The following is a 122,014-nucleotide window of genomic DNA, read 5'->3' on the forward strand; positions in this document are numbered from 1 at the left end:
AGAAAAAAATCTCATTTCTGGAGCTGGAAGAGAGCAGAGGAGGATTTGTGCTCTCCTGGTGCATTTGGGATCCAGGATCCAATCCTGATGGGATTCTCCTGTGCCCTCTGCAATTCCTTCACAAGAACAACCAGCTCATGTCAGGATCTAAAAGAGAACAGAACAGGATTTCTGCTCTCAGGGGTATTTGTGAGGCCAGAACCCAATCCTGATGGGATTCTCCTGGCCAGGAATGGGGCAGTGTCCTCTTTGAAATCCTTCATAAGAAAAACCAGCTAATTTCAGGATCTGGATGCGAATAGAATAGGATTTCTGCTCTCCTGGTGTATTTGGGAGCCCAGAACCCAACCCTGATGGGATTCTCCTCACCAGAAAAGGGGCAGTGTCCTCTTGGAAATTCCTTCACAAGAAAAAAAACATCTCATTTCTGGAGCTGGAAGAGAGCAGAAGAGGATTTGTGCTCTCCTGGTGCATTTGGGATCCAGGATCCAATCCTGACGGGATTCTCCTGTGCCCTCTGCAATTCCTTCACAAGAACAACCAGCTCATGTCAGGATCTAAAAGAGAGCAGAAGAGGATTTGTGCTCTCAGGGGTATTTGGGAGCCCAGGAATGAATCCTGGTGGGATTCTCCTCACCAGGAATGGGGCAGTGTTCTCTTTGAAATCCTTCACAAGAAAAACCAGCCCATTTCAGGAGCTGGAAAAGAACAGAAGAGGATTTCTGCTCTCAGTGGGTATTTGTGAGGCCAGAACCCAATTTTGATGGGATTCTCCTCACAAGGAATGGGGCAATGCCCTCTTTGAAATCCTTCACAAGAAAAACCAGCTCATTTCAGGATCTGGATGCGAATAGAATAGGATTTCTGCTCTCCTGGTGTATTTGGGAGCCCAGAACCCAACCCTGATGGGATTCTCCTGGCCAGGAATGGGGCAGTGTCCTCTTGGAAATTCCTTCACAAGAAAAAAACATCTCATTTCTGGAGCTGGAAGAGAGCAGAAGAGGATTTGTGCTCTCCTGGTGCATTTGGGATCCAGGATCCAATCCTGATGGGATTCTCCTGTGCCCTCTGTAATTCCTTCACAAGAACAACCAGCCCATTTCAGGAGCTGGAAGAGAGCAGAAAAGGATTTCTGTTCTCAGGGGTATTTGGGAGCCAGGAATGAATCCTGGTGGGATTCTCCTCACCAGGAATGGGGCAGTGTCCTCTTTGAAATTCCTTCACAAGAAAAAAACATCTCATTTCTGGAGCTGGAAGAGAACAGAAGAGGATTTGTGCTCTCCTGGTGCATTTGGGATCCAGGATCCAACCCTGACAGGATTCTCCTGTGCCCTCTGCAATTCCTTCACAAGAACAACCAGCTCATGTCAGGATCTAAAAGAGAACAGAAGAGGATTTCTGCTCTCGGGGGTATTTGGGAGCCCAGGAATGAATCCTGGTGGGATTCTCCTCACCAGGAATAGGACAGGGTGTCCTCTTTGAAATCCTTCACAAGAAAAACCAGCCCATTTCAGGAGTTAGAAGAGAACAGAAGAGGATTTCTGCTCTCAGGGGGCATTTGTGAGGCCAGAACCCAATCCTGGTGGGATTCTCCTCTCCAGGAACAGGGCAGGCTCTGTGCCCTCACTGAAATTCCTCCTGGCTCCTTTCAGGAGCTGGAAGAGAGGCAGTGCAGGAACCTCCACTTCACAGGGATTTCACAGCTCTCAAATGCCCCTTTTAGTCTTCAAGGGTAGAATTTCCTTAGGAAAAAGTCTGGTTTGATCCCAAATCTGTAGGATTGTGTATTTTAGCCCTCCCCAGCCCGGGGTCCAGTAATAATTAATGAACAGCCTCCTCCTCTTCTACATATCAGCACTTCCAGAGCTTTTTTTGTGCTGCAAACTGGGGAGAAAAAAAGCATCTGAGGATCTATCAGAGCTTCCTAGAGCCAGAAAATGATTGGGTATATTCCACATTAGTATAGAGGCTGCTCAGCTTCAGGTTTAAATAGATTTGGATTTGAAGTGAATCTCATGGAAACACTTGGATTCCCTCCTCAGCTCCCTGGAGAGACCAAGATCTCCATCCCAGCAGGGGCTGGAGACTTGACAGGGCAGAATTCCTGCTCAGGAAGGAGCTCCAGGATCATCAGGGCTGTGCCACCAGGCTACAAGAAAAGCAGACAAATCCAAATTAAACTAATGCTGCCTTGGAGGGGATGCATTCCTGATTAGGGCTCAGTCCAAAGCCTGAAGGATGCCTAAATCTTACTAGACAACAACCAGGTCACTCAGACATGGAAACCTGGAAGGAACAAGGAATTCCTGAAGGAAACTCAGTAACAGAAGAGTTGAAAAATGCTTCCCTTGTTATCTGTACAAGACAGAACAGTTGTGGCATGACTGGAGCAAGATGTTACCAGGTAGCACAGTAAATTAGGCTCATCTAATTAGTACTGGACTAATTATTTTCAAAAAAACCTTGGTCCTTCTGAAAAAAAATAGGATTTAAGTTCTGCCAGAGCTCCCATCCCTGCCAGGACATGGAGAACCCAGATCTGCTGTCACAGGCATCTTTTATGGAAAATCCTTCCCTTAGTATTTTTTTCCTCCTGAGAAGCTGAGAGGCCTCAGGAACAAAATGCAAACAATGGTTATCTGCTGCTGTGGAATGCAACAGGTGCATCTGGGATTGGCCTCATGTGGTTGTTTCTGATTAATGGCCAATCACAGCCCAGCTGGCTCGGACAGAGAGCCGAGCCCCAAGCCTTTGTTATTCTATTCTATTCTATTCTTAGCCAGCCTTCTGATGAAATCCTTTCTTCTATTCTTTTAGTATAGTTTTAATATAATATATATCATAAAATAATAAATCAGCCTTGTGAACCATGGAGTCAGATCCTCGTCTCTGCCCTCACCCTCAGCCCCCTGTGAGCACCACCATCCTCTGCTTCCTTCCCTGCATGGGCTCTTTGGGTCTTCCTGCAGTCCCTGCTCCCCCCAGGACTCTCCAGGCTGGCCTGAGCCCCTGGCAGGGCTGGGCACCCTGACTCAGGCAGGAGGAGCCCATGGAGAGGGGTCAGGGCAGGCTCACACAGCCCCTCTCAGCCTAATGGGCTCCTTTAGCACAACACAAATTCCCTTTTATAATCCAGTCCTCAGAACCGTGCTCCAAGTGCCACTTGGAGCTGAATGTTATAACTTGAATGTTCCAAAATAGAAGGAAATAAAAGCAAAAGAGATGTCATTCTTTCCTCTCTGATGCCATGAGATACTGATGCTCTTTATTTATTGATGGAGCGCTCTCACTCCAGTCTAGCAATCTCAACATCTTCATGAATATTTCTGTGCACAGGGGAAGGAGATCCTTCTGCTTCTTGCCTTCCTGCTGGGACCATGAAAAAGAATTGGTTTCCTTTGAGATGCTGGGCTGTTGTCATTTGGCTGCCAAGGAACAGGAGCAAACTCACCTTGGCTCTCTGCTCTGCCTGAACTCCTTGAAATCCACAGAAATCCAGGTTCAAGGAGCCAGGAAGGTCTTGGAAAAATATTAATTTAATAATGATTCATTCCCAGCATGGCAGGGGCTGTTCCAAACCCTTGAATGGTGACAGGAGGAGAGGAACAGAACAGGGACTCCTGAGGGTGATTTATCAGCCCCATGTGAAGGAAAAAAGGGGGAATGGGATTCCCTCATGAATGGTGCTGGATGGGTCAGTCCAACACTGATCTGAAATGGGAATTCCAGCAGGAACCCGGCTCCAGAGTCTCAGAGAGGAGAGAAACAGCTCTGCTGTCAGAAGAGATGAAACCAGAGCAGACAGGGGCAGCTCCTGCTCAGCTCCTGCCCCTCCTGGGAGGAAAGGGCAGCTCCCTGCTGCCTGGCCTGAGCAGTTATCCCAATATTCCCATTATTCCCTGTGCTATTTTCTGGGTCCCCCATGGCAGGAAGGAAAGAGGAATCTGACTCCATGTTCTTAGAAGGCTAATTTATTATTTTATTATATTACATTATATTAAAGAATACTATACTAAACTATACTAAAGAACAGAGAAAGGATACGGACAGAAGGCTAAAAGATAATAATGAAAAATTTGTGACTCTCTTCTCAGAGTCCGACACAGCATGACAGTGATTGTTCATTAAGTTAAAATAATTCACACAAAACCAATCAAACACTGACCAGTTGTTAAAAAATGTCCAAACACCTTCCAAAGCAGCAAAACACAGGAGAAGCAAGCAGATAATTATTGTTTTCATTTTTCTCTGAGGCTTCTCAGCTTCCCAGGAGAAGAAATCCTGGCAAAGGGATTTTTCCAGAAAATATGACAGTGACAATTCCCATTATTCCCATTAACCCCACTCTTCCAGGCTGCCCCAATGCCCAAACAATTTGCTCAGAGCCCAGAGAAGAGCAGGGGAGCATGAGGGAAGAGATGAGACCTTTCCTGCTGCGTCCCTGCCTTTTTTTTCCACTTGTGAGGGCTGAATTTCATCCACGCCTCCAACACTGACAGAGAAACCTCTAAGAGCAGCTCCCTTGTGCTCATTCAAGATTTTCTCTCTCCTCTGCAGTGTCCTCTGGGTTTAAATGGCTTTGATTGGTGCACATGGGACTGTCAGGAGAGGTTCAGGGAACAAAATGCTGATTTGTATAATTATTAGTGAGCAGGAAGCTTCCCAGGTGTCCTTCAGTGAGTGTCACCAGCCCAGTGGCCACACTGGAGCCCTGATGGGAGCTGAAGGAGCAGCTCTGGGAGCCCTCACTTCTGGCACTTCACATTAAATTAGTAATACCCGTTAAATGGGGATCTTAGCTGGCATTATTTAAACATAACCTCGCAGGACATCGGCCTGGAGCAGCTGCAGCACAGAGTGAGGGGTGATGCAGCTCAGCCATGCATGAGTGTGCAGCAGCTCCTCTGGGCCTGGGGCTGGGGCCAGGCCCTGCAGGAGCTCCAGCAGGTTCTCAAGCACATGGACACCCAAACTCATTAAAACCAGGCTGAAAATCAGGATTTGGTAATGGATTCAATCATTTTTTAACACATTTAATATTGCATTTACATTGCCCCCAGGTGAAGGAAGGAATGGTGAATCTGACTCCATGTTTTCAGAAGGTTGATTTATTATTTTATGATGCTCTATTATATTAAAGAATACTAAACAATACTAAAGAATACAGGAAGGATACTTACAGACTATATTATATTAAAGATATACTAAACTACACTGAAGAATACAGAAAGGATACTTATAGAATGTTAAAAAGATAATAATGAAAACTTGTGACTCTTTCCATAGTCCCAACACAGCTTGGCACTGATTGGCCAATGAGTCAAAATAATTCACACTAGAAACCAATAAAATAATCACATTTTGGACAAACAATCTCCAAACACATTCCACGTGAGCAAAACACAGGAGAAGCAAATGAGATAAAATTGTTTTCCTTTTTCTCTGAGGCTTCTCAGCTTCCCAGGAGAAAAATCCTGGGCAAAGGGATTTTTCCAGAAAATATGAATGTGGTGATTTGAGGCCTTCCATTTGTAGGTACCTTCCTTAAATACCAAGAATCTGAGTTTAGGCGCCCAAAAATCTCAGGGATTTCAGGGAATCTTAAAAGAAATAGAAGGAATATGGAAGGAAAAGAGAAGGAAATAGAAGAAATATGGAAGGAAATAGAAGGAAAATGGAAGTAAATAGGAGGAGGCTGGAAGGAAATAGAAGGAATGGAGAAGGAAGTAAAAGGAATAGAGAAGGAAATAGAAGGAATATGGAAAAATATAGAAGGACAATAGAAGGAATATGGAAAGAAATAGAAGGAATATAGAAGAAACATGGAAGGAAATGGAAGGAATGGAGAAAGAAACAGAATGAATAGGGAAGGAAATAGTGAGTGCTGAGCCTCATTGAAGGGATATTTTCCTGCTGATACCAAATGACTAATTGTGCTTTTATAATCAATTATTGAAGCCTGGATGAGAGAGGAGAGCTCCTTCAGCAACCACTGCTTTACAAAGCAGGCTCTGGCTCCCACAAAATACAAATCAGCCTTTCCTCCAGTGGCTGATTGTGAAAAGAAATCTGTGTCAAGGGTTCTATTTCTCCCCCAACATTTTTTGTTGTCTGTTTTGAGGTTTGTTTGTGTCGTTTGGGGTTTTTACCCCCTTGTATTCTTGGTGTTTTATTTCAGTTGCCACCCCAAAAATGGAACAAAAATGGGTTTTTGCTCAAGAGATTTCAAGTGATGAATGAATTTTGTTCTTTTTTATCAAGAAGCTGCTCAGATCATTTAAATCGAGTGAGAGAAGTTTACACAGGGAATCTTGGAGAAGGGACAAAAAGGAATCAGCACCAGTCAACAGCAACAGTGGGAGTTTTGGGCAGAAAATGCAGCTTTTGGATAAGTTTTGGGTGGTGGGGACATTAAAACACCACTGAGAAGAGAATGAGCAGCTCTGCAGCACTGGGGAACAGCTCGGGCTCAAGGATGTGATTCCTTGGAGGAGGAAGGGCAAAGTGAAAGGAATAAATTGATAGAGGGGCAAACAAAACTTCATTTTAAAATAAAGTTTTGAAACGTTAAACCTTGTTTACAAATGAAGTTTTGTTTGGGGGAGGTGGGCAGGCAGTGCAGGGTGCCAGCACTCCTCTGCCTCTCCCTGGGGAGGAATTGATCCCATTAAATGCATCAGGGAATTCACAGCAGAGCCAGGGACATCTTCTGTCACACCCCTAATGCACAGAGACAGGCTCAGTGCTGCCTGGCCTGCAGAAAAATGAATTTTTCTCCATTGATTCGTGTCCTGCTCTCAGAATCAAGGGGGGTTTAGGTGCATCATTAAGGAAATCAGGTTTGGTCAAGCGTGTGGGGAAAAGTTCTGGAGGAATCTTGGGATTTGGTTATGTGGGATGGACAGAGCTGCTCTGTGGGAACTGTGATATCCACCCAATCTAGATTAGAGTTGGATAATCAGGCTATATTAGATAAAAATGCTGTTTAAAATGTTGTGATACAGGGAGGAAATCAGTTCTGGGGAGGAGGAGCCAAATGCTGCTCCTGTCTCCATCTGAGGCTGGAAGGGGCAAACAAAACTTGGATGAAACTGGGTGCACAAAGATGATTTTTGTTCTTTTACTCTCTCTGGATCTATCGAGATTTTGTTTCCAGGACTCAAAGGTCTAGCTTCTGATCTTTGTTGTCTTCCCATAAATACCTGCAGAGCTCAGTCATCAGCACCAAATTCCTTCAGAGCTTCCAAGAGTTGTGCCCCTCATTGAGAGCTTCATAAATATTTCTGTATTTCATAAAAAATACAATATCCTGAACTGAAGGTGACCAAAAGAATCACCAAGCCCAGCAGCTCCTGGCTTTGCACAGGGTTTGTTTTCATCCCTGGAGAGGCTGAGCAGCATTTTATCCCTGATTTTTTTTTTTGTTAGGGAAAGTATAGAGAAATGGTGTGTGGGTGGAGTAACACAGGGAAAGGAAAGAAAGCTTGAAAAAGTGGAGTGTGATGTCCCAAACCACAGGCTGGCAGCCTTGCCCATGCTTTGCTGCCTTCCTGCAGGCTTTACAAACACTTTCATAACTGTTCTGAGGGGAGGAATTTCTGCTTTGCACTCCAAGGCACCGAGGTGGGTAAATCTGCTTTATCTCCCTTCTGCTGTGCAGGCTGGGTGTTTCTTTACGGGGTACCTGAGGTAATTTTAAACATTTGCTCCTTTGCATGAGGGTGAAGCTGAAGCTGGGCTTTAGAGGTGTAAAGGTGTCTCTTGTGTGCCTTAAAATGCCCTTTGGGAGGGAGTTCAAACTCACTCCCCGCAGCCACCAATTTCTGCTTGATTGAGCTTTGCCCTCATCGGTGAAGCGCAGCTATGACAAGAAATTAAATCAGTTTTTAGGGGATTTCTTTCCCTCCTGAAAACACAAAAAGAAAACCACGCAGCAGGAAGAGAGAGGGTTCAGCAAGCCTGAAACCTCCAATTTCCAGTGCAGAAAAGAGCCCAGAGCTAATGCATCCAGGGGAGCGTGTTTGTCCTCCTGAGGAGCTTTTTCCAGGACTCTCCCTCCAACCCCTGAGTGTCAAATCTGATTTTTTTTTTTCCATGCTGGATTTTTTTTTCTCTTTTTTTTTTTTTTTTTTCTTGCCGCCTCCAAACTTAACTGTTTTGCCACTGGAGAAATCCTCTTGTTTCTCTGTTAAATATCTGTATTCTATGCTGGAAATCAAGCTCTACCTCACCCACATGACTGGTCTTCACTATTAATCCCAGCTGATGGCAGGGAGGGGCTCTAGTGGGAGGCAGCCATGTGGTGAACATTGAGCTCAGTGTTTTCCCCCTGCTTCTCTCCTCTCCAGACAGGCAAAACTGTTCTGTGCTGCCGTGGATGTGAAGTCCTCTCCGTGCTGCTTCTCCCCCAGAAACTCCCAGGGCCTTGAATCTGCAGCCCTCAAAAAAACAAAAAAAAAAGAAATCTGGCTGGATCTGGCTGGAAGATGGAGCAGGGGATGAATAGCAGGAGGGAAGAAAGAGTGAAGTTGGTGATTTTTCTGGCACATGGATGCAATTACACTCAGTGCATTCCAGAGGCGTTCCTGTGAATGCTCTGCAGGTCTGCCTGCTGTCCTTGGGAGAGAGAGGAAGAAAAAAGGAGGACAAGTCCCTCTTGCTGGGAGACGGAATGTCTGCATTTTCAATCCTCTTCTTAGGTAGGTTGGCTTTTTTTGGTGTTGTTTGCTTTTTATTTAATCAAACTTCCACCGGTCTGCTCCGTGTGCCTGAAATTCATTGCTGGCGAGTTGGAGAAAAGGGCTTTGTAATGAGGAAACTTTTGTGGAAAACTGTGAATTTCAGTGGTGTTTGAGCTCTGATCCTTTTCTGGTTGCTTTATGAGCAGGTTGACAGCCAGAGATCTCTGATTAATCCAAATGAATTTTAAAAAGTGCTGGTCAAACAGGCTCATTTGGGAACGTGTGTTTGTTGTTTGAAGAGAGCAGCGCTTTCCAGGGATAAAGGAGAGAGGGGCTTGGAGCTCTTGGGCAAAGCAAGGTTGAATAAAATGTCTTTGTTTCAGGCAGAGTGTCAAATTTGTGTAACTGTGTGGAATTGTTGGGCACTGAGCGTTCAGATGTTGAAAAGAAAAAGGAGTTATTGTTTGCAAGGGGTGGCTGAGATTAGAAACAGATGTGCTGGAGTGCAGCAGGGGGAGAAAGGGATGAGAGAAGGGGGGAAGGAGAGAGAGAAAAGAGAGAGGGGCTGATTTGTTGAGGAGGAGAGAACGGGAAAAGAGGAAAGAGGGAAAAGAGAGTGAAGGAAAGCTGGAGGGAAAAGAGTTGGCAGCCCTGAGGTGTCTGAGGGGCTCCTGTGCCTCCCTCTGCTCGCCCCGTGCTGCTGACAGCGCCAGCCCTGCCTGGGCAAACCCGGCCCCTTCCAGGACCCGCCGGGCGCTGGGGCCTGGCCCAGGTGTGGGCCGGGCTCTGCCTCCCTGCCAGGAGCTGGGGCAGGGGCACGGCAGAAATGGGGTTCTTGAACAGCTCCAAGGGATTGTGGCAGGCAAAGCCCAGGTCAAGGCTCCCAGGTGTGGGATGTGGACTGGGAAGGGAGGTTTGGTGATCAAATTCAATCAATTTGTGCAGCTGCTGATAAATGGAGAAGTGGCTTTGGCCCTGGGGATTGGGAAGGTTTCTCCTCTGTGGGGCCCTGAGGTTTTTTCTCCTCTGTGGGGCCCTGAGGTTTTTTCTCCTCTGTGGGGCCCTGAGGTTTTTTTCCTCTGTGGGGCCCTGAGGTTTTTTCTCCTCTGTGGGGCCCTGAGGTTTTTTCTCCTCTGTGGGGTTCTGAGGATTTTTCCTCTGTGGGGCCCTGAGGTTTTTTTTCCTCTGTGGGGCCCTGAGGTTTTTTCTCCTCTGTGGGGCCCTGGGGTTTTTTCCTCTGTGGGGCCCTGAGGTTTTTTTTCCTCTGTGGGGCCCTGAGGTTTTCTCCTCTGTGGGGCCCTGGGGTTTTATTCCTCTGTGGGTCCCTGAGGTTTTTCTCTGTGGGGCCCTGAGGTTTTCTGTGCTTTCTCTGTGCTGGGGGATCTGGGCACTGCAGGCAGCGCTTTGTGCCCTTTGTGCCCATCTGCTCATTTGTGCCTCTCTGTGGTGGGGAGTGCTTTGAGAGAGGGCTCAGCCCTTCAGGACGTGGCTCTGTGGAAATTTGGGATACAGAGGGGTGGGTTGCTCACCTTGCTGATGGAGACAATGGGTATTGCAGTCTTTGATCCCATTCAGCTGCTGAATATTCCAATTTGTGGAAGGTTTAGGGTGAGAGGAACAAACTGTTGCTGCAGAAAAGTTGGGTTTGTCTGTAATATAACAACAACTCAGCTTTGCTGCTTTTATCTATAAAACACAAGTGGCTTTATCAATTGTCTTGGTTTACAAGGCAGCTGTTTGCTAGGGAAGGCAGAAAGCCTTCCTGGAAAGGAGAATTTAAATTATCAACGTGTCCTCAGCATCTCCACCATGACAGGAACACAGGAATGCCCAACAAAAGACACTTTGCCCTCACCTGGAGTCAGCTTCCTCAGCCTCTCCTGTCCAAGCACTGGTGAGGGGAGAATTGTCCTCAAATCTCAGAGCAAAACTTGGAATTTTTGTTTCCTGGCCCTGCAGTGGGCACTGAGCTTTACCTGAGCTTTACCTGAGCTTTACCCACCCTGCCAGCAGAGGACTTGCTCTTCCTGCTCCTTGGCCAGCTTTGCTCACCAATATTAGAAGCAAGTCCAGGGAAAAGGAAGGAAATGTTGTGGTTCCCTGCTCCTGGATCCTCCTGAACACAGGGAGGCTGGGGAGTCTGATTTGCTGGCTAAAGCCTGGATTTTCTGCAGTAAAAATCTACAGAACTGCCAGGAATGTCTTGCTTTTTTTTTTTTTTTTTTTTTTTTTTTGCTGATAAAGTGAAGACTAATGTGGAAAAACCCAGGTTTTAGAGAAGCCTGGAGAGGAAGGTTTGTGTTTTCATCATGAAACATCCCAGAAACGTGGCTAATGTACACAAGTCTTGTCTTTTCCACTGTTTACCTCTCCGGGGCACACGAGCAGCTGTGTGAGGAGACAGGAAACAGGGGCCAATCTGTTTGAAGGAGACTTTATTCAAACAGGACAAGATGAAAGGCTTGGCTGAGTGTGGACAAGAGCTCACTTTGCCAGGAGAGGCTGAGGAGGGGAAGGTGGCCCTGTGAGCTCTACATGACTGTGGCCAGCTGAGCAGTGAGAATCAGGTGTCACAAACTCCCTTTGTGCCACTGCACCCTCCAAAAGCAGAATTTTGAAGTGGTTCTTTGCTCCAGAGTGGAAAGAGTTCGTAATAGGGTGTTGCATTTTTCACCCAATAAAGAAGTAGCCAAGGTTTTCATTGAAATGTGTTCCTGAATTGGTTTAAATTTTATGGGGTGGGAAATCTCCGCCTTTCCCCCACTCCAAGTCAATCACGAGTGTTTCTAATGACTGACAATGAGGGGAACAATGAAGGAAAAAGATGATTTTTCTCGTGATCAGAACAGCTTGGAGGGGTGGTTATTTGTATGCCTGGCTCTGTCACTGGTTCCATGTGCTCTGTCACTGGTTCCCTGTGCTCTGTCACAGATTCTGTGTGCTCTGTCACTGGTTCCATGTGTTTTACTGGTTCCATGTGCTCTGTCACAGATTCTGTGTGCTCTACCACTGGTTCCATCTGGTTCCCTGTGCTCTGTCACAGGTTCCATGACCTCTGTCACTGGTTCCATGTGCTTTACTGGTCCCATGAGCTCTGTCACTGGTTTCTTGCACTTTACTGGTTCCGTGTGCTCTGTCACTGGTTCCATGTGCTCTGTCACTGGTTCCATGTGCTCTGCCACTGGTTTCCTGTGCTCTGTCACTGGTTTCTTGCACTTTACTGATTCCCTGTGCTCTGTCACTGGTTCCATGTGCTTTACTGGTCCCATGAGCTCTGTCACTGGTTCCCTGTGCTCTGTCACTGGTTTCTTGCTCTTTACTGGTTCCCTGTGCTCTGTCACTGGTTCCATGTCTGTCACTGGTTCCCTGTGCTCTGTCACAGTTCCCTGTGCTCTGTCACTGGTTCCCTGTGCACTGTCACCAGTTCCCTGTGCTTTTTCCTTGGCTGGGGCTGCTCTGAGTGCTCTGCCCTGCAGGCGCTGCTGCCTTTGGGGGTCAGAGCAGGAGCTGTGCCACCCCCAGCCCCTCACCCACCTCTGCCATCCTGCTGGGCACTGACCCCTTCCAGCAGCGCTGGGCACCACTCACCACAGTGGAGGAAAAGCAGCACCTCACCAGTGAGAGGAATGAGGGATTTGTGTTTCCAAACCAGCTGTGGGGCTGCTGGGAGAGAAAACCAGCACTGGGAGAGAAAAGAAACAATGGGAAGGATTCCACTGAGTGATGAATGGATAAAGAGATTTGCTTTTACAAATCAACTGTAGGTTTGCTGATAAACGAAATTAGACATTGAAAGATGAAAGAAACAATGGGGAAGAAAAGCCCCTAAATTCTGTAAGAATTAAAAATTAAAAGGGAGGGTTATACATTAGAGGGGAATCTTTGAGAAATCTTCAGTATCAGGTGTATTGGGAAGTCTGAACCTCTCAAGTACCTCAGAAATGGGGAAGAGAGAGAAGGGAAATGTGGCTGGGAAATTGGGATAAAAAGGAGGCTGAGTCCTCCAAAAATCTCAGAGACCCCAGGGGATGCCCCATGGCCTCTGCCTTGATTGGAATAAAGTCCCAGGACTGCTCTGTCTCCTTTTTGGACATAAACCTTTGGTGTTTGTGGGTGAATTTTCCTAACACCAGCGATTCTGTGGGAGCCCTGTGGGAGCTGGGGTCACTCTGGGGCGCTGCTGAGGGTCAGGGTCCCTGCAGAGCAGCTCAGCTTTGCCCTGCACGCTCTGAGCTCAGGGATCTCTTTCAGCACCATCCCAGGGCTCTGGCCCCGCCGTGCTGAGCCCCAGCTCCTCCTGTCTCACTGCACAGCCAAAAGGTTCTGGAGCAGCTCCTTGCAGGCCCTGCTGGCGTGAGGAATTGCCTCTGACAGCCGGCATTTGCCCAGGTATCCGCGGCTGGTAGCTGGGAAATCCGAGCTGATGCAGAGCTGGGGCTGCCCGGGGCTGTGCTCTGCTGGGAAACCCTCCTGTTCCTGCTGGGAGAGCACAGCAAACAGCAAAAACAGCAACCCCAGGCCTTGGCATCCTGCCCCCCAAACCCTCCTGTTCCTGCTCCCCAAACCCTCCTGTTCCTGCTCCCCAAACCCTCCTGTTCCTGCTGGGAGAGCACAGCAAACAGCAAAAACAGCAACCCCAGGCCTTGGCATCCTGCCCCCCAAACCCCCCTGTTCCTGCTCCCCAAACCCTCCTGTTCCTGCTCCCCAAACTCTCCTGTTCCTGCTGGGAGAGCACAGCAAACCCCAGGCCTTGGCATCCTGCTCCCCAAACCCTCCTGTTCCTGCTCTGAGAGCACAGTGTGCCCTGGCCTTGGAATCCTCCTCCCCAACCCCAGGCCTTGGCATCCTGCTCCCCAAACCCCGCTGTTCCTCATGGGAGAGCACAGTGTGTCCTGCCCTTGGCATTCTGCTCCCCAAAACCCCCTGTTCCTGCTCCCCAAACCCTCCCATTCCTGCTGTGAGAGCACAGTGTGCCCTGCCCTTGGCATCCTGTCCCCCAAACCCTCCTGTTCCTGCTGGGAGAGCACAAGCAGCCTGTGGGTGCTGGCCTTGGCATCCTGCCCTCTGAACCCTGCCATTCCTGCTCTGAGAGCACAGCCAGCAGCAACCCCTGGCCTTGGCATCCTGCTCCCCAAACCCCCTGATCCTGCTCCCCAAACCCCCCCCGATCCTGCTCCCCAAACCCCCCAGTTCCTGCTCCCCAAACCCCCCAGTTCCTGCTCCCCAAACCCCCCAGTTCCTGCTCCCCAAACCCTCCAGTTCCTGCCCCCCAAACCCTCCAGTTCCTGCTCCCCAAACCCTCCAGTTCCTGCTCCCCAAACCCCCCAGTTCCTGCTCCCCAAACCCCCCCGTTCCTGCTCCCCAAACCCGCCCTGTTCCTGCTCCCCAAACCCCCCCGATCCTGCTCCCCAAACCCTCCTGTTCCTGCTCCCCAAACCCCCCTGATCCTGCTCCCCAAACCCCCCTGATCCTGCTCCCCAAACCCTCCTGTCCTGGCCCACAACAAAGCAGAACCCACTGGGGCAGTTGGTTTTTCAAGAAGTGCCCCCACTCTCAGTGAGAATTGGGGATTTAGTGGGTGTTTCTCCCTAGCACTTTGTGAGAACCAAGGGGGACAGATTTCAGAGAGCTTAAAACAAACTGAATGGATTTTTATTTCCCAAAAACCAAAAGAGAGAGATTTCAGGTTCCTTCAAACAAAGTTTATGGTTCTGTATTCCTGCTGATTTCCCAGGAGTGAAAACCAAAGGAAATAGTTTTTAGGTTGTTTAGAACAAAGCTTGTGGATAGTTTTTAGGTTTAGAACAAAGCTTGTAGACTTTTATTCCTGCTGATTTCCCAGAAATAGTAGAAAGCAAAGGAGATTGTTTTCAGGTTGCCTAAAACAAAAGTTAGGGGCCTCTATTTCTGCTGATTTTCCAGATATTTCCAGAATTTCTCAGTGATAACTGGAAAATAGAAAATATATATTTTTGTTTTCTTTGGCTCCTTCTCTTGCCTTTGACTGTTCCATGGTGTTGCAGGTTGGTGGTACAAGAGCTTTGCCTCACTTTTTTCTAACATTTAACACAAACCTTGGCTCAGAATTGGTGTAGAAAAAAGAAAAGAAAAAAAAAAGAAAATTAAAAAAAAAAAGAAAAGAAAAAAAAAAAAGAAAAGAAAAAAAAAGCCAACCTGCAGCTGGGAAAAGAAGTTTTGTGTGTGATTTTGTGTCATGATTTCACTTCCCTTTTGTCACTGGCTCCTGCAGGAATGCAGGGAACTTGGTGGTGTATTTAGCTTTTCAAAAGGACTCTTCTCCCCAGGACAGCTTCGTGGAATTGATAATAATTCTCTCAAATTCCAAGAGCAGGCAACAAAACATCAACAGTGAGCAATATTCATTATCTGTTAGAAGAATTAAACTTGGGTTTCCTTCCACGCCTTCATCAGAGCACAGCTCTGGGAATACCTGAGGAAAGGGAATAAAGGAGAGCAGGGGGGATTAAAAGGAGCCAGGCATGACTGAGTTGCTCTCTGGCAGAATATCAGGGTTTACTCTTCTCTGAGACACTCCAGCTCTTCCAAAGCCAGGGATGGTTTGCATCAAATATTTGCTGTCGAGACACTTGATGATGAATTGCCTGTTTTTCTCTCTAGTGGTGCTTTGTTTTGTATGAAATAGTTGGGATTTTTAACATCTAACACCAAATAAACTTTATTTTGGAGGGTTTTTTTTTTTTATCCAGAAAGGACATTTTACCATGAGGAGGAAAAGGAAGAAAACCTGCCAGAAAGAGGCAAAGCAGCTAAATTTGTGGAGGAAAAAAAATTCATTTTTATGGGAAGTAGAGGCAGAGGGAAAGCAACTTTTCTGAATTTCCCATGGAAAACAAGCAATGTTTTAGCTTTGTACCCACCCTGGCTTTGTCCCCTCCATGCAGAATTAGTGGTTTGGTTCATTTATGATATATAAATGTCAGAATGACATTTTGTGTGTGAGAGCAGCACAAGTTTCTGCCCAGAAACGCCACTGCCCAACGGCAGGGAGGGATCCTGGTGTTTGTCCTGAGGATCACAACCAGCCCTCCTGCAAACACGGGGCTCTGCAGGGGATTCAGCACCTCTGCAGCCTGGGATTTGTTTCCACAGCCAAACAATAGAGATTTAAACACTCTTAAATGTGTTTGGAAAATCTTTGAAGTCTAAATCTTTGTTACACTGGGCTGAAGTTTGTGTGTGATGCCAATAAAATTGGTGTTGCAATGCTACAAATGGTGCTGCCAGCTGCTTCCTGTGCCTTTTCCCCACAATTTTACTCAAAACACACCTTGAATTCCCAATTAAACAATGCCCTGTGTTAGCCCAGGCTGCAGGCAGAGTTTGTGCCTCTGAAATCTGTTTTATTGTGCTGCAGAAGAGGCTGCTCCGGGCGCAGGAGGAGCTTGGGGGTGCCTTGTTGAAAAGATGAATGGGTCTGGTTTGGTTGTTTTTGTGTTTGGGATGTTTTTTTGGTTATATTTTCCGGGGTTGTTTGGTTTTTTGTTTGTTTGTTTGTTTTTTATTTGTGGGGCTTTTTTTGGGTTTTTTTGGGGGGTTTTTTTGCTTCTTTGTGGGTTTTTTGGTTTGGTTTGGTTTTGGGTTTTCTTGGGGTTTTTTTTTGTTTTGGTTTTTTTTTTTATTTTTTGTTTTGGTGTGTTTTTTGGGTTTTTTTTTTGGTTTTTTTTTGTTTTTTGGGTTTTTTTTCCCCCAAAGCTGTGCCTTCATTTGTTTTTTAGAAAAGCTCAGTTTACAGAAGCAGCCCAGCAAAAAGTCAGGGGTGAAGCCAGGTCAGGGAGGTCTGGGATGGAGCCTCAGACTCCAGGACAGCGCAGGATGCAGGGCAGGGAGCACAACAATGGAAAATGTGCGAGAATTCACCAAGCACGGGGCTGGATTCCAGCTCCCCCATCGCCCTCCTCCCCTCAGCACTGCTGGGGACAGTGGCAGCCACCTCTGGGCTCTGTCACTTTTGGCCCAGCCCCACCAGGGCTAAAATGTGTTGGCTTTGAGTGCAACAAGGACCTGGAGCCCTGCACTGGGTTATCGACCCAGAATGAAGCTGCTCCCCCTTGCCAGAGATATCCCAGTCCTGGAAAAGGAGGGTGGGCACCAGGCCAGGCTCTCCTAAAGCTCCCCTTGGCACCCTGGATTGTTTATCTGGCTCCTTAACGAGCTCTGGCTCTTCTTTGCAACGAGTTGTAAAGAGAACAGAGCAGCTTGAAGGTGCTGGATGGACAGAAAGCCACAAAACCCATCCTGTCCTCATCTGCTCCTTCCCTTCCTCCAGGAAATCACTTGGCAGCCGAAAAAAGGCAAATATTTCACTGAGAACTTCCCAGCCCCAGCCCCAGGGTGTCAGATTTGCTGTCCCAAGGGGATCAATACCCATCACAGCCTCTCTCTCCTCTCTGGAGCTGCCAGGTTTGGGGTTTTTTTGTGGCAGGAAAACTGTCAGGATCTCTTGCTTGTGAGAGTGACCCCAAAAAGAGTTGGAAAGTCTCTTTTCCCAGCCTGGTGCTTGAAGAAGCAGTCAGGGCTCTTCATTTCTCAGTCTCAAGGTTGTTTATTGTTCCTTATCTATAAAATTCTTTCTCCTGCCCTGCCAGGTCCATTCAGCAGGACAGTTCAGGCACTCTGCCTGCCCCAGGGCAGGGTTATGTCTTTGTACTAAAAACTACCTGTACAATATTTACAATTACTGCCCAACACCCATCACCTGTGTTAGACACTGAGCTTCTACTCTAAACCAATCCCAAAGTGCCACCATCACAGCAGGAGATGGAGGTAGAGAAGAAGCAGGAGAAAGGCTGGGTGTGACCGTGCTCACAGGGGACTGAGGATGAGGGAGGAGATGAGGATCTGACTCCATGGTTCAGAAGGCTGATTTATTATTTTATGATATATATTATATTAAAACTATACTAAAAGAATAGAAGAAAGGATTTCATCAGGAGGCTGGCTAAGAACAGAGAAAGAAAGAATGATAACAAAGGCTTGTGGCTTGGACAGAGAGTCTGAGCCAGCTGGGCTGTGATTGGCCATTGATTAGAAACAACCACATCACAACATCACAGCAGAAGATGGAGGCCAAGCAGAAGAAGGAGAAAGGCAGGACACACCCAGATCCCTCCATCTTGCCCCCTGAACCCCCATTCTAAAAACCCCAAAATTCTACTTTTTCACCCCATGATAAATTCACCATCACTCTACTTAATTTGTCATGGCTTGCAGATCTTCATCTAAGGTTGGTGATTTGCTCCATGGGTCAAGATCAAACCCACAGGGGCATCCGGGGCTCTGTGCCAGGGTCTCTGTGCCCCCTGGCAGGGGTTTGGGCACTCCAGGACAGCCAGAGGGATGTGTTGGGTTCCCAGAGCAAACCAGGCTGAGCCCTGGCTGGGTGCAGAGGTTGGAGCTCAGGTTTGTGCCTGCAGCTGAGGGAAAAGGTCACTGAGGATTGGGTGGGTTTGTGACATTGCCTGGCAGGAGGGAGGCTGCTCTGAAATGGAGCGTGCAGGGTTAGAGGCAAGGGATGACCACGGCTTGGTCACTCCAAGAGAGAGAATTTATTCCCTTTTTATTCCCTCCACATTGCACTGAGAGCATTCAAAGCACATGTGAGACAGGGGGAAGCTCACACACAGGTGGGTGCACGCTGCTGAGGGTGATGGAGCACTTGGAACACCTCTAAATTAAAGTCATTTTAACTTAAAGGCGTTTTCCTCCTGATCCATCCCCAACTGTGGGCACAGCAGTGATGTGCAGATCTGTAACAAACAGCTGAATCCAAACTGAAATCCTTCACCTGCCACCTGGAGGGACTTGGCTTTATTTTCTAAAAAAATTCTGATATTTATCACCTATTAATGGACTTTTTTGTACCCCTGTGCTGATGTTAAAAACAGGACCACACTCCTGGTACTGTATCTCTTCTAACTCTCCTTTTAACTCTGTTAACAATAACCAAACTAACAGTCTATTCTTGTATATTCTTAACAATTATCCACTGGTTTACAGCCGTTTCTAACCCATTTTTAACCCTGAGGAGCTCCACTGGTGGTGTGAAGTGCTGCTGTGCTCTCAGAGAAACCTCTCAGAAAGGAAATCCTGGGCTCTGAGTTGCTTCATGCTGCAGATGAATTAAGGAAAATGAGTTTTTAACAAATGCATGGAGCGTATGGTGGCTGTGAGGTCTTTTGAACAGATTCTTTCCCCAAGTGCCTGGATGGGCTGTTAGGAGCCCTTTTCAGAAATGTAAAACAAAAAGAGAATTACTCCATTCCACTCCCTCTGTGCTTCAGCAAAACATTGGAATGAGGTGGTTTTCCAGTATTAGGAATGTTTGAGGTGGGTGCTGCTGAGTGTCACAGATTACTCAGCCTGTGGTTTTCCTTGCAGATGTGACAGAATTTCAGAGGTCACAGCAATGTTTAATAGAGATTTGGGCTTTTATTGGCCAGGTAGGGCCAGAAATCACAGGGTGCCTTTGTGTGTGTTTGTGCTTTCATCCAACACGGCCAGCCTGGAATATTGAACTGAACCAGAGCCAGGCACTTCTTCTTCTTTTTCTTTTTTTTTTTTTTTTATTTTTTTTTATTTCATTAAAAAAAAAAATTGCAGGGTTTTCAACCTTGAAGGCAAATCACTTTATGACTTCATTGTTTAAATTTAGGTTTTGTTTTGCGGGGGGATCGTTAGACTCGAAGCAAAAGCCTTGTAGCCCAGGGACTGTCACTTCTGATTACTTCCAGTGACACTTCCAATTATTTCCAATCACAATTCCAGGGACAAGAGGAAAAAAAAAAAAAAAAGGAGCCATGTTCTCCAACATCAGGGCTTTATTTTCCCCTTTCCTTTTCCTTTTCCCTGCCCAGCGTTTCTGGGAGCTGTGCAGGGAGAGGTGCAGAGGCGGGTTTGGAGCAGGAATTCCAGGCTGGATGTGCTGCACTGAGGCTGTGGGGTGCTGGGGATGCTGCTCTGGACCTGCCATGGTGGGGACATTGCCTGGTGCTGGCCAGGCCCTGGCTGGCACTGGCACTGCCCCCAGAGCAGCAGCAGCAGCAGGCTCAGCATCCCTGCCCCTCCTGGGAGCTGCTCCTGCAGAGCAGGACACAACATGGGACACGGGGACCTGCTGGGAGAGCTTGGGTGACCCCCAGCCATGCAAAACCCTGGGTTTGGTGCAGTGAGTTTGGCCCAGAGACACAAAAAATGCTGGGGGAGCTTGAGGGACAAAAGAATCCACTGGGAGGGCTTGAGTGATTCCCAGGGACACCAAACCCAGGATTTGGTGTAGGGAGTTTGGCCCAGGGACACAGGAATCTGCTGGGAGAGCTTGAGGGACAAAAGAATCCACTGGGAGGGCTTGAGTAATTCCCAGGGACACCAAACCCAGGATTTGGTGTAGGGAGTTTGGCCCAGGGACACGGGAATCTCCTGGGAGAGCTTGGGTGACTCCCAGGGACACCAAAATCCAGGATTTGGTGCAATGAGTTTGGCCCAGGGACACGGGAATCTCCTGGGGGAGCTTGAGGAACTTCCAGGGACACCAAACCCAGGATTTGGTGCAGTGAGTTTGGCCCATGGATGCAAAAAAATCTGTTGGGAGAGCTTGAAGGACACAGGAATCTCCTGGGGGGCTCAAGTGATTTCCAGAGACACCAAAACCCAGGATTTGGTGCAGAGTGTTTGGCCCAGGGACACAAAAAAATCTCTGTGAGAGCTTGAGAGACTCCCAGGGACACCAAAATCCAGGATTTGGTGCAACGAGTTTGGGCCAGGGACACAAAAAGGACCTTGGGACTCTGAGCACATCCAGAGGGGGCAGCGAGGCTGGAGAGGGGCTGGGAACACAAACCCTGAGAGGAACCCCTGAGGGAGCTGGGGGTGCTCAGCCTGGACAAAAGGAGACTCAGGGGTGCCCCCATCACTGCACAGCTCCTGAAAGGTGCCTGTGCTCAGCTGGGGCTGGGCTCTGTCTCCAGGAACTGACACAACCAGAGCACACAGCCTCGAGCTGCACCAAGGGAAATCCAGGCTGGAGAGCAGGAAGAAGATTTTTCCAGAAAGGGTGATAAAGTTCTGGAATGTTCTGCCCAGGGAGGTGGTGGAGTCCCCATCCCTGGGTGTGTTTAACAAAGCCTGGATGTGGCTCTGGGTGCCAGGGTTCAGTTGAGGGGTTGGGGCTGGGTTGGACTCTGTGATCTTTAGGGTCTCTTCCAACCTGGTCATTCTGTGAGTTCTGTGATCCTGGGAATTCTGTGATTCTGGGAATTCTGTGACTGTGTGAAAGGAGCTGTTTGGATCCATCCAGTTCCATGGAGATGTTCCCACAGTGCAGCTTTGTCTGTGGTCTCTGCTCTGGGCGAATCCTCTCCTGTTTCCATTGTTTCAAGCTCTTGCTTGGAGACAAAGGGAATTTTAGCCACACAAAGCAGAGCTTTTTGTGTTGACAAATGCCATGATTTTTAATTTTTTTTTTTTTTTTCTATTCAAAGGGGAATATGAAGCAATGGTGAGTGTCTTCTGGTCAAAGAAGCATTCAGGATGTTGAGGTTCCAGCCTGGATTTTGCCAGTGATTCATGATTTAGCGGTTCAGGACTCATTTTTAAATGCCTGCTCATTGTGACTGTCTCCATTTCACTGGAAATTGAATATACTCTGGAATTTGAGAGTGTGGGGCCACCCAAGCTGGGTCACACCAAAGGAGGTGGCACTTGGGGTGACATTTGATGTGTCCTTTAATCACCCCAGGTGTCTCAGCATTGACTAAAGCTTAATGTTTTTGTGGTTTAGATGCATTAGGAAAATTCACCCACAAACACCAGAGGTTGGTGTCCAAAAAGGAGACAGAGCAGTCCTGGAACTTTATTCCAATCAAGGCAGAGGCCATGGGGCATCCCCTGGGGTCTCTGAGATTTTTGGAGGACTCAGCCTCCTTTTTATCCCAATTCCCAGCCACATTTTCCTTCTCTCTTCCCCATTTCTGAGGTACTTGAGAGGTTCAGACTTGCCAGAACTCCTGATCCCAGAGATTCCCCTCTAATGTATAACCCTGCCTTTTCATTTTCAATTCTTACGGAATTTAGGGGTTTTTCTTCCCCATTGTTTCTTTCACCTTTCAGTGTCTAATTTCATTGATCAGCAAACCCAAAGTTTATTTGTAAAAGCAAATCTCTTTTCCCATCCAATGATTGCATTGGAATCCTTCCCATTGTTTCTTTTCTCTCCCAGTGCTGGTTTTATCTCCCAGCAGCCCCACAGCTGGTTGGGAAAGACAAATCCGCTGCTCCTCTCACTTATATCAAGAGAATGTTAAATGAATTTAAAAAACTAATTATTTGCTGTGAGTGATTAACCACTGTGCCTTCCCACCCTTTTTCACCATCCCCTAACAGAGGCTGTGCTGGGCAGAACCTTGTCCTTTATTTGGACCAATAAAATTCCGTTTCCCCGAGGAGAACCCTTGGAATGCAAACCCTTTTTATCACTTTTCAATGGCACATGACATATGCAGGAGCCTTTCCCCTTCCAGAGCAGCCTGGGAGCCTCTCCCCCGCCCTGTGATGCAAACCCGAGTGTGCAGCATCTCCCTTTGCTGCTGGCTGCAGCTTTTCCCTCCATTCCTGCCCTCGGGGTTGTCCTCTCAATATTTCCTTTCCTGCCCTCGGGGTTGTCCTCTCAATATTTCCTTTCCTGCCCTCGGGGTTGTCCTCTCAATATTTCCTTTTCTTCCAGCCTGCCCAGACAAACCAGCAGCCCCTGGCAGCCTCAGTGCTGGAGCTCTTTTATCTCTGTGTGCTCGTCTTCTCTCCAGGGTCTGGGGCTTTTAGAAGCTTTTCTGGGGTCTGGGATTCTCTGTTTCTGTTGTCTCTCCACACTGAAAGCTCCTGGTTTAGCAAGTCGGGCTCAGGAACAGCTTCAGCCCATGGAAGGCAAAATAATTTCCAGTTCCTGCAAGGATGGAGCTGATTCAGGCAGGAGTTAGCACTGCTCCTCCACCCTTGCTGCTGATTTAAATGCTGCTTCATTTTTTATGACCATCTTGTAAAAGCAGGACAGAGAGGGGGGGAAAAACTCCAAATACTAAAAAGCAAATAAATTGTGTTTTTCTAAAATATCTGTGTGGGGATTGGAACGGAGCTCACTCAATGCCCTTTCCTGGAAAAGATGGAATAGGATCTGCCTGACAGGGAGAGTTAATTGCCTCAAAACTCCCGGGTTCAGGAGTTTGTGCTGTTCTTGCCTCTGAGGAGATCCAGTTCTCTTCTCCCCTCGCTGATTTAACGTCCCAGCTCTGTTGTGACTTCTGCTGTGCCTCTGAGAGCTTTTAATTCATGCAGGGGACACAGTGTGTGGCCTCCTCGTTAGCAGAGCTGATAATCGTTAGCAGAGCTGATAATCTTATCAGCAAGGGAGGGAGAGGCTGTCAGAGGCTGCTCTGGGTGAGGAGAAGGAGCTGGGTTTGGGTTTCGGCTGGCTCTGTGAGGAAAGGGCAGGAGCAGCCCTGAATTCCTGCTCTGCTCATGCTTTGAAATCATTCAGGGCTTTATTTTTCTGTGTCAGCACTGTCAGAGCCTATAATCCTCAAGCAAAAGAGGCCAGCCCAGCCCAGCAAGAGAAGGACTCGGTGAGGAATCCCCTTCAGCAAGGATGTGACAAGCAGACTGACAATGTAGAAGAAAGGGGGGGAAAAATATCCTGGGCCAATATGCATAAAATTAGGGCCTGATTATGAGGCAGAATTAAAAATAAACCGGGCAGAATTGCCCTGGTGGAGGGAGCTGGTGGAGCTGCAGCACGGGCAGCTCCTGGTGCCAACAGCAGTCATTGAGCAGGTGATGATGATGATGATGATGATGATGATGATGATGATGATGATGATGATGATGGTGCCTAAAAATCCTCCCTGGCTGCTGGAGCCTGGCAGGCAGGGCTGGATGGAGCAGAGGAATGGAATTTCCTTTAAAAAGCCACTGGAAACAGCAGCCACCGCTCATCTCCTGCTGTCCTATGGAGTTGTGCATAATGGATGAACTGTGCTGGGGGATGCCAGGGAAAATGTCCTGGGAGCTGGGGGGATGAAAAACCCGGGAACATCAGGGCTGGGCTGGGCTCTGGGGCTCAGACTGGTTCTCCTGGTGGGCAGAGGAGCTCCGAGCACCCCTCAGGTGTCCTGGAAAACGGAGCAGGAGAGCAGGACACCCCCTCGAGCTCCAGTGGAGCTGGAGACTTCCTGCAGGAGCAGTGGTGACTGAAGCGCAGAAAATGGCATTTAAAACGTGGTTTTATGGCAAAAAAGTCAGAGTTCTTTGTAAGGAGGCAGGATGGGAAGACAGAAATTTGTGGTTTTTCTTCCAGTTCCAGTGGTGACTGTGTCATCTGCTGGAATGAAAATTTTACTGCTAAAATTCCCTGCTGTCATTGATTAACTCATCTCCTCTCATCCTGCTGTTGATGAACTCATCTCACCTCACCTCCAGTCCCACCAGCTGCTTTTAACAAATCCTTTTGGAGCCCCAGTGGTAAAAAAGGGAAATGTCTTTTTTTTTTTTAATGTCTTTTTTTTTAAAAAGGGAAACGTCTCATTACGTAATGGAATTTCTGGTCTTGAGACAAAATGGGGAGTATTGGTAAATAATTTGATGATGGTTTTTTATCAGGCTGCCCTTTTCAAAGAGCTCACAGCTGCTGTCTGCTTGCATTTGTATTTGGTGTGGCTGGGATGGAGCTGTGCCCTGACAGAGGCAGCTCTTGCAGCATTTAGGGAAGAGGGCTTTGAAATCTTAAGGAGCCACACGAGCCCTTGCCTGAATTCTTTATAAATTTTGTAGGAAACACACTCGACCAATACTTCCTAAAAGAGGAAATGCTTGAGTCCTGTCTCCTGTGTTTAGAATAAACAGAGTCCAGATAATTTAATCTAAAAGGAAAATGCTCTTTTGAGGATAAACAGCCTGAATAAAACATTTCTGAGCAAAGCCGTGGTTCACATCCCCCCCAGAGCAGTTTGGATCCTGCAGGACGCCAGGAGCAGCTCTGAGCAGGGAATTGGCCTCAGCCCAGCCCAAATCCTGCTCAGGACACCCTGGCCTGCCTGGCACCTCCCAAAAACCCCCCCTGCACCAACCAGGACCCACAGCTGGGCACATCTGGCTCTCAGAAATGTCCAACATTGCCTGGCAGACACTTTGGGGCTGTTTCTGGACGTTAATGAGGGCCACATGGACACTGGGGCAGTCTGGGCTGCTCTGATCTGCAGCTCTTTCATTGTGTTGATTTTATTTTTATTTTCTTTATCCCCTCTCTACAAAGCAAAAATAACAAACAATTTCCAGTGTCATGAAGCTGTGGCTGCTTTCTGCTGAGCTGGAGCAGCTCAGGAGGGCAAATCCGGGCTGGAAAAGGGGAAATGAGGCATTCCTGGCACTCCTTTAAATAAAAACTCCAAAACTCCTGCTTTTATTTTATTTTTATTTTTATTTTTTCTTTATCCCTTCTCTACAATGCAAAAATAGCAATTTCCAGTGTGATGAAGCTGTTGCTGATTTTTGCTGAGCTGGCTGGGCTGGAGGAGCCCAGGAGGGCAAATCCAGGCTGGAAAGGGGGAAATGGGGGATTCCCTGGCACTCCATTAAATAAAAACTCCTGCTTTTATTTTATTTTATTTTATTTTATTTTATTTTATTTTATTTTATTTTATTTTGTTATAAAATAAAAGGGAGTTTGAGGCTTTGTCAACCTCACCAGCTCTTTAAAATAACATTTAGCAAATGCTATTTTTATTTTATTATTTTTATTATGATCTATTATTTTTATTTTATTTCAATCCCTTCTCTACAATGCAAAAATAAAAATTTCCAGTGTGATGAAGCTGCTGCTGCTTTCTGCTGAGCTGGCTGGGCTGGAGGAGCCCAGGAGGGCAAATTCAGGCTGGAAAGGGGGAAATGAGGCATTCCTGGCACTGCAGATGCAGCAAGAAGAGCAAACAGGGATGGGAATTGTCAAGGCAAGAGTCACACATGGGAGGGTCCTGGGTGCCAGGATGTGGCACAGAAAAATAGGGACAGTCAGGGCTGCTGGTTTCCAGTTATTTCAAATTTACTACATATAAAAAAATCTATATATAATATATAAAAATATAAAAAAATATATATTATATATATAAGTATTTAAATATTAGCTATCTACAATAATGGGAATCCAGTAATTTTAAATATTCCTTAGCATAAGGAAAAAAAATCCAGTTAAAAGCCAGTTATTTTAAAAATATTCAATATTTTTAATAACTGAAAACCTCATAACTGACACTTTAACTTTGCCTGTTTGCTTGTTCCCAGTTATTTTAAAGATTTCTTTGCTTGTTAGCTGCCTTCCACTTATTTTAAAAATTTTCTTAACTTGTTAGTTTGTTTCTAGTTACTTCAAATATTCACTTTGCCTGTTGGCTTGTTTCCAGTTATTTTAAATATTTACTTAACCTGTTAGCTTGTTTCTAGTTATTTAAAATATTCCTTTGCTTCTTAGCTTGTTTCTAGTTATAATAAATGTTCTCTTTGTTATCTTGTTTCCAGATATTTACAATATATCACTTCACCTGTTAGCTGGTTTCCAGTTATTTAAAATCCTCCTTTACCTGTTAGTTTGTTTCCAGTTATTTAAAATCCTCCTTTACCTGTTAGTTTGTTTCTAATTATTTAAAAGATTCTTTACCTGTTAGCTGGTTTCCAGTTATTTAAAAATCCTCCTTTACCTGTTAGTTTGTTTCTAATTATTTAAAATATTCCTTTACCTGTTAGCTTGTTTCCAGTTATTTAAAATCCTCCTTTACCTGTTAGTTTGTTTCTAATTATTTAAAATATTCCTTCACCTGTTAGCTTGTTTCTAGTTATAATAAATATTCTCTTTGTTATCTTGTTTCCAGATATTTACAATATATTCCTTTACCTGTTAGCTTGTTTCCAGTTATTTTAAATCCTCCTTTACCTGTTAGTTTGTTTCTAATTATTTAAGATAGTCCTTCACCTGTTAGCTTGTTTCCAGTTATTTAAACTCCTCCTTTACCTGTTAGTTGGTTTCTAATTATTTAAAATATTCCTTTACCTGTTAGCTAGTTTCTAATTATAATAAATATTCTCTTTGTTATCTTGTTTCCAGATATTTACAATATATCACTTTACCTGTTAGCTAGTTTCCAGTTATTTAAACTCCTCCTTTACCTGTTAGTTTCTAATTTTTTAAAATATTCCTTCACCTGTTAGCTTGTTTCCAGTTATAATAAAGACTCACTTTGTCTGTTATCTTGTTTCCAGATATTTACAATATATCACTTCACCTGTTAGCTTGTTTCCAGTTATTAAAAATCCTCCTTTACCTGGTAGTTTGTTTCTAATTATTTTAAATGTTCCTTCACCTGTTAGCTTGTTTCTAGTTATAATAAATATTCTCTTTGTTATCTTGTTTCCAGATATTTACAATATATTCCTTTACCTGTTAGCTTGTTTCCAGTTATTTAAACTCCTCCTTTACCTGTTAGTTTGTTTCTAATTATTTAAAATATTCCTTTACCTGTTAGCTTGTTTCCAGTTATTTAAACTCCTGTTTCCATTTATTTCTGCCCCCTCAGCTGTTGTTTTGTTTCCAACCCTTCCCAGAGCAGGTTTGAGGCAATAACCCCCAACAGGGGAAAAGCTCCGGCCCTGCCTTTTCCCGGGCTGGTTTTTCCCCATCCCCAGGAGCCAATTCCCCCATTTTCCCTGGATTGTCCCTGCCCAGATCAGCCCTGGAAGGAAAATATTTCAAAATCACCAATTCTGTTTTGACAGATCTATTGCCAAATGGTGCAGTTCATTTTTACAGTTTGATTGTTGGTTAAAACTTAAATTGTGCACTTAGCATTGTTCACCCCATTGAACTATTATAGGCTTAAAATCTCTTAAAATTCTGAGCTAAAGCTGCTTCTGCATCACCATCAAATGCAAATATAGGTACAGAAATTTGTTTTAATGAGTGCACCAAGTCTTTAATCACTGCACCAAGTCAGTTGTTGGACTCTAAAAATGTCTCTGCTGCACTAACACCTGCTGAAACTCCAATGAAATCACCAATTCTGTTTTCACAGACCTATTGCCAAATGGTGCAGTTCATTTCTGCAGTTTGATTACTGGTTGGGACTAAAATTGTGCACTTAACATTGTTCACCCCAGTGAACTGTTATGGACTTAAAATCTCTTAAAATTCTGAGATAAATCTTCTTCTGCATCACCATCAAATGCAAATATAGGTACAGAAATGGTTTTAATCACTGCACCAAGTCAGTTGTTGGACTCTAAAAATGTCTCTGCTGCACTAACACCTGCTGAAACTCCAACAAAATCACCAATTCTGTTTTGACAGATCTATTGCCAAATGGTGCAGTTCATTTCTGCAGTTTGATGATTGGTTGGGACTTAAATTGTGCACTTAGCATTGTTCACCCCAGTGAACTGTTGTGGGCTTAAACTCCCTTAAAATTCTGGGCTAAAGCTGCTTCTGCATCACCATCAAATGCAAATATAGGCACAGAAATTTGTTTTAATCACTGCACCGAGTCAGTTCTTGGACTCTAAACCCACTGAAACTCCATCAAAATCACCAATTCTGTTTTGACAGACCTATTGCCAAATGGTGCAGTTCATTTCTGCAGTTTGATTATTGGTTGGGACTTAAATTGTGCACTTAACATTGTTCACCCCATTTGAACTATTATGGGCTTAAACTCCCTTAAAATTCTGAGCTAAAGCTGCTTCTGCATCACCATCAAATGCAAATATAGGCACAGAAATTTGTTTTAATGACTGCACCGAGTCAGTTCTTGGACTCTAAAAAGGGCCATGCAGGTGCCTGACTCACTTTCCTGTTTTATTTCAGTTTGTCTCTTCAAATACCTTTGGTGACCCATCTCAGTTCCATATTAGAGGCCTGACTTCTCCTCAGCATTATAATTTGTTCTAAAGATGTCCACAAGGCTGCTTTTGTTCTCCTGAGAAACCCCAGGGAGTTGGAGGCTTTGTCAACCCTACCAGCTCTTTAAAATAACATTTAGCAAACACAAGTTCAGGGAAAATAAAGAGCCAGAGGGGCTGGAATGCAAGTCCAGGCTGCTGAAGGGGTGGCATTTAAGTGGGTTTGAAACTGGGAGGAGTTGCACTGCAAAAAAAAACCCTTCAGCTGTTTGTTTTTTCCCTCAGCCATGCAATAACATAAATATTTTAAGTCCCAAATTCTCTTTTATGAGTTTCTTCATCAGTCTTAACTTGCCTGGTGTCCCCTTTTGCACACACATTTAAAGATGCCACAATCACAATTTGGTTATTCTTTATGCAGCCCCTAAATAAAAGATATCCTTGGCACTGCAAAAAAAACCTTCAGCTGTTTGATTTTTCAGCTGTTTTTTCTCCCAGCCACTCAATAACCTAAAGATTTTAAGTCCCAAATTCTCTTTTATGAGTTTCTTCATCAGTCTTAACTTGTCTGGTGTCCCCTTTTGCACACAAATTTAAAGATGCCACAATCACAACTGTGTTATTCTTTATGAAACACCTAAATAAGAGATATCCTTGACACTGCAAAAAAAACCTTTCAGCTGTTTACCAGCCACTTAATAATATAAAGATTTTTAGGTCTCAAATTCCCTTTTATGAGTTTCTTCATCAGTCTTAACTTGTCTGGTGTCCCCTTTTGCACACAAGTTTTAAGATGCCACAATCACAATTTGGTTATTCTTTATGCAGCACCTAAATAAAAGATATCCCTGGCACTGCAAAAAAACCTTTCAGCTGTTTGATTTTTCCCCCAGCTATTCAATAACCTAAATATTTTAAGTCCCAAATACTTTTTTATTAGTTCCTCCATCAGTCTTAACTTGTCTGGTGTCTCCTTTTGCACACAAATTTAAAGATGCCACAATCACAACTTGGTTATTCTTTATGCAGCACCTAAATAAAAGATATCCCTGGCACTGCAAAAAAACCGTCAGCTGTTTGATTTTTTTCCCCAGTTATCCAATAACCTAAATATTTTAAGTCCCAAGTACTCTTGTATTAGTTCCTCCATCAGTCTTAACTTGTCTGGTGTCTCCTTTAGCACACAAATTTTAAGATGCAATAATCACAACTTGGTTATTTTTTATGCAGCACTTAAATAAAATATATCCTTGGCTAATGCCAATAATATCAAACCACATCTCCAGCTGGCATCTGGAATTTGCCCAATTTTTAGCCAGAAAAAAAGAGCAGAATTGAATTTTTACTAAGAGGTAATTTGGCCTTAGATGTGAAAGCTTCAGATGTTCTATTTTTCAGTGCCTCTGGAACAGAGTCCCCACATCCTTCCAAGAGCAGGGGAGGCTCGTTTGTAGCATTTATCCTGAATTGTTTATTTATTTCATCTTAAAAGTTCTTTGGGGGGAATCTCTGATCAGCTGGGCGGTGGCAGCAAGTAGGAAGCTGTGACATTAAAAGTAATTGACATTAAAATGCTGTGACATTAAAATGAATCACGTTGGATGGATGTTGGAGACTGAGCCCACAGAGCTCCCGGGTTCGTGTTCCAGCAGGCTCTGACATTCACTCTGCCCTCAGCTCCTGCAGCATTTATGGAACTGCTCTCCCCTCTGGAATTGGGAGCTCCTGGGAGGGCAAGGAGAAGGGATTTCCTTGGAATTCTCCACCTGGGAACGGGAGGTGGAAATGCCCTTTTAGTCCCCATCCAGGGAATCTGAGTCAGACATTCAGGATTGGCACAGACAAGGCCATGTTGGGGTCTTAATCAGCACAAGATGAGGATAAAAAGGAAAATTTTGGGGTCTAAATCACCATGAGACAAAGAAAAACGGGATAATTTTGGGGTCTTAGTCAGCAGCATGAGATGAAAATAAAAGGGGTCATTTTGGGTTTCTAATTAGCACCATGAGACAAATTAAAAAAGGATCATTTTGGGTTCTTAATCAGCATCAAGAAATGAAAATAGAAGGGATCATTTTGGGTTCCTAATCAGCACCATGAGATGAAGATAAAGATCATTTTGGGGTCTTAATTAAAACCATGAGACGAAGACAGAAAGGATCATTTTGGGTTCTTAATCAGTACCATAAGATGAAAATAAAAAGGGATCATTTTGGGTTCTTCATCACCATGAGACAAAGAAAAAAGGGATCATTTTGGAGTCTTAATCAGCACCACAGTATGAGGATAAAAAGGATCATTTTGGGGTCTTAATCAGCACCACAATATGAGGATAAAAAGGATCATTTTGGGGTCCTAATCAGCACCACAATATGAGGATAAAAAGGATCATTTTGGGGTCTTAATCAGCACCACAATATAAGGATAAAAAGGATCATTTTGGGGTCTTAATCAGCACCACAATATGAGGATAAAAAGGATCATTTTGGAGTCTTAATCAGCACCACAATATGAGGATAAAAAGGATCATTTTGGGGTCTTAATCAGCACCACAATATGAGGATAAAAAGGATCATTTTGGGGTCCTAATCAGCGCCACAATATGAGGATAAAAAGGATCATTTTGGAGTCTTAATCAGCACCACAATATGAGGATAAAAAGGATCATTTTGGGGTCCTAATCAGCACCATAAGATGAAGATTGGAAAGATCATTTTGGGGTTTTAATCAGCAGAAGATAGAGGGGATCATTTTGGGTTCCTAATTAACACCATAGGATGAAGATAAAAAGGGGTCATTTTGGGTTCTCAATCACTGTGAAACCAAGATAAAAAGGATCATTTTGGGTTCTTAATCAGCATCAAGAAATGAAAATAGAAGGGATCATTTTGGGTTCCTAATCAGCACCATGAGATGAAGATAGAAAGGATCATTTTGGGTTCTTGATCATCACCAAGACATGAAGATGAAGGGATCGTTTTGAGTTCTTAATTACCATGAGACAAAGAAAAAAAGGAATAATTTTGGGTTTTTAATCAGCCCCATGAGATGAAGCCAGAAGGGATCATTTTGCTCATCCATCCTTGGGATGCTGGAGCAGAGCTGCTGGAATTGGTGTGGAGCCTTTGTTCCCTGTGCTGTGACAATTCCAAGCAGAAAAACCTTGCAAAAAAAAAAAACCCAAACCCCCCAAAAATCCCTTTGGCCCTTGCAGTGTAAACAGGGCCATTTCTTGTTGCCATTTTTAGCAATAGTGGGGAAATATTTCATTCCTGTAACAGCAGTGCCAGGTTCAGGAGGAAACATTCCCAGCTGCCAGCTCAGCTCCCGCAGCACCAGCACGGAGTGAAAAGAAATTGAGATTTTCCCTTCAGGGCCTGCAGTTCCTCAGAGCTGCAGGGGCCGTAGCAAACCTGATTTTACAGCCAGGAGCGTGGGAGTGCCAGGAATAATCATTAATTCCATATTTTTGGGGGCAAGAACCGTGTGAAAACTCCTCCAAAGTGGGGAGAGCTGAGGCAGAGCTCACCTCGAGCTCCTCCCTGCAGGCAGGGAGGGAGGGAGGCAGGGATGCAGCATTTTGTGCTTCCAGGACATTTTCCAGCTGCCTTTTTTAGCCATGTGGAGTTTGGAGAGGCCTCAGAAGAAGGAAGGGGTGGTTTGGGCAGGAAGCCAGGTGCCTCCTCACTGCCTGAGCTCAGGGCTGGCTCCGCTCTCTCTCTGAGCTGGAAATCAGGAAGAACGAGCTGATTTTGGGGTTTTTTCCCTTCCCACTGTGGGCTGTGTGAGATGCCAAGCTCTGGATGTCAGCACAGCTTTTTTTTCCATGATACCTTGCATGAAACTCCATAAAATTTGTATTTTTTTGAAGCAGAAAGACTGGAGGCCATCAATTAATCTGGAGTTAAAGCTTGGCCTCATTGTTAGGGGACTGAAATCTGCCAGCAGCCAGGTGAGAGGTTCCCTTTGCATGGAGCTTGGGGATTGCAGATTCATCCCAAAATCTGCCACAAGTTGGGTTCCTCCCAGTCTTGGTCATTCCTGTTACACCCTGAGTTACCCACTGTCTGTTCAATATCTGATTTTCATCTTTTGCAAGCTGAAACAGGGGGAGCTGGGAGCTTCAGTGAAGGGAGCACAGAGGGGGGAGTTGTGATTTTTGTCCCTTTTTATTGCCCATGTGGCACTGTGGGATGTCTTTGCTCGTGCAAGAAGGAAAAGTGAAAATAAAGAAGTTTAAATAATGAAAATACTGAACACAGTATTTCCTTTGCATGGAGCTTGGGGATTGCAGATTCATCCCAAAATCTGCCACAGGCTGGGTTCCTCCCAGTCTTGTTCAGTCTTGTTACACCCTGAGTTACCCACTGTCTGTTCAATATCTGATTTTTTCCCTTGCAAGCTGAAACAGGGGGAGCTGGGAGCTTCAGTGAAGGGAGCACAGAGGGGGGAGTTGTGATTTTTGTCCCTTTTTATTGCCCACATGGCACTGTGGGGTGTCTTTGCTCGTGCAAGAAGGAAAAGTGAAAATAAAGAGGTTTAAAACTGTAAATAATGACAATACTGAACACTCCTTTGCATGGAGCTTGGGCATTGTAGATTCACCCCAAAATCTGCCACAGGCTGGGTTCCTCCCAACCTTGGTCATTCCTGTTACACCCTGAGTTACCCACTGTGCTTTCAATATCTGATTTTTTCCCTTGCAAGCTGAAAGCAGACAGAGCCGGGAGCTTCAGTGAAGGGAGCACAGAGGTTTTAGCAGGGGGGAGTTGTGATTTTTGTCCCTTTTTATTGCCCACGTGGCACTGTGGGATGTCTTTGCTCGTGCAAGAAGTGAAAATAAAGAGGTTTAAAACTGTAAATAATGACAATACTGAACACAGTATTTCCTTTGCATGGAGCTTGGGGATTGCAGATTCATCCCAAAATCTGCCACAGGTTGGGTTCCTCCCAACCTTGCTCACTCTTGTTACACCCTGAGTTACCCACTGTCTGTTCAATATCTGATTTTTTCCCTTGCAAACTGCAAGCAGAGAGAGCCGGGAGCTTCAGTGAAGGGAGCACAGAGGTTTTAGCAGGGGGGAGTTGTGATTTTTCTCCCTTTTTATTGCCCACGTGGCACTGTGGGATGTCTTTGCTCGTGCAAGAAGGAAAAGTGAAAATAAAGAGGTTTAAAACTGTAAATAATGACAATACTGAACACAGTATTCCCTTTTCTGGGCAATTTTCTGCTTCTCTTTGGTGCTACATCCCTGAGAGAGGCTTAGAGTTGGAAGGGACCCATCAGGATCATCAAATCCAGCACAGGACACCCCAACAATCCCCCCCCACCAGAGGTTATCCCTAATTCCCAGATTTGGGAAGTAAAAATCAGTTAAAAATGAACTTTTTTGGGGCTGTTCTGCAGAGGTGCTGGAGATTTCCAGCTGGGGATGCTGCCCTGGGTGAAGGGGCTGAGGGTGAACAGCAGAGCCCAGGGTGCTCAGTGCTTTTATCTGGGATTTCTTCTCCCTGAAAATGCCTTTGGAAAGCAAGGGGGAGAAGCTGGGGCGGCTCCTATTACAGAAAATTGGCTTTTCATAGAGAATTCAAACCAGCAAAAAACCCCATGAGTGCTGCACAGAGCAGCCAAACATTTTGGTGGCTTCTCGTGGCCATTCTGGCTCCAGAACTTTGGGAATTTTCAAAGCCAGAATGGACCCGTTGGAACAGTAAATTGTAATAATTCAAATTCCTTGCAGGGAAGGAGATTTTGTGGGGTTTGCAGATGTAAACCTGGGGCTGTTTGCATTTCCAGGCTCACAAGAGGGAATGGAGCCAAAGGAAGCAAACTGGGCTGGTTGAGTTTCCCAATTCTTGCCTCAATTCCCCAAATTAAAGCTTTGAATAATATCAGGCACTCTGCTAAAATAAAACCTTAATATTTGCACATTTTGTGCCTCTTTTTGTGCTGCTTTGTGGCCATTCATGATTTATTAACAGTCATTTTTCTGGCACCTTGAAATGTCACTGCTGCCCAAGTAAATATTGGGAAAACCCCAACATTTCATGAAAGTTCGTACTTGAAAAATCATAAAACAATATCAGGTGATGGATCTGATCACTCACTTGTTTATTTTCCTCTCTATGTGATGGGAAAAAAAAACCAATCCTGGAGTGGAAGTGGGGACAGCTGGGACCTGTTCAGAGACGCTGTCAGCACAAAAAGGGGCTGAATTCATCAAATTTCAGCAGGGAAAGAGGCTGAAATCATCAAATTTCAGCGGGAAAGAGGCTGAATTCATCAAATTTCAGCAGACAGAGGTTGAATTCCTCACATTCTGAGCTCAGCTGTCCCACAGACCACCCAGGCCGGGTTTGGAGCTCATAGGGAGCCCCCTGTCCCTGCTGGGGGTGCCTGGGGTCGCTGTGGTGCCACCGGCCGGGGATTCAGGGGCTCCTCTGCACTGGGCAAGAGCTCTCCGTGCTTTTGGGGCAGTTTAGGGGTTCCAGTGAAGCCTGGGGGTTTAAAATGTGAGATTTGACTCTCAGGGATCGGTCTCTGACTGCAGGCCTGGAGCTTGGCACACAACAGTGGGAACTGGAAGGGATTTCGGAGGGCTTCTGGCTCCAGCTCAGCCAGTCCAGTTTGGAACAGCCCCAAGGATGCTGATCCCACAACCTGTGAGCCCTCATCCATGATCCCACAACTGTGAATCCCCATTCCATGATCCCACAACCTGTGAGCCCTCATCCATGATCCCACAACTGTGAGCCCCCATTCCATGATCCCACAACCTGTGAGGTCTCATCCATGATCCCACAACTGTGAATCCCCATTCCATGATCCCACAACCTGTGAGCCCCCATTCCATGATCCCATAACCCGTGAATCCCCATTCCATGGTCCCATAACCTGTCAGCCCTTATTCCATGATTCTGTGAGCCCTATTCCATGATCCCACAACCTGTGAGCCCTCATTCCATAATTCCAAAACCTGTCAGCCCCCATTCCATGATCCTACAATCTGTGAATCCCCATTCCATAATTCCAAAACCTGTGAGCTCTTATTCCATGATCCCACAACCTGTGAACCCTTATTCCATGATTCTGTGAGCCCCATTCCATGATTCCACAACCTGTGAACCCCCATTCCATGATCCTATAATCTGTGAATCCCCATTCCATGATCCCACAACTGTGAGCCCCCATTCCATGATCCCATAACCCGTGAGCCCTTATTCCATGATTCTGTGAGCTCTTATTCCATGATCCTACAATCTGTGAGCCCCCATTCCATGATTCCACAACTGTGAGCCCCCATTCCATGATCCTACAATCTGTGAGCCCCCATTCCATGATCCCACAACCTGTGAACCCTCATTTCATAATTCCAAAACCTGTGAGCTCTTATTCCATGATCCTACAATCTGTGAATCCCCATTCCATGGTCCCATAACCCATGAGCCCTTATTCCATGATTCTGTGAGCTCTTATTCCATGATTCCACAACTGTGAGCCCCCATTCCATGATCCCACAACCTGTGAGCCCTTATTCCATGATTCTGTGAGCCCCATTTCATGATTCCACAACCTGTGAGCTCTTATTCCATGATCCTACAATCTGTGAGCCCTATTCCATGATCCCACAACCTCTGAGCCCCTATTCCATGATCCCACAACCTGTGAGCCCTTATCCATGATCCCACAACCTCTGAGCCCCTATTCCATGATCCCACAAGCTGTGAGCCCCCATTCCATGATTCTCTGAGCCCCCATTCCAGTGCCTGACCGCTCTCACTGTGATTTCTTCCCCGAAAATCTGTCTGGGATTCCCCTGTTTAGGATTTCCCCCATCCACCTCTGAGAAGTCTGGCTCTGATTCCTTTAATTTCCTCGTTCCCCCTGTCAGCTTTACCCATTCCCCCCGAGGCACTGCAGCTTTTCTCACTCAGATTGGAAAGGACAGAAGTGAGATCAGAGAAGCTGCAGCTTGTCCAGGAAACCCAGCCCGTGCAGCAGATTCTGCTTTAGCTCCAGCTCAAACATTGTGAGAGACAAACGCTGCAATGAGCCCAGGCAAAGGTGACCAAGGCACTGAGGGTCTGCTCGGAGCAGGAATTTGGATTGGAGTTTCTTGGGAATTTTTTGAAATTATAATATAATATAATAAATATAATAAATATAATATAATAAATATAATATAATAAATATAATATAATATAATATAATATAATATAATATAATATAATATAATATAATATAATATAATATAATATACATTACTTATATATTATATATTATATATTATATATTATATATTATATATTATATATTAAATATATATAATAAAATCTATATTTGGATTTGGAATTATAGATATTGGAATTTGGATTTAGATTTCTTGAGAATTTTAAAAAATATTATATTATGTTATATTATATTATATTATATTATATTATATTATATTCATTACATATATTATATAATATTATATATGCAATACATATATATTTGGATTTGGAATTATAGATATTGGAATTATATTGGAATTTGGATTGGGGTTTCTTGGGAATTTTTTGAAATATTCTATTAATTACATTATATCTATATCTATATCTATATCTATATCTATATCTATATCTATATCTATATCTATATCTATATCTATATCTATATCTATATAATAATACAATATATTATATTAATAATAATTTGAATTTTTTGACTCCTCTGTCCTGAGGTTCTAAAGCACTGCTGGTCAAACCGAGCTCTCACTTTATGGCAGGTGTTACAGGAATTCTCTTGTCCTCAAAATGTGGCTCTGAACGATGATGTTTTGATCAAGCACAATCTAAAATAGCTGTTCCCAAGAAGGGAATGGTGTGGTACAGTCTGGGTTTTGTTTTCTCCAATCTTTTCCAATATTTCTTCAGCATCAGCTTTGTGATGTGTCAGGGCTGTGGCTGAAACCCCTCCTGGTGCTGAGGAAATCCTGGTCCCCCCCATGGTGGGGACCTCAGCCTGACTCACACATGGGAAACCTTCAGTGGTGGCTGCAGTGAGGTAGAAAAATCACAAAGAACATTTTCATAAAACCTCCCTGCCCTGTCATTCCTTCCAAGGCAAGCTGGTCCTTTGCAAGTTCCCTGTGAAAGCAATCCTGGTGTGAGCAGTTTGTTAACATAACAATCTATTCCTGGGTGAAAAACAACCAGCACCTGCATAAACTGGTTTCACACAGTTAGAGAAATGAAAACTGTCTCTCATAAACAGCTTTTCCTGCACCTACACCCCGAGGGGTTGGAGTGACCAATCCAGAATTGGATTGGAGTGACCAATACAGAATTGATTATTAACCAAGAATTGGCAAGAAAGCTGCTGACCAATTGGAGCCCCACAGGAGGTCTGTAAAACTGAATAGAAAGGAGTTGTGTGAATAAAGAAGGGGCTTTTCCACCATGAAGGAAATGGAGTCCATGTGATTTATTCCCATAATGGTGCTGGTTTCAAGGTTTCAAGGTTTCAAGGTTTCAAGGCTTGGGAGATGGGCTGGGAAGGAGGGGGGAGCCCAGCCTGGCTCTGAGAGCCCCCATTGCTCCTGGCCTCACTCCTCCATCCTGCCCTGACCTTCCCAGCGCGGTGGGGAAGATGAAACAGGAAAACCTCATCAATGGGATTGCCTGGCAAAAGATTTTGGGAATATGGAAACTATAAACAAGATTGAAATGAAAGCAAGCTTTGAGATCCCTCAGTTACTGAACAACTGGAAAACAATGGTGTGGCTGCTGAAGGTGATCCCCTTTTGATGGAACAACACCCTCTGCTTGCAGACAGCTCCAAGGGGCAGAGCAGACCCTACAGCTGGGCAGAAGGGGCCCAAAGAGGAGTTTTTAGGGTTTAAAATGTAACACAGGATGGTGATGTAATGATTCTTATAGGCTGTATGGAAATGCTGTAGGATTTGTATCTTGTACTAGATTGGTTAGTGAGAATCAGAATATTCAACACAGAAGAAGATTTATGGTATTGTAATGGGAACCTCACTCTCTCACCCTTTTACTCTCTCACCCTCTCATCCTCTCTCCCCTCTCTTCTCTCAGGCCTGCTCCAGCTGTGCCTGGCAGCTCCCAGCAGGGCCCTGCCCCCAGGCCCTTTGCAATAAACCCCAAATTCCAGCCCTGGCTGCAGAGATCTCTCATCTCCATCCATCCTGACCGTGTTACCCCCCTCACTCCTGTGTTTCCCCAAAGGTGCCTGACCTTTTCACATCCCATCAGCAGAACGCTTCAGCTGCTGCCTGAGTCCCATTTTCACCTCCTGCTCCTCCTCCTCCTCCACTCCTGCTGGCTCAGTGCTCCTCTGCAGGGCTCCCTGACGTGCTGTAGCTCTCAGCTCTCAGCGTTTTTTAGGCTGATCCCCAATTCCTGTCCTTCCAAAGGGCTCTGCCTCTGCAGCCTCACTCGGGGCATCCCTGCATGCAGGGATCCTGTGCCAAGGAGCTGCTTTGCTCTTTCCCAGCAAAGGTCACAGGAACACTTGGCAGGAGCCGTGTTCGACATCTTCTGGCCCCGGGCTTGCACAGATCCTCTGCTCTGCAGGACCCTTGGTATTTGCAGAATGAAAAATCCCTCTAACAGCTCAGCTGCTGGCAGGGGAGCCCGTGCTGGGCAGGGAGGAGCATCTGCTTCCTTCTCAGCCTTCACTCCCTGGCACTTGTTAGGGAAATTCACCCACAAACACCAGAGGTTGGTGTCCAAAAGGAGACAGAGCAGTCCTGGAATTTTATTCCAATCAAGGCAGAGGCCATGGGGCATCCCCTGGGGTCTCTGCAATTTTTGGAGGATGCAGCCTCCTTTTTATCCCAATTTCCAGCCACATTTCCCTTCTCTCTTCCCCATTTCTGAGGTACTTGAGAGGTTCAGACTTCCCAAAACACCTGATACCAAAGATTCCCCTCTCATGTATAACCCTCCCTTTTAATTTTTAATTCCTATGGAATTTAGGGTTTTCCCCCATTGTTTCTTTCATCTTTCAATGTCAAATTTCATTGATCAGCAAACCTAAAGTTTATTTGTAAAAGCAAATCTCTTTTCCCATTCATCAGTCAGTGGAATCCTTCATCAGAAATGTGTTTTTCCAGAACATAGGGATGTATTCAGGTTACCTTGAAAATATTTTGGCACAACAAAAAGGCAGCCTGGAAAAGTGAAGAGGAAGTACTTAGGATAGTCTAAGAAGAAAGGAGAAATTTTTGTTTCTTTTCTCTCCCAGTGCTGGTTTTATCTCCCAGCAGCCCCAGAGCTGGTTTGGAAACACAAATCCCTCATTCCTCTCACACTGGGTGTGACACCAGTGCTGGGCTGAGCTCCCTGCCTCTGGAACTCATCCCTCTCTGGCCCCTCCTGCACTTTGCAGGTTTGATTTTTTACCTCAAGGAATGCCAAAGGTTTATTTTTGGTCTTCCCACCTGTATTTTTGACAGGCTGTTAAAAGTTGGAAATGAAAGTTGTAATTTGAGCGTCTTCCTGAGAGAAAGGAAATTGAGCTGCTTTCTGCTTTAGTCCTCCTGCCTTTTCCAAACATCTGACTTGGTGACTTAACTCGTGCTTTGAGCTTTTAAAGATCAGGATTTTGCCACATCTACACTAAAACTGGAGAGGTTTCTAAGTAAATAAGCAAAAAAATCCCAAAGGCAACCAATAAACATGATTTGAAGAAAACCAACAAACACAATTTCCCAGAAGTTTTTAAATCTCCCAAAATTTTGATGGAAGCAAAAAAAATAAAAAATTCCAATATTTCTTCATTTTCTGAGGCTGTTCCTTAGGCTGAAAATATTGCTGCACCTTTTTATTGTGTATAGTCATGCCCTTTTTAGGTTTGTGGGCTTTTGTCAAGTGGAACGGATCCAGAAGTTGGAATTTGGCATCCTCAGCTCCCAGGCTGGAACCCTGTGGGGAGCAGAATCCCCCTCGGGCTTTTTTTCACTACAGGAGAACACCTTGGGTTAAGAAAACAAATATAAATATAAAAACTATAAATATAAATATAATAATAAATATATAAATATATAAATATATAAATATATAAATATATAAATATATAAATATATAAATATATAAATATATAATATATAAATATATATATATACATATATACATATATACATATATACATATATACATATATACATACATATATATATACATATACAAATATATATTTATAGAAATATATATTAGAAACTATAAATATAAAATTATAAATATAATTATAAACATATAAATATATAAATATATAATATATAATATATAAATATATAAATATATAAATATATAAATATATAAATATATACATATATATACATATATACATGTATACATTTATACATGTATACATATATACATATACAAATATATATATATATATAAATATATATTAGAAATATATATTAGAAATATGTATTAGAAACATATATTAGAAATATATATATATAAATATATATATATATATATAAATGTGCAGGAATCAATCATACTTTGTGTTAAATAACATTTTCTGTTTCCTGTGCCTGATTTTCCCCGAATTTCAGCATTTCAGGATCGCTTGCAGCAGCTGTGCAGTGCTGTCAGCTAAAAAAGCTGCTGTGCTCCTCCCCTTTGGAGAGGGGGAATTCTTTCCAAATCTTGGGGTTTGTCTCATTTTAAAGTTCTCCTGGGCGTTCAGTCCCATCCTTGGCTTGTGAGCGCTGTTGGGACGGAATTTGGGATCACCTGGGGCCAGGTGAGGCTCACACGGGGTGTGCAGTGAATCCCCTGGGAGATCCCAGCTCCCTGAAACGCTCCTGGGGTCCCTTCCAGCCCTTCCATGGGGTTTGCATTCCTCAGCAATCCCCACTGATTCACAAACGGCGTTTGCAGCCCCACCTCCACGCTGAGCCCACGCGCTCTGCAGATGCCCCAAGCCCTGCCAGGAGTGGAAAAAGTGAGGGAAAAGCTGCTCATGTTCTCAGAGGGCGCCTGCAGCTGGCACGGGGCTCTGCCAACTCCAGGGCAAGTGCAGGGAGGGAGCTCAGCCCCAGGGAGGAGAACCAAAAATCGGAATTTCTGGTTCATATGAAAGCCAGTGAAAAGTGAGGATTAAAGAATGGGGTTCCTTGCATTTTCTTACCTCTGGATTAGGAATATTTAAAATAACTGGAAACAAACTAACAGGTAAAGGAATATTTAAAATGACTGGAAACAAGCTAAAAGGCAAAGGAATATTTAAAATAACTGGAAACAAGCTAACAGGTTAAGTAAATATTTAAATTAACTGGAAACAAGCTAAAAGGCAAAGGCATATTTAAAATAACTGGAAACAAGCTAACAGGTAAAGGAATATTTAAAATAACTGGAAACAAGCTAACAGGCAAAGGAATATTTAAAATAACTGGAAACAAGCTAAAAGGCAAAGGAATATTTAAAATAACTGGAAACTAGCTACCAGGTAAAGGAATATTTAAAATAACTGGAAACAAGCTAACAGGTTAAGTAAATATTTAAAGTAACTGGAAACAAGCTAAAAGGCAAAGGAATATTTAAAATAACTGGAAACAAGCCAACAGGCATAGTGAGTATCTTAAGTAACTAGAAATAAGGTAACAGGCTAAAGAATATCTTTAATAATGGGTAACTGGCTAACAGGCAAAGTGAATATTTTAAATAACTAGGAACAAGCTAACAAGCTGAGGAAATATTTTAAATAACTGGAAACCAGCTAACAGCTTAAGTGAATATTTAAAATAACTGGACAAAGTAATTGACCCTGCCTACAACAGAATTGAGGAGAAGGAGGCTGCAAGCAGTGGATTGACACTGTTGATGCCTCAAGATTTCAACTTTTCTATTTTCCATCTATTTGTAACCTGCAGTTCTTTAGTGTAGAACTCTGAACTCCACACCCAGTGGGAGCTGCTGCTTCCCCATTTGGGGCAGACACAACAATTCCTCTCCAGGATTTCAGCTTTTCTATTTTCCATCTATTTGAAAGAGATGATATTATATTTAATACTAATACTACTACAAATAATAATAAATTGTATTTAATAATAGTATATTATTATATTTTCCATCCATTTGTGACCCTGCAGTTCTTTAGTGTAGAACTCTGAACTCCACACCCAATGGGAGCTGCTGCTTCCCCATCTGGGGCAGACACAACAATTCCTCTCCAGGCCTGGCAATCAAGGACACCTCACTGCCTCAGGGCCCAGAGATGGGAACAAAAGGGAGTTGGGGGAGCAAACTTGGGGTCAATGACTTCATCAGCTGCAGCTGGAATTGGCAGATTCACCCCCAAAATGCAAATGGACCAAACTTATAAAAGTGTGAAACCTGTGACCCATTGTCCATTTTTGGGTGTGGGCCCTGGAGGGGCTTCATCTGCCCTAAATACCTGAAAACCTGAAGGAATAACAAATTTTTATCCTCTCAGTTTTGCCTGGGCTCTGTTTTTAGGTAGCCCCAAAAGGCACCAGCGTGGCCGGCACCACTCGGGGCGAAGCTGCTGCTGCTCAGCCCCTGCAGCTGCACCTTGGCTCCATCTCTGGAGCCTTGCAGAGCTCAGCATCTCCCTTCCAAGGCTTCTGGGGGTGATGGGGAGGAGCTGCTGCTGCTCACTTGGTGCCTTGGGGCAGCCGTGGCCGGGGTTTGAGGCTGAGTGGAGATGAAAAGTGACAGAGTGTTAATACATTAGGCATTCATTTTGTATCATATTAGTGGTGCTTGTAGTGGGTAAGTGAGATGTCAGAGCCTGTTATGTGCAATTAGGAGCCCACAACTGAACATCCCATGGAAGTTACAGGGATGTGAGAGGAATGAGGGATTTGTGTTTCCCAACCAGCTGTGGGGCTGCTGGTGGATAAAACCAGCACTGGGAGAGGAAAGAAATAATGGGAGGGATTCCACTGATTGATGAATGGAATAGGAGATTTGCCTTTACAAATAAACTGTAGGTTTGCAGATAAATGAAATTAGACATTGAAAGATGAAAGAAACAATGGGGAAGAAAAACCCCTAAATTCTGTAAGAATTAAAAATTAAAAGGCAGGGTTATACAATAGAGGGGAATCTTTGGTATCAGGTGCATCTCTGTACCTCAATCTGAGCATCTCAAGTACCTCAGCCAATGGGGAAAAACCCCTAAATTGCATAAGAATTAAAAATGAAAAGGGAGAGTTATACATTAGAGAGAAATCTTCGGGATCAGGTGTTCTGGGAAGTCTGAACCTCTCAAGTACCTCAGAAATGGGGAGAGAGAGAAGGGAAATGTGGCTGGGAAATTGGGATAAAAAGGAGGCTGAGTCCTCCAAAAATTGGAGAGACCCCAGGGGATGCCCCATGGCCTCTGCCTTGATTGGAATAAAGTCCCAGGACTGCTCTGTCTCCTTTTTGGACATCAACCTCTGGTGTTTGTGGATGGATTTTCCTGACAAGTGCCAGGGCTGAGCAGGGAGTGAAGGCTGGGCCTCAAAACTGCACCAAAAACCCTGCTGGAAATGGGACCAGAGGCATCTCTGCCCTGCACAGAGCAGCCAAATATTTTGGTGGCTTCTCATGGCAATTCTGGCTCCAGAACTTTGGGAATTTTGGAAGCCAGCATGAACCCATGGAAGTAAATTGTGATATTTCGAATTCCTCGCAGGAAAGGAGATTTTGTGGGGTTTGCAGATGTAAACCTGTTTGCACTTCCATGCTCACAAGAGGGAATGGAGACAAAGGAACAAACTGGGCTGGTTGAGTTTCCCAGTTCTTGCCTCAATTCCCTCCTGCAGGGAGGGATGAAGCTCACCCTGGTGAGAAAAACCTCAAGTGTGAAAACCTTGAGTTTCCTGGGCCCTTTCTGGGCAAGTTCAGAACAAGCTGAATTTCCTGGACACCAACAGCAGAAGAGCACAAGCAGTTCACTGCCTTCTGATTGAAATCTTGATGCAAAGGGATGGGAAAGGGAGAATGAATCCTCAGCACAATAACATTTTTATTGGGAATCCTTATCAATCTCTCGAGTCTCTTCCAATCTCCTCAGTTTTCAGGGTTAGCTGATGCAACCTTCTCCTTGGATTTCAAAATGGGTGAGGAAAGATCTGATGGACAAATACTGCTTTGAAAACAGTTTTGTTGCTGTCTCTTTGGGTTTGTATTCTGGATTCTGCTCCGTGTCTGCCTTGGGCAGAGAACTTCATTTCTGTGTGCCTTCATTTGTGTGTCCCTGAACTGACAGCAAGAGAGATTCCCTGCGAGACTGAGGCCTGAGAATATTCCTCAGACAAAAGAAACCCTAGAAACGATCACTGAAACCATCTTCCTCCTCTTAATCCTTCTGAAACCAGGCCAAAGAGTGAAATTTGTGATGTTTAGGGATGGAATTTTTAGGTTTTCTTCAGACCTTTAAGGTACACGAAGCAACCCAAAAATGCCTGGGGAAAAAAAGGGAATATCAGAGATCCATGGAACAAGGAAAGAAACCCTAGAAACGATCACTGAAACCATTTTCCTCCTCTTAATCCTTCTGAAACCAGGCGAAAGAGCGAAATTTGTGATGTTTAGGGATGGAATTTTTAGGTTTTCTTGCCTTCAGACCTTTAAGGTACACGAAGCAACCCAAAAATGCCTGGGGAAAAAAAGGGAATATCAGAGAAACATAACAGGGAAATAAATAACAGGGAAATAACAGGGAAATAATAACAGGGAAAGAAACCCTAGAAATGATCACTGAAAACATCTTCCTCCTCTTAATCCTTCTGAAACCAGGTGAAAGAGTGAAATTTGTGATGTTTAGGGATGGAATTTTTAGGTTTTCTTGCCTTCAGATCTTTAAGGTACACGAAGCAACCCAAAAATGCCTGGGGAAAAAAAGGGAATATCAGAGAAACATAACAGGGAAATAATAACAGGGAAATAACAGGGAAATAATAACAGGGAAAGAAACCCTAGAAATGATCACTGAAACCATTTTCCTCCTCTTAATCCTTCTGAAACCAGGTGAAAGAGTGAAATTTGTGATGTTTAGGGATGGAATTTTTAGGTTTTCTTGCCTTCAGATCCTTAAGGTACACGAAGCAACCCAAAAATGCCTGGGGAAAAAAGGGAATATCAGAGAAACATAACAGGGAAATAAATAACAGGGAAATAACAGGGAAATAATAACAGGGAAAGAAACCCTAGAAACGACCACTGAAACCATTTTCCTCCTCTTAATCCTTCTGAAACCAGGCCAAAGAGTGAAATTTGTGATGTTTAGGGATAGAATTTTTAGGTTTTCTTGCCTTCAGATCTTTAAGGTACACAAAGCAACCCAGAAATGCCGGGAAAAAAGGGAATATCAGAGAGCCATGGAACAGGGAAAGAAACCCTAGAAACGATCACTGAAACCATCTTCCTCCTCTTAATCCTTCTGAAACCAGGCGAAAGAGTGAAATTTGTGATGTTTAGGGATGGAATTTTTAGGTTTTCTTGCCTTCAGATCTTTAAGGTACACAAAGCAACCCAAAAATGCCTGGAAAAAAAGGGAATATCAGGGATCCATGGGTGGTTCTTCCCTCCAGGAGTGCGGGATCTGCCCTGCAGGATTCCCAGCTCCATCGCTGAGAGGCTTGGCTGAGCTGGTGCTGGGAGCAGGAGACACCTGGGCCAATGCCCTGATAAAATTACCTGGACCAAAGGCAAGGGGATTTCACAATTCCTGTGCACAGGCACTCCCTGAACCATTAAACTGGGAGATGCAGGGCTGGAGCCTTGTTTTCTGCTCTTGGCTCTCCAGGGATGGAAAGCAGAACCTCCTGCTTGCAGTGGGGTTTTTAAAAGTGCAGGGAGAGAGTGGAAAGCGCGTCCAGAGCCGCTGCCTGCCTGGGAGGCTCCTTGGCCAAGGGAAGGCTGCAGTGCTTTATTTCCCAATATCCCCAAGCCTCTCTGGACTTTGGACTCTGTGTGGGTTGGTGCTGCAAGTAAACTCTGCCATTTCCAGAGACAGAATTCTGCCTTTTTATTGCAAAATTTAGTTGCACGTGGTCGCTGGGTACTGCAGGATTCGTTTTGCACTTGTCTTTAATCCATAAGGGAATCCTGAGGATTTCCCTGAGGAATACTGAACCTTCCTCTGGGGGCATTTGATGAACCACCTCGTTTAGACTCCAGGAACAGTGAATTTACACAGGCAAGAGTGAATTTACTCACACACTGGTGCTGTGCTGGTACAGCCACCCCAAATCCCCTGCCTGGCTCATCCAGGATTTCCAAGTGAAGGATTGCTGGGCACTGCTGATATTCCTGCTGGTAAAACACCACCAGCACAATTCCAGCCCCGCTCCTGTTGCAAATCTCTAAAAAGCAGAGGTTTTGCTCTGCTTTTGTTGGTTTTTCTGATGAACCACCTCATTTAGACTCCAGGAACAGTGAATTTGCTCACTCAGGATGTGCTCTAATGCTGTGCTGGTACAGCCACCCCAAATCAAATCCTCTCCCTGGCTCATCCAGGAATTCCAAGTGGAGGATTGCTGGGCACTGCTGATATTTCTGCTGGTAAAACACCACCAGCACAATTCCAGCCCCGCTCCTGTTGCAAATCTCTAAAAAGCAGAGGTTTTGCTCTGCTTGTGTTGGTTTTCCTGCTCTCCCTGGCCTTGCTCCCTCCTCTGCAGTCTCCATTCCAAACTCTTCACGTCACCGCTTGGAAGCTGGGCCGCGTGCAGGACTGTGCTCTGTTTGCACAGCTCCCCCAGCCTCAGCACATGTGGTTCCAATTCCAGAGGCTCTGCGGGGCTGTGTGCATGGGGATGGGGCCGGCCTGACCCCTCTCCCTCACCTCAGGGAGGGGGAGCCGTCCCTTATCCAGCATCTTTCCCATTTGGGATGCTCTTGCACGGCCGCCACAGGGGAGGCGGCTGCAGGCAGCGTGCTGGGGCCAGCCCGTGGTCACTGGGAGCACTGGGGCTCTCTGCAGAGGACAACCCTTGGCCTGTGTGGCTGTGCCAGCCAAGGAACACACGAGCAGATGTCCCAGGGCACAGCCTGCGCTCCCTCAATGACCCTGGGGAGGCTGCGGCCGCCTCCAGGCTCCCTCCCGGTGCAAGGAATGCACAGAGCTGTCTGCAAGGAGACGCTGCCTGCTGTTTATTTTGGCCTGAAATGCTGTCAGGGTAATGTGAGGGCTGCTGTGGTCTGAGCATGAGTGGGGCTGTCGACCTTTTTGGGTTCTGCTCATAGCTCTGGGATGAAACAGCACAGCTTTGCCTCATCCGCTTTACCCACAGCAAAAGCTGGGGGAGGAATCCAAGGGGACGTGAAACCCTTTGTGTCTGAACAGCACAGCAGGGGAAGAGGTTTTGTTTCTCCAGAGCTCGATTTTAAGGCCCTCTGAGCCTCAAATGCTGGAGTGTGGAACTCTCTGCAGCGTGCCCCAGCTCCCCGGCCGCGCCAGCAGCCCTGCAAAGTCTGACTGCACACGGAATTCCTTGGCCATAAAAGTCACTGTCAGCCTCCTGCTCCAGCAGCTGAAATCCCGAATCTGCTGATTGCAAAATGCTCAGGGCCTTTCTCGTCAGCACTGGGTGGGGGGCGAGCTCCTGTTGTTAGAGCAACTCAGTAAATCATTTCCTATAAGGCTCCAGCAAGAGGAGGCTCCAACAGATGTGAAACATCCAAAATTCCTGGCATGAGGGAGTGGTTCAGACATGGCAGGCTGTCCTTTTTGTTTTGAACTCCCAAACACATCATTCCTGCACAGGCCTCATTTAGACACATCCTGTTTTCAGACACTTTGATTTTAGCACAAAACTGAGGCAAATGAAGGATTATCCAGCTGAAGGAACACCCTGGTGTAGTTCTGTGCATGTTTATTCTCTCTGGGCTGGTTTAGATAGGAAGTTTTTGCTTATTTGTGTTGTTTTTACTAAAATGAAGTATTTCAGCAGTTCAGGTCTGGCTGAGAGCAGCTATAGCAGGGGATTTCTGCATGCACTGAGGTGTTCTTATCCAACAGCCTGGATTTTGGGAAGAGTGGGTGAGTCGGGACCACAGGGAATTCATAAAATCACAGAATCCCCAGGTTGGAAGAGACCCTAAAGATCACAGAGTCCAACCCAGCCCCAACCCCTCAACTCAACCCTGGCACCCAGAGCCACATCCAGGCTTTGTCAAACACACCCAGGGATGGGGACTGCACCACCTCCCTGGGCAGAACATTCCAGAACTTTATCACCCTTGCTGGAAAAAGCCTTTTCCTAATAACCAACCTTCCTTCTTGTGAGACATAAACTTTGAGGAATTTAGGGATTTTAGAGGAGCTGAGGTTTTAGTTAGAGATCAGCTTTATCGGAGTTAATTAAAATCAATGGGTAGGCCCTGATGAAGTTAAGAGTTAGCAGTTAACTAATAATTGATTGCTTGGCAACACAATGCTGGGTTAGCTGGGTTTATAATGAAGAATACAGAAACTGATAAATGGCTTTGAGGAGCATAAGACAATTGTGGCCTCCTCTGTTCTGAAACCAATTGAAGATGGGGAATGGGAGTTCTACCAAGGGTTCATTTGTCAGATTTGCATTTAAAAGGCAGCAAGGCCAGAATGAGGAAGACTTCATTTACTTCCTCATTTAGGGACCCCTCCCCATGAAAGGGACCAGTGACCCATTTCAAGGAACAAACTGCACATGCTTAATGGCTTTTGAACTAATTACCATGCTTAATGGCTTTTGATCTAATTACCATAGGCAGGGACTGGGATGTACCAAAGTTATGAACATGCATTTGTATTTTGGGTATTCAATACCTGTATAGATAAAAGGGCTCTGTAATCACCTGTAAATTGCTGTCTGTATTTGGGAGCTATCCCACAATAAACAAACACTTTCTAACTCTAAACTGTTAGAGAGTTTTTGGATACTGGCACTAGATCAATATCCATATTGGGAATGGGATGTACCAAAGTTATGAACATGCATTTGTATTTTGGGTATTCAATACCTGTACAGATAACAGGGCTCTGTGATCACCTGTAAATTGAGGTGTGTTTTGGGAGCTATCCCACAATAAACAAACACTTGCTAACTCTAAACTCTTAGAGAGTTTTTGTCCCTCACAGTTGGATATCGGTACTGGATCAATATCCCTATTTTTAATAAATCTCTTGGAAAGATCCCCTTTTCCCTCGGAGGAGTGGCACAGAGGTGAGGGTGACTCTCAGGGGGATGCCAGGGAGGGAAGCCCTGCCTGCAGGGGACAGCTCTGTGCAGGGAGGATGAGCTGTGCCCCTGTCACAGCTGCCCCCAGCCCGGGCTGTGATCTTAACCAACATCAGCAGGCCCAGCACCCATCGCAGGTGAGCTGGGAATTGTTCAGACAGGACACAAACTCTGTGTGTGTGTGTGTGTGGATAAATTTTCCTCAGCAGCAGATCCCAGGCGTTTCCTGAGTCACCTCCAACCTCTGGAGCTGCAGGAAAATCACAGGTTGCATTTCTGCTCCTCCCTGGGCATCAGGAATATTCTGGTGCAAATCTCATCTTTGATAAAAAGCCAAAATAAATCACAAAAAGCGTTGCTGAAGGACAAACTGCACAGATGTTCCTGAAGAAGCTGAAATTTTTCAAAACCTCTTCTGGATATTCACATTTTAAGTGAGCTTGGCTTGGCCTTGGGTGTGGTTTGGGCTGAGCTTACAAAGCTTTATTGTGCATTTCTTTTATCCCGATTCTCTGAATCTTTTCTAGGCTGTTCCTCCTAATTCCAGCAGTTAAGTGATACAGCACAACCTATTACTTTTTAAATAGCAGAACCTATTTTTAGCATTGCTCCCTAATTCAAACCTTCTGAACCTAATGAAAGATTTAAGTCTGGAAGCTCTTTAGCTTTTAGGGTTGGGAATTTGCCCACAAATAAAAACGTCAGCAAAGCATTTGTTTCCCCTTTGATTCTGCTTGTCTGGTGATGTATATTTGATGTTGGGGTCTGTGGGGTGTGTACATGCATTTAATTGTAACAGGTATGGAAACCCTCAGGGCTTCAGCACAGCATGGACATAAAAATGTGGGATCCTGGAAGGATTCAGGCGTGAAAACTCTGCTTTGGGGGGGACAGAATTTGTGATAAGGCCAAACACAGCCTCGGTTCACTCAGCATTTGCTGCTTGCTGTGTTGCACAGGCTCCTTCCCCCTGCATCCATTTCAAAGGGCTGATTCTGCTGAAATTCAACCCCTTTTATGACATACACTCACAATGAGGAGTCCTTAAAACATTGTTGAAACGAGTTCTGAGGAATTCCTCAAGCCTGACATCTTTGCTGAGGGATCCAGCCTGTTGTCCATATTTATTTCTTTTTCATTTATTTAAACTCTGCCATGTGTGCAAGGCAGAAGGGGCTGAGAGGGCTGAAAACCCCCTGGAGTCCTTCCCCTGATCAATCTGGGCAGCGTCTGGATGGTTTTGGGCTCGATTAAAATCTTTGTTGCTGTGTTTCCCTTGGAGATTTGAACACGGGGAGGGATGAGAGGATGGCTGTGGCTGTCTGCAGGGCGTGGGGTGAGTTATTGTCCCGGGAACAATGCAGGGAACAGTCACACAGGGTCACCGCTGCGCCACCCAGAGCCTTCAGGCCAGCGCTTCCAAAAGCATTGTAAAACAACCAAAAAAAAAAAAAAAAAGAACAACAAAAAAAAAGAGTTGGGTAAGCAGGAAAAGCAATGCCACCTCCTCCTGGAGTCATGGGACAGGAGCTGAGCTGTGGCAGTTCCAGCTGTGGGTTTCTCTGGGTCTGGATCGAAGGCACTTGAGGCAGTGGTTCATGCTCAGACTCAGCTGTTCATTGTTTCTTCTCAGTAAAACAATTTCACAACTGTGAGCTCTGCAGCAAGGCACAAAATGGCCACGATCTCCTGTTCCAAGGTCTTTTAAGACTAAACCATCCAATTAAGAGCTGACACCTGGATTATTTTTCCTTTTAACCCAATAACTGATCCCACAGAGCCCCCAAATGAGGACTTTTCTGCCCAGTTACAAAATGCCCCCCAAACCCATGGAGAAGGAGGAAGAAGCAGCATGAAGGAGAGACCCAGGACAGCCCCTGTGCCTCCATCTTGCTGCCATCCACAGCACACTAAAAACCCCAAACCTAAACTGGGAGAATGAGTCAGGTCTGGATTGAAGGCACTTGAGACATCACACTCAGGTGTTCATTATTTCTTATCAGTGAAACAGTCTCACTGCTGTGAGTTCTGCAGCTTTTCATTAGAAGGCACAAAATGGCCACAATCTCCTGTTACAAGGACTTTTAAGACTAAACCCTCCAATTAAGAGCTGACACCTGGATTATTTTCCCTTTTAACCCAATAACTGATCCCACAGAGCCCCCAGTGAGGCCTTTCCTGCCCAATTACAAAATGCCCCCCAAACCCATGGAGAAGGAGGAAGAAGCAGCGTGAATGAGAAACCCAGGACAGCCCCTGTGCCCTCCATCTTGCTGCCATCCACAGCACACTAAAATCCCAAAACCTAAACTGGGAGAATGAGTCAGGTCTGGATTGAAGGCACTTGAGTCATCACACTCAGGTGTTCATTATTTCTTATCAGTGAAACAGTCTCACTGCTGTGAGTTCTGCAGCTTTTCATTAGGAGGCACAAAATGGCCACAATCTCTTGTTCCAAGGTCTTTTAAGACTAAACCATCCAATTAAGAACTGACTTTTCTGCCCAATTCCAAAATGCCACCCAAACCCATGGAGAAGAAGCAGCATGAAGGAGAAACCCAGGACAGCCCCTGTGCCCTCCATCTTGCTGCCATCCACAGCACACTAAAAACCCCAAAACCTCAATTTCTCACCCAGTGATGCACCCGCACTGCTCTCTGTGATCCATTTCACACTTTTGTGGGTTCCAGTCTATCTTGAAGTCTTTAGGAAACTTTCTCCATGGATGAGGGTCAGAGTCAGGGCTGCCCTGGGGCACCCCAGAGCAGGCACAGGAACGTTCCCGGTGTCCTGGGTTTGCACTGAGTGAAGCCACAGGCAGCAATTCCCAAATTGCTGAGAGCACAAAGAGCTGCCCACAGGATGTGGAAGGGAGCAGAGGCTTTGCTGGGCAAGAACTGTGGAGCCTGCAGAAATGTGGCATTGCTTTTGGACGTGATTTCTGGGAAAATCATCCCTTTTTTCATCCATGGTGTGTGGGATCCAGCCCTTGAGGCCACCCAGGGCTGGGGAGCTTTGTGAGGGAAGGTTTGGAGCAGCACAAGGATAAATAAATCCCTTTGCAGCCCCTGCCCTGTGTCCTGGCCAGGGCTGCTGGAAGGGGCAGACGCTCCTCTGGCAGTCTTTTAAATGAAACTTCAACTTTTAACCATGGAAATGGTTAAAACCTATTTATCTATTAAAAATCTCATTTACTTCAACTTTTAACCATTAAAATGGTTAAAACCTTATTTATATATTAAAAATCTCATTTACTTCCACTTTTAACCATGAAAATGGTTAAAATCTTATTTATCTATTAAAAATCTCATTTACTTCAACTTTTAACCATGGAAATGGTTGAAACCTTATTTATATATTAAAAATCTCATTTACTTCAACTTTTAGCCATGAAAATGGTTAAAATCTTATTTATCTACTAAAAATCTCATTTACTTCAACTTTTAACCATGGAAATGGTTGAAACCTTATTTATCTATTAAAAAATCTCATTTACTTCAACTTTTAACCAGGAAAATGGTTGAAACCTTATTTATCTATTAAAAATCTCATTTACTTCAACTTTTAGCCATGAAAATGGTTAAAATCTTATTTATCTACTAAAAATCTCATTTACTTCCACTTTTAGCCATGGAAATGGTTAAAATCTTATTTATCTATTAAAAATCTCATTTACTTCCACTTTTAACCATGGAAATGGTTGAAACCTTATTTATATATTAAAAATCTCATTTACTTCAACTTTTAGCCATGAAAATGGTTAAAATCTTATTTATCTACTAAAAATCTCATTTACTTCTACTTTTAATCATGGAAATGGTTAAAACCTTATTTATCTATTAAAAATCTCATTTACTTCAACTTTTAACCATGGAAATGGTTGAAACCTTATTTATCTATTAAAAATCTCATTTACTTCCACTTTTAACCATGGAAATGGTTGAAACCTTATTTATCTACTAAAAATCTCATTTACTTCAACTTTTAGCCATGAAAATGGTTAAAATCTTATTTATCTACTAAAAATCTCATTTGTTTGGACTTTCCCTGCAAGGCCTCACCTACACAAATACAACTTCAGGGAGTGTTTGTTCTTCTTTGGATAATTAAACCTAGAAGGGTCCTGCATCTGTTTCTACTCCTTTTTCTCTCCTGTGCCATAAATTCCTGCACATTTCTACACCTAAATCACCATCTCATCCCTGTTTGCTGCAGTAAAACCCTACCCAAACTGTGGGAAATACGAGATTTGTTCATGTTGAGGTCTTTTGGGATTTTTTTGGGGGTAATTTATCTACCTGGCTCTTATGTTGGGTTATTGTAAGAGGCTGTTTTATCTTCCTTTCAGCATGAGGTTGGCTGGAGGGAAATAAAGTGAGGCTCCTGTCCGGAGAACCTGCAAAATTTAAACTCCTGTGGGAGTTTTCAGGCATTGGTAAAGCATTAATAAGGATTAAAGAGTTTTCAGGTATTGGTAAAGCACTAATAAGGATTAAAGAGACAAATCAGGGGGTTGTAAATAAGATTTTTTTTTTCCTTAATAATGTTATGGAAAAGTTTGCACGGTGTGTGAGTTTGGTTATTGGGTCAGTGATGAATCAGCCCCAAATTATTTCTGATTTCTTTGAACAAATGAAGGGTGATGCGGGAATTTGTCACTATTCCACTGGATGTCTCCCTGGCCTTTCTCCCCATTTAGAAGAGGAGTTTATAAGCACAGGGCTCTTCCTCAAATCCACAGATAACTCCTGGGAGCAGCAAGAATCCCTCTAAGGTGTGAGCTCTGCTAAACCAAGCCTATCTAAACCAGAAAAGAACGAAAACTGCCATAATCTCTCGGAAAAAAACCATAATTTTACACGAAAAACCTCGATCAGGATTAAGCTTAAAAACCCCAAACACCTCCCGAGGTTTTGCACGGACCCTCAGAGCTCCACAGGGCCTGGAAAAAGCGGCAGATGTGGCGTGAATGTCCCGGTTGCGGCGCCTAAATTAAGATTATTGATCAGCGATGTGGCAGTGGCGGCGCTAATGAGGGCAGCCCGCAGCAACGCGAGCTGCAGGGAAAAGCTGGATCCGTCCGGGGCAGGAATTGTGATTGAATTTGGCAGATGGAGCCTCGAGAGCAGCGGATCCAGTGATAAACTGGATTGTTTCTCCCTTTAAAGCAAGCAGCTGATGTGGCTGGGAAGGAGCTCTCACTGGGGGAGAGCTGAAGGCTCCGCCTGTCCTAAAATTCTGAATATTTCATAGAGTGGATGATAATTCTTGGTAAAGCGTTCGGGAAGGAGAAATTGAATCCCCAAAGCTCAGCAGCTGAGGGGTGGCTGTGGTAACTCGGAGGCAGAGCTGAGGGTGGGAGCAGGGATAGAAGGAATTTTCTAAAAGTTGCTCCTTTTCTGTGTCAATTTTCTGTCTGTTTTTCACTTGAAGGTTCAGGATCCACTGTTTAAATAGCATAAAAGTATATCAATAGTACATAATAATATTAAAAACACAGGAATAAATCCAGCCTGAGTAACTGGAACCTCTTGTGCTGCTGCTCTGTCCTCCAGGACTGTGTGTCCAGCCACACGTGGCACTTCCTAGTGCTCTGAACTTCCCCAGTTTTCAGCACTTTCGCAATATTTGGCCCGGGAAGCAAAATATTTAAATATTTCCTCCCACTTCATTTCACAGGGGAAAAAAAAAAAAGAAAAGAAACAGTTTTAGGGTTTTGTTCTGAACAGCAAAACTGCAGAACAACTCCAGAGAAGATCTGCACCCCACGGGCAAAGGGCAGCAGTGCCCCAGGGAAATCTGGGTGGGGAATTTTTGCTTTTGACCCCAAGGCCTGGAGCCTTCCCTCGCTCTGATCTTTGGGGTCAGTTTGGACTGAGCTGGGGCTCCCCATGCTGGGCCCACGTTTCCAAGCTGGAGATGGGCACAGCCAGGAGCTGCTGGTGGAATTTTGCTCAGTTTTCAATGGATGCGGAGCAGAAACTCGAGCAGACAGCGCCGGAGGCAGCGCTGGCCCCACGTCCCATGTGCAGCATCTCCGGGGCCGCTTTTGGGGCCCGCCCGGCCCTTTTGGGGCATTTGTCTCGCATCCCACGGGCTCTGCTTCCCTCTGGCGTCTTCGCTCGGCGCTTCCCTTTCTGTTTCTATTTTAGATCCTGACAGACCAAAAAAAACTCATAGGGTTTGGGTTTTTTTTGGCGCTGCTATTCAAAGTTACTTCCCAATCCTACTTATTCCACGCTTTTCTTAAGTTTAACCCTCTTCTTCCCAGGCTGGTTTCTTATTTCTGATATAAATAATATTTCTGATATAAATAATATTTCTGATATAAATAATATTTCTGATATAGATATCTTTCAGAATACATAATATTTCTAATAAATATCTTTCTGATATACATAATATTTCTGATGTATATATTTCTGATATGCATAATATTTCTTATATAGATATCTTTCAGAATACATAATATTTCTAATAAATATCTTTCTGATATACATAATATTTCTGATGTATATATTTCTGATATGCATAATATTTCTGATATAGATATCTTTCAGAATACATAATTACATAATATTTCTAATAAATATCTTTCTGATATACATAATATTTCTGATGTATATCTTTCTGATATGCATAATATTTCTGATATAGATATCTTTCAGAATACATAATATTTCTAATAAATATCTTTCTGATATACATAATATTTCTGATGTATATATTTCTGATATGAATAATATTTCTGATATGTATTTCTGATATGCATAACATTTCTGACAAACATAATATTTCTGACATATATATTTCTGATATACATAATATTTCTGGTATATATATTTCTGCTATAAATAATATTTCTGATATGTATATTTCTGAAATGCATAATATTTCTGATATATTTATTTCTGATATACATCTTTCTGATATACATAATATTTCTGGCATATAGATATTTCAGATATACATAATATTTCTGATATCTATATTTCTGATAAACATAATATTTCTGATATATATATTTCTGATATACATAATATTTCTGACATATAGATATTTCAGATATGCATAATATTTCTGATATATTTATTTCTGATATACATATTTCTGATATACATAATATTTCTGGCATATAGATATTTCAGATATACATAATATTTCTGACATCTATATTTCTGATAAACATAATATTTCTGGCATATATATATTTCTGATATACAGTATTTTGAAGCATTTCCATATTCTTTCATGGTGTTAAATTGAAGCTGCTTGTCCCAAGCTCCCATTCTAAAAACCCCAAAAAATCTATTTATCACCCCGTGACAAACTAACTATTATTCTACTTAAACTTTCTTGACTTGCAATTCTCCATATAAAGGTTGGTGATTGTTTTTTCCAAGGGCTCAATCAAAGGCACAGGGGGGTCTGGGGCTCTGTGCCAAGGTCTCTGAGCCCCCTGGGCAGGGGCTGGAGCCCTCCAGGGCAGCCAGAGGAATTCCCTGTGTTCTGACACCTGACCAATTTGGAGATTGAAATTTGAAATTTGTCTTCCAGCTTCCTGTTCCGTTTGGCTCAGCGAGGCTCAGACCGAGTTCAAGAGGGTGGCAGAAGAAAACGTGACCCTGCCCTGCCACCACCGCCTGGGGCTGCTGGAGCAGGGCAGCCTGGACATCGAGTGGCTGCTGCACATCTCCGAGACCGTGCAGAAGGCGGTGGGTTTGCTCAGAAAATCACTTTATTTCTGCCCTCACGCCACCAGGCCTCCATCTCCCAGCGCTGCTGTGATGATCCTTGCAGGCTGCTCTGATGAGGAGAGCAGGGTTGGGGAAACAAAGCTGATTTAGAGAGATTTAGAATGTGGGAAAGTTATTCCATGTCTAACGTGGATCAGGTTGGGTCACAATGGATTTTTTAATTTTTTTTTTAATGTAGTCAGTCTTCATTAGGTCAGGTTCAGAAGTGCCCTTCAGGCTTTCAAAATGGGGAAACAAAGCTGATTTAGAGAGATTTAGAATGAGATTTAGAAAGTTATTCTATGTCTAACGTGGATCAGGTTGGGTCACAATGGATTTTTTTAATTTTTTTTTTTAATGTAGTCAGTCTTCATTAGGTCAGGTTCAGAAGTGCCCTTCAGGCTTTCAAAATAACCTTGGCTTTTGCAGGCCCAGTTTTTGAATCCTTGGTTTCAGGACAACACAGATGTGAAAAACGCCAATCACTTGTTTTTAGAATTTTAAAAGTTTAATGGCAATAAAATGGTGATAAAAATAGTAATACAATTAGAGTAATAATAATTTGGACAATTTGAATTAGGACAATATGAGACAATAGAAACACAGAGTTAGGGACAGTCTGGGTAGCTTTTTCTGGGCAAAATAAACCTGAAAAAGGACCCACGTTAAGAGAGGATTAACCCTTAAAAGCAACAGCCTGTTGCATATTCATACACCTCATCCATGGTGCATAAATTCCATTCCAACACAGGATTCTGGCTGGGCAGTGTCAGCTGCTTCCTCTGAATCCTGACAGCGTTGTCCTGCCTCAGTGAGGCAGGCAGAAGTTCATTTCTGCTGATAATGGGGCCATAAATTCTCTTTCTCTGAAAGATTCAGGTGTCCTGTGGCTGCTGTCTCAATGCAAATCCTTTCTTTAGGAAAAAAGTATCCTACATAACGTATTTTCTCTTTTAACATTTTGTTATAACCTAAAACTGTATTTACTACACTACTTAAGAGAATTAATCCAGCATTACTTTCTAACACAACACATCTAATATTCATTTGAATATTTGAGAAAAGCCAGTCATAAAATACATGCATTTCTCACAACACAGTGGTTTAGTCCTTATAAAAATGAGGTCTGCAGGGACTTCAGTTAGCACAGCCAAAGCTCCACGCTGCTTTGATGTGTTGTGGCACAAACTGATGCCTGTTTTCCTGTTTCCACACTTGTGCAGTGCCCAATTTAAACCTCCAGCAGAAATAAATGCACTTTTTGCACCATTCTCAGGACAGAACCCAGGTTTTCTTCCCCACCCTGCCCCAGGCTTCCCGGGTGACCCTGGCCAAGTCACTCCCCTGAGATGTGCAGCTCCTGGGAATGCTCAGATTTGCTGTTCCACGTGAAGATAAAACAGCAGCTCACTGTCTGCTCTGCTCCCAGGTGATCACCTACTCTGGGGGCCGTGTTTATGATGACCTGAACGAGGAGCAGAAGGGCCGCGTCTCCTTCACCTCCAACTTCCTGGCGGGAGATGCATCCCTGCAAATCATCTCCCTGCAGTCCAGCGACGCAGGGAAATACATCTGCAAGGTCAAGAACGCCGGCCAGTACGAGTGGGCTCGCATCACCCTCAAGGTCGTGGGTAAGGACAGCTCCTTGTTCTTCCAAAAGGGGAAAAAAAGGAGAAATCCAGACTCAGTTCCTTGGGAGAGATTGGTTTCAGCAGGGTAGAAATACACTGAGACACCTCAAGATTGGGTTTCAGTGCTCAACTGGATATCTTCCTTTGTGGTTTTTGGCCACAGGAAGAGCCTAAAGAACTGGTCTGAGGTTGGTGTGATAGCACTGAACCCTAAAACAAATCCATAAGGATCATCTCCTGCACAATGGCTCCACCATGAAAATATCAAGGTTCCCACCTAATTAGGTCTCTAGCAGGTTTCTGCCTAGCACAAAGACACTGCAAGATCTTTATGAAGGAAAAGGAAAGGAAAGGAAAGGAAAGGAAAGGAAAGGAAAGGAAAGGAAAGGAAAGGAAAGGAAAGGAAAGGAAAGGAAAGGAAAGGAAAGGAAAGGAAAGGAAAGGAAAGGAAAGGAAAGGAAAGGAAAGGAAAGGAAAGGAAAGGAAAGGAAAGGAAAAGGAAAAAATGAAAGAGAAGAAAGGAAAATGGAAAAAGGAGTTTTAGTCCCCTAAAATCATCACTGGTGTGATTCCTTCGCGCATTCCAGGGAAGGCAGATCTTTGTGAAGCTGTTTAAATGCCAAATGGAAGTTTCCAGAGAGCAAGCCCTGCTGTGATGCCCTGACCTGTGTTCTCCTTGCAGAGAAACCCTCCAAGCCCAAGTGCTGGCTGGAGGGGGAGCTGCTGGAGGGGAAGGAGCTGTCCCTGCAGTGCCGCTCCGCCTCGGGCACGGCCCCCATCTCCTACCGCTGGCAGCGCCTCAGCGAGGAGGGCGAGAGGGCGGAGCAGCTGCCGCCCGGCTCCAGAGTCAGTGAGTGCGGGCTGGGCTTGCCTCGAGGCTGGGATCGCGGGGGGGATGCTCCAACCCTGCTCCAACCCTGCTCCAACACTGCTCCAACCCTGCTCCAACCCTGCTCCAACCCTGCTCCAACCCTGCTCCAACCCTGCTCCAACACTGCTCCAACACTGCTCCAACCCTGCTCCAACACTGCTCCAACACTGCTCAAACCCTGCTCCAACACTGCTCCAACCCTGCTCCAACACTGCTCCAACCCTGCTCCAACACTGCTCCAACCCTGCTCCAACAGTGCTCCAACCCTGCTCCAACCCTGCTCCAACCCTGCTCCAACACTGCTCCAGCACTGCTCCAGCACTGCTCCAACCCTGCTCCAACCCTGCTCCAACCCTGCTCCAACCCTGCTCAAACCCTGCTCTAACGCTGCTCCAACGCTGCTCCAACCCTGCTCCAACGCTGCTCCAACCCTGCTCCAACACTGCTCCAACCCTGCTCCAACACTCCTCCAACACTGCTCCAACCCTGCTCCAACCCTGCTCCAACACTGCTCCAACACTGCTCCAACCCTGCTCCAACACTGCTCCAACCCTGCTCCAACACTCCTCCAACACTGCTCCAACCCTGCTCCAACCCTGCTCCAACACTGCTCCAACCCTGCTCCAACCCTGCTCCAACACTGCTCCAACACTGCTCCAACCCTGCTCCAACACTGCTCCAACCCTGCTCCAACACTGCTCCAACACTGCTCCAACCCTGCTCCAACACTGCTCCAACCCTGCTCCAACACTGCTCCAACCCTGCTCCAACCCTGCTCCAACACTGCTCCAACCCTGCTCCAACCCTGCTCCAACCCTGCTCCAACACTGCTCCAACACTGCTCCAACCCTGCTCCAACACTGCTCCAACACTGCTCCAACCCTGCTCCAACCCCGCTCCAACCCTGCTCCAACATTGCTCCAACACTGCTCCAACACTGCTCCAACACTGCTCCAACCCTGCTCCAACACTGCTCCAACCCTGCTCCAACCCCGCTCCAACCCTGCTCCAACACTGCTCCAACCCTGCTCCAACCCTGCTCCAACACTGCTCCAACACTGCTCCAACCCTGCTCCAACCCTGCTCCAACACTGCTCCAACACTGCTCCAACCCTGCTCCAACACTGCTCCAACCCTGCTCCAACCCTGCTCCAACACTGCTCCAACACTGCTCCAACACTGCTCCAACACTGCTCCAACCCTCCTCCAACACTGCTCCAACACTGCTCCAACCCTGCTCCAACACTGCTCCAACCCTGCTCCAACGCTGCTCCAACGCTGCTCCAACCCTGCTCCAACCCTGCTCCAACAGTGCTGCGGCTGCGCCGGGGGCTGCTCCACCTCTCCCCCTTCCTTCATTTCTCCTCTCTTTCCCCCTTCTTTCCCCCTTCTTTCCCCTTTCTTTCCCCCTTCTTTCCCCTTTCTTTCTCCCTTCTTTCATTTCTCCTCTCTTTCCCCCTTCTTTCTTCCTTCTTTCCCCTTTCTTTCTCCCTTCTTTCCCCCTTCTTTCCCCCTTCTTTCTCCTTTCTTTCTTCCTTCTTTCCCTCTCCTTTCTCCCTTCTTTCTCCTTTCTTTCCTCCTTTCTTTCCCCCTTATTTCTCTCTTCTTTCCCTTTTCTTTCTCCCTTCTTTCTTCCTTCTTTTCCCCCTCTTTCTCCCTTCTTCCCTCTTCTTTCTTCCTTCTTCCCTCTTCTTTCTTCCTTCTTTTCTCTTTCTTTCCCCCTTCCTTCTTCCTTCCTTCTTCCCTCTTCTTTCCTCCTTCTCTCTCCCTTTTTTCTCCCTTTTTTCTCCCTTTTTTCTCCCTTCCTCCTTCTTCCCCCTTTTTTCTTCTTTCCTCCCCCCCCCGTGGCATTTTTCCGGAGCTGATTTCACCCCACAGATCAATTCGCTCCTCTCTGCACTGCCCACAGCTGAAATTCCTCCCTCCGTCTGATTAACCCCAGCGGTGTTTTCCCCTCGCAGACATCTCGAACCCCGGGCAGGTTCTGCTGAAGAACCTGACGCAGATGAGCACGGGGCTGTACCAGTGCGTGGCCACCAACGAGGCGGGGCAGGAGAGCTGCGTGCTGCAGGTGACGGTGCAGCGTAAGTACCGCCCTGGGCAGGGACAGACACACAGACACCCCTGATGGCCACAGAGGGGACACGCAGAGATTTATTGAAATGTGGGTATTGATCCAGCACGGGTATCCAACTGCGAGGGACAAAAACTCTCAAACAGTTTAGTTAGAAAGTGAATGTTTACTGTGGGATAGCTCCCAAATACACAGCACAATTTACAGAGCCCTTTTATCTGTACAAGTATTGAATACCAAAATACAAATGCACGTTCATAACTTTGGTACATCCCATTCCCAATAGGGATATTGATCTAGTACCGATATCCAAAAGCTCTTTAACATTTTGGAGTTACAAAGTGTTTGTTTATTATAGTGGGATAGTTCCCAAATACACAGCACAATTTACAGGGGATCACAGAGCCCTTTTATCTATACAGGTATTGAATACCAAAATACAAATGCATGTTCCTAACTTTGGTACATCCCATTCCCAATATGGATATTGATCTAGTACCAATATCCAAAAACTCTTTAAAATTTTGGAGTTACAAAGTGTTTGTTTATTGTAGGATAGCTCCCAAATACACACTGCAATTTACGGGTGATTACAGAGCCCTTTTATCTGTTACAAGTGTTACAGGTATTGAATACCCAAAATACAAATACATGTTCATAACTTTGGTACATCCCATTCCCAATATGGATATTGATCCATATATCCAAAAACCAATATCCAAAAACTCTCGAACAGTTTAGAGTTAGAAAGTGTTTGTTTATTGTGGGATAGCTCCCAAATACACAGCACAATTTACAGGGGATTACAGAGGCCTTTTATCTGTACAGGTATTGAATACCCAAAATACAAATACAGGTTCATAACTTTAGTACATCCCGTTCCCCACTCTGTATGGTAATTAGTTCAAAAGTCATTAAGCATGGTAATTAGTTCAAAATCCATTAAGCATGCGCAGTTTGTTCCTTGAAATGGGTCGGTGGTCCCTTTCATGGGGAGGGGTCCCAAAATAAGGAAGTAAACGCAGGACAACTTGCAGGACAAAAAGTAACTTTTGACATAATTTAATCAGGTTTAGCCCTTTGTGTCCTGAGCAGCAGAGGCCAAAATCGCCCGAGGAGCCCCCCGAGGGTGTGTGCAGCCCTGGGCAGGGTGTCCTTCACAGCTGCATACCGGGAAAGGGTGGAGGTCAGCACCCCAATACAAACAATGGAGTTCAGCAGCTCCCGAAGCTGGACCTGCTGAGAGAAGGCTCCTAACAGAGAAGTCTCCTCCTGGAGGTTCCGCAGCTTTGGAATTTTTCTGCCCAGCCAAGCCTGAAATAACTGGAATATGGAATAAGGAAAACCGGTTTGCCCCAGGCATGTGAAGTGAAAGCGCCCAGGCGGCTTTTCTGGCAATTGGGCTGAACTGGTTTAAAACCTCGCTTGGCTTTGCTAAACCCTCCCGAGGGACTGAGTTTAAGGAAACACCTTTCAGCCAGGCCCAGCCTGACCACTTCCATCCAAAAAGGTTGTCACAAACTATCAGCCAAGGGCCCATCACCCTTGGGAAATGTTCCCTCATTACTCGGCGGGTTTGGATGAAAAAGGCCCTGCCCAGGATGGTTTCCTCTCCTGCTCTGTCTGCCTCAGCCAGGTCACTTTCCCTCCACATTTGAATAATTAAATAATTTCAGAATAGGGCTGTAATCATTCAAGGGAGTTGAAGGGGGGAACAAAATCCTCATGGGGAAACGTTAAGAGATTAAAATTTCCTCTGCCATCACCTCTGCCCCGGGTGCTGTGTTCCACACAGGGGCTGCCCTGCCTTTGTATTTTCTGTATTTTTACACTCTTAGAAGGGGATTTTTCCTTCTTATTTCAACTGCAATTTCAGAATAGGGCTGTAATCATTCAAAGGGAGTTGAAGGTGGGAACAAAATCCTCATGGGGAAACATTAAGAAATTAAACATTCCTCTGCCTTGGGTGCTGTGTTCCACAGAGGGGCTGCCCTGCCTTTGTGTTTGCTGTGATTTTTCCTCCTTATTTCAACTCCAATTTCAGAATAGGGCTGTAATCATTCAATGGAGTTGAAGGGGGGAACAAAATCCTCATGGGGAAACATTAAGAGATTAAAAATTCCTCTGCCTTGGGTGCTGCATTCTACACAGGGGCTGCCCGGCCTTTGTATTTTCTGTATTTTTACACTCTTAGAAGGGGATTTTTTCCTCCTTATTTCAACTCCAATTTCAGAATAGGGCTGTAATCATTCAAGGGGAGTTGAAGGAGGGAACGAAATCCTCATGGGGAAATATTAAGAGATTAAAATTTCCTCTGCCATCACCTCTGCCCCGGGTGCTGCCTGGCGCTGTGTTCCACACAGGGGCTGCCCTGCCTTTGTATTTTCTGTATTTTTACACTCTTAGAAGGGGATTTTTCCTCCTTTTTTCAACTCTGCCCCACAGCTGAAGGCCCAGCTCCTGTGGTTTCACCTTTGCTTCACTCCCTGCCAGCTCAGCTTAGCTGGAGATAAACTGGTTCCACTTCTGTGTGGAGACACACCTCAAAAATGAACTCCAGCGTGCTGCCCCGAGTTATTCCCTATTCCCTTGCAGCACGGACTAAAAACTCACCACGCCAACAAGGGCTCACCAATAAATTCGATTTTTTTTTTGCACAACAGATGCACAAAACATCAGCATGATCGCCGGGGCGGTGTGCGGAGTGGTGGTGGGGCTCTGCCTCCTCTTCCTGGTGGTGAGGCTGACCATAAGGAGGAAAGAAAAGAAGAGATACGAGGAGGAGGAGGCACCCAACGAGATCAGGTAACGCCTTTCGGTTAATGCCGCCTCCCACACTCCCTGCCCGCACTTTCCCACCGCGGTTTTTACCAAGTGCAAGCAGCTTGGAGCGTCCTCGCAGGTCGCTCTAAAAAGCTTTTTTATAAAGTCTCTGTGAAACATCGCGGGCAAATTTCGTGACTGTGAGGATCTTTGTGAAGACTTCCCGGAAATTCGGATTAAAGTCACCCCTCCTCTCCCCCGGCAAATTAGCACGAACCTCACCCAGCCGTGCTCTCTCACATTTGTAATTTCGGTATTTTGAAGCATTTGCATATTCATTTATGGTGTTAAATTGAAGCTGCTTGTCCGCCGCGGTTCTGAGAGGGTTTGGGGCTGGTTTCCTTTCCTTCTTTCTTTTCTCTGTCCTTCCTTTCTTTCCCACTCTTCTTCCCTCACTTCTCCTCTTCTTTCCCCCCTCTTCCCACTTTCTTTCCCCTTTCTTTCCCCCTATTTTCTCCCTTCTTTTCCCCCTCTTTCCACCTTCTTTTCCTCTTCTTTCTTCCTCCCTTCTTTCCTTCTTCTTTCCCCCTCTTTCTACCTTCTTTTCCCATCTTCCCACCCTCTTTCCCCCATTTCTCTCTTATTTTCCCTCTTTTCCCTTCTTTTCTCCTCTTCTCCTCTTTCCTTCTTTCCTCTTTCATTTTTTCTTCCTTCTTTCCACCTCTTCTTCCCTTCTTTCCCCACCTTTTTTCCCCCATTTCCCCCTTTTTCCTCCCTTCTTTCCCCCTCCTTTTCCCCTACTTCATCCCTTCTTTCCCCCTTCTTTCCCCACCTTTTTCCCCCATTTCCCTCCCTTCTTCCTCCCTTCTTTTCCCCCTTCTTCCTTCCTTCTTTTCCCCCTTCTTCCTCCCTTTTCCCCCTTCTTTCCCTACATTTTTCCCCCATTTCCCTCCCTTCTTCCTCCCTTCTTTTCCCCCTTCTTCCTCCCTTCTTTCCCCACCTTTTTTCCCCCATTTCCCTCCCTTCTTTCCCCCTCCTTTTCCTCTTCTTCCTCCCTTCTTTTCCCCCTTCTTCCTTCCTTCTTTCCCCACCTTCTTTCCCCCATTTCCCTCCCTTCTTTCCCCCTCCTTTTCCTCTTCTTCCTCCCTTCTTTCCCCCTCCTTTCCCCTTCTTCCTCCCTTCTTTTCCCACTTCTTCCTTCCTTCTTTTCCCCCTTCTTCCTCCCTTCTTTCCCCCTTTTTCCCTCTCATTTCCAGCTCCTATCTGGCCCACAGTTCACCCACATTCTCTGAGCCCTCCTTGAGCCTTTGGAACAACTGTTCTCCCGGATTTAGCTCTGGATGAGGCAGAGGGGGAGCAGGAGCGCTGCCTCCCGTTCCTGGAGCTCATCCCTTCCCCGCCCCTGAGCTCCCCTAAGCCGAGCCTGGGCTCCAGCCAAGCCAGCCTGAGCTCCTCAGGAAGGAAAGCGCTGGAAAATCTATTTCCAGGAATGACTCTGAGCTGCTGCTGCCTCCGAGAAACAAACCCTGATCCATCTTTGGGTCCCTCTGTGCGGCCACCTGGCCTCGGGTGACATCTCTGCCCCGCCAGGCGCTCCTGTAATCCCTTCTTCAGCTGCTGATCCCTCTCAGCTCGTTCATCTTCTCTCCCCTGCTTTGTCCTCTTCTTTCTCCCTTCCTTCCCCTGCCTTTTTCCCTTCTTTCCCCCTTCTTACCCTCCCCTTCTTTTTCCTCTTCTTCCCCTTTCTTTTTCCTGTTTCTTCCCCTTTCTTTTTCCTCTTCTTCCCCCTTCTTTTTCCTCTTCTTTCTCCCTTCCTTCCCCTGCTTTTCTCCTTTCTTTCCCCCTCCTTACCCTCCCCTTCTTTTTCATCTTCTCTCTCCTTCTTTTTCCTATTCTTTCTCCTTTCTTTCCTCTGCTTTTCCCCCTTCTTTCCCTCCTCTTCTTTTCCCTCTTTTCCCCCTTCTTTTTCCTCTTTCTCCTTTCTTTCCCCCATTTTTCTCACTATTCCCCCCTTTTTACCCTCCCCTTCTTTTTCATCTTCTCTCCCCTTCTTTTTCCTATTCTTTCTCCTCTTTCCTCTGCTTTTCTCCCTCTTTCCCCCCTTTTTTTTTCCTCTTCTTTCTCCCTTCTTTCCCCACTTTTCTCCCTATTTTCCCCTTCTCACCCTCCCCTTCTTTTTCATCTTCTCCCCCTTCTTTTCCCTCTTCTTTCTCCCTTCTTTTTCCTTTCTTTCCCCCCCTTTTCTCCCTATTTTCCCACTTCTTACCCTCCCCTTTTTCCCCCCCTTCTTCCCCATTCTTTTCCCTCTTCTTTCTCCCTTCTTTCCCCTATTTTTCTCTCTATTTCCCCCCTTCTTACCCTCCCCTTCTTTTTCATCTTCTCCCCCTTCTTTTCCCTTTCTTTCTCCTCTACTTTCCCCCTTCTTTCTCCTCTTCTTTCTCCTTTCTTTCCCCACCTTTCTCCCTATTTTCCCACTTCTTACCCTCCCCTTCTTTTTCATCTTCTCCCCCTTCTTTTCCCTTTCTTTCTCCTCTTCTTTTTCCTTTCTTTCCCCCACTTTTCTCCCTATTTTCCCACTTCTTACCCTCCCCTTTTCCCCCTTCTTTCTCCCTTCTTTCCCCCACTTTTCTCCTTTCTTTCCCCCATTTTTCTCACTATTTCCCCCCTTCTTTTTCATCTTCTCCCCCCTTCTTCCCCGTTCTCCCCCACTCCTCCCCAAGGCAATCTCTGCCGGTTCCTTCCCCTTTTCCTGTCTCTGCCATCACCTTTCACGCCTCCCGCTCCTTGTCCCTCTCTCTCCGCCAGGCCCCGCTTGTGGCGCCTCTCTCGGTGCCCACGGGGCTGTTTTGGGGTGGATGAACCGGTTCCAGGCCGTCCTGCCCAGCCCGTTTGCGGTTCAGAGCCCACACAGAGCCGGGTGTGAGCAGCGTGTGTTTATTCCAGACTGATTCACCCACACGGGGCCATGGGAGTTCAGTCCATGGAGTTACACAGCAGAGTTCGGACAGTTTGCAGGGCATTCAATGAATTCCCCCTTTCTTTCCCCCAGCAAATTAGCACCAACTGTTTGCTCTCGCGTTTGTGAGGTCGGTATTTTGAAGAATTTGCATATTCTTTTATGGTGGTAAAACTGCTTGTCCGTTGTGGTTCTGAGACGGTTTGGGGGTGGTTTTCTTTCCTTCTTTCTTTTTTTTTTTTTTCCTTTATTTCCCCCTCTTCTTCCCTTCTTTCCCCCCTTCTTACCCTCCCCTTCTTTGTCCTCTTATTTCTCCTTTTTCCTCTGCTTTCCCCCTTCTTTTTCCTTTTATTTCCTCCTTCTTTTTTCCTTTTATTTCTCCTTCTTTTTCCTCTTCTTTCTCTTATTTTCCCCCACTTTTCTCCCATTTCCCCCCTTCTTACCCTCCCCTTCTTTTTCATCTTCTTTCCCCCTTCTTTTTCTTCTTCTTTCTCCCTTCTTTCCCCCACTTTTCTCCCTTCTTTCCCCCACTTTTCTCCCTTCTTTCCCTTCTTATCCTCCCCTTCTTTTTCCTCTTATTTCCCCCTTCTTTTTCCTGTTCTTTCTCCTCTGCTTTCCCCCTCCTTTTCCCTCTTATTTCTCCCTTCTTTCCCCTGCTTTTCTCCCTTCTTTCCCCCTTCTTACCCTCCCCTTCTTTTTCATCTTCTTCCCCCTTCCTTTTTCCTCTTCTTTCCCCCTTCTTTTTCCTCTTCTTTCTCCCTTCTTTCTCCTCTGCTTTCCCCCTTCTTTTTCTCTTCTTTCTCCTTTGCATTTCCCCTTCTTTTTCCTCTCCTATCTCCTTTCTTTCCTCCACTTTTCTCCCTTCTTTCCCTTTTACCCTCCCCTTCTTTCTCCCTGCTTTTCTTCCTTCTTTCCCCCTTCTTACTCTCCCCTTCTTTTTCCTCTTCTTCCCCCTTCCTTTTTCCTCTTCTTTCCCCCTTCTTTCTCCTCTTCTTTCCCCCTTCTTTCTCCTCTTCTTTCCCCCTTCTTTTTCCTCTTCTTTCTCCTCTGCCTTCCCTCTTCTTTCTCCTCTTCTTTCTCCCTTCTTTTTCCTCTTCTTCTCCCTTCCTTTTTCCTCTACTTTCCATCTTCTTTTTCCTCTTCTCCCCCCTTCCTTTTCCCCTTCTTCCTCCCTTCTTTTTCCTCTTCTCCCCCCTTCCTTTTCCCCTTCTTTCCCCCATCTTTTTCCTCTTCTTTCTCCTCTGCTTTCCCCCTTCTTTTTCCTCTTCTCCCCCTTCCTTTTCCTCCTCTTCCTCCCATCCTTTCCCCGTTTTTCCCGCCCTCGGGGCCATTCCCACAGCAATCCCCGGGTCACCGGAGCATTTCCCGCACCGTTTGACCCCCGTTTGTGCTGTGCTCCCTCGCAGGGAAGACGCCGAGGCACCCAAGGCTCATCTCGTCAAACCCAGCTCCTCCTCCTCGGGCTCCCGCAGCTCCCGCTCGGGTTCCTCCTCCACCCGGTCCACAGCCAACAGTGCCTCCCGCAGCCAGCGGACTTTGTCCACCGAAGCCACTCCTCACCTCACCCCGCCCCAGTACAGCCAGCGGCAGCTGGACAGGAAAGAGGAACCCAAAAAAGCCGATTACAACCACCTGGTGAAGGTGGCAGTGCCGGCCGCGATGGTGCCCGCGCAGAGCCGCGCGTTCCAAACCGTGTGAGCATCCCCGGAGCGTCCGTGCCCCGCAGCGCCGCTCGCACAGCACCGGGGAAATTCAGACATTGCCACAGCATCGGGGGAATGCGAACAGTGCCATAGCACCGGGGAAATTCAGACATTGTCACGGCACCGGGGAAATGCGAACATCATTGTCACAGCTTCCGGGAAATGCGAACATCATTGTCACAGCACCGGGGAAATGCGGACATTGCCACAGCACCGGGGAAATGCGAACATTGCCACAGCACCGGGGAAATGCGAACATCATTGTCACAGCACCGGGGAAATGCGGACATCATTGTCACAGCACCGGGGAAATGCGGACATCATTGTCACAGCACCCGGGAAATGCGAACATCATTGTCACAGCACCGGGGGAATGCGGACATCATTGTCACAGCACCGGGGAAATGCGAACATTGCCACAGCACCGGGGAAATGCGAACATCATTGCCACAGCACCCGGGAAATGCGAACAACATTGCCACAGCACCGGGGAAATGCCAATATTGTCACAGCATCGGGGAAATGCGAACAGTGCCACGGCACCGGGGAAATTCAGACATTGTCACAGCACCGGGGAAAGGCCGAACATCATTGTCACAGCACCGGGGAAATGCGGACATCATTGTCACAGCACCGGGGAAATGCGGACATCATTGTCACAGCACCGGGGAAATTCAGACATTGTCACAGCACCCGGGAAATGCGAACATCATTGTCACAGCATCGGGGGAATGCGAACATTGTCACGGCACCGGGGAAAGGCCGAACATCATTGTCACAGCACCGGGGAAATTCAGACATTGTCACGGTACCGGGGAAATGCGAACATGATTGTCACAGCACCGAGGAAATGCGAACATCATTGTCACAGCACCGAGGAAATGCGAACAGTGTCACAGCACCGGGGAAATGCGAACATTGCCACAGCACCGGGGAAATGCGGACATCATTGCCACAGCACCGGGGAAATGCGAACATCATTGTCACGGCACCGGGGAAATGCGAACATTGTCACAGCACCGGGGAAATGCGAACAGTGCCACAGCACCCGGGGAAATTCAAACATTGTCACAGCACCAGGGAAATCCCTCAATCGTCACAGCACCGGGGAAATGCCTCAATCGTCACAGCACCGGCCGCTCAGCAGCGCTAGGATAGCGAGGGCTGCTCCTGGCAGCTCCATCGGGATCACTCGGGACTGTTCACAGCGCCAGAACCCTCCCACTCCTTTCTGAGCATCACCGAGGTTCAGACCCTTCTGATTCTGACACAGAAAGATTTGAGAAAGATCTTAAGGAAAAAAAGAGAGCTTCTTTTTAAATTATATTTTTTGTTGTTTTTTTCCCTTTGAAAATGAGCATTAAAAACCTACGGCAGCAAAGCTGTGCTGTCAAATGAAACAGTGTGAGTGAAAAGAAGCCAAACCTCTGATTCTGATAGAGAAAGATTTGAGAACGATCTTAGGGAAAAAATATTGGAGGGAAAAGGGATCTTCTTTTAAAATGTTGTTGTTGTTTTCCCTTTGAAAATGGAACACTGAGCATTAAAACCCTACAGCAGCAAAGCTGTGCTGCTGAGTGAAACTGTGTGAGTGAAAAGAAGCCAACCCTCTGATTCTGATACAGAAAGATTTAAGAAAGATCTTAAGAAAAAAAAATATTGGAGGGGAAAGGGAGCTTCTTTTTAAATTATATTTTTTTGTTGGTTTTTTTCCCATTGAAAATGAGCATTAAAAACCTATGGCAGCAAAGCTGTGCTGTCAAATGAAACTGTGTGAGTGAAAAGAAGCCAACCCTCTGATTCTGATACAGAAAGATTTAAGAAAGATCTTAAGAAAGAATATTGGAGGGGAAAGGGAGCTTCTTTTTAAATTATATTTTTGTTGTTGTTGTTTTTTTTCCCTTTAAAAATGAGCATTAAAACCCTACGGCAGCAAAGCTGTGCTGTCGAGTGAAACTGTGTGAGTGAAAAGAAGCCAAACCTCAGGATTTTTTAAAAGGGATCAGCAAAGACTTAAAGATGCCTAATATTCCAGAGAGGTTTTGTGGGCAGGGAGAAGTCTCTTGGACTGGGTTTGGGGACCTTTCTCAAAAATGTGCTGTCTTAAGGGAAGATGTTGAGGCTGAGGGTGTCCAGCCAGGTGCTCCACATTTTCTGCATTCAGTGCAATACTGGAGGCTTTAACTGAAGTGGAAATGAAAGGATCACTCCCAAAGGACAAGAGATGAAGCATTAAGGTGTCTGAACTAAACTCCACTAAAGACAAAGGACCTTTTCTGCCAAGAAAACAGAGGTGCTTTAACTGCCAGAATAAACTTTGGGCCAGGAGCCTGACTCTGCTTCCAGGGGCAGCCCTGCAGGGCCACGAGAGCCCCTGTGAGCCTCAGAGAGAGGAGAACTGGGCACTGAACCCAGCAGGGAGGCAGTGCCCACAGGGGGGGCACCAAGGGACCAGAAAGCCTGGATGGAGCCTTGGGAAGAGCCCCCAGTCGCTGCCAGCTGCAGGAGAGGCCAGGTTTGGGCTGGAGAAGCCTTAGGGAAAGGTCTCAGCCAGACCGAGGGAGCAGCAGCTGAGCCCAGGGAAGGCCTGCAGGGTTCCCTGGCCGAGGAAACACACCTGGGACAGGTAAACAAGCACAAAATGCTGCTCCCATCAGGACACCCTTGTGTGAGCTCTCCCACTTCTACACCAAATGCTGGGCCAGGGCTGAGGCTCAAACCTTTAGCAAGACTCTTAAAAAATGGCAAGAATTGTAAAAACTATTTTTTGTGAGCAACCAGGTTAAGCATTTCCACAGAATACGAAGTTAGGGAAGGATGGGAGGTAGGGGCAGATGCAGAATTCTGTCACTGATTTCCCTCTGAAGGACTTGGTTCTGAGCACTGCTACACACAAGACACTGAGCTTGTAGGTTCTAGGTTCCTGTATCCCTGGACTGGTGATTTTCTGTTTCAAAATTTAGGGTGTTTGGGTTTTTTTACCCCTCTGGAGGGAGGGAAAGGGTTTCTCCAATTTGTGGAAAGAGCCTACAGAAGATGGCTGAGCACAGAAGAACCACAGATCTGTAATTCTTGCACTCCAGGATTGTCATTAATCTCCTTTTCTGACTGAGACCCAGAATTTCCAATTTCTGTACTTCTAATTTCTATACTTCTAATTTCTATACTTCTAATTTCTATACTTCTAATTTCTATACTCCTTTGACAACCTGATCAAAGCCAAGCCCTGCTTGGGCTACCTCCACATGGGAAAGAGTTTCCAAACTTGCCCTGCACTATGTGAGAACTCCCCTTCCTAGGAGCAGTCCCTCAAAATCCCACTGCTTTCTCTACCCCAGATTTAACCCTTGGCAGGACAAATTCCCGGTGCTGTGCAGGGAAAACCATCCCAGTTTCAATAAGCCCTGGCATGAGGGTTTTGACAAGCTGCTCCTGCTGGGGGTGGATGCTCTGTCCTGGATTCCATCCTGGCCCAGCTGGGTGGGAAGCAGCAGCTCTGGGATCCCTCTGCACTTGGTTTTCCCCTGAGCCCTGAAGGTTCAGGTGCTTCAAAGCACTCCTGAGCCACTCCAGAGCTGGGAAAATGCCAAAAGGAGGCACAGGATGGTGAGAGGAGCCTGGGGGTTGTTCTGTGGGTGCTCACAGTGCTGAACATTCCCTGTGCTGCGCCTCAGCGGTGGCTTCTCCTTCAGCCAGGTTTTATCAGAGAACTTATCACACCTGAGATAGCCCAGCCACCCCAAACGGCACCAAATCAGCAGGATGGCTTCTGTGGTAGGGCTGGAAACAGGAAAAGATTTAATAAAAGGCAAAATAACAAAGCTCTTACAGAGAAAAAACGAGCCAAGGGCAAGAGGCTCTGGCTCCTGCTAAAACCTCCCACAAAACGGGGTTCTCTTCTTTTTCTAGTTCTCTATTTCTAGTTCTCTTTCTAGTTCTCCTCTATTTCTAGTTCTCTTCTTTTTCTAGTTCTCTTCTCTTTCTAGTTCTCCTCTATTTCTAGTTCTCTTCTTCTTCTAGTTCTCCTCTATTTCTAGTTCTCCTCTATTTCTAGTTCTCTTCTCTTTCTAGTTCTCTTTCTCTTCTTTTTCTAGTGAATTACCCAGGCCAGACCTCTTGGCCTCTGTCCACTCAGCCAGCCCCAGCTCTGAGGTGAAGTCCAAAAGCTCCTATGAGGCGTCTTTGTACCAAAACGAGACAGAAACTTCTGGGCTTTTTGCCTTTTTAAGCAGACAAAGAACAATTCGGCCACTCTGCCAACAAAGGGGACATTCCCCCACCTGAGGATCCTCACCCTGAGCACAGAGGCCCGGGAGGGCTCTCCCTGAGCCCCCAGGAGCTGCTCAGCACAAACCCAGCCCGGCAGCCCCAACAGCCTGGGAGCCCAAGGGGCAGCCTTGATCCCAGCCCGGGCTGGCAGCGAGCAGAGAGGAGCCTCTGCAGCCTGCAGGGAGCAGAATCCGCCCTGGCAGGAATTCCTGGAGCCCTTGGGCAGCCTCTGCTGCTGTGGAATTCGTGCTGAGAGCTCTGAGGGCTTGGGGAGGGTCAGGCACAGGGGCAGTGCCTGAATCCTGCTCTGGATGGAGCCTCTGCAGCCTGCAGGGAGCAGAATCCGCCCTGGCAGGAATTCCTGGAGCCCTTGGGCAGCCCTGGAAGCCTCTGCTGCTGTGGAATTCGTGCTGAGAGCTCTGGGGGCTTGGGGAGGGCCTGAATCCTGCTCTGGGGGATCCATCCTGGCTGCTCCAGGCCCTGTTGGCTCAGAATTCCCAGGCCCTGGGATGGATGAAATTCTTGAAATTGCTTTTTCAAATAATTTTATACTTTGCTGTTTGAATAGCTTCTAAACGAGGGCTAGCATCCCTCCTTAGGGTGCTGAGGCTGTTTCTGTTCTTTTTACAGCATAAAATAGTTTGTGTGAAAGGTTAACACAAAATGCCCTTAAATCTACTATTGCCCCCCAGTCTAAAGGGTGAAAGGTTAACACAAAATGCCCTTAAATCTACTATTGCCCCTCAGTCTAAAGGGTGAAAAGTTAACACAAAATGCCCTTAAAGCTACTATTGCCCCCCAGTCTAAAGGGTGAAAGGTTAACACAAAATGCCCTTAAAGCTACTATTGCCCCTCAATCTAAAGGGTGAAAAGTTAACACAAAATGCCCTTAAAGCTACTATTGCCCCTCAATCTCTAAAGGGTGAAAAATTAACACAAAATGCCCTTAAATCTACTATTGCCCCCCATCTAAAGGGTGAAAGGTTAACACAAAATGCCCTTAAATCTACTATTGCCCCTCAGTCTAAAGGGTGAAAAGTTAACACAAATGCCCTTAAATCTACTATTGCCCCTCAATCTAAAGGGTAAAAAGTTAACACAAAATGCCCTTAAAGCTACTATTGCCCCCCATCTAAAGGGTGAAAAGTTAACATAAAATGCCCTTAAATCTACTATTGCCCCTCAATCTAAAGGGTAAAAAGTTAACACAAAATGCCCTTAAATCTACTATTGCCCCTCAATCTAAAGGGTAAAAAGTTAACACAAAATGCCCTTAAAGCTACTATTGCCCCCCATCTAAAGGGTGAAAAGTTAACATAAAATGCCCTTAAATCTACTATTGCCCCTCAATCTCTAAAGGGTGAAAGGTTAACACAAAATGCCCTTAAATCTACTATTGCCCCTCAGTCTCTAAAGGATGAAAAGTTAACACAAAATGCCCTTAAATCTACTATTGCCCCTCAATCTAAAGGGTGAAAGGTTAACACAAAATGCCCTTAAATCTACTATTGCCCCTCAATCTCTAAAGGGTGAAAAGTTAACACAAAATGCCCTTAAATCTACTATTGCCCCCCATCTAAAGGGTGAAAAGTTAACACAAAATGCCCGTAAAGCTAATATTGCCCCCCATCTAAAGGGTGAAAAGTTAACACAAATGCCCTTAAATCTACTATTGCCCCTCAGTCTAAAGGGTGAAAAGTTAACACAAAATGCCCTTAAATCTACAATTGCCCCCCACCTATTCAATACCCCCAAAACAACTATTCCTTTACTATTTGCTTTCCTTTTTCACTGTCACTCTGGGCTTGTTGGGATGCAGGAGGTGTCCAGGTGTCAGCCTCAGCCCACACACCAGTGACTCACAGGGAAGGGAACAGTTCCTCACCAAAGGGATCATTCCAAAGTTATTCCATTTTCCAAGCCCCAGCCCACCAGGAGTTGCACTAGGGAAGCAAACAAGCCAAACCTTGTTTTGTAAAATAGTGTATTAAAGCATTTACTGTCATATACCAGCTATTAATGAATTGTGTGATTAAATGCCTACATTTAATGCTATGTAGCTTTTTGTTTCTCAGCAGCTAAACCAAGCTTCCATCTCTGCTACCTGCTGCCATTGGTGTACTTGTACTGTGTCTGAACAACTCAGAGGAAAGCAAATATTTATTATTGATTCCTTTGAATCAATGATTTAATAATTTTTTTTTGTTGTTTTTGGTCGGTTGTTTTATAAATAAAGGTGCTGCAGCTGAAGTGCTGCAGCTCAACTCAACTCGTCCCATTTTCTGGGGTGTGATGGGCTTCATGCTGTCAAGCTGAATCCAAAGGGGGAAAATAAAAAAGGCTGGAGTTAAAAATACCATTTTTAAGCTAAGCTAAGCAGGCCTATGTGCACATTTGCATGGGAAGCGTGGGGAAGCTGGGCTTTTTTTCCTGGGTACTTTTCAGTCTAAATGAGGTGACATTTCACAAAAGATGTGAAAGCCTGGGTGATGCATGGAGGCAAATGTGGTTTTATTTGGGGATAAACCCCGGATATTTGGGTATATCTGGGTATATTCGGGATATTTGAGGTTCTGGGATATTCTGGCTGAGGATGCAGGTGCTGGAAGCCAACCTGGTAAATAAATTATTTATTTATTTATATATATTATATATATATATATATATATATATATATATATATATATATATATATATTTTATATATAGTCGGGATATTCGGGATATTTGAGGTTCTGGGATATTCTGGCTCAGGATGCAGGTGCTGGAAGCCAACCTGGTAAATAAATAATTTATTTATTTATATATATTATATATATATTTATATATATATTCGGGATATTTGGGATATTTGAGGTTCTGGGATATTCTGGCTGAGGATGCAGGTGCTGGAAGCCAACCTGGTAAATAAATTATTTATTTATTTTTATATATTATATATATATATATATATATATATTTATATATATATTCGGGATATTCGGGATATTTGAGGGATATTTTGGCTGAGGATGCAGGCGCTGGAAGCCAACCTGGTAAATAAATAATTTATTTATTTATATATATTATATATATATATTTATATATATATTCGGGATATTCGGGATATTTGAGGTTCTGGGATATTTTGGCTGAGGATGCAGGTGCTGGCAGCCAACCTGGTAAATAAATTATTTATTTATTTATATTATATATACATTTATATATATATTCGGGATATTTGGGATATTTGAGGTTCTGGGATATTCTGGCTGAGGATGCAGGTGCTGGAAGCCACCCTGGTAAATAAATTATTTATTTATTTATATATATTATATATATATATATATATATATATATATATATATATATATATTTATATATATTCGGGATATTTGAGGGATATTTTGGCTGAGGATGCAGGTGCTGGAAGCCAGCCTGGTAAATAAATTATTTATTTATTTATATATATTATATATACATATATATATTTATATATATATTCGGGATATTTGAGGGATATTTTGGCTGAGGATGCAGCTGGAAGCCAACCTGGTAAATAAATTATTTATTTATTTATATATATTATATATATATTCGGGATATTCGGGATATTTGAGGTTCTGGGATATTCTGGCTCAGGATGCAGGTGCTGGAAGCCAACCTGGTAAATAAATAATATTCGGGATATTCGGGATATTTGGGGTTCTGGGATATTCTGGCTGAGGATGCAGGTGCTGGAAGCCAACCTGGTAAATAAATAATATTCGGGATATTTGGGATATTTGAGGGATATTCTGGCTGAGGATGCAGGTGCTGGAAGCCACCCTGGTAAATAAATAATATTCGGGATATTCGGGATACTTGAGGGATATTCTGGCTGAGGATGCAGGTGCTGGAAGCCACCCTGGTAAATAAATAATATTCGGGATATTCGGGATATTTGAGGGATATTCTGGCTGAGGATGCAGGTGCTGGAAGCCACCCTGGTAAATAAATAATATTCGGGATATTCGGGATATTCGGGATATTTGAGGTTCTGTTTGAGGTTCTGGGATATTCTGGAAGCCTCCCTGGTAAATAAATAATCCAGCACAACAACCCCTGGTGGTTTCAGCCTCGCCCTGCCGTGACCTTCCTGCCGAGCCGGCCCCGAGGTGTGCAGGACACCTTGAGCCTCCTCGGCCCGTCCGGATCTCCGCAGGTAAAGCCGGGGTGCAGCTCACAGCAATGCAGGCAGCGCGGGTGGGATTCAGGGCAGCTGAAGGGGCCGTGCTTGGTTCTCTCTCAGCCTTCTCTTCCCCCAGGGTGTTCGCAGAGGGGTCCAGACATCAACAATCCTCCTCGCTGAAATTATTGCAAAAATTAACGCAACGTAATTAGTGTTTAAAACAAAAGCGGGTGACAACACAGTGGTCTCGCAGGTGTGGCCTGTCTGTCCCTAATTCAAGTGCAACGCTGCTCCTGGTGACATTAAAAACCCCGGTGAGTTCAGAGAGGAGCTGTGCAGTTGCGGACTTCTGTAGAGGATCGGGAATTTGGGGTTATTTTTAACCCGGAGCAGTTTGTCCTGACACGCTGAGAGGGGGGAACCCCTTGGGAAAGGGAAGGGAGGGCCTTGGAAATGGGGGATTTGCAAACTTCAGCGGATGCAAGAGTTATATAAATGTAAGTGCTGCTGTGGTGAGCAGCAGGAATGCCTTTGATCATCTCCCTTCTCCTCCCATTCTGCTTCAAACGCTGAAAGGAGAAGCGGTGCTAGATCCTCGATATACCAAATTCACTCCCCAAAATAACGTCTCAATCCATAATTAATAATAAAAAAAAAAACAAACAAAACCATCTCCACACTGAATCCTTAAAGGAAATACTTCAGCCTGCCAAGCTTTAATGGATGTGCTATCAAGCAAACGAGCTCCTTTTGTCCAGTTTAACGGCCCCTAATTTCTGACGGGATGAGTCATTTCCAAACCGGCCTCCTCCCTGCGCTGACTCACCGCAGTTTCACCGCCTCCCCCCGGGTGCCCGCTCATCCCAGCGTCACTGGGGCATCCCCGGCTGCTCTTCTGAGGTGCCACCGCAATTCCCCCCGCGCTTCTAAAAAAATCAACCCCAAAAAACCGCCCCAAAGGCCAACGGCAGGGGTGCTGCGCTGGGCTCGGCGGGAGTTACACTGAGGAGCATCTCTGGAGTAACTTTGGAGCAGAGCACCCCAGCAGGCTGTACTATGGACAGGGGGGAGTGTGCTTTGCACACCTGAGGGAGAATTACATTGAGGAGCATCTCTGGAGTAACCCTGGAGCAGAGCAGCACAGCAGCCTGTATTATGGACAGAGAAGAGTGTGCTTTGCACACCTCAGTGGGAGTTACACTGAGGAGCATCTCTGGAGTAATTTTGGAGCAGAGCACCCCAGCAGGCTGTACTATGGACAGGGGGGAGTGTGCTTTGCACACCTGAGTGTGAATTACACTGAGGAGCATCTCTGGAGTAACTTTGGAGCAGAACAGCAGTGCAGGCTGTATTATGGGCAGGGGGAGTGTGCTTTGTACACCTGAGGGAGAATTACACTGAGGAGCATCTCTGGAGTAACTTTGGAGCAAAACAGCAGAGCAGCCTGTACTCTGGACAGGGGGGAGTGTGCTTTGCACACCTGAGGAATTACACTGAGGAGCATCTCTGGAGTAACGCTGGAGCAGAGCAGCACAGCAGGCTGTACTATGGGCAGGGGGGAGTGTGCTTGCACACCTGAGGGAGAATTACACTGAGGAGCATCTCTGGAGTAACCCTGGAGCAGAGCAGTACAGTGGCCTGGACAGGGGGGAGTGTGCTTTGCACACTTCAGTGGGAAGTACACTGAGGAGCATCTCTGGAGTAATTTTTGAGCAGAGCAGAACAGCGGCCTGTACTATGGGCAGGGGGGAGTGTGCTTGGCACACCTTACCTCAGGAGGCACAGCTGGTGCTCCATGACACAGAGCCCCTTCCCCTGCCCTGCCTTAACCTTTAACCACCCCAATTTCAGCTCCAAAGCCACCTCTTGGATGCCACCCCAAAATCCCAGCTCAGCTTTGCTCAGTGGGAGTTACACTGAGGAGCATCTCTGGAGTAACCCTGGAGCAGAGCAGCACAGCAGGCTGTACTATGGACAGGGTGCAGCGTGCTTTGCCACACTTTACCACTTTGCTTAGTGGGAATTACAGTGAGGAGCATCTCTGGAGTAACCCTGGAGCAGAACAGCAGGGCAAGGTGTACTCTGGACAGGGTGGAGTGTGCTTTGCACACCTCACCTGGCCAGGTGGAGCTGCCTTTACCTCAGGAGGCACAGCTGGTGCTCCATGACACAGAGCCCCTTACCCTTCTGCACCAAATCCCAGCTCCAAACCCTTCCCTTGGATGCCACCCCAAAATCCCAGCTCCAAACCCTTCCCTTGGATGCCACCCCAAAATCCCAGCTCCAAACCCTTCCCTTGGATGCCACCCCAAAATCCCAGCTCCAAACCCTTCCCTTGGATGCCAGCCCAAAATCCCAGCTCCAAACCCTTCCCTTGGATGCCACCCCAAAATCCCAGCTCCAATTTCAGCCCTGAGCAGGAGCAGGAGGCACAAACTGGCAGGACAGCAGCGTCCCTGCGGGGCCAGCGCTGCTCCTGCTGTGGGACTGGTTCTGTGGGCTGGCTCTGGGTCACCACTGAGCCAGGGCACTGCGTCACATCCCCTCGTTTTGTCACCCCAAAGTGCCCAGGAAAAGGGACGTTGCCACCCTTATCTCAGGATGTGGCTTGCACACAGGAATTATCACAGACACACACAGGGAGCAGGCTGAGGGATCTGCTCCTGCGCTGGGTTTTTAAGTGTTACCAAGAGCATTTTTCTCTAAAGTTAATCTGGGAGAACCTGAAATGCTTTTTTTGTGCTGTTTTTACCCCTTTTCATGGAAGAGATCTCTCTTTTCTTTTACCCCTTTTGAGGAAGAGATCTCCACCACTGGACAGCGAAGACAGAACTTTGGGAGGGGTTAAAGGGTTAAAAAGGGTAAAACCTCCATTGTGAGGGGGCTGAGCACATGGCAGGGAAAATCTTTTGCTCCTGGCACCTTTTTTCTCTATTCAGAAAAGGCAACCTTTGTTCTCTATTCAGTCTTGTGTTGTATTTTTGATAAGGGTTAATAATCCTTCCTAACCTATGAAAAGTGAGCAGCTGTTTCTCACTCTGCCTTGCCTGTTTTCCCCTGTGCCCTGTGCCAGAGCCTGGCCAGGACTCGGTGTTTGTGTTCCCTGCTCCCAGAGCCTCCCTGGCCTTTATTCCCTGTAAATATTGGATGTAGTCGCAGCCCTGAGCGTGACCTCAGGTGATTCCCGACCTCTGCCCCGCTCCCCTCATCCCCAGGGACACCAAAACCCTCGGTTTTCCACCATTTCCCCTCCCAAATGTTAGGAAAATTCATCCACAAACACCAGAGGTTGGTGTCCAAAAAGGAGACAGAGCAGTCCTGGAACTTTATTCCAATCAAGGCAGAGGCCATGGGGCATCCCCTGGGGTCTCTCCAATTTTTGGAGGACTCAGCCTCCTTTTTATCCCAATTTCCCAGCCACATTTCCCTTCTCTCTTTCCCCAATTCTGAGGAACTTGAGAGGTTCAGATTCCCTGATCCCAAAAATTCCCCTCTAACACATAACCCTTTTAATTTTCAATTCTTACTGAATTTAGGGGTTTTTCTTCCCCGTTGTTTCTTTCACCTTTCAATGTCCAAATTAATTTAGCAGCAAACCTAAAGTTTATTTGTACAAGCAAATATCTTTTTGCATTCATCACTCAGTGGAATCCTTCCCATTGTTTCCTTTCTCTCCCAGTGCTGGTTTTATCTCTCAGCAGACCCACAGCTTGTTGGGAAAGACAAATCCACTGTTCCTCTCACAAATAAATTAATTCATGCTGGGAGCTGCGTTACCCACACGCCAAGGAGTGCCAGCCTGTCCTGGGCCTGGACTCAGGTTCCTGATGGATGGGAATATTTAGGACTAATTATAAAACGTGGAGATGCTGAAATAGCTTTCTCTCTGTGGAATAAGCAGCTCCAGTGGCTAAAACACCCCAAACACGGATTCCTCTGGGAGAAAGCCCGCGGGGTGAAGCGGGGAACGCCTGTGCCGTGCAGGAGGGAACATGGAGGACGCAGATTATTGTACTCGGGGGATTTGCTGAGCACACGCTGCGGGAAACGCCCGGCGATGGCTGCGGCTACGAGATCGGGGAACGCCGCCGTTCCTGAGGGGAAGGAGGGACCTCAGCGGGCACAGGGGGATCCCGGGGGCTGCGCCCAGGCTCGCCCCTCATGGCGCCGCCATCTTGCGCTTCCCCTTCCCCGCCGCTCTCCTTCCCCACCGCCCTCTATGCAAATCACCCGCCATTCCCGCGCGCCGATTGGCTCCTCCTGCCCCATTGCGAAATATGCAAATAAAGACCTGGCGCGCCGCGCGGCGATTGGCTAAAAAGCCCGCCAGCTCCCCGCACCACGCCTTCCTCTTGTGTCGTCACCAGCAATGCGGGCTCTGATTGGTCAAAGTGCGAGGAAAGGCGCGCCCACCGCGGGGTTTGGGGGGGCGCGGGGAAAGCGCATGAAGGTTCGAGAACGCGGGGCCGGCCGGCGCGCAACGCCCCCTTCCGGCGCACGTCACGCGCGACAGGGACCAATCACTGACGGGCAGAGGGGAGGGATCCACGCGCTGATTGGTCAGAGCTGCGCGAGGGAGGCGTGGCCTTCTGGAAGGTTCTGGGCGGGTATAAAAAGGCAGCGCGGCGGTCGCGGGGCATTGAGCGAGCCGGAGCCGAGCTGAAAGGCTGCCCAGTGTGTGAACGAGAGACCGGGCCGGACTGCGGGTAACGGGGCTGGGGGGGCACCACGCGGCACGGGAGGGGCGAGCGGGGACGCGGCTGCCCTCGGATGGCGTAGGGCGGGTGCCGGAGGCAACTTCGGGGTGCCCTGGAAAAGGCGGAGGGCCCTCCCGGGCGATTTTATGTCCTCAGGAACCGTTGTGCTGCGGGGATAGGGAGGGAATAGCGACTACTGACCTATTTTGGGCCGCTGGGTTTTTTTTTTTTTTAATCCTGGTCTTTCTACATTTACCTCTTAAATGCGGTTTGCCGCGGGAGGGGGAGGAGCGGAGACTCCGCTTTATTTCCTTCACCCCCCCCCCCCCCCCCCCCCCCAATCCTTTTAGGTTCTGCTGAGACGGGGGAGGGGAGAAAAGGGGAGGGCTCCGGGAGCCGCAGCGCCCATCTTACCTCGCTGGGGGGCGGCCTGGGGCGGTGCCGGGGCATAGCGGGTGCTGCAGCGCCCGGGGGTGGAGAACGGCCACGTGTGGGATCCGGAGGGGACGGCTCCAAGGGGGGGTCGGTGTCTCACGGGGCTGCGGCTGTGCTGGCACACGCGGCCCGCCCGGCGGGGACTCCATTTCCCGGCAGCCCTTGGACACGCCCCCGCCGCCACCGTCACGTTGCGCGGGCGGCGCGGGGCACGCTGGGAGTTGGAGTCTCTCGTCACGTGGTGCGGGGGACGCCAAGCGGCGGAGGCGGGGAATGCACCCGGTGTGCGCGGCTGGGCCCACGTGGGATAACGGGGCTGCAGTTCCGGTATCACCCGGAGCTCAGAACCGGTCAGACCGGAAAGGATCCGGTTACAGCCCCTTGCAATGGGACACAGTCCACTAGAACAGGCTGCTCCCAACCCCACCAGCCTGCCCTTAAGCATTTAAAAAAAGAAATTGCCACAATTTTTCTATGCAAGCTATATCAGCTTCACTTTTAACTAAAATACTCTTATTTTTCCTTTTATTTTAGCCCCATCTAGCCTGCCCTTGAACATTATAAAAAAGAAATTGGACCACTTCTCTGGTCAAGCTTCATCTTCCCTTTTAACTAAACTATTCTTATTTTTCCTGCTTTTTCAGACAAGATGTCGAAGGGACCAGCTGTCGGGATTGATCTTGGCACCACCTATTCCTGTGTTGGCGTGTTCCAGCATGGGAAGGTGGAGATCATTGCCAACGACCAGGGCAACCGCACCACGCCGAGCTACGTGGCCTTCACAGACACAGAGAGGCTCATCGGTGATGCTGCCAAGAACCAGGTGGCCATGAACCCAACCAACACAGTCTTTGGTGAGGCTGCAGGATTGGCACATTATTTAGTGGATAAAGAGATTTTATCCTGAAAATAAAAAAAAGAAAAAAAACCACATTTTTTAGTGAATTATTAAGAGTAAGGTTATGTACTTGAGTTACTTCTAGTCAGGATAAGGTTGTGATATTAAAAGCTAAAATTTGTTAGAGGTGAGGAAAATGTTTGCCCTGTAGTTGATTTTTCAGGGTAGTTAGTCTTGAGTAATCTTAACCAGTTGTTTCAATCTGGTTTATGGCTTAGCATTTACAGTATTTTAGAGGTAATAGCATTGAATTTATGCATGTAAAAGAAATAAAATTCAGTGTTTGTAGCTGAGTCTTAACAGGGAAGTAATAATGTCAAGGATGGTGATCTAGGATGTTTCACATATTTAGTAAGAATATTAGGGTTTTAATTAGAAATGACTGTTATTAATGTATTTAACTGTTGTTTTCCAGATGCCAAGCGGTTGATCGGGCGCAGGTTCGATGACTCCGTGGTGCAGTCGGACATGAAGCACTGGCCCTTCACTGTGGTGAACGATGCTGGCAGGCCCAAGGTGCAGGTCGAGTACAAGGGCGAGACCAAGAGTTTCTACCCAGAAGAAATCTCCTCCATGGTTTTAACCAAAATGAAGGAAATTGCAGAGGCCTATCTCGGAAAGGTGAGGCTGGGGCTGCAGTGGGGTGTGGTGAGCAGTTGTGTGTGAGCATTGCCAGCCCTGACTGAGCCGTTTGCTGTGTTTGCAGACTGTCACCAATGCTGTAGTGACTGTCCCAGCCTATTTCAACGACTCCCAGCGCCAGGCCACCAAAGATGCTGGAACCATTGCAGGGCTCAACGTCCTGAGAATCATCAACGAGCCCACAGCAGCTGCCATTGCCTATGGGCTGGACAAGAAGGTATGGAGGGGTCCTCTTGCTGATGTGTTTTATGAAAAATCCTTTTGCTGAGAGGCCTCAGAAACAAAGTGTAAATAATAATTATATGTTGCTGTGGAATGCAACAGGTGCATCTTTGATTGCTCTCATGTGGTTGTTTTTAATTAATGGCCAATCACAGCCCAGCTGTCTTGAAGCAGAGCAGCACAGCAGCCTGTACTCTGGACAGGGTGGAGTGTGCTGTGCACCCATCAGTGGGAACTACACTGGGGAAGGCTTTTTGGTCAGCCACAAGATTTTATTGTCATTCTTTTGTATTCCTTGCTAGCTTTCTGATGAAATACTTTCTTTATTATTTTAGTATAGTTTTAACGTACAATTTTATTTTCATATATAATAAAGTGTCATACACATATAATAAAACAATACATCATAAAATATCATATATCATAAAGTAACAAATCACTGTTCTGAAATACAGAGTCAATTTTCTTCCCACATGCTGGGACCTCTGAACACTGCCCCAGGGTCACTGTCTGCCCAGTGAGGAAGGTGTTTCAGTATAGGAATTTCAGTGTAGGAATTAAGCACTGAGAGTGTTTTTTAATGTTTCCTGCAGGTTGGCGCTGAGAGAAACGTCCTCATCTTTGACCTGGGTGGCGGCACCTTTGACGTGTCCATCCTGACCATCGAAGATGGCATCTTCGAGGTGAAATCCACAGCAGGGGACACCCACCTGGGTGGGGAGGACTTCGACAACCGCATGGTGAACCACTTCATCGCCGAGTTCAAGCGCAAGCACAAGAAGGACATAAGCGAGAACAAGCGCGCCGTGCGCCGCCTGCGCACCGCCTGCGAGCGCGCCAAGCGCACCCTGTCCTCCTCCACCCAGGCCAGCATCGAGATCGACTCCCTCTACGAGGGCATCGACTTCTACACCTCCATCACCAGGGCTCGCTTCGAGGAGCTCAACGCCGACCTGTTCCGGGGCACGCTGGACCCCGTGGAGAAGGCGCTGAGGGACGCCAAGCTGGACAAGTCTCAGATCCACGACATCGTCCTGGTCGGGGGCTCCACGCGCATCCCCAAGATCCAGAAGCTGCTGCAGGACTTCTTCAACGGCAAAGAGCTCAACAAGAGCATCAACCCTGATGAGGCTGTGGCCTACGGGGCAGGTAATTAATCCCTTCACTTAGTGGTGTAGGCCTGGGTTTCCCACCTCAATCCTGTAGGAGTTCCCCTTGGACTTGCAATGATGAATCAGATTCCAAAGCCATTCGTAGTTTCCACCAGAAGTCGAAAGGCTTGTGATGGTGCAAGTACCTTCCTTGGATGTCTGAGCGAGCCCTGTGCACCAGCACAGCTCACAGGGGATGTTCTGCAGGGGTTTCAGTGCAGCCCTGTGCACCAGCACAGCTCACAGGGGATGTTCTGCAGGGGTTTAGTGCAGCTCTGTGTATTTGCACAGCTCACAGGGGATGTTCTGCAGGGTTTTAATGCAGCCCTGAGCATCAGCACAGCTCACAGGGGGTGTTTTGGAGGGGTTTAGTGCAGCCCTGTGCATCAGCTCAGCTCACAGGGGGTGTTCTGCAGGGTTTTAATGCTGTGTCTCTCTCCCCTCAGCTGTGCAGGCTGCCATCCTGTCTGGAGACAAGTCTGAGAATGTGCAGGACCTGCTGCTGCTGGATGTGACTCCCCTGTCCCTGGGTATTGAGACAGCTGGAGGGGTCATGACAGTGCTGATCAAGCGCAACACCACCATCCCCACCAAGCAGACCCAGACCTTCACAACTTACTCTGACAACCAGCCAGGAGTGCTGATCCAGGTGAGCAGAGAGCCCTAGGACAGCAAACAACACACTGTCAGTGCTTTCACTGGCTAACATTTCAAGTAATTATTAGGCCAGAGGTGCTGAATTCCTGTAATTTGTAAATTCCTGGTTGCTGTGATGAAAGTGACTCCAAAGCCATTCGTAGTTTCCACCAGAAGTCGAAAGACTGGTGTTGGTCCAAGTTCCTTCCTTGGATGTCTGAGCGACCACATCCCTTCAGGACAGTAATTAATTAACCCATTACGACTTTAATGACATAATGTGATGGTTTTTCTCCTTAGGTGTATGAAGGAGAGCGTGCTATGACTAAGGACAACAACCTGCTGGGCAAGTTTGAGCTGACTGGCATTCCCCCTGCTCCCAGAGGGGTCCCTCAGATCGAGGTCACCTTTGACATTGATGCCAATGGCATCCTGAACGTGTCTGCTGTGGACAAGAGCACTGGCAAGGAGAACAAGATCACCATCACAAACGACAAGGGTGAGGATCTGCTGTCCTGAGGGTGGCAGGGCACTTAAACATGGATTTGTCAAACTCTGCCTGCTGTTTGTTAGAATGTGATGTAATCAGATTTCTGTTCGTGTGAGCCTTAAGTTGTGTGGTACATCATGATTTATTAAGAAGGCATGTTGTGGGTCTCTTCTGTGCCCCCAGATTTAAATTGTGTAATGTTTGAGAATTGGAGATCATTTCACTAACAAAGGAAGTCCTAACTCATGATCTGTGTTCTCTGCAGGCCGGCTGAGCAAGGAGGACATTGAGAGGATGGTGCAGGAGGCAGAGAAGTACAAGGCAGAGGATGAGAAGCAGAGGGATAAGGTGTCCTCCAAGAACTCCCTGGAGTCCTACGCCTTCAACATGAAAGCCACCGTGGAGGATGAGAAGCTCCAGGGCAAGATCTCTGACGATGACAAGCAGAAAATCCTGGACAAATGCAATGAGATCATCAACTGGCTGGACAAGAACCAGGTTTGTCAGGTTGCATGTTGGGTTCCACAGGGCAGTGAGAGCTGCAGGGGCACTGGTTGCTGTGATGAAAGAGACTCCAAAGCCATTCGTAGTTTCCACCAGAAGTCGAAAGACTGGTGTTGGTCCAAGTTCCTTCCTTGGATGTCTGAGCGACCACAGCTGGGCAGCACAGAGTTCCAGTCCCTCCCAGGATCATGTTCAGGAGCAATGTTGAGATCCCAGACCAAGCAGAAATAATATAATTGTGCGTCTGATGCAAGTCTGGCTTGGTGCTGTGGGGCCAAACCCTGGCCCAGATTATTGAAATGTGTAATCTGGGCTGTGCTGCTTCCTCCTGGGCTGGGGCCAAACCCTGGTGGGGATTGTTGAAATTCGTAACCCAGGTTGTGCTGCTTCCTCCTGGGCTGGGGCCAAACCCTGGCCCAGATTATTGAAATGTGTAACCCAGGCTGTGCTGCTTCCCCCTGGGCTGGGGCCAAACCCTGGTGGGGATTGTTGCAATGTGTAACCCAGGCTGTGCTGCTTCCCCCTGGGCTGGGGCCAAACCCAGATTATTGAAATGTGTAACCCAGGCTGTGCTGCTTCCTCCTGGGCTGTGCCCAGCGAGCAGAAGCAGCTGAGCTCTCGTTTCTCTCCTTGCAGACGGCCGAGAAGGAGGAGTTTGAGCACCAGCAGAAGGAGCTGGAGAAGGTTTGCAACCCCATCATCACCAAGCTGTACCAGAGCGCAGGAGGGATGCCCGGGGGGATGCCTGGAGGATTCCCTGGGGGTGGAGCTCCTCCCTCCGGGGGAGCCTCCTCCGGCCCCACCATCGAGGAGGTGGATTAAGGACGCTGGGAGATGCATTCCACTGGCAGTTGGTGTTGGAGGAGACCCCCAGTCTGGGGGTTGGAGTGAAGGACCCAATCCTGTAGGCACATCTGGGTTTATTTTGCCAGATTAATAACTCCATAACTGAGCTGCTGTAAAAAAAAAAGAAAAGAGGAAAAAAAAATATTAAAAACGGAACAAAACCATTTTTTTTCTTTTCTGGGCATTTTAAATACTTGAAAGTGTGCGCAGGTGGGAGATGAAAACCATTGCACTTTACAGTACTGTAAATGAGTGGGAATGCAATTCATGTCCTAAAGAATAAAAACTATTTAATGGGCATCACACTGTCTCTGCCTTCACTTGTTTGTACCAGCTGACCAGTGCAAATAAAAGGAAAAAAAATCCCTAAATACAAATAATTGATGCTGAGCTGAGCATGATGCATGTGGGTATTGCAGTGGGAAAAGGGGTTTGGAACCAGGTGCTGCTTGAGCATTTGGGGGCTGGGTGGATTTTTAAAAGGGTTACTGACCTGTGGCAGGAACTCTCAGAAATAACCAGGTTGGAAAAGACCTTTAAGATCAAGGCCAAATAACTGAATAATTAGTTTTTCTTAAAGGAATTGCTGAAGTATCTCATTTTGTTGGATGAGGCAGGCGACTGGAGGTAGAGAATTCACTGGCCAGGGAGAGGTCTTTGGGTGATATTTTCAGCAATACCTGGCTAAAATAATAGCTATTACAAAAACTATTACTTGTAATATTTCACTAATATATTTTATGCAAATATTTAATGAAAATTTTTACATAATTTTTTATGGCAAAACTCCATTGGCTGTATGTATAAATGTGTTTATTTAGTACCAGCGGAGGAGCAATAAATTCGCAGGTAAAATCAGAACATTCCTAGAGCAGTAGCAGTTGGAAGGAACCTTGGGAGTGATGATCCCGTCAGGCTGAAAAATATTTTGTGTTAGAGACCCTCTCAAATGGCCCCTGTGGGGCAGTGCAGTGATTCCCGTCCCTGAGCCATTCCTGGGTCCTGCCCCAAGATCCCAATCCTCCCCTCAAACCCTGATCCTCCAAGTTCCAAGTGTTCATTTTTGGGCTGGGTGGCACCTGAGCATGGTAGGTTGACGTGAAAATTTATTAGGGAAAATTAAAACTCTTAATCACGGAATTCTTTCCCTGCTTCAGGGTTCAGCCTTTCCTCGGCAAGCTGGGATCCAGAACATTCCAGTGTCCCCTTCCTTCCCCTTCCTCAGCTCCATGATCCCCACCACGCTCTGGGGCATCCCTGGGCTGATTTGGGGTCAGAACCACCCCTGGGTGCTCATCCCTGTTCTACCCCAAACACCTCTGGGGAAATCCACCTGTCCCATCCCAATCCAGGTGCCTTTGGCCCGGGACAGACTGGAATGGTGTCCTTGGTGTCCCTCCCATCCCAATCCAGGTGCCTTTGGCCCAGGACAGACTGGAATGGTGTCCTTGGTGTCCCTCCCATCCCAATCCAGGTGCCTTTGGCCCGGGACAGACTGGAATGGTGTCCTTGCTGTCCCTCCCATCCCAATCCAGGTGCCCTTGGCCCGGGACAGACTGGAATGGGTGTCCTTGGTGTCCCTGCCATCCCAATCCAGGTGCCTTTGGCCCGGGACAACTGGAATGGTGTCCTTGCTGTCCCCACACTGCACTGCCAGCTCTGAGACCCCCCTAATAATAAGCAGGGAATAATGAAAAATTAATTAATCGCACAAAACTGAGGTGGAAATTAGAAGGATTTAAATAAATTTTAATTTGGGGATACTGCTGGTACTGCTGGTGCTGGGCCACCAGATAGCAGCACCTGCCCATGGAATCACAGAGGTCCCTTTTTTTTGGGACTTATGTGGGTCCCTTTTTTTGGTTGTTCATCAGGGTTTGGATTGCATCTTCCCCAATTATTTATGGTGTTTAATCTAATTAATTATAAATATAATCCAGAGCAGCACCTCCCATTAATTGTGTACAAGGTTTTTTGTTGCCTTGAGGGCCATGAAATCAGGTTTGGAAAGTGGTGGTGGTGGTTTAGGGTATTGAGTGTGGGTTTATTCTTAATCCTGCACCTAACAAGGAATGGATTTATTCCTAATCCTGTACCTAACAAAGTCTGGGTTTATACTTAATCCTGTACCTAACAAGGCGTGGATTTATTCCTAGTCCTGTACCTAACAAGGTCTGGGTTTATTCCTAATCCTGGTACCTAACAAAGTCTGTGTTTTGCCTATTCCTGTACCTAACAAGGCCTGGGTTTCTTCCTAATCCTGTACCTAACAAGGCTTGGGTTTTACCTAATCCTGCTCCTATCAAGGAATGGATTTATTCCTAATCCTGTACCTAACAAAGTCTGGGTTTATATTTAATCCTGTACCTAACAAGGCGTGGATTTATTCCTAATCCTGTACCTAACAAGGTCTGGGTTTATACCTAATCCTGTACCTAACAAAGTCTGGGTTTATTCCTAATCTTGTACCTAACAAAGCCTGGGTTTATTCCTGTGCCTGTACCTAACAAGGTGTGGGTTTACACCTAGTCCTGGTACCTAACAAGGTGTGGGTTTATTCCTGTGCCTGTACCTAACAAAGCCTGGGTTTATTCCTGTTCCTGTACCTAACAAAGCCTGGGTTTATTCCCCGCTCTTTTCCCAGCACACACAGGCGCTCAGCACCCTCCTCCTCCCTGCTCCTCCTCCTCCTCCTCCTCCTCCTCCCTGCTCTTCCTCCTCTCTCCCTCATCACCACCATCCCCTCCCTGCGGGTTTCCCACCAGTGCCTGCCTCTCTTCCCAGGAATGATTTCCCACCGGGCAGCAGGGCTGATTTCACTCATCAAATCTCCCTGCAATCTTCCCACATGAAATGTTTGCCCGGCCCCACAAAGCACACCGAGTGTTAACGTGTCACAAGCTGCCTGCAGACAGCATTAGGCTGTAATTTGAAAGTGAGTGAAGTGATAATGCCACGCTCCCTGCTTTTGTGAGCCTGCATTAATGCAGCTCTGCCAGCACCAGGCATCGACTGCCACTAATAGCGTGAGGGAGGGTGGCAAAATTGGGGCTGATGCAGGAAATAAAGGGTATTGACCAGCCCACTGCAGTGCCACAGCGGCCTTTAATCTATTACTGCCCTTGATGGGGGTGTTTTAATGCAGCTTTAGTGTCAATCACATTTGCAGTCCCCACTCTGCCTGCTGGGAGCTGGGCTCAGGCTGTGCCTCAGAGCTCATGGCTATTGATCGTGGCCAGGCTCAGGGCTCTGGGTTATAATTATTTCATTAAACCGTTTAATGGTTATCAAATATGAACCCCTCTCCTGTTCCATTTAGGAATTATTGCAATTGTTAATCCATGTCAAGCTTATTTTAGTGAAATTGGTTGATACTCCCAAGTGCTCGCTGTGCCCCTGCCTGTGCATTGATCCCAGGAGAGCCCCTCTCCCGTGGCTCCCGCTGGGATTTGGGGTGGGATCCCAGTGATCCTGCATTAAAGATCATCCCAAACAACAACAGGCACAGCCTGGTCCCCTCTCAGAGCTGATTTTTGGTGGGGTCACAGTGGAGGAGATGCTGGGGCGCTTTCCTTACACCAGAACCTGGAGGAACAGGTTGGAGCCAGGGCTGGATTTGGGGAAAGGTTCCTCCCCCAGAGGGAACGGGCACGGCCCCGAGGCTGCCCGAGCTCCAGGGATGTCTGGGTTCTCTGGGGTTGTTCTGTGCATGGCCAGGGGTTGCATTCAACCCTTGTGGGTCCCTCCCAGTTTAGGATATTTTGTGACTCTTTGGGAGCACATTCCGTGCCTCAGTTTCCCATGGAATTGCACTTTCTTCATTCTTCTGGGGTTTAGGGATGAAAAGGACAAATTATGACCAAAATCCTCCTCTTTTTCAGACAGGCTGTTCATGCCTGTAAAGGAAGGAGAAAATTCCCCTTCCAAAGTGCTCTTGAATCCTTCATGAGAACACAAACAATTCTGATGTTTTTCCCTTAGAACCTTCCTGAGAACACAAACAATTCTGTTGTTTTTCCCTTAGAACCTTTATGAGAACACAAACAATTCTGATGTTTTTCCCTTAGAACCAGAGCAGGATCCCAGCTGCTCCCAAATGCCTGAGGCAGCTTTCAGAGCCCAGGCTGCTGCTGCTGCTGCTGCTGCAGGAGCTTTTCCCTCTTCCCAAGGTGTTTTATTCTCCACATGAGCACCTTGAACTGGTGTGTTCATGGTTCAAGGGGAGTTTGGGGGCTCCTCTTGGTTCCTCACCCTCCAGAAGTTCAAGAGTTGCTCCTGGCATGAACTTTGTGGGACTGGGGCTTGGTTTTTAATGTTAAAGTGAATCGTGAGTTCCTCTCCACCTCACTTTTCCTCCTCATGACGCCAGGGTTTAATTCCTGGAACTGGGAAACCCCAGAGGAGCTGTGGGAGTGCCGGGGACTCTCATCAGCTGCCCCAGGGCACCCTCCTGCCCTTTCTCCCAGCCCAAATCACACAGAGGGATAAAAACTCAACGAGCCCAGGTGTGGGGAGCCTTTGGAATGCATTTGTATTCCAGATCCATTGGAGCCTGTATTCCTTGGCACCTTTCCACGAGAGCCCTGGATGCTCTGGAAGAAGCTACATCTTAATTTGAACAAAGTGATTCCAGTTTCTGTGGGCAGGCAGTGCAGTTCCTGCAGAGTCCTTTATCAGTATTCTGTGCTGCCTCCTGGCAGCTGCTCATTTGCTGTTGCCTCAACCTGTGCTGACCTCATTTTCTCTCACAGAGCAGTGAAGGATTTGGTAAAAATTAGTTATATTAGTGGCTCCCGATCCAGCCAGTTTATTTGTGATATGACAAATATTTCAGCCATTAGGATCTTTCCATCTCTTAGCAGCTTAAATGCACTCACTTATATTCCAAATCACTGCTTAATTTAAAAGCCTATTTGTGCAGATTGGCTCAGGCAGGGAAAAAACCTGCGGAACACTCACCCCTCCAAAGAGGGCTGTGGGATTGGATCCCCACTCCATAACTTCACAGAGCCTCTAATCACTGTGAGCACGTCAGGAGCACAGCAATTCCATGGAGGAAGAGTGGGAACACAGCAATTCCATGGAGAGAGGGCAGGAACACAGAAATTCCATGGAGGGAGGGCAGGAACACAGAAATTCCATGGAGAGAGGGTGGGAACAAAGCAATTCCATGGAAGGAACACAGCAATTCCATGGAGTGAGGATGGGAACAGAGCAATTCCATGGAAGGAACACAGCAATTCCATGGAGAGAGGATGGGAACACAGCAATTCCATGGAGAGAGGGCAGGAACACAGCAATTCCATGGAGGAAGAGCAGGAACACAGCAATTCCATGGAGAGAGAGGGGGAACACAGCAATTCCATGGAGAGAGAGGGGGAACACAGAAATTCCATGGAGGGAGGGTGAGGACACAGCAATTCCATGGAGGAAGAGCAGGAACACAGCAATTCCATGGAGGGAGGGTGAGGACACAGCAATTCCATGGAGGGAGGGTGGGAACAGAGCAATTCCATGGAGGGATGGTGGGAACACAGCAATTCCATGGAGAGAGAGCAGGAACACAGCAATTCCATGGAAGGAACACAGCAATTCCATGGAGAGAGGGTGGGAACACAGCAATTCCATGGAGGAAGAGTGGGAACACAGCAATTCCATGGAGAGAGGATGGGAACACAGCAATTCCATGGAGGGAGGAAGGGAACACAGCAATTCCATGGAGGAAAGGTGGGAACACAGCAATTCCATGGAGAGAGGATGGGAACACAGCAATTCCATGGAGGGAGGGTGGGAACACAGCAATTCCATGGAGGAAAGGTGGGAACACCGCAATTCCATGGAGAGAGGGCAGGAACACAGCAATTCCATGGAGGGAGAGCAGGAACACAGCAATTCCATGGAGGAAGAGTGGGAACACAGCAATTCCATGGAGGGAGAGGGGGAACACAGCAATTCCATGGAGGGAAGGGGGCAGGAGCTGGGCCTGCAGGCCATGGGTGGACGCTGCTGCCTCCCCTGCAGGCCGTGCCTCAGTTTCCCCTCCTGATGCCCTGGGAAGGAGGCTGGACAGAGTTAAAGAATCAAACAGACATTTATGAAAGGACCTCTGTGCAAACCCAGGGCACTGGGAACGTTTCTGTGTCTGCTCTGGGGTGCCCCAGGGCAGCCCTGACTCTGACCCTCATCCATGGAGAAAGTTTCCTAAAGATTTCAGGATAGACTGGAACCCACAAAAGTGTGAAATGGATTACAGAGAGCAGTGCAGGTGCATCACTGGGTGAGAAATTGAGGATTTGGGGTTTTTAGTGTGCTGTGGATGGCAGCAAGATGAAGGGCACAGGGTGCTGTCCTGGGTTTGTTCTTCATGCTGCTTCTTCCTTCTTCTCCATGGGTTTGGGTGGCATTTTGGAATTGAGCAGAAAAGTCAGTTCTTAATTGGATGGTTTGGCTTTAAAAGTCCTTGGAACAGGAGATTGTGGCCATTTTGTGCCTTGCTGCAGAACTCATGGTTGTGAGGCTGTTTCACTGATAAGAAATAATAAATAAACACCTGAGTCTGAACATGAACCACTGCCTCAAGTGCCTTCAATCCACACCCAGAGAAACCAACATTTCCCCAGCCTGACTCATTCCCCCAGTTTAGGTTTGGGGTTTTTAGTGTGCTGTGGATGGCAGCAAGATGGAGGGCACAGGGGCTGTCCTGGGTTTCTCCTTCACGCTGCTTCTTCTCCATGGGTTTGAGTGGCATTTTGGAATTGGGCAGGAAAGTCCCCACTGGGGGCTCTGTGGGATCAGTTATTGGGTTAAAAGGGAAAATAATCCAGGTGTCAGCTCTTAATTGGATGGTTTAGTCTTACAAGACCTTGGAACAGGAGATTGTGGCCATTTTGTGCCTTGCTGCAGAACTCATGGTTGTGAGAATGTTTCACTGATGAGAAATAATAAATAAACACCTGAGTCTGAGCATGAGCCAGTGCCTCAAGTGCCTTCAATCCACACCCAGAGAAACCAACAGCTGGAACTGCCACAGACCTCAATGGATGCACCTTGGGCAGCACAAGAGCCCAGCCAGGGCTGCACCCAAGATGAACCAAAATGGTCCCAAAATGAACCCAAGATGAACCAAAATGGTCCCAAAATGAACCCAAGATGAACCCAAATGGTCCCAAAATGCACGAGCGCTCCCGGGGTCTCTCCCTTGGATCAGTTCTGCTCCATTTGCATCTTGCAGTTCATTGTCCCATTCCAGCTTTAGCCCCTGCAGTCCCATCCTTGTTTTTCTCTCTCCAGCCCACGGGGTTTGTGCTCCTGGGCTGAGATTTGGATCATTTGTCCTTGGTGCCCAGCTGGAGCAGGAATTGTTTTGGAATTTCTGCTTGTGTCAGCTGGGATGTTTGAACTCTAATTTAAACACAAAATAGCTCTAAATTTTCTAATTTTTTACAGTAGGTCATGGCAGAGGATTCTGACTGAAGAGAATTAACCTTGAAAAATTCTCCTGCACCTTTCATAATTCAGGAGTGATGGGAGACACATTTAATTGCAGGGCAAAGCTTCACAAATCAGAGCAAAGTGCAATTCTTGCTCAGCCTCACTCCTCAACTTGCAAGGCTCTGGGAGTTCAGATGCTGATGGAACTGCATCGATTTTCCCCTATATTGAAAGCTTCCAAAAAAAAAAAACCAAACCAAAAACCCTCCTCAACAAAAAAATAAACCCCAACCCACCTCCTGGGCTGCAAGTCCCATGGTTCCAATTAAAATCACCTGTTAACTTAAAAAGGTCCCTTTTTAAAAAGGGTTTAAAAGATTTTCATTTAATTGATCCAATGTAAAATGCTCTTTACAATTACCACTACAAACTACTTGTTTCCCACTGAGTAAGACCCAATTTGAGATGTTTATCAAGACTTTGCACTCTTTCCACTCTCCATACTGAGTTCCTGAATTCTTTATTGACAGCCTGCATCTGCCAGCCAGGGATATTTTTAGTTTGTGGCAGGAAAGCTTTTAAAAGGTTCTAATGGTTTGATTTTGCAGGCTCTGTGGCCTCAAGGAAGAAATCAGCTCTAAATGGCCCCGTGAGTGCTGGGTGCTCCTCATTTCAGAGCAGGAAAATGCCAGAATTTCACCAATTTCTCAGTATTTCCATCGAGGTTTAGTGCAAAAATCGCCCTCCCCCTCAGATTTCTGGAATTTTTATCTCCTACCATGAATTCTTTACAATTAATAAAATTGTGGCGCTGGTTGGGCCCTCCTCAGTCTCTGACTTGGACTGTGGGGTTTGTTTTGAACTTTGGGGCTGATCCCTTCCAACCCAGAATATTCCATGATTTTTCCTCAAAATATGGATAAATTATTATTATTATTATTATTATTATTAGTAGTAGTAGTAGTAGTAGTAGTAGTAGTAGTAGTAGTAGTAGTAGTATTGTTAGTATTGTTAGTATTTCATTATTATTTCATTATTATATCACATTTTTATTATTATTATAAGATACTATATGCTATATTCTATAATAATAATAATAATAATAATAATAATAATAATAATAATAATAATAATAATAATAATAATAATAATAATAATAATAATTATTCAATTGAGGTGAGTTTGCAGTACAAAACCCATTAATCTGACCCCGTTTGCTGCCTCATTGTGCAGATTTAATTTCATTTTTTCAGCAAGAAAAGGATCCAGAAATCAAAGCCCACCTTGTTTGGAGCCTTGGGGCATTTTAGTCCGGGGAGTTTCCTTTGGGGAAAAGCAGCTCCCTCTTCCTTTCTCTTCTCTGGGAAAAGAGGAATTCTCCAATTTTTCATCCCAAGGTCGCTGAATTCTTGCAGAGTTTCAAGAAATCAAACAATTCCTGGTCCCCCAACCCTCAGAAATTGTGAAATATGAATATTTTAGCAGCAAAAATCCTCTTTTCCTGCAGTTTTACACCTTTGACCCCTCAGGCTGCAGGAGCCAGGGAGCTGGGAATTGGCTTTTTCCAGAAAAACTGGGAAAAATGGGGAAAAAACTGGGAAAAACTGGGAAAAATGGGGGAAAACTGAGGAATACTGGGAAAAACTGGGGAAAATTGGGAAAAACTGGGGGAAAACTGGGGAAAACTGGGGAAAACTGGGAAATACTGGGAAAACTGGGAAAACTGGGAAATACTGGGAAAAACTGGGGAAAATTGGGAAAAACGGGGGGAAAACTGGGGAAAATTGGGGAAAACTGGGGAAAACTGGGGAAAATTGGGAAAAACTGGGGGTAAACTGGGAAAATTGGGAAATACTGGGAAAACTGGGAAATACTGGGAAATACTGGGAAAAACTGGGGAAAAACTGGAAATATTGGGAGGAGAACTAGGAAAAAACTGGGGAAAATTCAGAAAGACTGGGAAATACTGGGAAAAATGGGGGAAAACTGGAAAAAATTGGGAAGAAAACTGGGAAAAAACTGGGGGAAAATTGGGAAAAATTAGGAAAAAACCTGGGGAAAAACTGGGAAAAAAAAAACTGGGAAAAACTGGGATTTGTGAGTCCTGCAGGCACGCAAAGGGAAGAGATTTTTCTCCCTGGCAGTCAGCATGGATAGAATTGAAGAAACCTCACCCCAGGAGAGATTTTGTTTTCCTTGTAAACCCATTTGTGTCTCCATTAAAGAGAAGGAAAAATCTTCCTTTCGGCCCCTACACCTTGAGCATCATCCCCAAAAAATAAAAATAAAAATAAAAATAAGAATAAAAATAAAAATGAAAAATAAAAATAAAAATAAAAATAAAAATAAAAATAAAAATAAAAATAAAAGTAAAAATAAAAATAAAAGTAAAAATAAAAGTAAAAATAAAAATAAAAGTAAAAATGAAAGTAAAAATAAAAATAAAAATAAAAGTAAAAATAAAAATAAAAATGAAAATATAAATAAAATTAAAAATAAAAATGAAAATGAAAATAAAAATAAAAGTAAAAATAAAAATAAAAATAAAAATAAAAATAAAAATAAAGCAGAACCCTCCCAAAACAGGGGCTGGCATCTCCTGCACTTTGCTCTGCCTGCATTTCAGCCTTTCTCCCACATTATTTTTTGGGGGAAAAAAAAGCCATTTTTGGCTTTTTTTTTGTGTGTTTCTCTCAGCATCAATCCCTCAATTTCTCATTAATAAATCCCATTTTAAATGTGTTTAAACCCAGCCCAGCTCTCTGACCTGGGCTTGCTGCTGACCAAAGCCCCTCCTAAATTTCCAAACTTAAATTAAACCTAAATTTCCAAATTGCCCCAATTACAGTTTTCGATGAGCACAGAGTTTCTTTCCACACTTTAAATTCAATTTCTGGACCAAGAGACAAAACCTTGCAGCCCCTGACTAATTACAAACCACAACATTTTCAAGTGTCCAGCACCAAGGTGATAAATATGGGCATAATTATGGGGTTATTGTGGGGGCTTAATTAGGAGAGCTTAATGAGCTCCTTTTTCCCAATTTTCATCGAGGAGCTCAGAAAAATCAAATGGAAAATATTTTCATTTAAAAGGCATTCCCAGCACAGGGGTGCTAGAAGAGATTTAATTATTCATGAATAGCTACAAACACCTTTTTTTGTGCCAGGAGGGGGAAAAATGGGGCTGTGAGCCCAAAAATGAGCATCCAGCAGCTTCAACCTGGATTTTGGGTCAGTCTGTGAGGAATTTTGGGATTTCTCTCCTTAGCTGTGCTGAGGTTTCATTTGCAAACTTTAATTTGCAGAATTTGGGGGTTTTGGGGGATGAGGGGTTGCTGTGAACTGCCAAGGAGAGCCTGGGCTCCCCAAGCTCCCCAAATTTCCTGAGTTTTGGTCCCAAATTTCCAAATTTCCAAATTTTTTAGGTCCCCTAACACCACAAATTTCCTGATTTTTGGTCCCAGGTACCCAAATTTCCCAGGTTTAGGTCCCCAAGAACCCCAAATTTCCTGGTTTTAGGTCCCCAAGCACCCCAAATTTCCTCTTTTTAGGTCTCTAAGCACCACAAATTTCCTCTTCTTTTGGTCCTCAAGCTCCCCAAATTTCCTGATTTTTGATCCCAGGTACCCAACTTTTCTGATTTTAGGTCCCCAAGCACCCCAAATTTCCTCTTTTTTAGTCCCCCAGCACCACAAATTTCCTGATTTTTCATCCTCAAGCACCCTGAATTTTCTGGTTGTTGGTTCTCAAGCACACCCCAAATTTCCTCATTTTTCGTCCCCAAGAACCCCAAATTTTCTGGTTTTAGGTCCTCAAGCAAACCAAATTCCCTGGGGTTTGTCCCCTAGCACTCCAAATTTCCCAATTTTTTGTCCCCAAGCATCCCAAATTTCCTCTTTTTAGGTCCCCAAGCACCACAAATTTCCTCTTGTTTTGGTCCTCAAGCTCCTCAAATTTCCTGATTTTTGGTCCCAGGTACCCAAATTTCCTCTTTTTAGGTCTCCAAGCACCCCAAATTTCCTCTTTTCTTTTTTTTTTTGTCCCCTAGCACCCCAAATTTCCTGGTTTTAGGTCTCCAAGCACCACAAATTTCCTCTTTTTAGGTCCCCTAGCACCACAAATTTCCTGATTTTTCATCCTCAAGCACCCTGAATTTTCTGGCTGTTGGTTCTCAATCACACCAAGTTCCCTGGTTTTGGTCCCAGGCACCCCAAATTTCATTATTTTGGTCCCCAAGAACCCCAAATTTCCTGGTTTTAGGTCTCTAAGCACCCCAAATTTCCTCTTTTTAGGTCTCCAAGCACCACAAATTTCCTCTTTGTTTTTGTCCCCTAACACCCCAAATTTCCTGGTTTTAGGTCCTCAAGCACCCAAAATTTCCTGATTTTTGGTCTTCAAGCCCCCTGAATTTTCTGGTTGTTGGTCCCCAAGCACCCCAAATTTCCCAATTTTTTGTCCTCAAGCACCCCAAATTTCCTCTTTTTTTGGTCCCCAAGCACCCCAAATTTCCTGGTTTTGGTCCTCAAGAATCCCAAATTTCCCAATTTTTGGTCCCCAAGTTCTACTCCATGTGCAGGAGTGCCCTGATGAAGCAGCACAGCCCCATCAGATTCACCCAAACACCCAAAATCTCCTCTTTTTTTTTCGCCCCCAAAGCACCCAAACTCCATCATTTTGGTCCCAAATCTCCCCAAATTTCCTGCTTTTGGCTCCCTCCGGCTGCACAGCGCCCAGGGGCTGTTCCAGGAGCATCTGAGGGGGTTTGAGCCCCAAGGAGCCGAGCTCTGCTCATCCCAGCACCCTCCAAAGGGAAAAGGGAGAGTTTGGGGGGCAGCTTTGAATTCAGGGTCCCCCTGAGCCTTTCTGCTGCTGAAATTTGAAATCTCTGCGCTGCCAGAGCCTCCTTGGAGCTGCCAGGGGAGGATGGAGCCTGGGAAACGCCCTCTGTGCATCCCACGGGATCTTCATCCTCTGCCTGTGGGAATAAAACCCCAAAAAATGCTCGTTTTCCTTCAGGTTAAACAAAATAACCAATCCCTGATGGCCACAAGCCATGTTTAACATCCCAGCCTCTGCCTGTGGGAATAAAACCCCAAAAAATGCTCCTTTTCCTTCAGGTTACACAAAATAACCAATTCCTGATGGCCACAAGCCATGTTTAACATCCCAGCCTCTGGCTATGGGAATAAAACCCCAAAAAAATGCTCGTTTTCCTTAAAATTAAAGAAAATAACCAATCCCTGATAGCCACAAGCCATGTTTAACATCCCAGCCTCCGGTTAAAGGGGAAAAAACCCTCAAAAATAGTAATTTTCCTTAAAGTTAAACAAAATAACCAATCCCTGACAGCCACAAGCCATGTTTAACATCCCAGCCTCTGGCTAAAGGGAAAAAACCTCAAAAAATGCTCCTTTTCCTTCAGGTTACACAAAATAACCAATCCCTGATGGCCACAAGCCATGTTTAACATCTCAGCCTCTGGATAAAGGGGAAAAAACCCTCAAAAATATTCATTTTCCTTAAAGTTAAACAAAATAACCAATCCCTGATCTGGCTGGAGTGGTGGCAACAGGGCACAAGCCATGTTTAACATCTCAGCCTCTGGCTGTGGGAATAAAACCCCAAAAAATGCTCGTTTTCCCTAAAGTTAAACAAAATAACCAATTCCTGATGGTCACAAGCCATGTTTAACATCCCAGCCTCTGGCTATGGGAATAAAACCCCAAAAAATGCTCGTTTTCCCTAAAGTTAAACAAAATAACCAATTCCTGATAGCCACAAGCCATGTTTAACATCTCAGCCTCTGGCTGTGGGAATAAAACCTCAAAAATAATAATTTTCCCTAAAGTTAAACAAAATAACCAATCCCTGATGGCCACAAGCCATGTTTAACACCTCAGCCTCTGGCTAAAGGGGAAAAAACCCTCAAAAATATTCATTTTCCTTAAAGTTAAACAAAATAACCAATCCCTGATCCAGTTGGAGTGGTGGCCACAGGGCACAAGCCATGTTTAACATCCCAGCCTCTGGCTGTGGGAATAAAACCCCAAAAAATGCTCGTTTTCCTTCAAGTTAAAGAAAATAACCAATCCCCAATAGCCACAAGCCATGTTTAACATCCCAGCCTCTGGCTAAAGGGGAAAAACCCTCAAAAAATGCTCGTTTTCCTTCAGGTTAAACAAAATAACCAATCCCTGATCCGGTTGGAGTGGTGGCCACAGGGCACAAGCCATGTTAACATCTCAGTCTCTGACTAAAGGGGAAAAAACCTCAAAAAATGCTCCTTTTCCTTCAGGTTAAACAAAATAACCAATTCCTGATGGCCACAAGCCATGTTTAACATCCCAGCCTCTGGCTAAAGGGGAAAAAAACCTCAAAAATATTCATTTTCCTTAAAGTTAAACAAAATAACCAATTCCTGATAGCCACAAACCATGTTTAACATCCCAGCCTCTGGCTATGGGAATAAAACCCCAAAAAATGCTCCTTTTCCTTAAAGTTAAACAAAATAACCAATTCCTGATCTGGTTGGAGTGGTGGCAACAGGGCACAAGCCATGTTTAGCATCTCAGCCTCAGGATAAAGGGGAAAAAACCCTCAAAAATATTAATTTCCCCTAAAGTTAAACAAAATAACCAATCTCTGATGGTCACAAGCCATGTTTAACATCCCAGCCTCTGGCTATGGGAATAAAACCTCAAAAAATGCTCCTTTTCCTTCAGGTTAAACAAAATAACCAATCCCTGATCTGGTTGGAGTGGTGGCAGCAGGGCACAAGCCATGTTTAACATCCCAGCCTCTGGCTAAAGGGGAAAAACCCCTCAAAAATATTAATTTCCCCTAAAGTTAAACAAAATAACCAATTTCTGATAGCCACAAGCCATGTTTAACACCTCAGCCTCTGGCTAAAGGGGAAAAAACCTCAAAAACACTAATTTTCCTTAAAGTTAAACAAAATAACCAATCCCTGATGGCCACAAGCCATGTTTAACATCCCAGCCTCTGGCTAAAGGGGAAAAAAACCTCAAAAATATTAATTTTCCTTAAAGTTAAACAAAATAACCAATCCCTGATAGCCACAAGCCATGTTTAACATCCCAGCCTCTGGCTATGGGAATAAAACCCAAAAAAATGCTCCTTTTCCTTAAAGTTAAACAAAATAACCAATTCCTGATGGCCACAAGCCTTGTTTAACATCTCAGCCTCTGGCTAAAGGGGAAAAAACCCTCAAAAACACTAATTTTCCTTAAAGTTGAACAAAATAACCAATCTCTGATAGCCACAAACCATGTTTAACATCCCAGCCTCTGGCTAAAGGGGAAAAAACCTCAAAAATGCTCATTTTCCTTAAAGTTAAACAAAATAACCAATCCCTGATAGCCACAAGCCATGTTTAACACCTCAGCCTCTGGCTAAAGGGGAAAAAACCCTCAAAAATATTCATTTTCCCTAAAGCTAAGCAAAATAACCCATCCCCGATGGCCACAAGCCATGTTTAACATCTCAGCCTCTGGCTATGGGAATAAAACCCCAAAAAATGCTCATTTTCCTTCAAGTTAAACAAAATAACCAATTCCTGATCTGGTTGGAGTGGTGGCAACTGGGCACAAGCCATGTTTAACATCCCAGCCTCTGGCTAAAGAGGAAAAAACCCTCAAAAATATTCATTTTCCTTAAAGTTAAACAAAATAACCAATTCCTGATAGCCACAAGCCATGTTTAACATCCCAGCCTCTGGCTATGGGAATAAAACCTCAAAAAAATGCTCCTTTTCCTTCAGGTTAAACAAAATAACCAATTCCTGATAGCCACAAGCCATGTTTAACATCCCAGCCTCTGGCTAAAGGGGAAAAACCCTCAAAAAATGCTCGTTTTCCTTCAGGTTAAACAAAATAACCAATTCCTGATCTGGTTGGAGTGGTGGCCACAGGGCACAAGCCATGTTTAACATCCCAGCCTCTGGCTAAAGGGGAAAAAACCCTCAAAAATATTAATTTTCCTTAAAGTTAAACAAAATAACCAATTCCTGATGGCCACAAGCCATGTTTAACATCTCAGCCTCTGGCTGTGGGAATAAAACCTCAAAAATATTCATTTTCCTTAAAGCTAAACAAAATAACCAATCCCTGATGGCTGCTGGCATGGTGGCAACAGGGCACAAGAAATATTTAACATCTCTGGGATTTTTTGGGGTTTTTTTGGGGTTTTTTTTGGGGGTTTTTGGTTTTTTTTTTCCCCCCAAGGAGCTGCACATCCCCCTGGATTTGGCTGCTCATTTGCTGGCCCTGAAATCCCTCCCCGTGCCCGAGCTGAGCAGATGAAGCCTCCAAGATCCTTCCCTTTCTTGTGCATTTAGGGGTGAAAAATCAGCAGCAAGGATTCAATTAGCATCATATCTGTGCCTGCACCCAGGTTTGGGCCTGACAAAAGCAGCATCTGCTTCATTAGGAGTTGCTTAATTAATCCTGACACGGGCAGTTATTATATGGTAACAATGTCCTCTGGGTGAGTGCTTGGAGGGGAAGGCATGGGGCAGTCATGAAAAGATGATTTCCTTCTTTTTCCTTGTTCTTGGAGCTCCTTTCAGCATTGAAAGCTGGGGCTGACCTCGTGCCTTGCCCCATTCACAGGGAAGTCCCTGATTTCTGACTTGGTGGGGCTAATTTGGCTCTGGAAGTTTGGGGTTATTTGTAAATTTATGTAATTTTTTTGTCATCAGAAAATGTGTGGTCAACACTGGCAGGAAGGTTTCTAAACGGTGTGGGATGGATTCATGTGTTACATGGAAATTAAAGTTGCCTTAATTGCTCTTTCTTTCTTTCTTTCTTTCTTTCTTTCTTTCTTTCTTTCTTTCTTTCTTTCTTTCTTTCTTTCTTTCTTTCTTTCTTTCTTTCTTTCTTTCTTTCTTTCTTTCTTTCTTTTTCTTTCCCTTCCTTCCTTCCTTCCTTCCTTCCTTCCTTCCTTCCTTCCTTCCTTCCTTCCTTCCTTCCTTCCTTCCTTCCTTCCTTCCTTCCTTCCTTCCTTCCTTCCTTCCTTCCTTCCTTCCTTCCTTCCTTCCTTCCTTCCTTCCTTCCTTCCTTCCTTCCTTCCTTCCTTCCTTCCTTCCTTCCTTCCTTCCTTCCTTCCTTCCTTCCTTCCTTCCTTCCTTCCTTCCTTCCTTCCTTCCTTCCTTCCTTCCTTCCTTCCTTCCTTCCTTCCTTCCTTCCTTCCTTCCTTCCTTCCTTCCTTCCTTCCTTCCTTCCTTCCTTCCTTCCTCCCTCCCTCCCTCCCTCCCTTCCTCCCTTCCTCCCTCCCTTCCTTCCCCTTTCTCTCCACAATACACAGAAAAATTTCTATTTTTGGTTCACACCCAGTGCATTGAAGCCCAGATTTACCAAAACACACAAATCTGAGCTCCATTAATCAGAATTCACCCATGCAGAGTCCCTTGCTCCCCAGACCAACCCAGAAACCCCCAGGAATCCCAGAATTTGTGAAATTGCCTTTTCCAATCCAGAAAAAAACCCCAAAACATGAAGCTCAGAATTTGTGAAATTCCACTTTCCAATCCAGAAACCTCCTTGAAATTCCCTTTTCCAACCCAGAAAGCTCCATGAAACCCAGAATTTGTGAAATTCCCTTTTCCAACCCAGAGAGCTCCCTGAACCCCAGAATTTGTGAAATTCCCTTTTCCAACCCAGAAACCTCCTTGAAATTCCATTTTCCAATCCATGAATCCCTGAATTTGTGAAATCCCCTTTTCCAACCCAGAAACCTCCATGAATCCCAGAATTTGTAAAATTCCCTTTTCCAACCCAGAAAAAAACCCCATTAAACCCAGAATTTGTGAATTCCCCTTTTCCAACCCAGAAACCCCCATGAATCCCAGAATTTGTGAAATCCCCTTTTCCAATCCATGAATCCCAGAATTTGTGAAATTCCCTTTTCCAACCCAGAAAAAAACCCCATTAAACCCAGATTTTGTGAATTCCCCTTTTCCAATCCATGAATCCCAGAATTTGTGAAATTCCCTTTTCCAATCCGTGAATCCCAGAATTTGTGAATTCCCCTTTTCCAATCCATGAATCCCAGATTTTGTGAATTCCCCTTTTCCAATCCATGAATCCCAGAATTTGTGAATTCCCTTTTCCAGCCCCCCAGCCCCTTGGATTTGGTGGGAACAACTTCTTAGGGGGCATTAATAAAACTTGTGACCCTAATTGGGGGAAAAGCTGGAATAAAGCTCCAGGTTTGGGGCATTAATGGAAGCCAGAGGGAGCAGCAGAGAGGGATCCAGGCTTCCTGTCCTTTTAGGATTGGATGGCAACTAAATTAGAGAAGATGGCTTTCCATAATTTCTCCAAACAATCACTTAATGGGAGAGGTATAATTCCACGAAATAGGTGAATGGAGTACTGATCCATTTTATGGAACCATCAATAAACGAAACCTTGCCTGCTTTTAAGATTAAACTGAAGGAAAAAATACAAAAAAACAAAAAAAAAAAGCCTCCCCCCAAAAAAAAGAAAAAGCCTACAGGCAGTGAAGGGAGAAAAAAGAGTATTTATCTTTACAGAGAAAATTTGTGTGCTAGTAAAGTGCAGGCAGTGACAGGAATTTCAATTATTTAATCAAAAAGAAAATGAAAGTGGCTTTAAGTGTTGTGATTTGAGCCAGTGAAATCTAATGTGGGCTCACATTGAATATGAGGAAAATGGGAAGAAAATTAAAGCTGCTCCTACTTAAATCATGTGGTTACAAATGGTAAATTAGTTTCTCGATGTTTTCATTTAAGTGTTTAAGTGGAAGGTTTTATTCTTAATGTAGTGTTGTGACACAGAATAAAAACCTTATCTGCCTCTCTGGCTTTTTTTTTTCCTTCCCCCCTCCGTGCTGCTGCCTTAGAAGGCAAAAGGGGAAAAAGCTGCAGCAGCGTTTGGCTGCTTTTGTGAAAATTGGGAGGCAATCTGCTTTCAGCAGGCTCATTAAGGTAATAGATGAATAATGTCTATTAAAAATGCACTAGGCTAAATGAATTTAATGCGTGTTGGGAGGGAAATTGCGCTTGCTGGAGGACACAAACTGGAAAATTCTCCTTTTTTTGGTGCTGGTTGTCGTTGGAGTTATTTGGGGTTTTAAGGGTTGGTCTCTGTCAGGCGGAAATGCACACGCAGAGGTTTTATTTGGGAGCGTGAGGCAGCTCCTGAAGTCCTGAAATCCTCAATGTTTTGGGGAATATTTCCCATGATTCATTGATTCCCATATTTCTGGCTGATTTCCTGCCTCCCAGCTTATGGCCCTTGCCTGGTAAATTTAATTTTCCAATTATTTTCCAATAATCATTGGCAAACTCTTCTGCCAAGGCCCAGGCTGGGCGCCTCCAAACTCAGAAGAAAACAAAATTTGGGCAGAAAACCCCTTTATTTTCTTTTTGGTTTTTGCATTGTTAACGTGGTGATTTCATCTCCACCATCAACTTTGAAGAGCAAAAACCACATTTATTATTTATTATCCACATTATATCTTATATATATAATAGAACACATGCATTCCCTATTATAGACATTATATTATATATTGTTATATATATAACATATTTATTATGTTATATATATACATATATATACACATTATATTATATATATTGTTCTCTATATATATTGTTCTATATATTATACAACACATTTATTATGTATTATAGACATTATATTATATATTATTATATATAGCTACATATATTATAGAACACATTATTATACCCATTATATGATACATTATTATATATAGTTATATATTATATAACACATTTATTATTTATTATACCCTTTATATTACATATTATTTTATATATAGTTATATATATTATAGAACACATTATTATACCCATTATATGATACATTATTATATATAGTTATATATATTATATAACACATTTATTATTTATTATCCCCTTTATATTACATATTGTTTTATATATAGTTATATATATTATATAACACATTTATTATTTATAATACCCTTTATATTACATATTTTTATATATAGTTATATACATTATATAACACATTTATTATTTATAATACCCTTTATATTATATATTATTTTATATATAGTTATATATATTATATAACACATTTATTATTTATTATCCCCTTTATATTACATATTATTTTATATATAGTTATATATATTATATAACACATTTATTATTTATGAACAAGGAACCCCATTCTTAAAAACACCAGAGGGATGGGGGTTCAATCAAGACCTAAAAAATCAGAAATTTCCTCCCATCAGTAAGAAATCAGCAGGTCTGGGCTCTGTGGGATTTTCCATCCCATTTCTGCAGCTCCAAAAGGAAATTCCAAACTCCCTGCAGTGATTTTCAGCCTTCTGCTCCCATCAGGAATATTTGGCAAAATTTATATTTGAGGCTGCTAATTGTCCAATTAATTTGACTTAAATTGGCTTCTGGGAAGGGATTTAGGGAGGCACATACAAGCACCAATTTCTTTCTTTTTTCCTTATTTTTTTGTGCAGGAAATCAGGTTAGAATCAAATATCAGGAATAGCTGGGCTGAATTTAAAAAATGGGTTTGAAAAAATAATCTAAATATTTGGTTATTGGTTTGAAAAAATCATGTAAATATTTTGTTATTGGTTTGTTATGTGCTATCCACCTGCATCACTCCTTGTTTTAAATGATATTTTAATATTTCCCTTTAAAATGAATATTACATTTAAAATTAATTTTAAAATAATTAATATTAAATTAATATTGACCAATGTGAGAAGAGTTTTGAACATCAGACACCATCCCCTCACTTCCAACACCTCACCTTTGGCAATGGCCAAAATGCCGTTTCAAAATGCAATTTCCACTTTTAAAGCATTATTTGAAGATGCATTTGTGAGATGCTGACTTGATTCCCTCTCTCTCCTTTTTTTCCCTCCCCTTTTCCCCCCCAGGACCTGTCATCCACTTCTGGAGTGCTTAAAATAAAGTGCACAGATACAGGGGAAGCTGAAAGAGTCAAGAAGCCACATAATACAGCAATGTTTTGAGCAAAGTGTGTTACTCAGATCTTTCTAAAGCACATTTCTGCCTTTATTCTGAAGGCCACAGCACAGCCAACTCTGCCTAATGCAAGTAATGGAACCAATCTCTCCCTTTGATCATCAAAAAGGGCATTTTTTTCTCTATTTTATTGGGGGTTTTTTCGGTTTTCGTTTTTGTTTTTTTTTTCTTCGCAATCTGTTTGGGGCAAACATGAAAGAAAACAAGGTTTAATTATGCTGCAATAAAGGATAATTCTTTTTAATGAGGAATTGTGCTGCTGGGCAGGTGACACAGGAACAGCTCAGGTGGGACTTGGGGGATGGAGAAATTTGTGGGCTTAAACTGGGTGGAAAAGCCAAGCCAAGAGCACTGGGGCTCTCTTAGTGATTTATAAAATCCACTCCCACTAGAATTGAGCTTTTAAGTGCAGCCTGAATGGTGGTCAGAAAATCTGAGCTCAGAATTTGTGAATAACCACAGGAATAACCAAAATCTAAACCCAGAAATGAGAGATCTGGAGATGAACGTGCTCATTCCCCAATTTATAACCTATAGATTCATTGTGATGATCAAACAGAATTTAAAGGCTCAGAAAAGTGTTTTTTTATGCCACAGGTTGGCCTAAAATTGAATGAGACAATTCTATTAATGAGGAACTGTGCTGCTGGGCAGGTGACACAGGAACAGCTCAGGTGGGACTTTGGTGGTGGAGAAATTTGTGGGCTTAAACTGGGTGGAAAAGCCAAGAGCACTGGGGCTGTCTTAAGAGATTTATAAAATCCACTTCCCACTAGAATTGAGCTTTTTACTGCAGCCTGAATGGTGAATAGAAAATCTGAGCTCAGAATTTGTGAATAACCACAGGAATAACCAAAATATAAACCCAGAAACTGGAGCTGAGATCTGGAGATGAATGTGCTCATTCCCCAATTTATAACCACTCCTTATTCTGTATTCATTGTGATGATCAAACAGAATTTAAAGGTTCAGGAAAGTGGATTTTTATGCCACAGGTTGGCCTAAAATTGAATGAGACAATTCTGTTAATGAGGAATTGTGCTGCTGGGCAGGTGACACAGGAACAGCTCAGGTGGGATTTTGGTGATGGAGAAATTTGTGGGCTTAAACTGGGTGGAAAAGCCAAGAGCACTGGGGCTGTCTTAAGAGATTTATAAAATCCACTTCCCACTAGAATTGAGCCTTTAAGTGCAGCCTGAATGGTGAATAGAAAATCTGAGCTCAGAATTTGTGAATAACCACAGGAATAACCAAAATATAAACCCAGAAATGAGAGATCTGGAGATGAACGTGCTCATTCCCCAATTTATAACCACTCCTTCCCTCTGTAGATTCATTGTGATGATCAAATAGAATTTAAAGGCATAGAAAAGTGGTTTTTTATGCCACAGGTTGGCCTAATTTGTGAATAACCACAGGAATAACCAAAATCTAAACCCAGAAACTGGAGCTGAGATTTGGAGATGAACGTGCTCAATTTATAACCACTCCTTATTCTGTATTCAATTTATAACCACTCCTTCTTTTTCTGTATTCATTGTGATGAACAAACAGAATTTAAAGGCTCAGAAAAATGGTTTTTTATGCTACAGGTTGGCCTAAAATTGAATGAGACAATTCTATTAATGAGGAACTGTGCTGCTGTGCAGGTGACACAGGAACAGCTCAGGTGGGACTTTGGTGATGGAGAAATTTGTGGGCTTAAACTGGGTGGAAAAGCCAAGCCAAGAGCACTGGGGCTTGTCTTAGTGATTTATAAAATCCACTTCCAATAAAATTGAGCCTTTAAGTGCAGCCTGAATGGTGGATAGAAAATCTGAGCTCAGAATTTGTGAATAACCACAGGAATAACCAAAATCTAAACCCAGAAACTGGAGCTGAGATCTGAATGTGCTCATTCCCCAATCTGTAACCACTCCTTCCCTCTATAGATTCATTGTGATGAACAAATAGAATTTAAAGGTTCAGGAAAGTGGTTTTTTATGCTACAGGTTGGCCTAAAATTGAATGAGACAATTCTATTAATGAGGAATTGTGCTGCTGTGCAGGTGACACAGGAACAGCTCAGGTGGGACTTTGGTGGTGGAGAAATTTGGGCTTAAAGTGGGTGGAGAAACCAAACAAGAGCACTGGGGCTGTCTTAAGTGATTTATAAAATCCACTTCCCACTAGAATTGAGCTTTTAAGTGCAGCCTGAATGGTGGTTGGAAAATCTGAGCTCAGAATTTGTGAATAACCACAGGAATAACCAAAATATAAACCCAGAAACTGGAGCTGAGATCTGAATGTGCTCATTCCCCAATTTATAACCACTCCTTATTCTGTATTCATTGTGATGATCAAATAGAATTTAAAGGTTCAGAAAAGTGGTTTTTTATGCTACAGGTTGGCCTAAAATTGAATGAGACAATTCTGTTAATGAGGAATTGTGCTGCTGGGCAGGTGACACAGGAACAGCTCAGGTGGGACTTTGGTGATGGAGAAATTTGTGGGCTTAAACTGGGTGGAAAAGCCAAACAAGAGCACTGGGGCTGGCTTAAGAGATTTATAAAATCCACTTCCCAATAAAATTGAGCCTTTAACTGCAGCCTGAATGGTGAATAGAAAATCTGAGCTCAGAATTTGTGAATAACCACAGGAATAACCAAAATATAAACCCAGAAACTGGAGCTGAGATCTGGAGATGAACGTGCTCATTCTCCAATTTATAACCACTCCTTTTTCTGTATTCATTGTGATGATCAAACAGAATTTAAAGGCATAGAAAAATGGTTTTTTATGCCCCAGGTTGGCCTAAAATTCAATGAGACAATTCTGTTAATGAGGAACTGTGCTGCTGGGCAGGTGACACAGGAACAGCTCAGGTGGGACTTGGGTGATGGAGAAATTTGTGGGCTTAAACTGGGTGGAAAAGCCAAGCCAAGAGCACTGGGGCTTGTCTTAGTGATTTATAAAATCCACTTCCCACTAGAATTGAGCCTTTAAGTGCAGCCTGAATGGTGGATAGAAAATCTGAGCTCAGAATTTGTGAATAACCACAGGAATAACCAAAATCTAAACCCAGAAACGGGAGCTGAGATCTGGAGTTGAACATGCTCATTCCCCAATTTATAACCACTCCTTCTTTTTCTGTATTCATTGTGATGATCAAACAGAATTTAAAGGTTCAGGAAAGTGGATTTTTATGCCACAGGTTGGCCTAAAATTGAATGAGACAATTCTGTTAATGAGGAATTGTGCTGCTGGGCAGGTGACACAGGAACAGCTCAGGTGGGACTTTGGTGGTGGAGAAATTTGTGGGCTTAAACTGGGTGGAAAAGCCAAGCCAAGAGCACTGGGGCTTGTCTTAAGAGATTTATAAAATCCACTTCCAATAAAATTGAGCCTTTAACTGCAGCCTGAATGGTGGATAGAAAATCTGAGCTCAGAATTTGTGAATAACCACAGGAATAACCAAAATATAAACCCAGAAATGGGAGCTGAGATCTGGAGTTGAACATGCTCATTCCCCAATTTATAACCTATAGATTCATTGTGATGATCAAACAGAATTTAAAGGCTCAGAAAAGTGGTTTTTTTATGCCACAGGTTGGCCTAAAATTGAATGAGACAATTCTATTAATGAGGAACTGTGCTGCTGGGCAGGTGACACAGGAACAGCTCAGGTGGGACTTTGGTGATGGAGAAATTTGTGGGCTTAAACTGGGTGGAGAAACCAAGAGCACTGGGGTTTGTCTTAGTGATTTATAAAATCCACTCCCACTAGAATTGAGCCTTTAAGTGCAGCCTGAATGGTGGATAGAAAATCTGAGCTCAGAATTTGTGAATAACCACAGGAATAACCAAAATATAAACCCAGAAATGAGAGATCTGGAGATGAACGTGCTCATCCCCCAATTTATAACCACTCCTTCCCTCTATCTATTCATTGTGATGAACAAACAGAATTTAAAGGCTTAGAAAAGTGGTTTTTTATGGCATAACTTGGATGTTTTCTGTGTGTTTGACACAGAGCTGGGTTTGGGAGGAGGTGTGGGGTCAGCCTGGGTGCTCCCAACAGCTCCCTCTGACCTTGGAGTGCAGATTTTTAATTTTGAGGCTTCGGAATGAAACATTTTAAAGCTGGAAAGTTAAAAAAAATGGATTAAAAAGGGCTCAAAGTACTGGGGATTTCATTTTCACAAAAACCATTCAGGTTTTTGTGCTCTGGTGGCTGAGGTTTGTCCTTATGGGGTGACAGGGAATTTCTTTCCCAGCCTTTTATCCAACTTTAATAGCAAAGCAGAAATGAGGAGAAAGATCTGATTTTCAAACAGACCCAGACCCACTCAATACTTCAGGCTCAAAAATGTTACCTGCATTAATTTACTGGGGGATTTTTGGGGTTTTTTAGGGATTTTGGGGTGTTTTTTTAGGGATTTTTTGGTTTTTTTTTTTTTCTGCTGGGTTTTATAGAAGTGAACTCCTCTGTTACCCCGGACGGGGGTTATTTCTTTATTCCAGGGGTTTCTCTGAGTGGAAAAGGCTCCAGAGGTTTTCCATGCAGCAGCAGAGTAAAAATGAGGAGAAAAATCCGATTTTCAAACAGACCCAGACCCACTCTATACTTCAGGCTCAAATTGTTACTTGCATTCATTAACTGGGGGATTTTTTTGGGGTTTTTTTTAGGGATTTTGGGGCGTTTTTTTAGGGATTTTTTGGGGGGTTTTTTTAGGGATTTTTTTGGGTTTTTTTTCTGGTGGATTTCAGAGAAGTGAATTCCTCTGTTACTCCAGATTGGGGTTATTTCTTTATTCCAGGGGTTTCTCGGAGTGGAAAAGGCACCAGAGGCTTTCCATGGAGCAGCAGAGTAAAAATGAGGAGAAAAATCTGATTTTCAAACAGACCCAGACCCACTCAATACTTCAGGCTCAAAAATGTTACCTGCATTCATTAACTGGGGGATTTTTTGGGTTTTTTTAGGGATTTTGGGGGGTTTTTTTAGGGATTTTGGGGGTTTTTTAGGGATTTTTGGGGGTTTTTTTTTAGGGATTTTTGGGTTTTTTTTTTAGGGATTTTTTGGGGTTTTTTTTTTAGGGATTTTTTGGGGTTTTTTTTTAGGGATTTTTTTGGGTTTTTTTAGGGATCTTTTGGGGTTTTTTTCTGGTGGGTTTCAGAGAAGTGAACTCCTCTGTTACTCCAGATTGGGGTTATTTATTTATTCCAGGGGTTTCTCTGAGTGGAAAAGGCTCCAGAGGTTTTCCATGGAGCAGCAGAGTAAAAATGAGGAAAAAATCCGATTTTCAAACAGACCCAGACCCACTCAATACTTCAGGCTCAAATTGTTACCTGCATTCATTAACTGGGGGATTTTTGGGGTTTATTTAGGGATTTTGGGGGGTTTTTTTAGGGATTTTGGGGGTTTTTTAGGGATTTTTGGGGGTTTTTTTTTAGGGATTTTTGGTTTTTTTTTTTTAGGGATTTTTTGGGGTTTTTTTTTTTAGGGATTTTTTGGGGTTTTTTTTTAGGGATTTTTTTGGGTTTTTTTAGGGATCTTTTGGGGTTTTTTTCTGGTGGATTTCAGAGAAGTGAATTCCTCTGTTACTCCAGATTGGGGTTATTTCTTTATTCCAGGGGTTTCTTTGAGTGGAAAAGGCTCCAGAGGTTTTCCATGGAGCAGCAGAGTAAAAATGAGGAGAAAAATCTGATTTTCAAACAGACCCAGACCCACTCAATACTTCAGGCTCAAATTGTTACCTGCATTCATTAACTGGGGGATTTTTGGGGTTTTTTAAGGGATTTTTTGGGGTTTTTTTTAGGGATTTTTTTGGGGGGTTTTTTTAGGGATTTTTTTGGGTTTTTTTTAGGGATTTTTTGGGGTTTTTTTTAGGGATCTTTTGGGGTTTTTTTCTGGTGGGTTTCAGAGAAGTGAACTCCTCTGTTACTCCAGATTGGGGTTATTTCTTTATTCCAGGGGTTTCTCTGAGTGGAAAAGGCTCCAGAGGTTTTCCATGGAGCAGCAGAGTGTGGCAAACGATCAGAGGGAAGCCACAGAGAACAGGAGGCAAACAATGGGGATAAAATCAAGGTTGGGTGGAGAAGAAAGGGAAAGGGAGGATTATCCCAGCCCAGAGGTTAAAGGCGAGGATGGACACGGCTCCAACACCACAAAATTGGGGAAATGAGGGAGGTCCTGGGCCGTTGGTGCCAAAAAGGGGAATCAAGAGGGGCAGATGTGCAGGGGATTGCTCCACAGCTGGGGTGAGAGCAAAGAGGCAGCACCCAAGGGCTGAAGGCAGCACCCAAGGGCTGAAGGCAGCACCCAAGGGCGAGCACAGCAGCAGGAATGGATTTTCCCAGGGCAGGGGATTGGCCCAGATCCCAAAGTCCAGATGGGCCTGGGTGAAATGATCACCCCTGCCCCGAGGGAGGCAGCAGAGCCCAAGGGCTGGGCCGGGGGGATGGAGAGGGAACCAAAGGAAGAGGAGAAGGATTGAAAACAGCACCCAGGGGAAGTCCTGAGCCTCCCCCCGGCTTCTGATTGTTTCTGAAGAGAAAGGAAATGAGAGAGAGAGAGAAAGAGGGAAAGAAAAGAGAAGAGAAGAAAAGAGAGAAAGAAAGAGAGAGAAAGAGAGAAAGAGAGAAAGAAAGAGAGAGAAAGAAAGAAAGAAAGAAAGAAAGAAAGAAAGAAAGAAAGAAAGAAAGAAAGAAAGAAAGAAAGAAAGAAAGAAAGAAAGAAAAAGAAAGAAAAAGAAAAAGAAAGAAAGAAAGAAAGAAAGAAAGAAAGAAAGAAAGAAAGAAAGAAAGAAAGAAAGAAAGAAAGAAAGAAAGAAAGAAAGAAAGAAAGAAAGAAAGAAAGAAAGAAAGAAAGAAAGAAAGAAAGAAAGAAAGAAAGGGAGAGGGAAGAAAAAGAAAAGAAAAGAAAAGAAAAGAAAAGAAAAGAAAAGAAAAGAAAAGAAAAGAAAAGAAAAGAAAAGAAAAGAAAAGAAAAGAAAAGAAAAGAAAAGAAAAGAAAATCTGTCTTGCTGGGTTTTGGAAGTGTCCAGCTGGCCCTGCTGAAGCTGACAGCAGCTATTGGGGAATGAAGAAGGTCTCAATGAATGAGTGTCACTTTTAAGGGCAGTGTTTGGAGCAGACCTGTCAGTGTTACTGCTTTTATTCTCTGCCTTGAGGAAATGCTCAGGGTTCTCAGATAATGAGGCAGATTTTCAGTGGAGAGATAAAATTGTGGATTTGAGAATGAAACTGCCGAGCCCACCCACGGACAGCTGAGTCTGAGCTGTGTAAGGAAGCTGGAGCCTTTTTACACTTTCGGTTTTTATCCCTTTTATCCCCAAAATTCTTGCAGCTCTGGGTGGGATAGAAACCTCAAAAGGTTTCTGTCTCAGAACCTCCTCCCATCAGCAGCACTCCCATGCCCCTGTGCTTTTCCCCTGGCACTTTAGCCTGGAGTTATTGTGCTTTTCTGGGGAGCTTCAGGGATTTTCTCAGAATTACACAGAGCTGGCTTTTAACCTGAGTGTTTATTGTCTGAGGATCAATCACCAGGCTGATTTCCCCTCTAGCTCCCGTTCTGGCTTTTCCTCCTCTCAGCACAGATGCAGGGCAGTGCCAGGCTGGGCCATGACAGGTTTGAGGCAGCAGGAGCCAAGGGATGAATTGTGAGCCTTGGAAAACTTGGATGGAGTTTTCCACCAACCCTGGTTAGGAGGCAAACTCCTCTTTGAAGCTTCATTTCCCCTCTCTCAGCCCTGGGACTCCCCTGAGCTCTCCTGGAGGGCACAGCAGAGGCTTTCCAGCAGAAATATTCCCAATATCCCAGGCTGGAAGGGACCCACGAGGAGTTCAGCTCCTGTTCCTCTCTGGCAATGCTGAAATGGCAGAAAATTCCCAGTGCAGCCCCAGCCTGGTGCTCCAGGGGTTCCCACTTTGTCTCAGCTGAGCTGGATTGGTAAAATCCCTCAGCACCAACATCCTGGATTGCCACAGGGCACCAGCTGAGCCTGAGCTGGTGCAGAAAAGGCAAATTTGGGGATGGGGAGAGGGGCTGGGGCGAGTCCGGGCTGTTTCTGCCTCTCCCCAGCAGCAGAGGCACCGGGGAATGGACGAGGCTGAGCCTGAAGCAACAAGCAAGGAGCATTCTCCATTCTCCATTCTCCATTCTCCCTTCTCCATTCCCCCTTCTCCCTTCTCCATTCCCCCTTCTCCCTTCTCCCTTCTCCATTCTCCCTTCTCCATTCTCCCTTCTCCATTCTCCAATTCTCCATTCTCCATTCTCCATTCCCCCTTCTCCATTCTCCATTCTCCATTCTCCCTTCTCCATTCTCCATTCTCCCTTCTCCATTCTCCATTCCTCCTTCTCCCTTCTCCATTCTCCCTTCTCCATTCTCCCTTCTCCCTTCTCCCTTCTCCATTCCCCCTTCTCCATTCTCCCTTCTCCATTCTCCATTCTCCCTTCTCCATTCTCCATTCTCCCTTCTCCATTCTCCCTTCTCCCTTCTCCATTCCCCCTTCTCCATTCTCCCTTCTCCCTTCTCCCTTCTCCATTCTCCCTTCTCCATTCTCCCTTCTCCATTCTCCATTCTCCATTCTCCATTCTCCCTTCTCCATTCTCCCTTCTCCCTTCTCCATTCTCCATTCTCCATTCTCCAGTCTCCCTTCTCCATTCTCCCTTCTTCATTCTCCATTCTCCCTTCTCCCTTCTCCCTTCTCCATTCTCCCTTCTCCATTCTCCAGTCTCCATTCTCCATTCTCCATTCCTCCTTCTCCCTTCTCCATTCTCCCTTCTCCATTCTCCATTCTCCATTCCCCCTTCTCCATTCTCCCTTCTCCATTCTCCCTTCTCCCTTCTCCCTTCTCCCTTCTCCATTCTCCCTTCTCCATTCTCCCTTCTCCCTTCTCCATTCTCCCTTCTCCATTCTCCCTTCTCCCTTCTCCATTCTCCCTTCTCCATTCTCCATTCTCCCTTCTCCATTCTCCATTCTCCCTTCTCCCTTCTCCCTTCTCCATTCTCCCTTCTCCATTCTCCCTTCTCCATTCTCCCTTCTCCCTTCTCCCTTCTCCATTCTCCCTTCTCCATTCTCCCTTCTCCATTCTCCCTTCTCCCTTCTCCATTCTCCCTTCTCCCTTCTGCCTTCTCCATTCTCCCTTCTCCATTCTCCCTTCTCCCTTCTCCATTCTCCCTTCTCCATTCTCCATTCTCCATTCTCCCTTCTCCATTCTCCCTTCTCCATTCTCCCTTCTCCATTCTCCCTTCTCCCTTCTCCATTCTCCCTTCTCCATTCTCCCTTCTCCCTTCTCCCTTCTCCATTCTCCCTTCTCCCTTCTCCATTCTCCCTTCTCCATTCTCCATTCTCCCTTCTCCATTCTCCCTTCTCCATTCTCCCTTCTCCATTCTCCCTTCTCCATTCTCCCTTCTCCCTTCTCCATTCTCCCTTCTCCCTTCTGCCTTCTCCATTCTCCCTTCTCCATTCTCCCTTCTCCCTTCTCCATTCTCCCTTCTCCATTCTCCATTCTCCATTCTCCCTTCTCCATTCTCCCTTCTCCATTCTCCCTTCTCCATTCTCCCTTCTCCCTTCTCCATTCTCCCTTCTCCATTCTCCCTTCTCCATTCTCCCTTCTCCATTCTCCCTTCTCCCTTATCCATTCTCCATTCTCCCTTCTCCATTCTCCCTTCTCCCTTCTCCATTCTCCCTTCTCCCTTCTGCCTTCTCCCTTCTCCCTTCTCCATTCTCCATTCTCCATTCCCCCTTCTCCATTCTCCCTTCTCCCTTCTCCATTCTCCCTTCTCCCTTCTCCCTTCTCCATTCTCCCTTCTCCATTCTCCCTTCTCCCTTCTCCATTCTCCCTTCTCCATTCTCCCTTCTCCATTCTCCCTTCTCCATTCCTCCTTCTCCATTCTCCCTTCTCCCTTCTCCCTTCTCCCTTCTCCATTCTCCCTTCTCCATTCCTCCTTCTCCCTTCTCCATTCCCCCTTCTCCCTTCTTCATTCTCCATTCTCCATTCCCCCTTCTCCATTCTTCATTCTCCATTCTCCCTTCTCCCTTCTCCCTTCTCCATTCTCCCTTCTCCCTTCTCCATTCTCCATTCCCCCTTCTCCCTTCTCCATTCCCCCTTCTCCATTCTCCCTTCTCCATTCCCCCTTCTCCATTCTCCCTTCTCCCTTCTCCCTTCTCCATTCCCCCTTCTCCATTCTTCATTCTCCATTCTCCATTCTCCCTTCTCCCTTCTCCCTTCTCCATTCTCCCTTCTCCCTTCTCCATTCTCCCTTCTCCCTTCTCCATTCTCCCTTCTCCCTTCTCCCTTCTCCCTTCTCCATTCTCCCTTCTCCATTCTCCATTCTCCCTTCTCCATTAAGCCAAGCTTTGTGCTCAAAAGCTCTCTCGGTGTTCCGTGTGTGGCTACTCAGCCCGGGCTCTTCAGCCCTCTCTGCTGCAGCCTGGCTCCCATTTGGAGCCTATCAAGGCTGGCTGGTTTTAATTTAACCCTTCCTTTTGGAGTGGATTGGTCTTGAAAGGCATGAAAAGGCCGGGCTCCCGAGCTGCCTTACCTCTTCAAGGTAAGTGCCTGTATTTTTAAACCACACCAAATTTATCCCTAATGCAGCGCGCTGAAATGAAGCTGCCAGCGTCAATGCAGCCAGGCTGACCTTTGAAATGACCCCCGAGGTTTTAAGTCAAATACATTTCTGTTCTCCTGGGTGAAATTCTGCCTGTGATGTCTTCAAATGATCTTAAGTGTGTGAGTGATGATGGGTGGTGTTTATCTAAGCAAAGCACCTGTGTTATTAAATCAGGAACTGCAATGCATCACTTCCAGCAAGTTTATAAACCTCTCGGAGCCTGTAAAAATCAGTTTTATGTCATTGAAGGAGCAAGAGACAAGCCCCACAGCAGCGTGGGATAAAAATCAGGAGGTCTGAGTTGTTTGGGGTGCCAGGTTGGGATTTACAGAGTCCCCCGAGGGCTTTAGGGGGGATGGAGAAAATGACAATTCTGGTCCTCCCCTCTGGTTCCTCCCAAATGGGGAGGGAAACACCCAGAGAGTGAAACAGCTCAGGCTGCAGCTTCTCCCTGCCTTATCCTGATCCTGATCCTGGTCCTGATCCTGGTCCTCATCCCAATCCTGATCCTGATCCTGGTCCTGATCCTCATCCCAATCCTGATCCTGGTCCTGACCCTGATCCCAATCCTGATCCCAATCCTGGTCCCAATCCCAATCCCAATCCTGATCCTGACCCTGATCCCAATCCTGATCCCAGTCCTGATCCTGATCCCAGTCCTGATCCCGATCCTGAGCCTTGTCCTGCTCCTGGTCTGATCCCAATCCTGGCCCTGATCCTGCCCCTGATCCTGCCCCCAATCCTGATCCTCATCCTGCCCCCAATCCTTCTCCTTCTTCTTCTCCTTCTTCTTCTCCTTCTCCTTCTCCTTCTCCTTCTCCTTCTCCTTCTCCTTCTCCTTCTCCTTCTCCTTCTCCTCCTCCTCCTTCTCCTCCTTCTCCTTCTCCTCCTTCTCCTCCTGCTCCCTCTGTTTTCCCTCCCGATGTGTCCCAGCCCTGCAGGCTGGGGCAGTTCCTGCCCCCCCCCAGGTTCTGTTCTCCCAGAGTTTGGCAGCAGATGGGATGGGCTGTGTAGGGAGAGCCTCTCTTTGTGTCCATCTCTCTGTCCAGCCTGGCAAAGGGCTCATCCAGGACCCAGGGGCTGCTCCTGGGCGTGTTTGGGGGTCCCTGGATGGAATCCACTCTGCTGGGATAAATGGGGAAAAATAGGGAAAAACTTCAAGGGCAAAGAGGACCGGACATACCTGGCACCCCATTTCTGTCACAAAGAGCTGTGAAATGTTACATTTAAAAACAATCCCTGGATGTGAGCGCTGCAGGGGAGATCTCCGTGCCTGGGGCTGCCATCCTGCCCCCAAACCCCACAGATGCGCTTTGTCTCCTCTGCTTCTTGCCCCAAAACAGCAGCAGGGAGAGGCTCCCATGCCCGGAGCGCCACTGCCCAATTTGGGGACGAGATTTGCTGCAAATGAGCGCCAAGACTCAGCCCCTTTCCTGCTCTGCCTCATTCACCTGCGTCCCAACAAAAAAAAAAAAGAGAAACTCCCAAATTCAGCCCTGTCCATGCTGCTCTTGGAGCTGCGACCCGACCTGGCTGCGGTGGCTCAGCTCCAAACGCTCAGCTCTGCTTTAAATACCCGAATTTCCCCCTCAGGAGGTGGGTGAAGGCCCGGCCCCCCGGCAGAGCAATCCCAGCTGATGAAATGGCTCCTCAAGCAGCTTAGGTGCTCCTCATTAGCAGGGGGGCATTAGCCCCGTTTCACCGCCCCGAGTTCATCCACTCGATTGCTCCAGCACACAAAGTTGGATTTAAAAATCCTTCAGCCAAAAAGTCCTAATGGTCACTTCAGGAGGGGCCACTGCAACAGAATTGTCGCATTTATCTGTTTATTTTTTATCTATTTATCTATTTATTTATTTGTCTATTTATTTATTTATCTTTTTTTTTTTTTTTCTGGGGAAAAAGAGGGAGAGGAGAGGAGAGGAGAGGAGAGGAGAGGAGAGGAGAGGAGAGGAGAGGAGAGGAGAGGAGAGGAGAGGAGAGGGAGTTTTGTTTTGGTTTTGGATTTTTCTTAAATTATTTTTCTTAGGGAAAAAGAGGGAGAGGAGTTGAGTTTTTCCCCCAGTCCTGAGGGACTCCTCCTGCTTTCCTGCACCAGGGTAGCTGATCCATACCCTGCAGGAAAGGATCTGTGTATAAATACATATCTATATATATTTCTAAACATAAAAAACCCCACATAAGACCATAATACGCGACATAAATCCAAACATAACGCATAAAACCAAGGCAGAACCGCGGATATATTCGATGTACACAAACACACGCTGCTGGGGCGGGTGAGCGCTGCCTGCGGCGGGCACCCAGCACCCAACCAAGCGCGGGTGCGGCTCCAGCGGGCACCAAGCGCTGCCGTGGGGTTCCCGGCTGGCACCGGGGGCTCCCGGGCCGCCCCCTCCCCGGTT

At 45.4% G+C, this 122,014-nt stretch overlaps 2 protein-coding genes and 3 non-coding genes across 5 annotated transcripts; all 5 read left to right on the forward strand.

The window, feature by feature from the left end:
- Positions 1–7,506: 7,506 nt before the first annotated feature.
- On the forward strand, positions 7,507–70,403 carry CLMP (CXADR like cell adhesion molecule). The gene is made up of 8 exons (XM_054647529.2): positions 7,507–7,623; positions 8,349–8,699; positions 57,404–57,561; positions 59,012–59,213; positions 59,896–60,063; positions 62,046–62,168; positions 64,822–64,963; positions 69,284–70,403. Exons 2-8 carry the CDS (start codon positions 8,552–8,554, stop codon positions 69,573–69,575), a joined length of 1,233 nt encoding a protein of 410 aa, XP_054503504.1. The 5' UTR covers positions 7,507–7,623; positions 8,349–8,551; the 3' UTR covers positions 69,576–70,403.
- A 12,144-nt stretch (positions 70,404–82,547) lies between these two features.
- HSPA8 (heat shock protein family A (Hsp70) member 8) lies at positions 82,548–88,822 on the forward strand. The gene is made up of 9 exons (XM_054647284.2): positions 82,548–82,704; positions 83,775–83,984; positions 84,444–84,649; positions 84,735–84,887; positions 85,486–86,041; positions 86,490–86,692; positions 86,980–87,178; positions 87,435–87,667; positions 88,310–88,822. The coding sequence occupies exons 2-9, from the start codon at positions 83,780–83,782 to the stop codon at positions 88,493–88,495; spliced, it is 1,941 nt and encodes a 646-aa protein (XP_054503259.1). The 5' UTR covers positions 82,548–82,704; positions 83,775–83,779; the 3' UTR covers positions 88,496–88,822.
- On the forward strand, positions 86,114–86,210 carry LOC129129645 (small nucleolar RNA SNORD14). Its single transcript, XR_008535461.1, has one exon. It is a non-coding gene; the product is annotated as a small nucleolar RNA SNORD14 (small nucleolar RNA).
- LOC129129647 (small nucleolar RNA SNORD14) lies at positions 86,808–86,904 on the forward strand. Its single transcript, XR_008535463.1, has one exon. It is a non-coding gene; the product is annotated as a small nucleolar RNA SNORD14 (small nucleolar RNA).
- On the forward strand, positions 87,724–87,820 carry LOC129129646 (small nucleolar RNA SNORD14). The gene has a single exon (XR_008535462.2). It is a non-coding gene; the product is annotated as a small nucleolar RNA SNORD14 (small nucleolar RNA).
- Positions 88,823–122,014: the final 33,192 nt, after the last annotated feature.

The sequence above is a fragment of the Agelaius phoeniceus genome, chromosome 23 (assembly GCF_051311805.1).
Source record: "Agelaius phoeniceus isolate bAgePho1 chromosome 23, bAgePho1.hap1, whole genome shotgun sequence".
In the NCBI taxonomy this organism is placed as follows: Eukaryota; Metazoa; Chordata; class Aves; order Passeriformes; family Icteridae; genus Agelaius; species Agelaius phoeniceus.

Coding starts and splice junctions, on each gene's coding strand:
- CLMP (XM_054647529.2), top strand. CDS start 8,552: ATGCAATTACACTCAGTGCATTCCAGAGGCGTTCCTGTGAATGCTCTG. Junction 57,562..59,011: donor CCGAGACCGTGCAGAAGGCG/GTGGGTTTGCTC, acceptor CTCTGCTCCCAG/GTGATCACCTACTCTGGGGG. Junction 59,214..59,895: donor CATCACCCTCAAGGTCGTGG/GTAAGGACAGCT, acceptor TTCTCCTTGCAG/AGAAACCCTCCAAGCCCAAG.
- HSPA8 (XM_054647284.2), top strand. CDS start 83,780: ATGTCGAAGGGACCAGCTGTCGGGATTGATCTTGGCACCACCTATTCC. Junction 83,985..84,443: donor CCCAACCAACACAGTCTTTG/GTGAGGCTGCAG, acceptor GTTGTTTTCCAG/ATGCCAAGCGGTTGATCGGG. Junction 87,179..87,434: donor CACCATCACAAACGACAAGG/GTGAGGATCTGC, acceptor TGTTCTCTGCAG/GCCGGCTGAGCAAGGAGGAC.